The following is a 144,179-nucleotide window of genomic DNA, read 5'->3' on the forward strand; positions in this document are numbered from 1 at the left end:
TTCACTGTGGGACTATACAAAGCAGAGCATTAAAGGGACTGAAGTGAGGAAACATCCCACTGGCAGTCTAGTACCACCTCTGTTTAAACTATAACCAGGCTCTTTGAAAAGCAGCGACAGGCTTATAGCGGGTGGTAGCTTGGCTGTTCCCTGTTGGGTCGATATTACTCACAAAATCTAATGGCACACACTGGTATGTTTTTAAAGCAGACATATTGTGACAGCTCTTTCAAGCTTACCTTGCCCCGCATGCATTTTTCAGTGAGCTCAAAAGGAGCATGGACAACAAAGCTGGCATCACAGCTCACATGTACCCTCCTCTGTTTCAGAAGTGCCCACCATTTCTGGGTGCCTTTTATCCTTAGTCTGATAGAGGTCTTCCATCCTTCTTGATCTCAGACTAATTTCTGAATCATATAAAATTGTCCAGGTAAGCTTTTTCCTATTTCATTTGTTTGTGTAATGGTTTGGCTGTTCTGCTTTTAACCACACCACAGAGCCAGGGCTAACTGGGGCCAATGCAGAACAAATAGATTTATAGTGGATCATAGCCTCACATTTACTTCTAAATGTGAGGCTAAGTCTGTGACCCAGTTAATGCTTTATCCTTGGCGGTAAACACTCAAAAACAGCTATTTGGAAAGATTAAGTTGTCATCAGGTAGTTTTGAAACCCAGGCGTTTAGCTTGTATGTGTCACCAATCAATCAGAGCTGTCTAAATAGACATTTCCTACCACCTTCCGCCGCGTGGTGGCAATAGCGTACAGAACACTTGTCCTGGCGTTGTTTGGCTCGGGTTGTGCGCACTGCTATGGACTATGTGATGGTCAATTCAAATAAAAACGGCCATAAGGACACAATGGCACAATAGAGGTCGTTTTAAAAAATCAAGAAACCCTTTTTAACCTCTGTAGGAAGGTGGACTGAGTCGATTTACACTTTTAAACAGCACCCACACCTGGGAGCTATAGTGCAGCCTTCTGCTGGTCACTAATGAAGTGCCTTGCTCAAGGACAGCTGCAATGGGAAGGTATTTAGAGAACAAATATACACATAGCTGATATTTGTATTTGATTTTAGAGGACTACACACTTCAAATGTCAGTTTGAGCAAAAGCTGTAATCTAGACATCACATGAACTTACAGACTGTGTGTAGCCACCATCTCGTTTTATATTCCTTATTTTTATTTCACTAATCTCTCTGTGATACATTCAGTGGTTATTCGGAGCAGTAGGAAGATGATGTCAATATTCCGTCTCGCACACTTGACAGCCGAGCAAATTCAATTGGACTGACTCCGCCTTGCTCATGCGGGACTTGTCCACAGGCTTTTCATACTACCGCGTGCCTGTCTGCATGCCTGGTGCTTTCTGGCGGAGTGAGCTCTCTCCACAATCCCCCAGTCACTCACCCTCATCACCAGTAGGCACTCTGACGCACAGGACCAGCAGCAGCGGCAGCAGCCAGGACTCTTCTCGGGAGCGTGTGGCCGCCGAGCAACATGTCCCCAGCGTGGAGAAGGGGAAGGCGCACCGGTGGCTCGACGGTGGCGCCGTGGACCATGGTTACAGCTGGACGGACTGGACAGGTCGGACAGGTGTGGGTCTCCTGTTGGATTCTGCTGTCGGCGACTTGTATGCTCAGCGCTCGGGCTCAAGGTAAGATGCACAACTCAGATTGTTTTCTGTCCACCTAATGTTGTTGCTGGAGGCGACCAGAGAAGCGCACAAGAAAGTATGTGGAAAAGCTGTATAGTGGCAAATAGGTTAGGCAAAAATATTAGGCGACCAAAAGCTGTTCCAAAATTGACATGCTTTTACAGATGTGGTCCAAACTTAGACCAGTTAAAGCACAATGCCTGACAAACACTAAATGAGATTAAATTAGTAAATTGTTAAATTCATTTCCTCCAACAACAACGTGAAGAAACTGTCGGTTTCGCCTCCACCACATATTCCCCATTGTAACTACAAGGCCACTTGCATGTTCTGCTCCAAAAGCTCTAGGAGCACAGCCAACCTCTGCAAAACTGTGCACTATTTAGAAGCAAATGTTAGTTATTTTAAAATACCCTATACGATTTTTCATTGTGAGCAATTTTAAATGCATCAGTTACCATATAATCATTATGATACAGTACATTGCTCTAAAATGCTCTGTGTCTGTAACTTTAAATCTTATAGATATACTATTTTCATAACATTTAAAAAAAATGCTCCAGTGTAATATGTAAAAAAAAAAAAGACCAGTGGCCCTGGATGAGAAAACTCAAAACAAATAGTTTCACTGTTTGTAGCCCTTCCTGCCTATATGCCACCTTAATAGCAGAACCATTCATTAACTTGTATGAATATGACTATGGAACAATGAAGCATAGCTGTTATTTGAAGGTTGTGTTACATTTACCTAATGTCCATTTTTGCACTCTCACTTGAAGTCAGTGTGAAAGTAATGGAGCAGAATGAATATATCACAACATGTAGGGTTCATTCACATCCAGCACATTCAGAAATATGTGGATAAAGGTGTGAACATGATCTACACTAATCATACAATTACTGTGAAATTGGTACGACTTGTCACTTGCCATCTGTCAGTGGGTGACATGTGCTTCTTGACCAGTGAGAAGGTAATACACTTGAGAGAAAAAGCCAGCAAGAGCAAATCTTTCCTGCCTCCATATTTCAGAATTGGAAAGGCATAACTGCCAGTTGTCAGATAAACTGAAGGTAAGTTGATTAAGGACAAAGTATATTGTGTGGGCTTACTGAGCTATCAATTTTATCAGCAGTCTTGATGTATATATTCACATTACTGGCATTCAACTTCTGCTTCAGATTCCAACCACAGGGTCATGGTTTTTATTACAGAGGGTCATGTATAACCACAACAGAAAGACGTATGTTTGACGTACAAATCCTTGAGGCATTTACTTCAATAAGTCCCAAAGGAGGGGAAAAAGTCTTGTATTGGAAGTTGACTCATATGAGAAGTGGCTTCTCTATGCACTCCATATCCTATAATCACAATGCTCAGTGCACCAAAGTGCTAAAAGCAGCATAATCCCTTTGCTTGTTTGTCTTTGAACAGGTTGCATTGCTAAAGTGCTCCCAACCTTATCTGAAAAGAGTCTCAGGCGTTTTTATTATGCAGGGCACAGTTCCTTTAGCTGTTATTACCACCCTTTTCTCGAGCTAACATGCGTGGAGTCTGTGAGGATCTGTTGAGTGCTTCAAAGCTACTTCACTGGCTTTTACCTTTCCTCCCCAAACAGACCTCTTTCTCATCTTGCAGTTGGTATTCAGGCCCCTTGAATGTTTCCGTCTGTGCATTAGCATTGGTGAGAGATTCACTCCTCTGTCTGCCTGCTCTTTCAATTGCGAAGGACCTCCTCTATAGCGCACAGTCCCTGCTTTAGGTCCTTTAGTGAAGACGCAGTTGCAGTCTTTACAGGGGGTCCTCTGACAAGCCAGAGGTCTTGTTCTTCTGAAGTAGGAAGCCAATATCATCCTCATGGGGCATCCGTGTTTGCAAATGACTGGCTGTGTGGCTGTGCCTTTGCCTGTACATAAAGTTAGAGATGTCATTCCCTGAGGATGTCATAAATTAGGTGACATACAGACACACAAGGTCCCCGGGAAACCGGAGGTGGCATGTACTTGTTTTTCAACAGGTTCCTGCTGAGGCTCCTGCTGTGTTTAATACTGCTGGCTGAGTGCACAAGAGGATACCTGATAGAGTCCACAAGGGAACCTTTCTCCTGGCTGCTCTCAGCATGCCATTTTTAGACTTATTAAGACCCCATCATCGAAATAGCAAGTAAATATGTGAGGTTTTGTCTATCTTCACCTCTTAGCGGTCTCTGTATCTTCTCACCCCTCCTCAAAGACTCCATTGCTGAAATCTACCCGTGTGTGTGTGTGTGTTTGTTTGTGTGTGTGTGCGCTTGATGACGCTTATTGTATATTCTTGTCTATTGAGCTTTAATCTAGCAGCATGGACATTCTGCCAACCGGCAGCTGCTATAATTTTCTGGACGTACGTTATTATGCAGCTTGACAGCTGTCAAGCATTTTCAAATCTTTAAATCTTATGATAATCCACCATGCTTACAAAAAGCATTTGTTTAAAACACTCTGAATCCTTGTGTGATTAAAACTCCCTGCTCTAATGCGGGCACCAGATCATAATTCATCTACATCAGTGACACACCAATACACACCCGCACGCAAACACATCTACTGAAAGATAGAAAAATCAATGTGTACAAGATTACACAACTCCATCAAGAGAAATATAAGACAGTTTTAATAGAATCAAAGGCATCTCTTAGTTCCAAAAAGACTGATGACAAACCAGATCATCTCCGCCCACACGTACAGCACTCCATCACAAATAATAGAAAGCTTAATCTGTTTTGCATGTAGCTCCACAAAAGTAGACCTACATACTCACATTGATGCCACATTGGCCTCAAGCATCTGATTTTAGACATAATAACAAATCCTGAGCCATATGTGATGAAATCATTGCGTTTTCCTAATCTTAAAGTCTGGGCTCTTGTACCCTAGCAGTGTGGTTTCATGGACATATCCGGAAAAGTCTGGCGGTACGCGGACATCCAATCGAACTAACACAACTGCAACGAGAGTCTATGGATGCACAGCGACCCATGGCAGTGGCTCGTTCTTCGGCTCAGCATCTTCAGGGGACACGCCCCCAGCGTCTCAGAGCAGATTTTGCACAATTTTGAAACCTCATTTTATATACTTGGCCATTTTTTTAATCATTCAAATTTGGCGGGTGGTTAATAACACATTTTCCTATGGTTTGACAGACACTATTATTTTTGCCTTACCAGGACTTTAAAGCACTTTCATCACGTCACAAGTTCCTTATGGTGCACAGTGATGTGGGAGTGCTGTAACATCTCAGCCACCGTACCATAATTACATGCAGTGCATATTTATGACATATGTATCTACCCTGTTTGGTGAAATGTAGTTAATTAAACATGTTCACTTCTCCAGAAAGCTAACAGATGTCTGCTGAAATTTGGACTAAATGCTTGTTTTCTTCGCAACATGGCTCATGCTCAGAAAGACCAGCTAGTGGCTTGCACAGCCTCAGGTGAAACGTGGTGGCAGCCTGGTTTCCAATTCAGGCTCCTTGTCAGTCTTCAGTGCCTGCCTCCCATGTCTGGCTGGTTGGCTGCTTTTTCTCTGGCTGCCAAATGCTGTCTACACATGTTTATTCATGTTGCCACAGGATGCTTTATTCACCAAGATGGAACATATCACAGCTGAAATAAAAAAAGAAAAAACAATCTGTGCTCATTGGCAGAAACATTTGAGATAAATTAATGATAACGCCTGATACCTTTTTTTTTTTTTTAAATAATAACAATGCTAATGTTTCAGAAAAGAAAGAAAAGTGCCTCGAACCTGTGTAAGGGTGACAGATGATTACGATCTGCTTTATTGTTGAAGAACAATCGGGCCGCTGTGCTGTCATTGTTTTTTAGCTTAAGGAGGCCTTTAATTGGCTCAGTCGAGCAGCAAAACTGTGTTTATAGTTCATAATGGAAATGTAATCAAATTAACTTTTACCGCAGGGTTTTGGCATTCACCCCTTGCCCAGTAATTGCCATTTGCCCGAAGGGCTATGGTAATGACTATTTGCATGGAGCAAAGAGTCCTATCTCCCACCATGAGTCTGTCATGCTGCCATATTAGAGGAGCTGGCTGAAATGATTACTTACTATGCAGGAGTTTAGTTTTGCTGTGCTAGGGTTAAGTACTTATCACTATGATATGAGTTTATGTTGAGAATTATATTGGCTAAAGAAGGCCCACAGTAACTACATGTTTTGTTATGATAGGCTAGAGAATTCAAGGTATGATGCAACCTGTGGGGTAAGACAAGATCCTAACCCTAAATGTTATGCAGACTGATTTTCTTTACCCACAGACAGCCTTTCTTTGTCATATTGTGTGAAAAATACAGATAAGGAAAGGTAAAGGCTTCTCAAATTATATTTTCCAATACTAGCTGCATTGACTGAGGAGGCAAGTCCTTCTTTTGGGGCCAATGTTAATCATAGCTGAGAGTGGTTTTGTTTCCATGTCTCCTTGTTTACTGATGAGGCTAAGGGGGGAAGAGACATATTCTTCACATATTAATTATCCTGGTTAAAAGTCTAATCAATCTGACACAGGACCAGGAGGCACCTCTTCAACTATCAAGAACAAAAAGAAATGTCAGGCCCTGAGCTGGGACTGGGAATGAAAAAGAAATGACCTTGTATAGGGGGGAGGATTCAAAGTGGCACTATTCCTTTAATTTGTCTAATATAATTATGTTATATTATATATATTTTGGTAAAATTCTGTTGTACATGCTGCTTCATCAAAGCATCATTCTAAGGATCGATTTGAAAAGCACTCAAAATGGTGTCATTACTTTCATCCAGAGAAAAGAGGGATTGTGCTAAGGCAGTTTTCTTGGACCATACATCTGTCTTGAAGCCCCAAGCTGTTCCTTGTAAACATTTAAACAACACAAAGGCAACTCAAGGAACACTGTGGTGAGAAACAATGCCTTTTTACAGCATAATGTGCACACTGAATCTCTGCTCTCGTTCGGCTTTCCCCTCCTGGGGACTGGTGAGTGTGTTCTTGTGTTGTGAATAAAATGGCAAAAGAGGCAAAGAGATAGAGAAATGGTGGGGGTGTGGGTTCCATGTTTTGTCTCCCTCTCATAGTAAAAACAACTGTTGGTGCCAATCCATTTTTCTTTGTACTGTACATTCACATGAATTAATTCACATGTTGACATTGGGTTCCATTCTTCTGCTGACCTCAAATTAAGCCAGTCACAAAATTGGTTATGTTACCTAACCGCCAGCAGCAAGTTTCCCCACAGGAAATGATGACATGGATAAACAATGTTGCTGTTTCACCTAATACAGAAACATGTAAAAGGAAATATAAACAAAGCCCCACGACATATGGAACTGGATAATACTGGAAGAGAATATTTTTTTTTGCTTACAGTTCTTCTTCACTGCCTGCTTGTTTGACTATTAAAGTTGCATCTTCCTTACCTTGCACGGCATCTGGATTCTTATGATATCACGAGATCACGCAATAATCGCAATGGCTACGCGAAAGACAGATGGTTCATCTAATCACGTGCCAGGTATTTTTTTTAATAAAGTGCCTGCCCTTTTTCAAATAGTTTCCAATGACGGCTTCTCATTTTGTAACAAACCATCTGGTACGTCAGGTTAGCATCTTCCAGCTGATACTGCCAACTTTAACTTTGCTGTTTGAAGAGAGCATTTTTTGTTTATGTGCCATGTCCCATGCATGGAGGTGAGGTCAGGGGTCAGCAGGTTGGGCATGGGTGAGCGGATAAACTATTTCAGTTCATGGCAGGTCTAGAAAGAAGAATCGTCCGTGCTCTCCATCTGCAGGGCTGAGTTTGCTGCTCTGGCTGTGCTTGGCAGTAGGCCTACCAGTCCCACTAGGGGCCCTGGCGAAATGTCTCAAGCTGCATCTCAATGCCGTGTGCTCAGTATTGATTAGGACCAGAGCTGACTCTCACTCACCATTGTCCTGTTCTTGGCCACATGGGATTCCATATCATGTTTGATATCAATTTTGTTCCGCAACACCTGGTTTCTTCCTCACAGTGCTCCACCTTTACTGTAAACAAATGGCTTGCAACACACATACCAGGCAATGTCAGTGTGGATGTTAAAACGCGGAACATGCAAAGGCATCAAGTGAGATAAATCTTAAAAATTCCAACCGACAATCTCATCCAGCAGTTTTTTTGTCTTTGCTGATAAGGAATTCTCGTCTGGTATACATTGCATAGAGTATAGCTTGATGTCATTGTAGTATGGCAACACTTTAATATATAATATAGAGAAGTACATGTAACACACACCAAGGGTTTATTAAGATGCTGATCACTATAAGTACACTTGAAAGAAGGAAATAGTGTTGCACACTCTGGCTCCATATACCTTTCTCTTTTATTTAGATGATGTTTTGGCCCTCAAGAGCAACAATCATGAAGCACTTTTATGTACACATATCATTGATCACTGTCCTTGCCTCTAACATCAGCAGAGTGTCAGTTCAGAAGTGTGATGGTGATGGGAGCTGACAGTGGCTCATGTCACATCTGGATTCCCTTTCCTTGACCTCTCAGCACAAGCCATGAAAGTGCTTCAGGTGCGAGACTAAACCATATGGTGGGATTCAACCATGTGTCAAATCCCAGACAAAACCTTTGTCCAACACTGTATGGAAGCCTGCTTTCTTCTCCTAAGGCACATTGCACGTAGAGAGATATTTACAGACGTCAACCTGATGATTTCTGTTATAAATCTTTTTTTTTTAAACTAATCACAGGTATGAAGGCATTATTACAACTACATTATCTGAGAGCTCAATGATGGATGACATATTTGACTACAATCTTCTCTACCGATAATGATCATTACATATTATTTCATGTGCTAAAGAAAGAATTGACTGGTGAGATTTAAAGTACTTAGAAGACAGAAAATGAACAAAGGTTCCAGAAACAGGGATGGTCCGAGAGCTTGACTGCTTGACTGATACAAATTATGTAGGTGTGCAGTACATACAGAAATCAATAGAGCACAGCAGCTCCTATTTAAATCAACGAATTGAGAAACTTGTGTTCACTCTTCCTCTACATGGTTACAGGATTAATTGATGCAGGGCCACAGAGAGCCAGTATTTGACAATGGAGCATGATTCTGCCAATACGCAAATCGAGTCCATCATGTGTTTCTGCCTGAAATGATTTAGGGTCATTTTGGGAGAGCTCCTCAGAGGTTAAGTGGGAAGTCTGTGGGACTTTGCACCTCTGAAAACAAACAAAACATCACAAGGATGAAAGAAATCCTGTGCAGAGACATATATTTATTTCAATTTCAAAGACAGCTTGAAAGAGGAATCCAATAAAAGTGCCTTTGTTGCATAAACGCATGTTAGCAGATACACAAACGCACACAGCAAAAGAGTGCATGTACACCAATAAGCAAACACATTTACCTACTCTGACACATGCACCTGCAAACACATGCGTGAATTGTTTCATTATCGCTAAATGGAGCTTTATCAAAAGACCAAAACAGTGTGTGAATGCTGTTTTCGGCACGACTAATGCACAGCCATGGTGTCTCGTGTGAATAGACAAAATCAGAATCAGCTTTCTCAGTGTGAAACGTCATGCTCTTATGGTCCTCTGTGCAAAATACTTTCCAATTTAACTTGTCCCCATGCCATGTTGCAGTCGCTGCCAACTGCAGTGAGGTGATGGAGAAACGGGAACAGAAAGAGAAATGAATATTGCTATGGACATTGTGAGGAGGCAATAGGTGGGGGGATGGTAGGGTGGGGGCTGGGGGGGTATTGATGGAGGAAAGAAAGGATAGCGCTGCATCAGTGGGGTAGAGATTGCTGTGGTATACAGTAGCACAAATCCTAAATTCTGTGCAGATCCGATGGTAGCTAGGAAACAGCTGACAGTAAAATGGGGGGATCAAAGGGATTAGTGTGCCCAGTTTGAGCCCAAACAGTAACCCTTCCACTTCTCCCTCTGCCAGCCTTTTTATACATTCACCCCTGCATTTCAGTAGTGTGTTCTGCCCGTTAGACACAACCCATCTCTGGTTATCCTACCCTGAGTCTAATTGTTTAATTTGGAATGAGTCTTTTTACACACTCTTTAGCTCTTTACAAACTCTTACAGAAAGGCAGTGTGTAGAAAAAGGTCACTCTTTCAATTTTAGAAGTGAATTAGACACAGTGGCAAAAAACGTCCCCGCTCGAACACACCAGAGCTCCAGAATAACTTTTTTCACTAGGAGCACAGTGACCTCCAACTGAAAATTTTATGGGCGCAACCAGAAAATGTAGGGGCACACACCGTAAATCAACATGCTAACCAAATATTCACATTTCTACTAATTTCTACTGTATTACTAATACATGCTTTGATAAAAGATGCAGACATTACAATGTGCTGTTTCAAATTCAGTGTCACATTTTATTGTGCACTTTTGAAGATGCAACATAGAAGGTAAACCGACAGCACCATCGCTGTCATGACAGTACAAATATAAAAAAATATAATAACATTCCACTAGAACAAGTAGCCGGCTTTTGAATTTGGTGAAGGATAGTTCCTCCTTAGCAGCGAAGTAGGCCGTGTTAAATTTCATGAAAAAACCTTTCTCTGCCTCATCTGTACTCTGATTTACAGCCTCTTGTCTTCTAAAAGCAACCGGCAGTGGCATTGCTTTTTCATTTATTAACATGTCACGGCATACTCTATGCTTGAGGCTAAGATTGTGTTTAACTAGTATCTTGTGCTTATACTGGCAAACTTTGTGTTACCCGCAGTTATGGGGTAGCGACTGCAACATTCGCAGTTCATGGAGTTTGGCTCAACCAGCTGAATTCTAGCAGCCAGACGTCCCGAAAATGGTTGGTTCGGGCCTTTTTCGCCACACAAACCTCTGACTCTGAATCATTATCCGACTGTGACAATGTAGACTCCGGCACTAGCACACTAGCCGCAGGTCGGAAGAACGAGTCAATAGTTTACTTGCTCGTTGTTCAGACGCACATAGCAGGTTGTGATATCTGTCTCCTTCCCACAGATGTTTACGCATGCTCGATTATCTCTAGGACCCTCCCCCTCCACACATTAGCCACTTGAAGTGGCCATTCCCTATCCTTCTCACACTCATTGGCCTTGCCACAGATGTGACCCTTCCACGTTTAACATGCAAAAAAAAAAAAAAAAAGGATGCAAATTTACTGGTCGCACATGTGCGACTGGATGTAAAATTCAGTCGCACACTCTCACATTTTGGTCGCAGTGTGGAGCCCTGCACACACACACATACACACACACACACACACACACAGAGTACAGAAAACAATACAAATGCCTACACACAAGTAATCCAGACAAAACAAAGACATTGCATCTGAGGGAAGAGGATGCACATGTCAGACGCAATCAGTGCTGCCTTTTGTGATCTGAGTAAGATTTCCTGTCACTTGGGCTTGAGACGCAGCCTGCTTAATTCTGCAGGGGATTGCCATGTCCCAAATGCTTCGGTCACTGTCTCCTCTTGTCTCAGAGTCAGAGAGACATACCTAAACAAACGAGCCTGAGCGTCCCCTGTTGGGGACATGTACTGTACCACACCAGGAAGACTTCTGTCAATGTTGGCTCCCTGTCTCCACGCTGGAGATGCAGCGGACATGTGAACACACTCTAGGCTGACACAGAGCTTTACCCAAGAGAGTAAAGCCAAATCAGATCTACATCATATGTGACATACATATGATGGCTCAAAACTGATTTGTGATGCCTGACTTAAGCAAGAGCATAACGGCAGCAACAAAGGGAGGATTGCCTCATGTTTGTGAGCAGATTCTCCATGTGGACATATGATGGCTGCAGATGCTCAGACTTGTGTTGCTGTTGCAGAGGCCTCGGGCTAAATTTCTGTGTCATTGTCCTCAAAGCTTTCAAATTGCTGGTCAAGCTATTTTCATTTGCAAGTAGGGGCTTTAAAGGGGTAATTTCCTTGTTCTGTGAAAGGAAATGTTCAAGCACATATCTTATTGTAGCAATGCTGGACATGTTCTCTGCCTGTGGGGACAACAGAAATGTTAGAGTCAGTGGGATTATATCAGTTTAATGAAGTTGCTCCGGCCGATGTTTAATTTCATGAAATTCAATTAAAAGCTTTATTTCCATTTCTGTGATCACTCAAGGGGTCGCGTTCATTAGATTATAGAGAAGGAATTGTGAGAAGAATTTACCATTAACAAATGTGTTCTTTGAGTGCATGTTATGCTGATCCGCTAGTGACTTTCAAGTGCTTTACAGTGAGTATTGTGACTGTATAAGAAGAGAAAAGCTGCAACAGAAAATGTAATTGTAGGGGAAGGAACAGAGTGGAATAAGTGGGTTGCTTGGGTTTGTATGGTATGCAAAGATAGAAAGAAGTACAGCTGTTAGAAATGGACAATAGCTGCAATCACAGTAGCATAGCAGCTACCCTTCCACTTTTATCTTCCTCTTTTGGCCCCCGTTCTGATTTAATTGTTGAAGCTCCTGTTATATGCTATATATATTCAAGTGGGCCCAGCACTTTTCTTGTCTCCACTGCATTAGTGAGGAGTAGTGAAGAAGAGAAAAAGAGACCAGGTAAACGATAGAGACAACATGTACCCCACCAGTTATGACAAACACAGACTGCAGAGCTGACACATGCAAACTCAAAGGGTGGTGGTGTTTAAAAGCTTTAATCACACCACTGCTCGGAGCCCATTGTGGCGTTGCACTCCGCATCATTGAAAGCTTGTTTTATTAATGTTGTCCAGAGTGAAGTACCGTGGGGTAGTGGGGGTTGGGGGGGATGCATTGTGTTCTTGATTTAAAGTGGGGTGGAGCAGAAACAATGGCCATGAAAAAAACATGGCAAGGCTGTGAGAAGCAGCCCACTTCCATTACTTTAGAAGGCACAGTGCCCAAAATGGTGCATAAGCAAGTAGATGTACAATATAGAGAGAAACAGTCACACATTGTGATTCTATAACAACTCTATTCATACGTCAAAATGTGCAGTCATGTCAGTCTTACTACGTAGAAGAGTCTTTTTCCCCCCCAGATATCAGTCATAGAGAAAGTCTTGGTTTTTGCGCTCTGGTTGACTGTTTGAAATTAGTTCATCATGTGTCTTATGTGACACATACAAGCCAATCAAGGCAAAGTGTGCTGTCCTTGAGTGAGAGGGTGAAGTGAAATCTTGTGCGAGTCTGATGCCTAATTGCTCTCATTAGCAGCCGAAGTTCACACCAGTTATTCTGCACAATTAACCAGCTGCCACCAAGATGTTATGAGGCAGAATGTTGCAGTGGGTCAATGAAAAAAAAAGGGGTTGTAATTAATTCTCACTTAAATTAATGATTTCATATTTCAAAGGTTGGTACAATGGCATTTTTGGTTGTTGAAATTCCCCAAGGGGAGACCACTGATGAGTGTTTTTGTGCGTCATGTGTAAATGAGGTGTGCGCAAATGATGGAAATCAGGAGCCATTGTTGTTTGACAGTAGGCACCTTTGCAGTGATTGCCTGTGTTATTAATTTATGGGATGAGAAGAGGCAGGCTTCTCCAGCCTCTGATGGTTACGTACCACATTAAAGAACTGCTGCTATGAATGACACTCAGGACTAATGAATATGAATATATTTATAAAAATAGACACGGCTCCCCTCTCAGTGCATATTGGGAGTGACAGTCACATTGGCTGGGTGATGAGAGAGGCAACCGCTGCCCCTGGAGATTGAGGGATCAGACAAACAACCCGCACACGCAAACACAATCACACACACACACACACACACAAACACACAAACATGATGACATTCCAAAAGGACCCCATGCATTTAAGAATGACAATCGTGTCATCTCATGATACCATTCACTCACTGGACACAAACAATCTGATCTATCAAAGCCTGCACCTACTTCACTGTTATGTCCCTGAAATAATACCGCAGTATCCATCATAACTAATTGCTCCATTTGTGCATGATGAACAGTGAATAGATCATTTGTTATTATGTGTGAAATATCAAGCAGGTGGGTGACTTGAAAGAGGATTTCTCTTACTTTTGAAAATCCACAGGTGTCATGTTGTTTACTGGTGATTTATGCTGCACAGAAAACACATTTACATCGCCTGTCAACCAATTTATAGACTGTTTCCTGTGGAAACAAAGTGCAGTAATTTATTGTCATTAATGCACAATTCATTACTTTCAGACTTACTTTGGGTAAATGAGGATATGTCAATTTATCTCTCTTGTGTTTGCAGTTTGGCATTTAAACACTGTCATTACATTACGTTGCTATTAATTACGAACCAATCTTAACTGAAAGGCTTTTACTCATATTGTTTCCAATATACAACAAGGGACGCTTTCAGTTTTACAGTTGCTGTTTGCAATCAGTAGCAGACCTATGCAATAGGAAACTTTTCTTCTTCGTGACTAGAAATAAAGATCAGTGAGTAATCTATCACATGCAGTCCATTGCACACAGGCTTGTTTCTCTAAAGATGTATTTAATTTTCCTATTTATCAACATCAAACCTAAAAAAAAATATATACGTCCCAGCCAACAGCCATCAGAGAAATTTAGTATCACTGAGTTCTTTCTTGAACACAGATGATAGTTATGGCAAATAAGAATATGCAAATATCTTCATCTGTTTCCCTTGGTCGGCGGCAATTTTAATTGATTAATTGAGAATGTTTATTTGATTGGTTGCGGCTTAATAATGCAAGATGTTATTTGTCAAGCTGTTCACTTTAGGTTCAACAGTGTGACTGTTTGCCTTCCATTTTCCCCCGAAAGTTAATATCCTTATCTTCCCCGAGTTAGAAGCACAGGCAGGACCAATCCCTCAAAGATTTGTGAAGGACTGATTGAGATAAGTGGCATTCTCATTGGCTCTGACAGACGTAACCTTGGTGAGTGTTCTCTGGCAGCAACTTGAGGAGGATGGCAGACTGTGAGTGTCGGACATTGGGCATGACTGACACCATGGTGCTAACCTTGAGCCAGGTTCCTGTAGAGAAGTGGCTCGGTATTTAAGGCCCAGAGAAAACTCAGTGAGCATCTGACTTAACTGGGTTAGACTGCACCCATGGATGCAAGCCATCAAACTGAACTAATTAACAGCTGAAACAACCTTGAAAGCTGCAGACAACAGTGCGTTAGCAGCATTTTGCCCCCCCCCACCACTCTCATTCCCCCACTATTGTGGTGTCTGTGCTATGTGCTATGGTACTCAATTCATTTATTCTGCACTTCAACAACTGTTACTTTATAATCGTTTTTCTCCAGCAGAAATTAGGTTAGAAGTACCTACCCATCAAACCGTTCTGTTGAAAATTGGAGAGGCATAAAAGACAGATAAAAGCACTGCATGTTGCCCCTGAAAAAACATGTCGGTTTGTGGGGTTGGAGACAGAGAAAGGGAGAGAGCAGATGCAAGAGCAAGCTCAGAAAAATGCTCATCACTTTCTAGGATGCTCATAAAGATTCTGCTTAATGGGATGACTCATTTATTTACTTGTATTTCTATGTTGGCATGTCTGTTCATGGTGTTGCGCTAGAAAGCGAATGTCTGTGCTTTCGACTTATGTTCACATGAATCAAAAACAGTAAAAAGGATTTTCTAAAAGGGGAGACTCATCACATTCTGTCAGATTTGAACTCTCATACCACTGAGCCCCAGGGATTCTGTTTGATTTCTTCCTGATTCAGCAAGGCTGCCATTTTCTTCTGTGGGTAGTTTGACTTGAGTTGTTGCAGGAGGTCAGGGGCCAATTCAAGATTATTGAATAATAAATAAATAGAAATGTATTCTGACTGTAGCTGATCCCTGTTGTTTCTTTTCCTCTCACTTTGCTGGGCAGACAGACAGCAGCTGGGGCCTTGTATTCGCTGTAATGGCCTGTATATATGCAGGGTTTCATATTTCAATCACCACCACGGCAGCAGAAATTGGTGGTTTAAGATGAAATTGGAATTGGAAAGTGGCTATCGTGTCTGCATGAGGAAACACATTTGAATCCCAGTGGAGAAGGTGCTTGGCAGCTGCATCTGGAACGCAGACTGACAAGTCCTTAGGAGTGGAGTTAAAGTTAGAGCCACAAGTGCTCCGGAGCCTTTCAAGCCTTAGCCAAATGATTTTCCAGCGGAGGTCGCATCAGGGACATGAGATTTGAGGAAGTATTTCATAATAGCCCTATAATCAATGATTCATTACTGGAAATAGTAATGAGCCATAAATGATGTATTGGACTCTAATGAGGTAGATCTACTCACATCGTTAAATGTCACAGGGCTGCTTATTCATGTTAATAAGGTATTTGTGATAATTAATGGTTTGTGTCATTTGGCTATGAAGTATATGTAAAATGATATGCCAGTACACGTACATTTGCTTTTTGTTGTGCTGTAAGGCCGTGGAAAACCAGTCTCTACTTTAATTTATTGCTGTCACTTATTTCTGTTCCTCACACAGTCTTTTCTCTCTGCTACATTAACTGAATATTCATTATGTGGCTAATAGTGGTGCCTTTGAAGAGGAATGATCATATTTAATTTTCTTGCCTGAGAAGGAATAAGTCAGTGAAGAGAGTGTGGAGGAGAGGAGTGTATGGGAAAGATTAAGGGGAGGGAGTGAGAGAATTAGATCAAGCGATGAATGGAGCGGCAGAGGGGCATGGAGTTTATGGACCGGCAGGGCTGGGAGGGTGGAGGGAGGGAGGGGGTGAGTGTCCAGATTACAATATGATTATATCAGTCTATCCGCCTGATAGCATTGATTGACCTGCACCTGTGTCTCCCCAACTCCTCCATCTCTCAATGCCAGTACAGTGTATGAGGATTCGAGGATTCTCCTGCTTGGAAGAAGAGAGTCATTCTTTTTACTTTTTTTCCGCTTTACTCTTGGCGAGAGAGGGGAGGGGATCAAATTATGAGAAGAAAAAAAAAAACTCAACCAGTGGCCACAGCGGCATTTCTTCGCTCCAGCAGCTGCAGTCCCTGGCTGCGTTTATCGCTTTATCGATTACCATCACAAGGCAGTAATTTGCCGGGACTTGCAGGGACATGATTAAAGATCCGCAAGCATTGCACGGTGGCTCAAGTTGGTGCCGGGGTGTCATGTTGCTGAACACACGCTGACACACACACACACACACACACACACACACACACACACACACACACACACACACACACGAACGCACACACACAGAAACCAATGCTCTGGTAAGCAAGAAGTGCTCAAGGGAGGGGGGCGAGGGGTGCATTCCTGTCATAGACATCAATGGCTTTAAATCTCCTGAGCTAACCTTTTAATGCTCTCAGTTCCTTATGGCTGGCTGGATAATTGATTGTGTTTGGTCTAATGGGATTAAGAGGCAGTAGTGGCCTTGGGCTGGACACAGTGGTGGTGATGGCAGCAGTGGTAGCGGATTGGAAGATGGAGAGCTAGATAGAAGCATAAAGTGAATGGAGTGTGGATTGAATCGAGACATAGGTGTGTGTCTGAGTGTGTGTTATAGTGTAAAAAAGAGTGAGAGAGAATTATAGTGTAAGAAAGAGTGAGAGAGAATGACAGAGAGTGACAGAGACAGAGAAAAGCAGCAGATTTCAAGAGTGAGATGAAGGAGGCTAAAAACAGGGAGGATAGATAGCTGTGGGTCTCCTTCTCAGTCCATCCCTAATTAGTTGTATGAGAAAACCAGGGAGTTGATGGTATCCCCAAGTGAAAAGCTTGTTAGCGTAAGAGATACTATCTGCCGGCTATTGGTTTTAGCTGTGTTTTTCTCACTGGGTGAGTCACTGGGTCTGCGGTGTGCAGCGAGATGAAAGCAGCGGGAAAATGAGAGCCAAGGTGGTGAAGCCCATCCCCCTCTTATTACCCCGGTATAAAGCCTGTCCTATCCTAACTTATCAACAGCCTCTGTGCTTTAGCTTCATCCCTTACACCAGAGCTTTTGAATGTGTCAGTCTGCTAGCCTCCCTTTCTTCTTGGAATTATTTTTAACTTCCCTCCACACTTGGGATGAGATAAAAGCAGAAGTTTGTGTGGGAGAGTAGTGAGGGATGAGGCTGCGGTTAGTACATTTTTGCTGGAGTTTTCACTGACTGTTTGTCGCCCTGTATATTGCAGCCGTGTGTCTGGAATCCCCCGTCTCTTTGTGCGGCGCGTGGCACTATCATGAGCACACATGCAGCGCAGAGCTGTCGTCACTGCCAGTTTTTTAGTTTTTACATCTACCCCCTTTCTAGTACTACACACCAGCACCTCCCTCTCCATCTGTGTTGTATACAGCAAGGCAAAGCCTACGGGTTAAGAGGGTCTGTCGTTGGTGGATTGCTGGCTCTATTCATAAGTCCAGCCAGCCAGATCATGCCACAGATCCAGGTTTTGTCTCTAGTGAATAGAAAGGCTGCTGCAGCCTACTGGCCCTTTATACTGGGCCACATTTTCACTTGGGCTCAGAATATGCCAGGTCAGGATAACTGTTGCCATTTTAGTGGGCACGGAAGGCATTTTGCCAGCTTTCTATGGCCAGAGTAGTGAAGCTAAAATGTGTTATTGTGCGTATGTGTCTGTGTGTGCATCTGTGACAGTGCGAGTGTTGGAAAATGAGAGACAAACAGAAAGGAGAGAGCACAGAAGAGAATAGAGGGAGGGTAAGAGAAAAGGCGGATGATAAATCCTGTATGGAGTAGGGTATGTGTGTCTGCTAACACTCTGGTGGGAATATTAGAGAGTATGGGGGAATGTGCAGCACATGAAAAACATCCTGTGTTTGTGAGTTAGAGAAAATGTGTCACTCTGACCTGGCTGTCTGCCTATTCTTGTCGAGGAGACGACAGGTGAGGGGTTGCTATGGTTACCCAGAGTAGGGGTAGGGTTGGAATGAGTACAGTATTTTTGTGTGGTGGCCTTGCCACCACACAAAAATACAAAAACTTTTTTACGCCTCACTTGTTCCAGTTTTGTGTAGGTGATGGGTGATATTGTATTGTCATATGGCTGCAGCAGGTGTTACTAGTAGCTGAGTGCCAATCTGTGCACATAGTGGGTGTTAGAAAGAGCTATCAGTCAGCCCCTTTCTCGCTCCGTAGAGACTTCCCAGAGAGCTGTGTTGTCCCTACAAGGGCCACATGCTGCCTTGGTTTGCTCTGCTGCCCTCTTTCCTCTCTTCCCTCGTTCCCAGGCCCACATCAAACATGCGCAGCCCATTTCCCCCCACAGCTCTAAATCTTTTTAATTCCATCATCTGTTGCCCATTGAGGGCAGCAATTTAGTCTTTACGCAGCATTTTAGTGTGCTATTAAAAATTCTGTGAGGTTGGTGGCTAGGCCCTGTAGCGGAGAGGTGGCCAGTCTTCAATCTATGTCTCTGTGTCTAACCTCTGCATTGCTGTCTCCCGTGACACATCCAACCATAAAGATAGTGTTTGAACAGCTCGGCCTGGACACAGAGAATACATTACATATTCCCTACATGCCACACTCAGCCACTCCATCGTGATGATTGTCTCTACATCATTCATATATTGTGATAACCACTGAGGCCACACTATGGTGTAAGGGGTTGCTTGAGTAGTGATCAAGTAGTTATTTTTGTCTCTGCCGTGAACAGTCTTACACATCTTAAAGTAAGTCACTGTTCAATATCTGGCAACCGCGTGAGCTCTGACCTTAACCAACATCTGGAGAGGGAGGTTATAGGTGCTGCTGCGTGGATTTTATAGACACTAGTTTTATGTAATTTCCAGCAATTTCACCATTACTTTTACAGTGATTGGAACCTGGCTGTGCTCAGTTAATGACTTCCCTATCTCCCAGATGGGGAGCAACACCCACACTCAAAACAATGACAGAACAATGAATTGCAATTCTGTCTTGCAGAATTATACCAGTATGAATTGTTTACATCATTATGGAAACACCACTCTAGACTAACTTGAAGCTGCTCAAGCTTAATAAGCAGCCGGTTCTGCCCTATAATGAGTCAGGGGTCTCCTAAGGGTTGGATTTCACTGGTTTACTCCTGCTAATGGGGGGTTGCTTGAACCGGTGCTGGCCCTCTGACACTCTGGCCAGCGACTCTCCTCCTCTAAGGTGAGAGAGAAGCTACGGTAAACCTGACATTGACACTAAGAGTGATTGGCCTGTCTTAATCAGTGGAGTGCCTTGCCGCAGCAGGGAGTCACTATGCTTGGTGCAGACCTGACCTGCCCTTCTGCCCTGCTGTCCAGCTCTCCTTCTAACTACTATCAAGTTGGAGGAGGAAGATGTTTTTCTCACCGAAGTCTTTTCAATAAACATTTAACCACAAGAAATGCCTAAACAGACTAATCTACTAAAACGTAATAAATTTTTGTACAAGACTTGATACAGTTAGAATGTTTGGTAACAATTTACTTGAAGGTATCTACATAAGAGTGACATGAGAGTGTCATGAACACATGACACTGTCATGACATATGAACCTTAACCCTAACCCTAACTCTAACCCTAACTTGTCATGACTAAAACTGAATGACACTGTCTGACAGAAGCATGTCATAACGCTTATGACTTGTTTATAATGTTTATGACAGTGTAATGTCACTCTTATGTAGATACCTTCAAGTAAAGTGTAACCAAATGTTTTATTCCCCCCAAATAATTCTCCCTTATTTGCTGATATATCTTTAGAAACCAGGAAATCTGGAAAACCATATTCTTGTCATGTCAAAGCAGCAACACAACCAAATCACACTCACCGAGTGAGTCATAGCACACAGGCCGGCAATACCATCAAATATATAATGAATCATTATTTTATCTTTAGCACTATGTGAATCATATTCTCTTTGTCTATGTGTACATTTAAGCAACAATTTGTATGCATGTTTATCACACTGCGTTTACCAGGATAAATGCAGAATATGTTATATTACATAGTATTCCTACCGGTCTAACACATGCAGAGAAGATGTTTATTGTTGAGAAAAGACAAGTCTCCATTTGTTTGATGAGATTATTATCAGTAAATATTTCCTGTCTACCTATTTGCTCTGGTATCTCATTGGCAGCTGCCTGCTCCCATCTGGGAGTGTATTTCACCCGGTATCTCACAGACAAAGATAAACACTGGTGTTGTTTGCTGGTGAGCTGATGTCAACACCAGTGATGTCACGGATACCCATTGTAACAAACAAAACCGCAAAACAATGATACGGGATTAGCTGCCCGCTGATCATGGACAGCCCAAGGGTAGCAGAGAGATACCGGCCTGCACACAACAACATATGCCCCCTTCCCTCTTACCGTGTAAATGCTAGGTGCTGGATTATTCGTGGTGTGGCAGATCATCCGCAGCCCTCTCACCCACCCAGTCAGCCTAAGAGATGGATTAGAGGCATGGTAATCTGACTGTGTGCTGTAACACATGTCAACCATGGGGTGTCTAGAGAGAGGAGTCAGGGTGAATGAGAAATGGCTAGGTAATCCAGGATATATAGCCCCAGAGTCTTTCACTTCATTCCTACACCAAGCCCCAGTCACACAGAAACACACACACACACACACACACACACACACACACACACTTAAGTATGTGGAGGTACTTATTGCACACATATGCAGACATTCCTGTACAGGGTCCTGTGGACTTCCTTGACATTACCTTCCTGACATTACCTCCTCAGCACAAGCCCGGCCTAGGATTCCTGTCACATCCTTCCATGAGCAAGACTCACATTTTCATTAAGGTGGAGCCAGTGGCGCTGCGCAACCTTTTTCTCCACTCTTCTTCTCCTCTTCTCCTCTTCATCAGCGTGTCAATCATCACAATGCTGTCACTCTGGATCTGTCTCTGAACTAAGCTGTCTCTGAGCTAAGATCCAGACACACTTGAGAGACAGAGGCACACTACTCACTCAGACGCTTCTCTCTTGAAGTTGTACGAGTATTTCGCTCGTTTCTGCCTCTTGACACTTCCCCAAGTTTTTTTCTTTTCCCAGATTTTATTTTATTTTATTTTTTTCTGATCTAATTTGCAATATTTCCACATATTAGCTGAAGCCTGTACATGCGGAACAAAGTACACATGGCCAGGGAATTGAGAACTGCAAATAATTCCCTCATGTGGAAAGGCTGCAATTAACTGGGGATGTCAGCCTTTGTAAAATATAATTGAGTTCAGGACGAAATGAACGTCTCTAATCCGGCCGACAGAGCACTGTCAATCAGCGTTCCTCGCATCCCCAAAACCAACCGTCATGCTTGTTTATGTCTGTCTCTCAGCTGAATTTTTGGACACTAATGCTCTGGCAGCTGCCTCTCTTTAATGCGTGGGTGACTTTGTGCAAGCCCAGTGGGAGCGGGATGCTGCACTAAAGGAAGAGACTGGACATCTGCTTTTTTTCTGGTTGCGCTGGATATAACATTGTGCGCTCAGCCATGGTGTCAAACACCTGTGTGACTGAAGAAATATTTTCTCCATTACTGAGCATAAATCGCCTCTTATGACGTGCGGAATGATATCAACAGGGAATGTCGCTATTAGCATAGCACGTCTTCACCTCAATTCTAAGGGTCAAATAACAGTGGGGTATTCAGCTGTCTCTCCAGTGAATAGGCATTTTCCTCTCCCGTAGATACTGTATATGAATTACCTTTCCCATCATTGCTGAGCTGTGCAAGGCATCTTCAAGACATCCTCTTGGAAATATCAACCATTACCAGAGCTCAAATATTGCCTGTCATGGCAAAAAGACGAGTGTTGACCTTAAAGAGCCTGGATAAATGAGTCCACTTAGAGAACAATCAATTTTTTTGTCCTCTTTATTTCCTTTCCACCTGTCTCTCCCACAGTGGCGGCTGCTTCAGGCTCTGATCTATGGCCTTTCTCTAATCAACCCTCTTACCGAGAGGTAAAGGGCTAGGAACACATCAGATACATCGGTGTCACTCAAAACAGGCCCCTGTGTCTTTGTCTTGTGTGTGTCACACAGTTCAGTTTTTGTGTGTCTAATGATTACCTTTCAAGGGCCTCCTCAGTCATCCCCACAGACTCCCAACAGGCTCCCATGGAAATGGATTAATTACAGGGCGCCTGACAAATGGCTACCCACAGTTGCAGAGGCTTTGTAAACTCTCTTGATTAATCAGCTGAAGACAGCGCCTGGTCACTCAGCACGACCTCATCACCAGCCTGACACTGTAGCTGTGGCTGAAGGGCCTCTAGTCCGAGATTAATTGTATTGAACTCTCAATACTGTTCACCGCTAACTGACGCTGTCATCTCAGTCCTGCCAAGGAACGCAGTGGTTCTTCACCCCAGACACCCGACGTGATTGAGAAAATTCTCTCCGGTGCTCTTCAAACCTTTTATCTCTGAGAGTTTTGATCTCTTAGTGAAATGGATTTTGGATTGATTGTCTGCTCCCTGTGCTTGGTTGACTTTGAATTTCTATGTTTGTTATGCGCGCTGTGTTTTTGTGCTCTCTTTTTTCTCTGGGATTGTTGAACAGGTGAATGCATTGTTTGTTTTGCTTCCTCTGAGTGATCAGGATACCATTTAATTCAACGTGCAGCCCTCTGAAGCTGTGTTGCAAATGCATAATATGTCAAATAAATACTGAAATGTGTGTTATTACAAACAAATGATGTGCAAATATCCAACATGAGTCATGTGTCCATTTTTGGACTGAAGTACTTCTCAGTCTGTAACCTCTTTTCTTAGCCGCTTACCTACAGTACCATATGTTGGTTTTGAAGCTAGTTTCTTGTCCAATGCTTCAAAATTAGAAACTTAAATCAGAATATTCATTTAATATATTCAGCTGGCATTTTCTGAAATGCTGAGAAATGCCTGCAGCATTGTTTATGAATTTGAATTACCCCTTAAATCATAGAATACAGCAAGAATACAGAGTAATGCCCTAGTGTACCTCTAAGAACACCTTTGTGAGTGACTAAACACATGTGTGTGTGTATGTGTGTGTGTGTGTGTGTGTGTAGAGGGAAGAGGATGAGAGAGGTTTGGTGGGATGTTGGGCATGCGTGATCCCCCTGACTGGGATCCAGATCCACAGGCAGCACTGAGCCCTCAGTCAGCACATCACATAAAAGCACCAGGCTTTGCAATATTGCAAACGGAGAGTTTATTTTTTCCTCATTTGTTTTCCTTCCTCTCGGTGAGGACGGTTTTCTACTATTGTGAGGTGTACACAAAAGAGTCTACCATTATCACAGCCGTAATCAACCATTACAGTTTCTCTCTCATCAGAGTGCTTGTTAAGTGCAGGACAAAAAGCCTCCAAAACAGACAGTGTCCTGGTGCAAACAACAGGATGGTTCACCGTGCCAGCTTACACCAACAGCTTGTAAATTGAATCCTGTGGCATACCGTCAAGTTTACAGTGTTCAGTGGAACTTTGCCACTATCAACCAGCCAGCAGAGCCCCAAACTGACCCTGTGGCTCAACAACACCTGGCTCTTCCCTTGTTAATCACTGGCAAGGATCCAACCTAAACAAAAGTGTCTGTGTAGCTATTGCATTACATGTCAGATGTGAACCATGCTTATACATCACAGTGTTTTTAGACTTCAAAAACAATGCTTTTGTTCCATGTCTAAAGGTTTATAGTCTATGTCAGCTGTGCTGCATTGCACCTATTTCAGGGTTAGTATAATTCACTGTTCCTCTCACTGTGTCTGCATCCATTTGCAAGTTTTTGTTCCCTTTGTCAAAGCGTATTATTAGTGCTAATGGCCTTAGATGCCATTCATGATTGGAACTGTCAGCATCTGGATAAAAATAAAGGCTAGTTTTAGATGGAGGACGTGTTTTAAGTGTGTGTGCCTATATGCACTTTTGGGCAAACTGTTACCTGTGCGTTTGTGTGCATGCAACTTTACCTACGCTTCGGGTGGTTTATTCTGGAGGCGAACTCGCGACAAATATCAAGTCGCATCAGAGAAATTATGTGCGAAAGCAATCACTTTACATTCACAGAACTGAGCAGATGGAGCGTGTACAGTGAAATAAACACACTGGTGAACATAACACTGGTAGAATGAAGCCAGCTCTGGGGCTTGGGGAAGGGGTGGAGAAACAAAATCATGGAGAAAACAACATTTGGCAGGGCTTTGTTCAGGGTCGCCCAGTGCGTTGATGGACTTAAGGTAGAGGATTAATCTGTTGATAGAAGTAACATTTGTCCTTAACACCATGTCATCCGTTTATTTCAAACACATCTTTCTATCCCTCGATCTGTCCTCTACTCTTTAGATTTCTTCGACTTAAAGTGTGTTGTGGTCAAATGGGATTATGAGGGACCGGACCACATATGGCCTGTGCTGGTCCCCCATCCCTGTTGTGGGATGTAATCCTACCCCCCCGCCCCCACCACCACCTTCTGCCCTGCCTCATTATCAGATGTTCAGTATGTGTAGCCGTATTATGCCACATACCAGCACTATCTCTCACAGATAACAAAGCACTTCCTAAAGTTAGTTTTTATCTTTCTTTGTCTCCCCCAAATTATGGCTGACCGAGATGTTTGATATGCTATATTTGGTGGGCTGGTGAGGACAGAATGGACTTGCAAGGAGATTACAGTGAGGGAAGTAGAACAACAACAATGTAAGGATTACAGGCAGGATTTGTGTGAGGAACACATGATATCCTCTCTCATCCCTTTATCAGATTGGCTGTGATGGAGAGGCAGTAGTGGCTGGGACCAGAGAGGAGTAGGGTTTGGATTCATTAGGACAGAGCCACATCAGAGTGATGATAGCAGCTCATAATTCAATAGAAAATCATCTCACAGTCAGAAGACGTGCCTGCCTGCAAAGTCCATTTTCACTAATGTTTTTTTCCTAAAACGAGAGAATACATTTTTCCAGTTGGATTGGATAATTGCAGCAATCTACAATTCAACTCGTAGAATTCATAGATTTCTATAATTAAGTCACATCACTGTATTTCAGACCAAATGCAGTTCTTTCACGAACACTTGTTCCTGAACCAAGAGAAAACACCCTCCTAAAACATGCTCTAAAATAACAGGATTTTTAAAGACTATTGCAGTGGGGTTTTTGCACGACCATATTTCAAGACTGTCTTCTTGTGGCCATGGTAATTGGGACTTGCCCGTCCGTAGCAGAGGAGGGAGTCATGTAAAATGTTGAAAGAAAATCAAAGACGTGGGACTTTGCCATAGGAGACTGTTGTTCATTTTCTGTTTCCTAGTGTAGTAGTTATTATTGTGACAATGACGGTCCCCCAAATGTTTTTCTAACCTTGACTATATACAGTGGTGTGAAAAAGTGTTTGCCCCCTTCCTCATTTCCTGTTCCTTTGCATGTGTGTCACACTTAAGTGTTTCGGAACATCAAACCAATTTAAACAAAAGTCAAGGACAACACAAGTAAACACAAAATGCAATTTGTAAATGAAGGTGTTTATTATTAAAGGAGAAAAAAAATCCAAACCATCATGGCCCTGTGTGAAAAAGTGATTGCCCCCCTTGTTAAAACATACTATAACTGTGGTTGTCCACACCTGAGTTCAATTTCTCTAGCCACACCCAGGCCTGATTATTGCCACACCTGTTCACAATCAAGGCATCACTTAAATAGGAGCTGCTTGACACAGTAAGGTCCACCAGAAGATCCTTAAAAGCTACACATCATGCCGAGACCCAAAGAAATTCAGGAACAATTGAGAAAGAAAGTAATTGAGATCTATCAGTCTGGAAAGGGTTATAAAGCCATTTCCAAAGCTTTGGGAATCCAGCGAACCACAGTGAGAGCCATTATCCACAAATGGCGAAGACATGGAACAGTGGTGAACCTTCCCAGGAGTGGCCGGCCGCCCAAAATTACCCCAAGAGCGCAGCGACGACTCATCCAAGAGGTCACAAAAGACCCCACAACAACGTCCAAAGAACTGCAGGCCTCACTTGCCTCAGTTAAGGTCAGCGTTCATGCCTCCACCATCAGGAAAAAGACTGGGCAAAAATGGCCTGCATGGCAGAGTTCAAGGAGAAAACCACTGCTGAGCAAAAAGAACATCAAAGCTCGTCAATTTCTCCAGAACACATCTTGATGATCCCCAAGACTTTTGGGACAACATTCTGTGGACCGATGAGACAAAAGTGGAACTCTTTGGAAGGTGTGTGTCCAAGTATATCAAAAGGAACACTGCATTTCATAAAAAGAACATTATACCAACTGTAAAATATGGTGGTGGCAATGGTCTGGGGCTGTTTTGCTGCTTCAGGACCTGGAAGACTTGCCGTGATAAAAGGAACTATGAATTCTGCTGTCTACCAAGAGATCCTGAAGGAGAATGTCCGACCATCTGTTCGTGTACTCAAGCTGAAACGAACTTGGGTTCTGCAGCAGGACAATGATCCTAAACACACCAGCAAGTCCACCACCGAATGGCTGAAGAAAAACAAAATGAAGACTTTGGAGTGGCCTAGCCAAAGTCCTGACCTGAATCCTATTGAGATGTTGTGGTATGACCTTAAAAAGGCCGTTCATGCTCGAAAACCCTCTAATGTAACTGAATTAGGACAATTCTGCAAAGATGAGTGGGCCAAAATTCCTCCAGGACGCTGTAAAAGCCTCATTGCACGTTATCGCAAAACGCTTGGTTGCAGTTGTTGCTGCTAAGGGTGGCCCAACCAGTTATTAGGTTTAAATCACTTTTTCACACAGGGCCATGATGGTTTGGATTTTTTTTCTCCTTTAATGATAAACACCTTCATTTACAAATTGCATTTTGTGTTTACTTGTGTTGTCCTTGACTATTGTTTAAATTGGTTTGATGTTCCGAAACACTTAAGTGTGACAAACATGCAAAGGAACAGGAAATGAGGAAGGGGGCAAACACTTTTTCACACCACTGTACCTGTTTAACCAAAATCATGATCTCTCCCTAACCAAGTCGTTTTTGTGCTTAAACATCACCAAACCTTAACCATAACAGTGTTAGGTAGTAAAGCAGAGCTTTTTCAAACAGCACTTTGAAACATCTTTTGAAGGTACTGACAAGAAGTGTTGGATCACAAAACGCTAGTTAGTGCTGGAAATTAAAAATCACTTTGCTCATTCGATATACGTTGTTCAGTTCAGTTCAAATATTTGTAGTCACTGACAATGTCGTTTTTTGTCCTGAGCATGAGCGTCCGCATCCCCTTTGAAATGCACTTCAGTAGTTCATTCTGAAAGCTACTGATTCGGTCAGTGATTTAGGAAAGTCTGTCTTTGCAGTGAGGATTCGTTGATGAAGATTCATTCGTACATGTACTGAATGTATGTGTTGTTCTAGAGGGTAGTTACACACAAACTTATTTTGTCGAGAACGTGTTGCATTTTTCACATTACTGTTGATTTCTTACCTTCCAGGCTGACATTGGTTTCATTTCAGTTTTTGTCGGATACCTCACCTGATTGCCGCACGGTGATGCACTGTGTTGCAAATGACCTGTATTGAAAACTCTTGGTTGCTGAAAGCCATTTAAAAACACTAGTAATATAAAGCACAGTTAACTAAATGTGCACAAAACAACGAGTATGGTCTTTTAAGAGAAAATGAGATGGGCATTTTTTCTGCAGTGATGTTGGCCACATAGTTAATGGGAGTCTCTCAAATCTCAGCAGTGAAGCAATTGTAATTTAACCTATACAGACAGAAAATCTATTCTTTTCCTCCCATGAAGATGCATGCAAACACAGAGCAATCAACAGCATGCTCTTTACCTATAGTTATCTGTACTGACCGAGGGGGAAATGAATACACGGTTTCCTACTGTATTTATGGTCTTTGTTCTTGAGAACCCAACTCAGACAGCATCAAACAGACAAGGCTGGATCCATCACTAGTCAAGCTGACACACCTTCTCACAGTGCTGTCCTCCCACACCTTTCTCTCCACTCCCTCCACTTGTCTCCTCTAAATAGCCACAGTACAGGCTTGCTATGCATGCAATCATTGAAAAAAACTTGCTAAGGTTCACTTTCTGCTAGTGTAGTTTCACCATAATGCCAGTCGCGCAAGTGATAGAAACATGAAAGAGAAAAGAAATGAAATAGCTAGAGAGAGAGAGTAAGAAAGGCTGAAGGAATAATAGACTGAGAGGAATGGGGAAGGAAACTGATCGAACAAGAGGATGCCATGACAATTATAGGCAACAGAGCCCCTAACGTCAAAGTGGAACCTTATTTCTGGGAGCTGTCTATTCTTACGCATGTGAGACAGTAAATACCTTGTTTCTATCTTCCCCAGACGTCATTGTGACCACCAGCGCCACAATGGCAACCCTGATGAGGAGCACATGCAATTGCTCTCTCTTAATAAAATCTCACAGTTCCCATTACATCCCGGCACAATGGGCCTCTCGCCTGGCCGCTGATTGAGTTCCTACTCTCCGGGAGCTATAATAGCAGCCAAGCCACTCCCTCCCACCACCCTCCCCCATTTTACCCCGCTTCCCTCCTCTGCCTTCACCAGCCCTTGTCCAACTCCTTCCATTGCTTGGGCTTGGATTTTGTCACAAATGAGATCTTTTCACCCAATATTCCTCTCCTCTCCTCTCTACATCTACCTTTCTTTTATTATTTCCCCCCTTGCTTTGTTTCCCCTTGTTTCCTCTCCCACAGGGGAAAAGTTTGACACGCCCGATAATGATCTGATCGATGAGTGGATACTTTTAGAGTGTTACCCCATCTTACTTATATGAGGCACACCTTTATCAGTACGGCCTTAGTAGCCCTGCAGAAACAGCCTGCCAAGAAGCAGTGCTGATTATGAGGGATTTTGAGGAGGTTTGCTGAAAGAGTCACGAGGTGGGTTGGATTCCTTTGCTGAGGAAAAGGGCAAGATAGTTCTCAGAAGTGGGTTAGCTTGCAGGAAAGGGGAATTATTTGGAGTAATTGCACTTTTTTCTCTAGCTGTACTTTGGCCTCAATCATAAATAAACCTTGACAGAAAATTCACCCCAAAGTAGAAACACAACTAAGAAATGTAACAGTGAATGCAGAAACAACAAATATGTAAAACTCTACAAAGTATTTAAACTCAATTCAAATTCTTAGAGCCAATTTAATGCCAATAGTTATGCCCATACATATTAAGTTGGCATCCCATAATGAAAGAATAGCATGAATAGCATTTGCCCTAAGATGTATTTTTTTTTATCTGACAGAGGAATTTAGTCAGTTGTGGCCTGACCATGACTTCATCTGACCTTTGCGACTTTTTAAGGTGTGGTTTTGGTATTGAAATGCAGCAGCGGTTGAAACGGCCGTGTGGTTACTACAAATTAAAGGATGAGCATGAAACTAGGATATGATTTATTGAATTTAAGTGACTCACACTGACTTTGAGGGCCTTCGCAGCACAGCCCACATCAACTTCGTAGTAGGGGGTCAAAGAAGTAATTTTTTTTTTTCTTGTTGACTTGTAAAGAAATAATCAAAACATTATATGATGTGCATACACCACACACACAAACACACATCCACACATACAGTACTGACCCAGTAAATAAATACACACATTAGTAAACGGACAAACACACACAGCTTCTCACAGGTGGTAAGACATTAGAGACCTTTTGATTAGCTGTTTTCAAGATGTGAGTCAGTTAAACTGAGGCATTCCCCACTGATGCTAGTAAAGGTCAGCAGCTGGTGGCTTTGCTCCCGTCTACACCACACTCAAACCTAAGTAGAGCTCAGACACCCTGGGAGTGAAGGGAAAAACATGAAAAAGCTTGTATTCACTAGCTGGCTTCATGTGGAGGCCACATGTATTCTCCATAGAAGAAATACACAATTGTGAGCAGACATAAATCACAAAACGGATGTGCAATTTTGTGCCTTACACACACTTTTTTTAGACATGAGCATGGCTTCCAGATATCACTTTTTCTCTGGCAGGGATGATTTCAGATTTCTAAACTTGGCAGAGTGTGTGACAGCGAGCAGCAGAGATAGAGAAAAAGGAGAGATGTTCATTCTGGCACTGTCCAGACTACTGTTTAACTTCAGTGAAGCTGTTTGATGAAGGTTTAGAGCTTTTGATGCAGGCTTTCTCTAACTCTGATACTCCCTGGGCCATGAATCTGCTGCTTATGTCATAATAATTTCATATGGACTAGTAGATGGGCAGCATCTGATGTACTTCATATTGATTTTTTGTGTGTGGCTTATATTTGATCCAGTTGGCTGACTTGTCTATGTGTGAAGGAACTGATACCATGAAGATAAGGGTGTCAGATCAGTCGGGTGCCATGCTTTATTTCCCCCTTGACAAATCCGCCGAAGTTTTCTCATCTCATCCCCGCACCACGGTGACAGCCCGACAGGAGGGGTCCAGCCTGACACACTGCAACGATAGACAGCTCACGCTGACAATAATGCCACCATTGCTTATGCTGACAATAGCTGAGAAAGAGAGAGAGAGAGGTGGAAGAAGGGAGAGTGGAGAGGTGGTAAAGAGAGGGAGGTTGACTGGCATCCAGTAAAGGTAAAACGACTGATTTTTGAGCGTTAGACAGTCTGCCACCGTGATGGTAATCCTTCAGAAACACCCTTCTTCTGCTGTGTAGGTAGACTTTTAAAGTGATAAGAACATGCACACACAAGAACATGGATTATACAAACCTGGCCTGTACTGTACATACGTAAGCAACTTGTATGCGTGGTAAGTCAGTAATATTTTGACGTACAGTAGAAATCACTCTCTCTTTCAGCAATAGAAATACAAATTAACCGCTGCAGTTGTCTAAAAACCAATTTTAGTTGAGTCCAAAATCAATCTCACCTCTCATGAGAACAAGATGAAAATGTCTATCGAGTCATGTTAACAGTGATCAACTTATGACTAAAAGTTGACAATAGTTACAGCAATATTAATATGTATTCAATCCCTTCTGCTAACCTTTCCTCACCAGTCTCTGTTATACTACTATCTATAACTATCAGAAGCAATTTACATCAGCAAATATGGGTACAAGATTTATGTTTTGCATTGAACACTGACCTTCTGTTTGAAATGAGCCTGTACTTATTTGCCCTATAAATGTGTGTGATGCACATTAATGATGCCAGTCAGCAACTTAGCCACATAGCCATCTTCAAAAGTCTTAAAATCTGTCTGTGTAGTGCATCTCGGCGCAGTCTCACCCACGTTATTTAATCATAAGACATATGCTAAAATATGTCAAACTCCCTCCGGTGAAAACAAATTCATGAGTGATTTCATTCTACACTGAAAAGCAACCAGTCATTAGTTGTTTTAAAATGTGGGTGTCTGGCTCTTTGAGACTCATGTGATTAGGCGCTGCACAAATAAATGTAACTTGACTTTTCTTATTAGGAGTTGGACCTGTTAATCCAATTTTAAATGTAAGATTACATTTTTGTTTATAACCAATAACTATGATTACTTTCAGCCTAAAGAAAAGCCTTTTTATTTTTTTATTTTTTTTAATGCCAAAAATAGTTTTGAAAATATTCTCTTTACTTTTGCTTGAGTTGGACGTCAGAACTGTGAATATAAAAAAACAGATTTTTATCCTTTGATCGACCAACAACCCATACAGCCTGCCTTGCGCTGCTGGGATGTACTTAACCTGTTGAGAGTAGAGCACTTATGTGAGAATTTACTTTGCGAATGTACAAAAAAAAGCAAGGAAAGAATTGGTAAAAAAAAAAAAAATAAGGAATGAAATTCACAACGCATAAAAGAGTAGCTAGTATTACTTTTGTGAGGAATCCCAACAGTGTTAAACACATGTAGGACAGCACAGCAGAACCTGAGTACTCAATACATAAACATGGCATTCTCTGGCTGATATGCATTAGATTAGATCAGAGTGGATTAGAGGAATGTGGAGACAGGTTGGTGAGAACAGATCACCTAGATTGAAGAGGGATTTCTAACACTTCTAAATTAGATATGGGCACACATTCAGAGACAAGAAGCTGCATATGAAAATGGGTCAATTGTTCTGCAAGTTTAGTTTGAGATTAAGAAGATTATGTTCCACCAGTGGAAAACAATGGTAAAGTCAGACAGCAGCCCAGTTGTACTGGCACTCCGTCAGCCTGGCTGATCCCTATTCTGTCCCTTCACCAGCATTCAGACTTTCATGTTTTGAGCGATGGGACTTAAGGACTGAGGCAGTGCTTGTCAGGCAGCAGCATTTTCTGCTGGTATTGAAAATAACAAAGCATAGTATAATTAGACTCGTTCGCAGACCAAAGAATATTTTGATGAAAGTTTTTGCGGCCGGTTGTGTGTTTCTGGTCCCACCACATCATCCTCCAGAGTGATTACAGCAGGAGCACTTAGGCCAGATCTAGTGGTCTGCTATTGATTGATCAAACCTGGCCGTTGAGTCTTGGAGAACAGGGAGGGTTTCCATTCTGTCTTCTATCTCTCCTTAATGAAAGGGAGGCAAAGCTTGCAGCCCCCTTTGATCCAGAAGGGATTAAAACAATGTTGCTCATGGAAGTAGAAAGATCAGGGCTGCCTGTTTCTTTGTCTGTCTGATGTACTGCTGGGAAAGATATACCTTCCTGTGAAAGCAGTCTGAGCTTGGGTCAGTTTATGATGGGGCCAGGAGGTCTGATCCCCCATATGGTGGACTAGCAAGACCACCTGCCGCTACGATTTTTTGATCACAAGCATCATTGCTCACTCATCTTTATTTATTTTCAACCTCTCTTCTGCGGATTTCTGTTTGTTTCTCATTTCCTTCCAGAGTGATATCTGTGTTTGCTGCTATTACATGTTTCCTCTGTGTCTGCAAACAGTTGTCTTTGTAATGAATCACAAGCCCTCCACTGCAGGCAACAGATCTTAGGTTTTTGACGGTATGTCTTTTTTCAAATTGGAAAGCATGTTAGAATCAATAAGATCATTTTTGAAATGCACAACAGCTCCTTGGACTGCTTTGAAGGAAATCCTGAAAAACACTAATAAACTTGAAGCCACGCTCTCAATAATTAAAGCTGATTTTCTCTGAGAGAAAATATTTTTGAGGGAGCTGGTGAGGTGGAAGGCTTTGATACAGCCCAGAAACCTTTTATAAAAGTTTTAGATGTAGAGAGAGTAATTGACATTTTTCACAAGTTGGCAGTCAGAACCACATATGCTTTGCCAAGTAGGCCCTCAAATTTGTGCTGTCAGTCTCTCTCTTTCTCTCTCTCCGTCCATTCTTTTCTCTATCTCCTATGAACACACAGGCATGCACATACACTTACACACTTTCTGTCTGGTGCATTGTCAGTTTGATCTGTTTATTGGATTTCTCTCACAGCTCAGTTGAAAAATTCAATTAATTGAACTGTGAAATATATATATATATATATATATATATATATATATATATATATATATATATATATATATATATATATATATATATATATATATATATATATCAGATGAGGATACAGTTGTTTTTGGAGTGTGGACCATGCAGTATTCTGCATGATGCATACAGTGCAAAACGTAAACCATGGTGGAACTGTTGATTAATGAACATATCTGCCTGATTTATCTGTACTGTTGCACACGCACACATTGAGACAGGCACTTGGTGATGAAGCAGTCGACCAGGTACTTGGGTTTTCGAGCCCTGGGGCATTGGAACGCAATGTGATATGTACAGTGACATGTGGTTCCGCTATTAACCGTACACTTGTTGTATGCCCTTGTGTAGCTGTTTAGAATGGTCTGTTTATGCTAAAGCTGGCCACCAGAGGGTTTGTGTGTGGCTATTTAACACACACACACAGTTTTTTTTTCCCACATGTATGTTCCCACAGAGGGAAGGTGGAGTTGTTAAAGAGACACTGATAGCCGCTGGCAGAAGCTGTAGCTCCGTCTGATCGTTCTCTCTAGGAGCTCTGTGCATGAGAGCGCAAATACACAGCAAGTGGCATCAGAGAGAGTTAGAGAGAGACACTCTTTCTGCTCCGTTCATCCTCTCCCTCCAACTACCTGCTCATTAGGCTGGAGAAAAGGGAGCTGCGTGAGGCCTGGAAACTGTGTGCCCACCAGAGAAAAGCTTGACATTATCGCCTATTTATCAGAAGTTGCTGAACTTGTCACTGCACTACAAGGCATCAGTGCATCAATAAATCAGTGATCACTCTGGGCGGTCTTGACTTCTATAGCTTCTTGCTGCCCTGACACACTTTTATATACTCCGTTTATTCACTTTTTATGTGCTAGGTTGATGTATTTTATTGAGCTAGTTACTACAGAACATAAACTAGGGATTACAACCTTGTGCATAAAAAAAATCTGCCCCCAGAGAGAAATGGAAGCAATCTGTTTTTAATATACCCTACTTCTTATTCTCTGCACTGCTTCAATGCTTCGTTTTCCGTCACTCAGCCTGCCGTCCTTGTTTCCTGTGTATATATGCAGGAACTGAGCAACATTGTTTTTATATCCTATTATCTGGAGAATTTGACTGGCCCTCTCACCCCTCCATCCCCCCCCCCCCCCCCACTCTACTTTACCTTTCTACCTGTTAAGACTTCCAGAAGCATATGCTGTTATCTCCCAGGCTTTCAACAGCCTGTCACATCCACTAGCTTCTGCCTTCTTTAAAAAGTCTCCCACTACCTTGCTGGATGCACTCCCTGCGGTTGCCAATACCTGCTGGGAGGTGTGGCCGGCAATGTCAAACTTGGACGACTGCAGGGGAAAAAAAGGAGGAACCTAAACAAGGGTCAGAATGATGGAAGGAAGGAGAGCGTGTGAGTGAAAGACTAAGGGGTGCTGCTGCAATACGATTATTTTTTTCCTTCTCTTTCCAAAGCTGACTTTATTGATTTTTCTAACCTAAAACACTGCCACAGTAGAAATCTTCCATCGTCCTATAGATTGGAATTGATTGCCTTGAGGCTCTCTTGTCCTGTAAATATTTGCAAGGCTTTATTGATTCCATTAGTGGCTGGCTGCTATTTGTGACAATAGTATGGATGGCTGTTGGTAAGAGTAAACCAATGCTGGGAGGACAGACTTTTTTCACAGCACATTAAGGTCTTGTTTCACACGTATATTGTTGTATACGACCTGTCCTTGCAGCCATTATGAGGCAAGTGGTCACCTACTTGATTTGTGTGGCACCTTTATAAAGCAAGCTATTCAGGTGGATGATATACTAGCTCACAGCCATTCTCATTAGTCCATTTACTCATCTTCAGAGGAGGCATGGGTACTCTATATGCTGCCAGATGTTACCATTCTGTACAAGAGGATGAAGTGTTGTCAGATATAAAGAGCCTGAGCACGGATGTGTATTAGCCCAAGCTGATTTCGGCATGATGGAAAAGAAAGGAGGAGGCCACTACTTTAAAAGAGCTGTAGCCCCATGCTGGTAAAGCCTGGACAATACAATGATGTACAGTGTATATAGACTGTGGGTGTTTCATGTAATCTGAGAAAGTGAGGGGCCAGGAGAGTGCTGCTTAAGAGCACAGGGGAGAGCGAGGTGGCCCACGCACTGCTGCTCTGTTAACCTGCATCTCTTCAAACTCCTCCCCCTCCTGCATGTTCTACTGTTGTCTCAGGAACACAAAGACTATTTTCAGGCAGCCAATCCACAGAGGAGTGGAAAACTGCAGCCCTGCATGCCCCTAAAAGCCTTCATGACTTTTTAATCGGTGGCTCAGGGCTCTGCGTCCGGCGGTTTGAGAGTGGAGCCCACTGCCAGAGTTTCACTTCATGGAGGGATCAAATCCCCCCTGCTTGAATCTCGGGCCTGTCAAAGCAGTCAGGCATAGAGGCAGCGGATGGGTGGCATCTGCAGGTGAGAGAGGGAGGGAGAGAGACAAAGTTGGAAGTGGAAAAGAGCAGTTTGCAGATGAGAAGGGTGGATGGTAGAAGGCAGCCAGGAGGGAATGTTTGTAAAGGGAGAAAGAATGTATGTGAAACTGCTAAGAGAAGGAATAGCCCTGCACCAAAATAGTGATTTCTGAGGTGAGAATGAGTTTGTTCAGTGGAGTTGTAAGAGAAAAGTGATGTGTGTCTGTGTGTTTGTGTGTGCATGGTACGTTCGGTAGGGGCAACAAAGCATTTGTAAGTGATGTATTGTTACAGCATACCAAACAGAGTAGGAAAGGTGGGTGGTGGATTTTATTGGAGAGCTGGAAAGGTTTTGTGATGAATAATAGTCATGAGTGAATTGGTCATTGTCAGAACCCTCCAGAGCCTATTGAATCAGCAAGGCTAGGGTTTTACAATGAGCTTCAGCCATGAAGATCAGCCTGTTGGGTCGTAATAGATGGAAAGTGAGTTGATGGAGGCAGGAGGTACAATAGATGAGGCTAGCTCTCACCGCTGGAGCAGCATTTGTCTGTGGGGAAATGGGCCACAGGAGAGACCTGTGTTCCTCCCACACACTGTGCAGAGATCAGAGAGCAATATGGATGCATTGGATGATCGCGTACAGACATGTGCACCCACCACACACGCACGGGTGCACGCACACGTACAATGAGACTCTGAGAAAAGTAAACATGCTGCAGGGGTAGCATAATGATGCCCCGTTGACCCATCATTAATGATCCCCCTCAACTCAGCCAGGAACATGATGGGCTTTGATCTGTCTCTTTAATCTGATGAAGAATTCAAATGTACACGGATCAACTGGAGAGAGAGACACACGCACACGCACACGCAAATGCACACACACACACACACACACACACACACACACACACTCACTCACTTACAAGGATGTATCCTCATTAATATACATGCACACTCACATGTGAAGACACAAGTAAACACCTACTCTACACTCACAAACATCTACATTTACTGTATACTATATAAAGGTGCCGACATTTGCATTTTAGACACACCACACACACGCATGCACATGTGCGCACACACACACACACACACACACACATATATCCCCACATATGCAAGAAAGCACACAAACAGCCCTTGAATCCATGACAGAGATTAAACATGTAATTTACTCGCCATGGTAAAGGAGAAGTAATAAATAAAACAGTTGATTTATTAATATCCCGAGTTGTAATCCACTGCATTATATGTGTATTAAAGCACATTACTTACCATGGCATGGTGAGCGTTAAAGTGCTTTTAATACAATTTTTAAGTGCCTACAGGCATTTCGAAACAGCGGCAGATCTCTGAGCAGTGTCTCACTAATGGGACTGATGTAAATATGTTCATTTGTGAATCTTCCCTCCAATTTAGTGCTGCTCACATTGTAGATGAAGATTATGCAGGGATTAAGGCTTGAAAAAAACGCGATTTGATGTGTATTTATGCATGGCTTATAGATGTAGTAATATGGAATTAGGTCCCATCATGGGTGAAAAATACAAACGTGAAAAAAGTGTCACTCCTACCTCCCCCATCTGGCTCCTTGTTAGGTTGTCATTTAGTGATATTCGTTTCCAAAAGTGGAAATTTAGCAGACGTGTATGATGCAATTCACAGGCTATAACTCTATGTTGTGTGGAGGGCCGCATCAAGCCTTCAAATCACTCATCCCGTTGGTTGTAACATTATGCCATATCCGCTTGATTGTTTGCATATTTCAATGTGTGATTGCAGCCAACAACAGTGATGCCTCCACTTTGTAGGTCCTTAGAGGCGGAGAAAGTTCAAAGAATTACCAACAAAAAAATGTTTCACACTGGTTTGTTAAGAGCAGTAATGGGAACATTTCAAGAACACAGCAGGGAGGGAAAAAAAGATCTCTGAATACATTAACCTAATGGAAGATGGTGTTCCGATTTAAATCTATGTAATTTTTTAACGAAAACCTCCAGGATATATGTGACATTGTGTGAAGACTAAAATTGCTGTGGTTGTAATTCCTTTTTTTTATATGTAAAGAGCTCTTACATATGCATAAGACTGTGACAAAAAATAGAGCTAACCTTGGTTTTTACTTTACAAATTCAGAACTTCTTCAGACCTTTCCATACTTCTCTTGTATATCAAATGGACGTGTTGGGGTACAGAGAGTTGAAGGTTTAAATCCAGGATGAGGCAGGGTAAATGTTCCCTTTAGCAAGGTACAACCCAAATAGAATAAAGCCAACATCACTGCAGCAACACTGGAAGCAATGTTAGCTTGCGTGCAAGCTTACAAATATAATTAGAAAAACAAAATGAACCTCATATATTAGATAGCATTGTTGGCCCAGGGCTCCAAGCTGTAGTTTGTGCCAGTGTTATGATAACTATCAAGGGGTATGCTTTGGTTTTCTTGTAAGGCAGCTTGCAATTTTGAGATCAACATGACTCAATCTTTACAAGTGGAAATTTGGGCTTGTTACATTCATCATTAGGTGAACAGATGACAGGCATTTTAGAAGGAGAAGGGTGATTAATTACGCTTAGAGTTTGATTGTATGTTTAAAACAACTATATAGTCTAATTTAGTGGACATATCTTCTGCTTTGTTATCCTAAGTTGTGTACTTAGATAATCAAGAGAAATATACACAGATTTAATATTCTGGTGTGGTCTGTCAGAATTACTGTCTAATCATTATTCATTAATTTCATTCTCATGCATGCATAATTTAAAATTATTCACATAGGATGTTAATAAGCGCACGCGATTCTCACAAGTTGTGTTTCTCGCACTAAACCGTCCTAAAAGATCATGCGGGAGATAAGACAATTAGGATCCCTGACTGAGAATTTTTTCCTGCTTTGTTCAAGTTGCAGGCTTCTCACTCTGTGCCCATTACTGTATCTGTTAATTGCGATGAGCAATGTAGTGTGAAGTCATGTAAGAACCAGCCAAAAGATTTCTATTAGCATAATGTCAGGGCGTTCAGATTTTCTGTCTGCCTGCTGGCGTTGTGTTTGCTGCCTGTCTTCACACAATGCCACAGAGCTGTGTTCATTCTCCTGCTTGGGGGGGCATGTGCACTTCAGAGACACAAAAAAACTCAGATGCATCAGAGGTCAGAGATGTGGCCTGGTGGGATGTTGAATAGGAGGCTTGCAGCTTTGAGCTTCCATCTTTAAGGAGTGATTTTAGGGGGTGATGGGGTAGTCTTACACCATCACAGAGCATGACTTGGTCCCACTAGCATGGATAACGGGAGAAAATAGTGGTCAGAGAGCCTCTGTAATGTGGTGGAGACAGGCACTGATGTGACAAACTCCATTCTGTCAGCTCTCACACTCCAGAGGTCTCAATTAGGATCAGGGACTTCTCACAGGCTGCCCTGCTCACAAAGGTGATGATCCTGCTACACATCATGCCAGACCTGCAACAGGTATAGAAAAGATTTAAAAAAAAAACAACAACAACAACAAAGAAAGCATCCATACACTATTTAACTCATCTCATTACTCATCTTCAACTCATCGGGTCCAACTCAAGACCTGACGTGTAATCTGTGTGACGTATTGTAAATTTGAGAAATTCCTAAACTCCCAATCCTCGAGTGGCTGATGCGTTGACACAAAAATAAGGTGTATGTCATCTGCAAAACATGTAAATAAAGCATTGCCAACAATGATTGCTGTTCACGTCTGGGCTCAGAGGAAGGAAGTGAGACAGACAGGCAGGCCGTGTAAATGTAATGAAGGGAGATAATAATTCTTTTCTCTGTCAGCTGCTCTCTGCCATTAGCATTTACTGCCAGCCCCTGCCACTCACTGCTTGGCGCCCATGCACTCTGCCACACTGATAAGAATCACAATCACCAGCCATTCCACACGCATATATTACAATGGCAGGCGCCCTGATACCTCGCACCTAGCAAAACACTATTAGCATGCCAGTGGTATCTCTCCAATTCAGAGATTCAAAGGGATCGGCTGGAGAGAAAAGAACGAATGGGACATGGCAGTTTTAGTCTATGCATTTTGCCTGATAATATTCTGGTCATAGTCACAAACACACAAATATTCACATATTTTTTCATCCACAGGCACACACCTGCACACCTGCACACACACACACACACACACACACACACACACACACACACACACACACACACACACACACACATGCATTATGAGGGATAAAGGAGAACAAGGAGCAGACACGTTTTCCTAATGTCAAGAACAATGTTGACTCTCTCCTCCAAAAAAAACCCATCAAAATGTATATGTTAATGGTGGGAGGGAAAGGTCCAGATTATGTCTGGTGCATCAAGCAATTAAATCAAGACCTGTCTGATATCTTCATGGAGTTACCAACAGAGGGATTCCAGGATGGACAGGCAGCACAGCATTGCAGGTGCATCTGATCATCTCCACCTCAATGCGTGTGAAATAACGTTTCCCCCACCATACCATCTACTAATTAGGATCTAATTATCCAGGCTAGTGTAAACAATCGCGGCAGATGGCATAGCGTGCAGTATTAACTCTAATGACCTGGGGCCCTGTGGAATTCACATTTCAGCGCGTTTGTTTATTTTCCTCCATTAGTCTTTGCCCTACTTTCTAAATTCACTTAGGCCTATTTCCAACCTTCTCATGCCTTGAGAAAAGCTGCCCGCCTCCTATTCCCGATGCAGCTTGTGTTTTTTTTTTTATTTGCTATTTCTTCCACTTACTGTCGTTTATCTGTTTTTTTGTTGCTTACTCTTGTTTTTTCTTCTTGTCTGTTTCTCCTTTTTCAAACAATGTCAATTAGCTCTCAAAAAGATCAAGTGAAATTTCAATTTGTACCTATTTTCTTCCCCACCTGCTACCATCTCCCTTCTCCCTAGTGAAAAGAGAAAAGAGAAAAGTCGGAGAAAGATCTGTATGTGATCTGGCGCACAAAACCTTACTAAATCATAGAAGCCGCCTGTCTCACCTGGGAAATATTACTGTAATGTCAGTCACGCACGCACTACAACGGGTGGCAAGCCTGGATCATTTCCCAATGTGTTCTACCCATAAGAGCTATCCAAATCTCACTTCCTTAAGAAAGAAAGAATTTCATATATCTTGTCTTTAGAAAGTAAGAAATTGCCATAGTGTCCGGCTTACATTACTAAGTTGAAATGTTGATCTGTTGGCTCCAAGAATATGTTGACAACTCACCACTGCAAGACATAAATCTTATTTGAGTGCTACAAAGTCAGACACAAATCCCTACTTTGTCTTTAACAAAGCTATAGGACTATCCCTTGGTGATTAAAGACATAACTTAATTCAACGACATACTGTAACCTACATCTAGCTACAGTTGTTCATTTGTGGTTTCTCCACTGTTCATCGGACAAGGCTGAGCTAACTAGAGACTTGATGCTACAGAGGGTGTGTATTGGTGGCTGTGGGTGTGTGAGGTCTCATTAATTGACGCCGGGCCTTGTGCCTGTGCTCCTCTGCGTGCCTTGTTCTCTGCCAGGAGCTGGACTTGCTAATTAGGCTCCTGGATATCACAGACACGTCCCTTGGTACGCCATACATTATACTGCTAGTGTTGAAGAGAATCAGAGAGCAGGGCGATAGGATGGAGGAAAATGGAGTAAGGAGCGATGCAGGGAGATGGGAAAGATGGAAAGACATCTTGACAGAGCTCAGAAGGAAGGGACGCAGAGAGAAAGTGAGCGTGATGACAACTGATGAGAGGGCAAGGAGAGAGAGTATGAGAACTACTGTATTGGGAGAGATCAAGGCCACCAAGAAAGAGAAACTGCCACAGCACACAGGGAGGAAACTGATGCTGTGGAAAGTAAAAGAGAAGAGAAAGTTAAGATGGAAAGAGAATAGAAGAAGAGGGAATCAAAAAGAAAAAGATGGCTTGAGACAAGCTTAGCAGAAAGGTAGAGGGAGGTAGAGGAGCAGCAAGACATGCTGTGTGTGTGTGTGTTGTGTGTGTGTGTGTGTGTGTGTGTGTGTGTGTGTGTGTGTGTGACTGAGAGTATGTGTGTGACTGTGAGTATGACTGTGAATTTGTCTGTGCTGCCCGCTGGAGTGTGTGTCCAGGTAATTCAATCTGCTGCACATTGACTGGCCTCCCGCTCCGTCTTCGCTCCTAATTAAATCTCCATTTGTTGGCTGAATGCTAGTGCTTCTAATTGTGTTGCTGTAGCATCTGATACACACACCTAGACACACACACACACACACACACATGCACACAGGCCCCGCAGCAAGTGGGATCCCAGACACGTCACCGTAGTACATTACACCTCAATTAATCACATCAATTAACATCAATTAACCCGTGGCGATCCACTAAACACAGCTGGTATGCGGGCGGTATTTCATCTGTGGCGACCTGAGGACTTTTTCTGCAACATCAAAGCAGGAAAATCAATATTCCTACTTCATCTTTTTCCTCTGAGCAGTGAGCATGATTGTATGAGCTTTTAAAAGCATGTCACTTGGGCCATGAAACCTATATTGCCACAACATCAATACCAAGGGGATCTCATACAGGGCGTTATCCTACTGAATTGTTATGGTTTTGGGGTTTTCTTAGTTTGGTAGTCTGTTTTCTGTGTTGTATTTTGCTCAGTTTCCTGTTTTATTTTGAAGTCTCTGGTTTTCTGTCTTGTCTTGTCCGATTTACTTCCTGTCTTGTGTTTCCCTCCTTTTTTGATTGCTCTGCCCAGCCTAATGTGTTTCACCTGTTTCCCAGCACTTGTGTCACCTGTCTTGTATTTTCTCATTAGTCTGTGTATTTAGTCTTTGTGTTTCCCTTTGTCAGATCATTTTGTGTCCCCCAGTGTCAGTCCTCGTCTATGCTCCTGGTTATTCCTGTTTTCTTGGATTCCCTTGGTTTTTGTTTATACCTTTTGTCTTCATTTTTGGAATCAGTTTTTGCCTGCTGCAGCTAACAGGACTCCCTTGGTTTGTTTGTGTTTCCTTAATAAATCCTCCACTTCAAACGTTCTCCTGCCTGCCTGCCTGCTCTCTGCATTTTGGGTCCGCCATTCCCTACTCCTCCCTGCTACAACCCAACATGAATGGTGCACATGTTCTAGGGGCTATAAATACAAAAGGGGTAGGGAAACATCGAGCTATGATGGACTGGCACTCACATGCAGCATGCAGATGCTGATCCATGGGCCATTTCTCTAAATGAATGTAGGGTTATGGAGGCTCTCCTTCTCCCCTCCCTGTCTTTCAAGCCTGGCCTGCTTGTTTGGCTCTGGCTGTAATGGGTCGCTTCACCTTGCTGCCTAGCGTTGGAGGACATCCCCCCCCTCCTTTGATATCTTGTTTTCCTTCTCTCAGTCCCCCACCTCATCCTACCTCTGTACATCACTTCTCAATCTCTCTTTTATCATTAAACTTGGCATTTTTCTCACCATCTGTTTCACCATCACTCTCTCTTCCTCCTCTCTGTCTTTTCTTGTTTGCTCTTTTTCTTAAACCCTCCCTTCATGTCCGCCTATTTTCTGACTCACCTAAGTGATGGAGTGTAAATCGGTGGGGTGCCTGTTGTCCCGGTGACAGCAGCTGGTGACAGAGTGACAGATCAGCCTGACCTTCAGGACGGATCATTTTCGTGGGGGAAGGTGTGAGTGTTTGTGTGTGTATTTATGTGTTAAAAGAGCTTCATGTCCTGGCCCAAACATTCTCATCTCAACTTGTAAAGCAACAACTCACCAAAGGCAACCCAGTAGGCGTGTGTGTGTGTGTGTGTGTGTGTGTGTGTGTGTGTGTGTGTGTGTGTGTGTGTGTATCTATAAGGGTGGTGTTTTGTTGTCATGTTTTATCTAAGATGGTTTTCATCCCCTTTTAAGATGCCCCCTCCACCAACCCCACAACCCACACCAGTTCACCAACCCATTACTAGGCCAAGGTCACTGCCATGACTGTTGCATAACCCCCATCAGAGAGGCTAACCATGACCCATCTCGCATGTTAAAGTCCAATTGGAGAGGCTAAATGACAGCTCTAAATTTTCCTGGATGACATGATGTGCCATGAGGTGGACTGGAAGTGGTCCATGGAGCAGGGAAGTTATGTGCATAATATGTATATGTGTGTGTCTAGGAAGAGAAAGACAGGTGGAGCGAAAGAGATAGCGATGTGGAGTGATTGAGAAATGGCGCCTCCAAATGTTTCAACAGGCAGAGGCTCTACTTTATCGCTACATCTCAGTGATACAGTTGTGCCAAGTGCTAGCTAGGATGTGGTTACATAGGCTCAAACACAGTTGCCTGAGGAATAAAAAGAGTGCAGAATGAGCTCCCTGCTGCTTGTGTGGAACAGGGTTAAGGAGGTGAGACACAAAATAAGCAAGATAAAGAGTACAAGACAAAAACCGAATGTGAACACTGTCTGTGTGATTGCATGCCAGCATGGCGCAATGGGGAACACAATGGGCCTTGCTTTAAAAAGCTGCCCTGGTGCCTGTGGTCTTTGTCTCACAGACATTAAAATTCTGTGTATGCAGCAGTGGACCCCGCTGGAGCAATGCCACCATTCAACCTCAGCTGTCAGGTTAGAATAAGGTGTTTTCATATCGTTTGTGAATAGTGTGGTGGTGCAGCTTGACTGTTGGGGGCAGCTGCTCTGCACAGCAGCCACATTAAAGCCTTCCGGGTCCTCCCATGCCAGTTTTTGGTCTTCCCTAGATCTGCCGACCCGTCTCGGTTGGCTTTTATCCGTTTTCTCATATTGCTGCAGGAGTTCAGTGTCCAAAAGGACTGCCCTCGAGCTTTCCATCTGGATTCGAAGCCTGCAGCAGGCAATGCCTTGCACCTGCCAAACCCACCACTGTCCCTTCGTTCATCACTGGAATAAGGAGACACCAGTTCTTCATAGCCAATGCTCTTCCTTTTCTTCTTCCCTCCACCCCAGACTTTTTCCAAAAAAGATGTCAGCTCTACCTTTGACATAGTGCACCCATGTCTGCTTCAATCAGATGGGCTAATGTTCTCTAATCATTAAGTTGATTCTATAGTCCCTTATGTACTTTTGATGTGTGTTTGTGTCTACAGGCACGTGTGTCTGTAAACATGAGACATGTGCTATGTATTTGTCATGTACAGCATGCTCCTGTTCCATGAAGTCACAGTGCTCTAAAATGAGATGACAGCTGAGGCAAATTATGGATCAGCTCAGCGATGATGATACCACAGTGTATGTGTACAGTGTAACACATCCAACTGACATATTAGTGACAGCAGCATACTCATCTACTGTGATCTGCATGCAGTGTCTACCACAGGCACAAACATGTATCAGCGTTTTTTGACCTCAGCAAAGAACAAAAGCACAGTGATGAAGAGGAAGAGGAGAATGAGGGTCAGACAATAGGTTCTCTGTCGGAAACTCATTAGATCCCAGAACCCAGTGTGCAGAGGACTGCGTCCAATCTTCCTTCAGCATTAAGAACTATTACAGCCAGCAGTCATTTAAGATTTCACAGAGACTCAAAGAGAGGATCACTTCAGCTGTCTTTTACATGGTGAGAAATCTTTTCTTGGATGTCGATTCTGCACTGTATGTAACAGTGAATAGGAACACAATGGCACTAAAACATGTAACCACAGTGGTGATTACTGTCCTCGCAATTCCCCGTTACGCAATTTCACATCAGTAACTTGGTATTATGCATATTCCTTGCCTCAGACGATCAATGTGTGAGTACGGCATGTGCAGGTCTCTAATGGTGGCTTGTTGATGTAGCTGCATTACTAAGTGCATGTAGCCACCGTGCCCCTGAACCAGCTGTGTGTTTTTTTCAGGCATAAGTAAATGTTTTGTGATTGTGTGTGTGTGTGTGTGTGTGTGTGTGTGTGTGTGTGTGTGTCAAGTACAAATGCATTTACTAGTGGATGGAATTACAGCAAAGCTACCACTCCAGCGGCTACTGCCTGTGGACAAAAGGGATGGCTCCCACATTTGGGCTCAGGCAAAGATCAGTTTGTTTTGGATAGGTTCATGCAAAAGTGGTAGAAAGAACAGATCAGCCAGGTTTTTAGCCAGGAGTATTGTTGTTACCAAACGGGTCAAAATGTAAGGACTGGTTTTGGAAACAGAAAGCATTGAGGTGGCTGTTGTTTGTTTGCCTCCTTTTATGAGTGGTGTCTTTGAGGGTAATAGAAAGGGGAGTAAGCTGCAGCTTTCAGAGGGGTATTGTGTGCTAGTGTGTATGTGTGTGTCCTATTATCTGTATTTCTGCGTCTGCATACAGTGTGCGCATGGTCGCCGGTGTGAAACACAGAGGTGCGGAGTCATTCTTCTATTTACAGTTTCAATCAGGTCCAATTTTCTGTATCCCCTCCCCTGCTCGGCAAGGCTGCCCTCACATTCACCCAGTTCCACCACACCATCCTCTGCTTTCACCACCATAAATCTTGGGCATGAAAATGCGTGTGGATGTGGAGAGAGAAAGAGGCTCCAGCAATCTGCCATGAGAGTGAGTCAGCCTAGTGTGGTGGACCTACAACCAGGCGTGCTTCAGGCCTTGGCGGCTTACTGCAACTATTAATACAGACTTTAATTAGCCCGCCACAAACACTGGCACAATCGGCTCAGTGTCGCCCGTGGCTGGCGAGGCAGACAGATCAATAGGTCTGATCATGCCTTTTTCATCAGCTCAAATGAAAGCACTTTGTCTCCAAGCTCAGCCCTGGACCTTGCGTATCACCTTAAAGGCTTTCTGTGGCTGCACTGGCTGTGTGCAGTGTTGCGGATGGGGCCTGTATAATCTGGCTGCATTAGGGAACTATAAAGATAAATGAAGGGAGGCACAGAGCATAACTCATCCTGTCAGAGAAGAGGGTTTAAGGCTCGGAAACTTTGTGTTTTCTAAAGCAGCCCCTACCACCCCCACCCCCCATGGCTTCCTAGTTTTATACTCTCTCTTCCTCCTACTTGCTTGTTTTTTTTTTTTTTTTTTTGTACAATCTCTGCTGTATTTTTCTCCATCTGCTTTCTGTCTATTCCCCCTTCCCTCCTCGCTCCATCTCCCTCTGCCTCTCCCCCGCCATCTCTCTTCCCATCCTCTTTTACTGATCTAGAGGTATGGACGAGTTCATTTACACTTCCTCTGCTGCACAAATTGCTCTTCTACCTCTTTGCCAGCACATTTCAGTTTGAAATAAAAGAGTAAGCTGCTTTTGCAGCAACAACTTATTTCATGTTCTGTTTGGCAGGCTTTCCTCTTGACCTTCAAGTTCCCAATCAGTGCAGTAGAAAAAAATGGAAATAGCTTGTTACTGAATCACCAAATCACTGCCTTTTTTAACCAACTACCGCTCTGACTGCTTCACATTCTTCTTTTTCCTGTCTTTCCCAATATGTCTCTTACGTTTTTTCCCTTCCTTCTTTTCTTTGTTTTTCCAACAGATGATGTCCCACCTTATTTTAAGATGGAGCCCCCTCAGACCCAGGTTCACTTGGAGGGGAACCGCCTGGTCCTAACCTGCATGGCAGAGGGCAGCTGGCCCCTGGAATTCAAATGGATCTACAATGGTACCAAGCTCACACATTTCTCCTTGGAATACAGGTAAGGAACGCAACCTTGCCTGCTGATTCTATTATCATTTTTTTTTTATTCATCAACTATAATTAGCTTACTACATGAGACATTTTAGCAGCATTTAATTGTAACTAATAGCTCATAGCTCATTTTTATTCATATTCAAGGCTCATTTCTATGGATTTATTCAGGACTGATTTGGCTGCTGTCTCCCCTGAGACATAACACACTGTGTTCAGGGGATTGTCAGATTCATTCCAATTTGTATCTCACACTGTTTGCAACATGCAGAGATGGTGTGAGCAGATAACTTCTTTTCTCCTGCGGTTTGTTGAAACTATCATTGCTGCAACAAAATCTAACTGTAGCCCACTAACTCAATTCTAATTGGTTACAGGATTATTATGTGCCCCTTCAAATCTGATACATCCGTTGCATGGGAGATGAATTGATCAGGGGTACTAAAATGTAAAAGTAGGATGTGTCTACAGTAGCCAACAAATTCAGGCATATGACTCTGACCAGGATGCAGAGAGGCCTAGTTAGCTTATTATTAGAGATGTTCCACTGCCTAAAACGCTGGTATCAGTATCGGGAAGTACTGGAGTTTATGCACCGATCCGATATCACGTAATAAAGCCCTAAAGAAAATCTACATTAAAGTAGTTTATTTATGTTCTTTTTCCGTTATAACTGACTGTCAAACTGGAGAATAAAAGAAAGTTTTGGGGCATTCATTGTTTGTGTTTGTTCATGTTTCACAAAGAGTTTAACCTGAGCCAGACCGACAACAAAGATAGAAATCATATCACATCCATACAGGGATAGTAGTATACAGCTGTTAAAACATAATGAAATATAAGACACCCTGGTATCGGATCGGTACTCGGTATCGGCCGATACGCAAGTTCAGGTATCGGAATCGGTATCGGGAAGCAAAAAAGTGGTATTGGGCCATCTGTACTTATTATATAGCTATACTGTTATCGTGAGCCTAAAACTCCCATGCATTCATTCTTAGCCACTATATCTCTTATTTAACACATGAATGACATTACTAGCACGCTCGTTGGAGCTCATTTGAAAGGTGAATATTGTCTGTACTCACTGTTTCTCGGTAACTCAGAAAGCTGTTAGTAGCAGTCTTTTCACACCCTCTGTCCAGCGGGAAGCTGTAAGATGAAGAAACCTGTCCTGAGTGTTTGTGTGCAAATCTCAGGCTCTTCTGCCATGCAGCGGAAAGTCCTGAGCATGTCTACTGCAGCATCACGTGTGGCAGCATCCGATGTACTGAACTTACAACCAGCTCTTAGCGTTTCTCTGATTGTTTCCCGTTTCTCTCGCTTTATTGGCATGAATGTCAGAAATAAAAATATTGCCAAAGCATCAAGGATAATAATGTGAGAAGAAATACATACCATTCATTGAGTAAACTAAAATATATACTCAATCTGTCTCTTGTTCCATTAAAGCAACACTAGAGCACTTTTCGCGCTTCGGTCCCCCTACAGGTTGGAAGCGTAATGTCTCATTATGTCTCATTCAAACTACAGATCCGCTACCCAATCTCGCAAACTTGCATAATGTAATGTAATGGACAATTCAGCTTCCAACCTGTAGGGGGACCGAAGTGGGAAAAGTGCTCTAGTGTTGCTTTAAGTCCCGCCCCCTCAAAAAACCCAGTAGGTTGCAAGACTCCTCTCTGATTGGCACTGATAGGCTAACAAAATTGACAACTGGTCACACCCAATACAGAAGAAAAGCACCTGAGATGTTCAAGGGCTACTTACAGCAGTAGACATTTCACAAACTATGTGTTTCTCTATATTTATGCAAACGTTATTATGTATGCAGGGATAATTGAACCAGCCCATATATTTTTGTTAACAGAAATACATATAGAACAATACATAAACAAATTTAGCATGGTGCTATAACAATGCATATTTTTCATCAGATTGTGCTGTGTGGGTGGGCTATAAGGTGCTGTTTCACTGACCGTGGAGTTCATCTGGGCACCTTTTTTTGTAACACTTCAGCCTCCGAACGCAATGTGGAAGAATTCAACTAATGGCGAGTTGTGGCAAGAGAAAGCTTCAGCCTGTGCTAACAAAGCCTCTCTGTGTGTTTGTGTGTATGCATCAGTGTGCCCATTTGCCCATTTACTGTATGCTTGTGTGTCTGCATGTGTGTTCACAAGTCACAGTTGCAGTCCACAGTGAAAGTCATTTTCTATCTAATTCTAGCTCGTTTTCTTCACTCTCTACTCACAGTCTGGCTAGTCCCCTAGACATGGACAGACTCTCTCAGGTGGCATTATCTGATTGCTATCACTGGCTAGTGGCTACACCCCTCCTCTGCTCCCCACACACCCTTTCCCATGTCTCGCTCCCTCTATCACATCCTCTCTCTCCTCTTCTCCCCCTCGTCTTCTTCGTCTTCTCCTGTCTTTCCTCAGTTTTTGGCTGTGCTCTCACGTGGCTTAGTCTCTGGGTCTGCTTCTTTGCAGCCCTCTGCTTGTTATTCTTCACCAGCCCTGATCAAAGAGGAGAACTGGAATCCATTTAATCAGACACCCCACACACACACACACACACACACACACACACACACACACACACACACACACACACACACACACACTCATTGCAGTGCAGGGGGAACATGGAAGGGCCGACTCCGCACTCCTAACTGGCTGTAGCAAACCAATTAAAGGGGACTCAGCTCTGGGATTATCTACCTAGAATTTCACACAAACCATTTAACATGAATGCACATCAGGAATGCCCAGGAGTAACAGGTAAGAGGTGATCATATGATTTGATTCCACTGACTGAAGATACAGGATAACAATGGGGTTTTGTGAGTCCAGCCAGTCTGTCAGAAACTCTCTTTGCTGTTCACTACAGCTGGCTTTAATATTACATCCTTCTTTCCTTAGTTTATCATCTACTGTCCATCTGTACATCAGCACTGAATCACACTTCAAGGCTGCTTTGTTATATGCCTAATTTAGAACATCTATGTCTAATGGCTAAGTGGAATGCCATTTAAACTGTTTCATTGAAACATCTCAATTAATTTAGCGTCTTGAGTGTGGGGAATAAAAGCACCAAGATGACAAATGTTGCTTTCTGTCATGCTGATGATGACTAATGGCACTTTGTGTTGTGTGTGCCCATTAGGTACCTGATCCCCTCGCTGGACCGATTGCACGCTGGACACTACCGCTGCATTGTGAGAAATCGAGTGGGTGCTTTAATGCAGTGCAGTACTGAAGTGCAGGTTGCCTGTAAGTGCAAGTTTCTTTCTATACATCTGGGAGAGTAAGGGGAGGACACTGTTTTTGTTAAAGGGTTGTCAGGCACAGTATGTGGAGGAAAGGAGCTTAGCGTTTGAAAAAGGTAAATAATGTGGAAATAATGACAATTCTTCTTTTTCATTTTGCTGGCATCCATTTCCCACATTTTCTCTCCTAGTATTAACTTTCCTCTTTTGCTCACTTTCGTTGTCTCACTTTCTTACACTCCTCTCTTTATGCCTGCTAGATATGGGTGGTTTTGTGGAGGGCGAACGGTCTCAAACTGTATCCCAGGGTGAGGGGGCTCTCATCCACGCACCGCAGATACACAGCTTCCCCAGGCCACAGATCACCTGGTTCAGAGATGGACGTAAGATTCCCTCCAGCAGCCGTATGTAAGTCTACCTTTGTACGAGTAGAGAGTGAGTGCATGTGACTCTTATGTGTTTCTGCGCGTGTCTCATATACACTCATATATGAAATGTTGGTTCAACGCTGAGCTGCTGAACCAGAATATCTTTCACTTCAGAGAACTCCAAGAAGTTCAATACTGCTCACATATTTTCTCCAATCCCCCCACACACACAAAATGAGCGAAGTTGAGCAGAGTAGTTGATGAACAAATGTTGGCGCCGGCCCTGTGTTCATCATTGAATTACCTCTCAATGATAAAGCGGATTATTATATCGCCCCTATTGACTTTGCAGGCGGAATGATTGAAGGGTAGAGATAGAGCAGGCAGCAGGGGAACCAATTAGACAAAATTGGACAAAAGGCTTCAATTGATGATATGTTTGACTGACAGCCCTCACCCCTGGGTGGATGTGTGTGTGGGAGGGTGTGTGTGCATACGTGGTTGTGGTTAGAATCTATTTGAGTCCAAATGTGCACAGTGGGAGTTACAGTATATGTATAATTGTATGTAAATCTGTATTATATGGGCTATTCTCCGAGCATGAATGTGTGTGTGTGTGTGTGTGTGTGTGTGTGTGTGTGTGTGTGTGTGTGTGTGTGTGTGTGTGTGTGTGTGTGTCACCTAAGATCAATTTTGCCATCCAGACAAATATAGGTAGGCAGTCCACAACTCCTCAGAACCCAATTCATCATGTATTATTCAGCAACTACCATGTTGTAGCTGACATGAAAACTTTCACCCCGAGTTGCATGCTCTCGATTAAAGAACGGATTGGTAAGGGAAATTGTAAGAAAAATCTCAACCCCTTCCATTAATGTTTTAACCAATTCCAGAGCTGGTTACTGTGTGGCTGACTCTTATCAGAAGTGAAGCGGTGAAGCTTTGCTCCGTGACAATGAAAGCTACTGACGGGACACTCTGCATTTACCGCTTGTTTGCTCGCTTTGTGTCAGGCCACATTGATATTCACAGGCGTATGTGTATGTTGGTGTTTGTGTGTTTGTGTAAGTGTCTGTTGACTCTGTGAGACTCACTGCTTTTAATTGTCCAGGAGTCTGTCTGTTTATCCTGCACCAATCAGGCAGATGCTGGCAGATATGAAGATCCTAATCTGGCCGCGTGCTTAGTGTCAGCCTTCATTTAATGGTCCCCTCTGAAACGTTTGAGCCCATTTGCCTAACCAACATTCAGCCATTCTCGAGGCACAAAAAGGATTTTTAGCATGGTGTTTTTCAAGCAAATTGGATAGTATGATAGATGAAATAGTTTTTACAAGTATCCATCCACTGTCTTGTATTCTGTGTATCTTATTATAATTATAAGTGCAATAAATGTGCCCAAAAATCACTCCACAAAACAGCCAAGCTAACATGATGCTAATGCAATACCTTATATTGAGTTTATAGAAATATAGTTGTGTGCATGGCTAAATTCTGGACTTTATGTGCTGTCTTTTGCAATTATTCATCTATATACACTGGGGAAGGTTGCAAAGATTGGCTTTGACAGTGGCTTACATCTTAAAATATAGTTTCAATATAAATCAGTAATCAACAGGTTCATCAGTTGCTCAAAGCTATTGTAGGACCAATTCATTTCTGTATATATTAAGTATATCACAAAACCAGCCTCACTTATCTTAAACCCCTGAGTTACTTTGTGTTAATACCCAATTACTGCAGAAACAGAGAGTATAACATAATAAGGGACATTCTGAACTATTCATTTAAGACACTGCAGTACCTTGTAGATGGAAGTGCTCATAAAAATTGGTTTTCTATGCTTCTTTTCAGACATAATTTATGAGTCAGTGTGTATGTGTGTGTGCGTGCATGCATGCATGCGTGATTGTGTGTCAGTTTACCCTTAGGATTTATTGACTGTGAGAAGCAACTACTCCCTGGTTTAATGATATGAGGGTGTCTGTGCGCTTGTTAATGTGTGTATGTGTGAGCGGTTTAGCGTGTTTGGGGACACATTTTGTAATGCACACCAGTTGACTGGGGATGTCTGATTAATTGGGAGCCAAATTGGTGACACCAATTTGATTTGACTAAATTTTTCGCTAGCTAAAGCCATTTGTGTCTTCATGAGGGTAAGATTGAGATTAAGTGAGTGCCATGAGAATGCATGTAAGGCAATGCAATGTCCTTAAAACTTAAAGTTAAACTATTTTGTGTGTGGGCACGAATATTTACTTATAGTGCCATCACCCTGGACAACACGCTTGTCATCCTGTCCACTGTGGCCCCTGATGCGGGACGCTACTACGCCCAGGCGGTCAATGACAAGAATGGGGAGAACAAAACCAGTCAGCCCATCACACTCACAGTGGAGAGTAAGTACACATGCAGGTGCACGTGCATCCACACAACAGGCTTCCTCACCCACTTAGCGAAACATACCTCACTAGCAGATTGTGTGTGTCATCAGCAGACTGCATTAACAGGTTGTTGCAAAAAAAGTTTCACTCGTCATATTATTTTTCAGCTCAACACACATTCATTCAGCACAGCAGCTACACAACAGGTGGCTCAGCCAAAGACCAGAGTAAACAGAGATAGCGCCCTCTACTGGTGCACCCTTTCATCATATCACTCCTTTCTGCCGTTCCTTCTTCTCTCTCTCCAACAGAGTATTCAAACCCATTACCTACGATAGTTGTCCTCTTGTTCTGCAGTCCTCCTCTGACCTCTGGCTTCGAGCAGTGAATTACGGTCATGAGGTGTGTGTTAGGTAGAGCTCCAGCAGCTCTCTGACTGGCTGGATGTACGGGCCCATAAAGTGGACCTTCAGTTTAATCGCTCCTCACAAAACGCAGATTTATGAAAGTGGCACTGGGCAAATGGGGGATGATTAAACATGCACACACACGCACAAACACACACATCAGATTAGAAGGTCGGCCTCACATATACATGCTCACAACTTCAAATAAAGTTTGGAATTGCTCATGCAAACCCGGTTACCTGTCAAGTTATTAGCGTTTAGCTGAACCTGAAGCTTCTCTATCCTCCTACCTACGTTCGCCCTCTTTCATCTGAACAAAGTCACTCAAATTCTCCCACATACTGTTACTTACTTTCTTCTAGACAAAATCAGTCTCTCCTACGACCAGCCAATTTAAGGAGCATCTAAATGCATTTTCAAATTGTCTCTGAAGATAACATATTTGATCATATTTTATATCATATTTGGATTTGGATTTGGATTTGGATATGTATACTATCGAATAAGGATTTTAACCTGCTCTCATGTGGAGCTGAACATTTTTAATATCAGCCACTTGCTCCTCATATTGTGAACACAGTGTTTGTAATTCAATGCTCAATACGCATGACACAGCAATCTGTGGGGACCAGATATCACTGAATATCACTGAATCTGACCTTGCGGATCACACAACCATATTTCGCATCTGAAAGTCAATAAGGTTTTTACAGCTGCATTTGTTCATTTTAGCAATTCTATGGAGAAAAGATGGAAAAATATGCAGTAGAGGGAGCGTGTTGTTCCAAAGGGAGCAGCATACAAATGAGACAGAGCTGAGTCTAATCGTAAAAGGCAAACTGACATTGGCTAAGTGGGCAGACATTTTGCTTTTTGTTCTCTTCTTTAGAGTGTGAAATTCACTACAGTTGACTTGGGTTTACAATTGTCTTTGGACACAGACAGATGTCAACAATATGGTGACATTAGTTTCAATAATTTGCTATGCAGGTCACCACGTTGTTTACTTTTCCCGTTTAATTAGAAGATTACACACTCGAGGTATTCTCAACACTGAGAGTTTATGAACTGCAATACATTAATTAGTCTCTGCCAAGGAACCAGTCATGTCTTCTGGAAAATAAAATGAGTTATTTGGCTAGTTTAATGGATTCCCAGTTTTCATTGTGTCATTGGCAAACATGGACACAATTCTCAGACAAACTTGTTTAATTTGTATATTTACACAAAACTGTAACACATTTGATAAACCTTAAATATATATTAAAGTGTAATACAATCACTCAATTTAAAAGGGGCAATTTCACAAAAGAGCTTCAACACGACAACATCAACAGTTACAATCAATGAATGATGCATAGATTATTTATAATAGTATTATGTGTGTGCTGTTTATACCACTACTCGTCTCTCTTGGTGGAAAGATGAATATTCTTCTTCTTCCCTCTCCATCAATCGATTCTTCTCCTTGCTCCTCCTCTTTCTATGTCTAATTTCTTCTCCACTAAATGTATCAGGAGCTCAGAGACCATAAGACCCACAACAATCACACTTTCCACATAATCTCATCCATTAATTAGGAAACAAAAATTACATAGATCTGCCAAATGCCTGTAATCTTAAGCCAGTAAATTCTGACCCAAGTGATTAAAATATTTTCCTCATAAATCCTTTGGACTGGTAAATCCTTGCAGCCTGTTTCTGTTTCTTTTCAATTTTTTGAGTCTTCTGATTACTTGACAACAAGGTGTTCTACATGGATTGATTGGTCTTCAGTATGCAAATAAATGATAATGCCAATAATGCCCTCAAGATGATGCTTGTACCACCATAATGAAATAAATTCTAAAACCTTTAAGTCAGCTGCAAAATCACAAAATTGATCTATTTACCTTTCAATCAATGGGTAATCCTTTGCCTCCAAATATTTTCTTTTGAATAAAACACATTGCATCTCAAAAGGACGAATGTTGCTGTTATTCGCCTGTCCAGACTGCTTGCTACAAAACCCAGTTTGAGTTTTTTATCTACCAAACATTATGACAATGCATTTCCTGGTCATTGTATGCTGCCATGGAATTATCTTTGCAATCTGAGTTTAATGATTTTGGTGGTTTGCTTTGGTCTTAATTCAAATGTCTTCATTTTGAAATGTTAAATGCATTCTTTAAATATGCCAGCCAAATGTCAGCAGCAGCTTCATTTGACTTGTTCTTCTTTTCCTTCTTTGCTGCTTGTGCTTGAAGCTGTACAATCATAGCTAATAGTATATGGCTCAGCTAAAAGCACTACTTTTTAATACAGTTGGCATCTTATAGTCTACTGTGAACATTTGTACTCAATGCCATGTTTTATATTTGTCTGTTTTTGTAAAACCTAACCCTCAGCTTTACAGTGTGTGGCTTGTTACTTAAACAAGAATTTCTGCTATGGGAGCCCAATAAACAATCACATTTCAAATGGTAAATTGTATTTTTTTTAGCAACCTATTGATAAAAATGCATTCAACTGGGTTTGTAAAATTGTAATGCAACCAAAATTATGATTTTTCAGACTGTACAGCTGAAGAGCTGGAGACTTGAGCGAAGCAATCAAATGGGGAGCAGAACCAAACGGCAATAACCCATCAGGAGGGCTGTGCCTGCATTTAGGCAGTGTTTGTACAGGAAGCTCTGTAATTACACTGCTGATATTCCACAGAAATGGGCCTTGAAATGGTGTGTTATTTTGTGCCACAATAAGGTGGCACAAAAAAACAATAATGATAATAAAAACGTGATTACGGACCCTATTAACCTGGTGTAGCCCTGAAAAAAACCTGTGCGTGGAAACACATGGGCAACACACATGCATGCAGTACAGGCCGTCAATTAACGCGTAAACGCGCAATCGCTCAAACACATACAAGTGCACAGGCCCATACCCGTACTCTGGGGAGGTGGGGGAAAATGAGATCAGATTCAGAGAGAGATCACTGATTGAGGGCAGTGAATCGATGGTTGGCTGGAGGCTCCGTGAAACCCGTGAGTGATGGTGCTGCATTTAATCGCCTTTTGTGTTTGTCTCAATTATGCTACATAATGGCTTCTAACACCTGGGCTAACATCGTGCTGCAGGAAATGCTGTGTGCACTAGAAAAATAATCTAAAGTAAAGACAGGGCTGTTAATAGTTGGGTGATAGCAGGCTGGCTACCTGCTGGTGATAGTGACTGTCAATCTCTGTGTATGGATCTAGTCATGCTCAGTTGGCCACATCAGGCAGCTGCACAGGCTTAATATGAGGTCATCATATAGTTTATAGATTTCTTCTCACTTTTTTCACTTCTATTATCTACGTCCATTTGTTTCTGTGTGTGTGATAGATGTGGGAGGACCTGCAGACCCCATCGCCCCCTCAATCATTATCCCCCCCAAGAATACCAGTGTAACCATGGGAAGAAACGAGGCTATCATGGAATGTGTTGCTAATGCAAGGTACTAACACAGACACACGCATGGATACTGAGGAAAAGACAAATACAACCCAGACAGACACGCACACATTACCAAAACACCTCCACCTTCTCTCGCCTCCACATCTGATATTTTGTGATTCAAATGAGTCTGGAAACCCTTTGTTTGAACATGATAGAAAAGTATTTTGTACATCTCTCATTTTACCTCTCCTCCATTCTTCCCTTTGATTCAAGGCTTCACTCTGTTCTCCCTATCTCGCACAATCTCAGGGCTGAATCCTGACTATTATCTCCAATTCAAAGACTTAATCAGAATGACAGATGTATCCCATTGCTCCCTCAGTGCTCTGTAACCTTGAAACGGAATAAAAATCTGTATTAAAAGCACTAAACTACGCTCCCTATCTCTTGCTTTTCTTTTCATCTTTTTCTCCTCCAGACCTCTCATCAAAATGACTGTTACTTGGAGGAAAGACGGGGTAGTGGTCAATACGGGGATCCGAGATTTTGGCCGTAGATTGGTCATCTCTTTGCCTGCAGTCAGCGATAGCGGCTATTACGAGTGTGAGGCGTCACTCCGCAGTAGTAGCGTCCCATCGGTCACTGCTGGGGCCTTCCTGCATGTGCTAGGTAAATAACCCACAATTTCCATTTTAACCTTCCACCCCCGTGTTGAGAGAACATTGTGTTGCCATTTGATACTTCAGTAATTGAGTTGATGACGATATCTAGAGTGTTGCAAATGATCATTCAATAGAGAGGGGTAGAGATAAAAAAGCACAGATGATCCGTGAGTCGTTCTTAAAGGCTTAAATGGGGCAATGTTTTATGCTTTTTCTTCTTTGAAACAGAATATCCTCTGTTTGTAAAAGAGCCGCCAACTCACATCAGTGCAGAGATGGAGAAGGTGGTCGATATCCCCTGCCAGGCACGGGGTCAGTGGTGTTTGTTTTTCTTTGTGCTATTGCATGTGTGAAAGAGCAAGAAAGTATGAAACAAAAAAACAGAATAAAAATGTCACAATGACGAAGAAATAAATGAATCCTCTGCTTCCTCTGCAGGCACGCCGCAGCCAGACATAGTGTGGTACAAAGATGCGGTGCCCATCAGCCCGGTAAAGATCCCCAGGTATAGGGTGTTGGTAGGAGGCAGCCTACAGATCAACGGTCTCCTGCCAGATGACACAGGGATGTTTCAGTGCTTTGCCCGCAATCTCGCAGGAGAGATCCAGACAAACACCTACCTAGCTGTTACTAGTATGTCCCCTTGAAAATATTTCAAAGCTATCTACATGTCTGCTTCTTAATTCTGCTCATCTTTTCCTCTCTGTTCCCTCCCTTTCTTTTCCTAAATCCGCTCCTCTGTTCTCTCTAATCCTCTTTTCTCACTCTCTCTGTCTTGCCTCCTACACCCATCTATCTATATATCGTTTCACATTGACAGATTTGTCACCTTGGATGCTTGGGCAATTATTGGCTATTTTTGAATCAGACAAGGTGCAGGAGAAGCAGAGAGATGTCAGATTCTCAGAACTGTCCCTGAGAATAAGACCTGACAGCCGCCCCTTTTGTCAAGTCTATTAAGCTCTCAGCTGGCATCTGCTTTATTAGGCTGAAAGCTGTTTATGTCTCTCATTATCACCTCTGTCTCACCTGATTTTGTTTGCCTGTGTGTGTGTGTGTTTCTGTGTGTGTGTGTGTGTGTGTGTGTGTGTGTGTGACCCCTCCCCTCTCAGGTATCGCTCCCAACATCACCGCTGGCCCCTCTGACAGCGCCGTGATTGACAGCATGTCAGTCATTCTGCATTGTGAGACCTCAGGAGCCCCACGGCCAGCCATCACCTGGCAGAAAGGTGCGTGGGTTAACAGCATGAGGTTCTGAGGTGGGGGGTTCATTATGGAGCATTTGGACTTGTCAAAGCAAACGAGATCTCTGGAAAGGACTCAAAATATGCATTTTCTCTAAAAAGTTAAAGCTTTACTTTCCTGCATTGCTATTCCCTCCTGTTTGTTTTTTCCTGACATTTCTCCAATACCCTAATCTCTTTTTGTCCCTGTTCTCCCTTTTTTTTCTCTGTCCTCTATTCCATACGATCAATCATTTCCACCCTTCCTTGCAGGTGAACGTGTCTTGGCCAGTGGCTCGGTCCAGCTGCCCAGGTTCACCCTACTGGAGTCAGGCAGCCTGCTAATCAGTCCCTCTCACCTGTCTGATGCTGGTACCTACACCTGCATGGCCAGTAACTCCAGGGGCATTGATGAAGCTTCAGCCGACCTAGTGGTCTGGGGTAAGCATAACAGAAACTGGATACTCCCCTGCTTGCAGCGTGTGCAAACCCCTGTATCCTCATTTTCTACGTTGTCCAGCACAGGGGGAAAATACTGCAAACTACGAGTCCAAGCTAAACCTGTGGAAAAAATAAAGAAATAAAAAGAAACATTCTTCATTTTTTTAATCCATGACTTACTTATAGATGCAGAAAGTACCTAGTTGCTGGAGGTCATTCTCTAGATATTCTGAATACATTGTCTAATGACTCATGTGTGCACTCATTTTCTGTGCATAAATTCACATCATCAGTCCTTGAAAGCCTTGCAAAATACTCCATCCATTAGAAATGCGGTGTAATTCACCCAGTTTCAGAAAGACATTGAGTGAAAGATGAGACCAATTCCACTAAGCTCTGTTCAATCCGCTGCTCAACCACAGTCTCTGAATAACAACCTCTGTGTGTGTTTGCAGCACGTACTCACATCACTAAACCACCACAAGACCAGAGTGTCATCAAAGGGACCAAGGCTGTTATGACCTGTGGTGTGACCCATGACCCCAGTGTCACTGTGAGGTAATGATAACATCCACTGGCAATATCTGTTGGATTTCATTTTTTCTTTCATTGCATACTATTTTTGTCAGACATCACATACTTTCTGCTTGCTATTTGTCTATGCAACCCAAGTCTAGAAAACAAGCTTGGGTATCAATGTTTACTTAATTAGTTTATAAAATCTGCGAGAGATCTTTTAGTGTTTATCCACCCTTATGCAACCTCCTATGGGAAGATTTGGAAACTCTTAGAATCTGATTGAGGAATTAATCCATCGCTTCTCCTCACTCTTCAGACAGTCTTGATCATGATAGAGTGTGTGCACATGCATCTGTCTCAGAGGGAGTGAAATGATGTCTGTGGAGCCCAGTGATTAGAGTGCCTGTCACCTGTGGGCCCACAGCATTGATCAGATTGCAGGGTAAACAGATGAATATGTAAACAGAGTAATAACTTCAGACAGCGCCTTTAATTAAACGCAACACAGAGGAGATAAGCTGGAAAGCCCGAACAGTCGCAATTAATCACAGGAGCTCCTGGTGTGTGCATGTGCATGTGAGTATAAGTGTGGTGGGGGGGGCAGCCATATGTGCGGTTGGGTATATGACAAGGAGAGAAATGCATGGAGGAGAGGCTCTGTACTGTATGTATGACAGAGAGAAATGGTTTTAAGATACAAATCACTTTCCCATCAGCCTCACAAGGCTTTACACCGGTGTCAGCACCTTCTGTGTTTTGCTGTATGAACTGACGCAAAGCAAACAGAGTAACTGTCACAATACTCAGAGATACAGAGAGTGTAAGTGTGTGAGTGTGCCCTGTTGTATGTGTGGACTACTCTTACATGATACGTGTGTACATAACTCCAGGTACGTGTGGGAGAAGAGCGGCTCTGTGATTGACGTGAGCTCGTCCCCCCGCCTGCGGCAGGATCCCGACGGGACCCTGCACATCTCCCAAACGTGGTCGGGTGACATCGGAACATACACCTGCAGGGTGACCTCAGTGGGTGGCAATGACTCCCGCAATGCCCACCTTCGAGTCAGGTCTGCATATTTGCCTTATGTCTCCCCTGTCTTATCTTACCATCTGTATTTTTTTCCCCGTCTTTATTTATGTCCCACCGAGACATGATGGATGGATGTTTTTCCCACTGTTGTAGTTTATCACCGCTCTCCTCTCTAATCAATCAAATCCTCTAATATTTAAAATGCTCTTGGTTTGGCTGTTTAATTCTGTTATTTGCTGCCTCTCTTGTCTGATTCTTATATGTACAAACAGGCAACTGCCCCATGCTCCAGAAAACCCAATAGCAGTTCTGAGTACCACAGAGAAAAGGGCCATCAACCTCACATGGGCCCAGGCCTTTGATGGCAACAGCCCCCTGATTCGCTACATCCTGGAGGTGTCAGAAAACAGTGAGTGGTTCAGTGTGATTCCCCATCACGAATGCACCAGTGTCCCCATTGACAAAGCATGTTGCTAAAAAACTGATGCATTTATTGTTTCTAGTCATTTCAAAGGCCATATTGTTACTTTATCTTCCCTGGAAACACTCATTTGCTGCCCCTCTTATTATATTACATTTTCATTGTCTCCCTAAAATTGAAAGTTGCATCCTCTCTTACCGTCTGCAATCAGTATAACTCAATTGCCTCACCTGTACGCTTCCTTGCGAATGATCAGGGGAACCCAGTTGTGTTGATGCCCAATGCACTTGTCTTCCTCTCATTTGATCAAATCAAAGAAGTGAGAATGCTTTCACCTATAGAGAGTAAATCGTTCAGCCATTTCTCATTGAAGCTCAGGCTACTGAGAAGATGACAACTCATTAAGAGGAAAATGAATCCGAGCATGCAGATGGGATCTGTTTTTTGGATAATTGAATTTCAATCTTATATTTAGAGGGAGTGTACACAAAATAAATGACTTACTTTTTTATCAGCAGCTGCAATAGTATTACTGAAAATGAAAGTATGGTGTGCAATAATAGTCAGAAATAACATAGAATTTAAATTTTCCAAGTGCTGAATAGATTTAGCTTTAGAATGTTCTCACAAGGTCATTTACCGTTCACTTTCTATTGCTCACAGCTCTGTCTATTATGTGTGTCTTCTCCGCCCCAGATGCTCCTTGGACGGTGCTGCTGGCCAACATTGAACCCGAGTCTACCGGGGTCACTGTTGGTGGCCTCATCCCAGCGCGCTCGTACCAGTTCCGCCTGTGTGCCGTCAACGACGTGGGCAGAGGCCAGTTCAGCAAAGAGACTGACCGGTGGGTACTGCGCTTATTATGCATCTGCTGAATATTAAAGATGTTGCTGGTAGTCTGTGTAACTGTGTATGCTGATGAGAACAGCGTTGCACTTCAGGGACTTTCACAGTTCTGGAACAATCCGTTCTTCTCCCCCGCCTTGGCAGTTCAATGGAAGTGATTACTTCATGTGAGTTAACTTTTTGGTCTACACTCCTGTGGGAGTGAGCGAGAGACGAGCCAGCTTCGGGACGGACCTTTTCAAGATAAAACTGTGAATGAGCTGAAATTGCACTTTGTGAAGACTTGATGGGTGCGCTGACCCAGCTTCATCTCTCTCCCTCCTATTAACTGTCTTTGCCGTACTGCATAGTAAAATACAGAGAGGCTTGAAAGAGCCAGAGCTTCACACCGACTCAAATCTCGAGTGAATTCTCTCGACTAGCAAGACGAAACGGTCATCATCATACAGCCCCCGCCTCCGCCCCACACACACACACACACACACACACACACACACACACACACATATATGCTTAGCTCATCATGAATGACCTATACACACACCACTGTCCGACCTTGTCCGCATCAACACAACCCATTTGCTGTTTTTATACCTGCAGCAAGGAACTCCCTCACAAGCCATCACTACCCTTCACATACCTTTTGCACCACACACTCTTTCAGAGAGTTCCTGTGTGAATGTGCCCAGACAAGAGCACACCACAGGAGGGTGACTGAGCGTCAGTGAGAGTGCAGGGCTTTTTCTGAGGCATCTCTCGGGCACACCTCTTTGATCCTAAACACTCTGCTTCATCTCCTTCAGAGCAGTGCTCCAGTCCACTGGGAAGAAATCAAGATGTCATCTTAAATTGGCTTTAGGGAAAAGTCTGCCTGGATCTCTCTTTCTTGTTCTTTTATATCCTTCTCTCACTTACACTGTCTCTCAATTGTGCTGCTCTATTTTCACCATGGCCTCTTTGATCCTTGTCTTGCCATAGCAAGATGTCCCTCCGCAGACAGTATTATAGAGAATATGCTTTGGACAAAGCCACACGTATCCCAACTTTCCTTTATGGTGTTCAGAAGAAAATACAAAAAGCTGGCTTTATTATGATTTGATGCCTATGATGAAATAGGATAGAAATATGCAGAAACTACCAATAATTAATGCATGATTTCACTCTATGTCTCTTCTTTAACCTCTCTTTTCCTTTTTCTTTCCTTGCTGCTGCAGACTAACTCTCCCCGAGGAGCCCCCCAGTGCCCCCCCTCAGACAGTCATCGCAAGTGGCCGCACCAATCAGTCCATCATGATCCAATGGCAGCCACCCCCGGAGAGCCATCAGAATGGGCCACTCCAGGGCTACATCATCAGGTAAGAAGACCATGACAGGCTGCATTATTTTTTCCCAGGGACAGGTGTCTGTCTGGGCCAATGCCATTCAGATGTGATAATAACTGTTATGTCAGCTCCGTTTCCTCCTCTCCATTTCGCATCAGTCTCGCTCACTGCTGCAATAGAATAATTGGTGCCAATTAAATACCTTCCCCTCCATTCATCTGTTGTCACCTCCCTTTTGTTAACCATTTTGTGCATGGCTTTCCCTCCTTTACCACCCTGTCTTTTTTAGGAGAATCTGCGCTCTAATATATTTGTCTGTCTGTGTGGTCTCTGTCTGTATCCCTCCTTGCTCTGTCTATCGATTACTCCCTCTGCTGCAAGGTACTGTCTGTCGGGGCTTCCAGTGGATTGTCAGATGAAAAACATCACCAACCCAGACCAGACCAGTCTGCTTCTGGAGGACCTCATCATCTGGACCAACTATGAAATCGAAGTTGCGGCTTATAATGGAGCGGGCCGAGGCATCTACAGCCACAAAGTCACTGAATGGACTCTGCAAGGGGGTGAGTGCAACACACAGGCTTTACATATTCTGTATATATACAAAGCCTACAAACAATCCAAGCTACCAAGTCTGCAAGCATTACGTTATGAATTTAAATTTTTTTTCCTGCAGTTTAGTTGCTATAAGAGGCTTTATTTAGTTCTACAATTTCCATTCATTACCTGGAGTCTCTTCATGTTAGTCCCTTGGCTAATGCTAAGCCTGCGGCATAAAACTTGTGACTGATGGTTAATCCAATCATCTGTTTTTAACGAACAAATTAAGAGCAATTACAGCCCTGTTTTTCCCACAGCATTAAAAAAAAAATCCTTTGCTAACCTTGAAAAGCTGATTCATGCACGTTGTGAAGAAGACCACAGCAGTCATCACTTAGTACAGACTGCAGCAGCAAGGCTTTTAAAGGAATGTCAAAGACATGATCATGAAAGAGCAATTTGCCTCTAAGAACTGCTTATTTGTTTTGTATGTTTTTATGTAGCCTCGTTAATTTCTCAATAGGTTCTGCAGTACTGTAGAACAAATTGTGTGCAAACAAGAGCCAATATCTTCCTTTTACTTTTCACTTTGCTTTTACTTTTACTACGTTTTTTTTAATGTTTAGATTATTTTTATCTCATAGATTCTCATCATATCCCCTATTTTGGTACGGTTTCACAAATGAACATTTTTTCATATTGACCACGTGGTGACGTCGGCGAGCGTCTCTGAGCGCACATTTAATTGATTCTGCACATTAATTACCTGGTGATGATGTGCGTCAGACTTGTAACATACCTTTAGATTTTGCCAAAGGAAGCTGCCTCGGTTGACTCGGTTTTCTCATTCTACATGCTGAGTAGCATAATTAGAACACGCAGTGTGAACTTTCCCCGGTGTCATACAGCTACATATTTTTGTCACGCCCAGTGATTTCAGCACATTATGATCCTTGCCTCCCCTGTCTATTCAAAATCTTCAGAGGAGGAAAGTCAACTTGTACTAAGCCAAATCTAAGATCATTTTTGCCACCGAATCTAAGACTTTTTATATAAATAGAGCCAAAGTAGGCTATAGCTAATGCATCAGCTTGTTGAAAGGTTAACCCATGTTTTCATTCCAGGAAGATTGAATAATGCTCACTTTACTGGCTTTCCTAAAAAATCCTAGATCATAGATTACGCAGAGTTCAAATTGCTGCTGCTAGCCTTTAACAAACACAAGAAAGAGGATATCGCTCCTGTTTTAGATATGCTGCTGCGCTGGCTTCCAGTTATATTTTAAATTCCTTTAACTTGTATATAAAGCTTTGAAAGGCTTAACACACTCACATATCTCTGAATCCCTGTCATGTTACCCACTCCATGGACAGAGATCTTCTACACCAGACTCACTAAATATTCTCCAGCGCACTCATAAGAAGATTGGGAGTGTTTCCATTTCCTCTCCCTGCTTAGATGCATTTATTAGAGAGGGTGAATCAGCAGCTATTTTGACTTTATTAGGTTTTACAGGTGTTTGTGATGCTGTATATCAGTCTGCCAAACTTGTTTCAAGTTTAAGTTAATTTATTTGTATACCTTTTTGTCATGAGCAAGTTACAGTTTTTTTCGATTGCTTAACGACAGTGGGCACAACTGGAGTCACATGTGCAAAACTCTAACTACAGTCTGCACAGCAGCAGTTCATGTGGACCAAACTCTAGTTCGTTTTTCAATGCTTGAACACAGTTTTCACTTATCCCATGACTTTAACCACAACGCTGTAGATTTACAGCACTTTGTTCAAATGCTAACACACTGCTGTCAAAACTGTTAACCACGCATTCAAAACAGAATAGATTTCAGTCTGGTGCCTATCAAACACTGCTGATTGGAATTTTAGCTGAAAGCCTAAGTAGGTGTCTTATTTTAGACTAGTTAGTGAACATATATGGTATTTATACAGAGAAAGCTCAGAAAGCCTTTTTTTGTATACAAACACCAAATAAGAATGAAACAATTATACACTGTACCGTTTGAAAGAAACAGGTAAAATATCAAAGATACCAATATGTCCAGGTAAGATGTCTGAGGTTATGTACACAGCTATAAAAAAAAGTGAAAAACACTATATCTTTACAATAGTAAAACTGTGTTCTTACGGTTTTTCAGAAAGTAATGGCGGTGAAAGCAATAGAAACACCACATTCATTTTTATTTAGAGATGATGCAGACATCCAATGTGATGAAGAAAACTTGCCACATGCTGGAGAGAGGCAGGATTAGTCACACTATTCTTTGTTACTGTTACGTATGTACCTTTAGTTTTTTTTCCCAGTAATTCCATAAATTACTAGAGACAAAATACTTAATTGAAGAAAACTGCTGATTTTCATTCCTTCTTTTTTACCTTATGTAAAAATTGGTATGCTATACAATCTATATTTTTTCCTTAAATAAACTGTTGAGTAGTGTCAAGTCACTCAAATTGTTCAAACTGTAAAGATGAGAAAGTTTGTAATTTGTGTATTGGTGTTTGATGCTAGTGTTTTTACCCTCAGTGTGTTCTGAGTGACAGTGTGTGTTATCTCAGTGAGGATTGTGCATAGTGTTTGGCTGCACTGAGCCTGTTTTGCAGGTGATGTGAACTGTTTAGCTCAGGTGACTGTTGGTGGTGCAGACTGTAGTTAGAGTTTTGCACATGTGACTCCAGTTGTGCCCACTGTTGTTTAGCAATCGGAAAAAACTGTAAAAAAAAAACAGGAAAAAATAGACAGGAAAGCAGTAGCATAAAGTATTTCTCATACTTACCTGACAGCAGCGGGTCTGAACCCCACACTCATTAAAACACACACAAAATTATTCTTTCTGTCCGAGTTGTTATTAGAATTGTGCTTCACATTTGTCAATTTTACCAATCGTTGCTTTTGATTTGCTTTCTTTTATGTTTCTGGATGATTAAAAGAAATACTTTAAAAGCTTCAGAGATGATGGAATCTACCTGTCACACACGATATCGTTAAAACCTTGGAAACTTCTTCACCCTTGAGTAATGCCTGATCAATCAATCCATTAATAAACCGGTTCAAATCAGAGTCTGATGCATCTGCAAATAAAGAAATGTACACATACAATATATATATATATATATATATATATATATACCATTTTTTTTGTGTTCAATCAGCAAAACTAAAAAGATTCTTATTTTATTTCCATGTCTCTTCCCCTGCCAAAAAAATAGATAATCATTTCATCATCCAAGTCAGTGTCAGTGAAATACGACAGTGAACAAGGCGCTCATGTTGTTTAGCTCAGCTCTCATTAATTGGATGTTTCTGTCACTCAATCCATTAAAGGCTCAAGAGCCGATCATGATGAGCATTTAAATATGCTCAAAACAAAATTGCGGATAGCATGGGGATATGAGAACCAATACTGGCCAATCAGCTTCATTAATGTTGGACTCCCTGACTGTTTTCTGGTGTTACATCAGAATCGCATGCTCACTTCAAACAAACTGCTGCAGGGTTCACCTGGAAGCTGCCTGAGGCAACCGCTCTCACACCCGGTTTGATTGGCATGTTCTTACTTCCCCAAATGAGCCAAAATAAAATAAAATGCTTTAGCCTGATTCTCACGCTCTAAACGAGCCTGGTCTGAAAGTGCCTCTTGTACATTTTCATTTTTTTCCTTCCTTATTGCATTACCATTCTCTCTTTTCCCCCTCCCTCTTCCTCTATCTCTCCCCCTCTCTGTCTCCTTGGTTTTTCTCCCTCCTCTGGAACAGTGCCCACTGTGCCACCAGGAAATGTACAAGCCGAGGCTGTCAACTCCACCACTGTGCGTTTTACCTGGAGTGCCCCGAGCCCTCAGTTTATCAATGGAATCAACCAGGGATATAAGGTGAGCCCCTTTATGTCAAGTGGTGCACTCTAGTGGTCAGAGCTAAAGGAGCACTGTCCACACAACCTCATTACGTTGTCTGAAAGCTTAATTTTCCCAATAGATCATAAACTTAAAAGATGTGAACGGTATTTATTTGACTTTTTACTTTATTAAATGTAAAAAAAAAAACAATGTTGATGCTGCCAGTGGTGTGCCTAAAATGTGTGCATTAACACCCATCATTTATAGCTGTTGGCCTGGGAAGTCAATCGTGCAAACGAGGTCAGTGTGGTGACAGTGCGGCCCAACTTCCAGGACAGTGTTCATGTTGGTTACATCTCCGGCCTGAAAAAGTTCACAGAATACTACTCATCAGTGTTGTGCTTCACTACCCCTGGAGACGGCCCGCGCAGCCCGCCTCAGCGGTTACGCACACATGAGGACAGTAAGTTTTCCACTTCAGGATATAGTATTTCCAGATAATTACATGTTGTTCTGTCCGTTTACTGCCTCTTTTTCATTTTTCTTTTTACAGCCCCTGGTGCTGTGGGACACCTTAGCTTTACTGACATCTTGGACACCTCACTAAAAGTCAGCTGGAAGGAGCCACAAGAGAAAAACGGTCTTCTCACAGGTAACCATTAAAGATAACTAACTATGCAAAGTTAACATGTCTTCTCCGCTTCTCTCAATGTATGATTCACCAAGCTGTGTTTACTGTGAACACTGCATAACACTTTTTGGATTTTGCTTCCAGGCTATCGTATCTCCTGGGAGGAGTTCAACAGGACCAATACTCGTGTGACCCATTACTTGCCCAACCTAACTCAGGAGTACAAGGTGACAGGGCTCACTGCTCTCACCACTTACACCATCCAGGTAGCAGCCATGACCGCCAAGGGCCAGGGCCTGCTCTCCGCCTCCACTATTTCTTCAGGTGTACCACCAGGTGATTGTTCAGATGAATAGATTAACTGTTTGACTTTAAGTTGAGAATGTAAAAGTAATCAATTATCCACTGACTCAACGGACTTCTACTCAGCTTTTTCTTAAAGCAGTGACATTCCGAAATTGATTTTAATTTGTCCTTCCTCCGTTCTCCTCCACAGAGTTGCCCGGCCCTCCAACAAATTTAGCCATCTCCAACATCGGGCCTCGCTCTGTCACCCTGCAGTTCAAACCTGGTTACGATGGCAAGACATCCATTTCCCGTTGGCACGTTGAAGCCCAGGTAAGATGCTTCATATCTATTTTTTTTTTTCTTCGTATCAGTGTACAGGTATTACGATAACAAGTGGGTTGTTTAATTTGTTCTGCTGCTGATATCACCCCATTCTCTGTGTGCATTTCAGATTGGCATAATAGGAGAGAATGAGGAGTGGCTGATGGTTCATCAGCTGGCTAATGAACCTGATGTTAGATCACTGGAGGTCCTAGACCTGAACCCCTATACTTTCTACAGGTGAGCACACACAGGGTGGCTGCGGCTCAGGAGGTAGAGCAGTTGTCCACTGATCGGTGGTTCCATCCCTGGCCCCTGCAGTCTACATTCAAAGTGTCCTTGGGAGTGTCCCAAGATACTGAACCCTAAATTAGTCCTGATGTGCCATCAGTGTGGAAAAGTGCATTAATTTCATCTGTTGAGCAGGTAGCATTTTGTATGGTATGAATTTGTGTGTGAATGGGGTGAATGGTGCCTGTAGTGTGAAGTGCTTTGAGTGGTCGCTATATAAAAATGTTTTTATACAGGGCCTGTATATGAAATAAAGATCTTGGGCACAAATGTCCCATGAAAAGTACATTATGAAAATCATTGAACCTAATACATTGTTGTCACTAATCTGTAATCCTGATGAATCAATTTACTGTTATGTAAAGCTTGATTTATCCATCAACTGGTTTCCTTTGCCCCAGGTTCCGAATGCGTCAGGTAAACATTGTGGGCACCAGTCCTCCCAGTCAGCCCTCCAGAAAGATCGAGACCCTGCAGGCCCCTCCAGACATCTCCCCCACCAATGTCACCCTGCGCACAGCCAGTGAGACCAGCCTGTGGCTTCGCTGGGTGGTAAGTTGTCACAACCCATTGCACATTGGGCCTTGTGTATATGAATTAAGTGGAGTTTTAGTAGATTATTATTAGATTTAGATATGATTGTCTAGGTTTTTCCTATTCAGACTACGCTGAATGCCTTCACATGCACATAAGCTATTTGAAATTGCTGTCTATTTTTCTTTTGTGTGCTCTCGTTGGTGGAAAATCATGTTGGGACTGAATTGGCGATATGCCCTTGGGATATTAATTGGATACAACATTGATAAGATAAGCTTTTTCAAATCAGATTTAGGCAATTTCCGTTTGCCCATCCAAATCACAAAAAAATCCAATTTTTCATGTATTTAAAAGTTTGACATTAAATTATGACTTTCTCCTTGACAGTTGGCTTCATCTCAACTGACTTACAAGCCTCCCTCTTATAACCCCCCCCAAATTTAGAATTCTGCACACTCCATTGGGTCTTCATTGTGTACATTTTCGTTTTTTTCATGAAATGTTGTCTTTTTCTTTACATTTGTTCTTGTACACTTGGGGTTATGATATGATGAATACAGGGCATGGCACTGATGATGTTTTTATGCGCTCTGATTATTGCTGCTTTCTGTGTCAGCATTTGGCCAGTATATTCTTTGCCACATCTGTCCATTATCATCACTATGCCAGTTCTTGAGCAGTGCCAGGCAGTGAGAGAAAGAGGAGAGATACCGCAGCTCCTGCAGGATTATAAAGAAGGCATGTCACCTGGATTTAACAGCAGATGGGTGTCAGCTGTGCGATATGACTCTTTAAAGGTGCACTATGAGTTCCTGCATAGTTTCAGCACAATTTCATTTTTGTCTCAAATCGTAGGCATCTCTTCTTGATCCGCTAGCTGCCTGCCCCCTGAATACACTGTGAAAAAGCCTGGTCTCAGGAGACAACACAGGGGTCGTAAACGTTAAACAAACACTAGGGGCACAGGCTGTGCACCAAGATACAACAAACAAACGTACCAAACGATCTTTTTTTTACCCATTTTCCCTGGATTCGTTTAAAGAATAGTTGCGTCCAAACGAATCCACTTGTAAATGACTCAATTATGCTACTTCATAGTCCAGGCCTATAGGCGGCGCTGTTTCTGCTACAGACATTCACAAAAAACGGAGAAGAAGAGCATAGTCAGTTGTCTACTTCCACTTTATAAACAGATAGCCATAGCAGCTAACGTTAACGTTACTTCGCTGCTGGAGTGGTCAGCTACTTTAGCGATGTTTAACGTTGGCTACATAACGTTAGCAATATATCTTGTAGAATCCAGAGGGAAGGGTCAGGGAGCAGAGACACAGTATTTAGATGAAGTGAGCTGGTTTGACCATGGAGATGGGACATGCTCGCTTAGCTTCACCGATCACCGCAGTTGTGGGCGTCAGCGGCCGTGAGAGAGGGTGTAAAAGAGGGGTGTGGCGATGACATCATCGATACGGATCCGTATTTACCATCCATACGAAGCCAAACGAGAGCCGTTTTCGGATTTTTTCACCCTGAGACCTGGTTTCAAAAAAATGCGTTTTCAGGCAGTGCGTTTGCAGGATTCGTCTGGACGGTCGGCCCAAACGATGCAAAACATGTGCGTTTGCACAAAAAAAACGTTTCCATGTGGATGGCCCCTAAGATACAACTCACGCTACTCAATCAACTCTGCTCACTGCCCCCCTCCCCCATTATGTGCACTAACCCCCACTCCCCCCCTCAACCATCTTGTCGGTGATTGGCTGGAACGTGGTTTGTTGTATTTTGGTGCATAGCCTGTGCCCCTAGTGTTGGTTTTACGTTTTTGACGTTTTTGACGTTTTTGACGTTTTTGACGTTTTTGACGTTTTTGACGTGTTTGACGTGTTTGACGTGTTTGACGTGACAACCCCTGTGTTGTTTCCCGAGACCAGGCTTTTTCACGGTTTATTCAGGGAGCAGGCAGCTAGTGGATCAAGGAGGATGCCTGCGATTTGAGACAAAAATTAAAGGTGCTCTAAGTGATGTGATGCGTTTTTTAGGCTACAAAATTCGTATGTCACATACAGCAAACATCTCCTCACTATCCGCTAGCTGCCTGTCCCCTGAACACACTGTAAAAAAAACACGGTCTCTGTAGACAGCTCAGGCTCCACAAACGGCAACAAAAACAAACCGCGCCAACCTGCCCCACGAACCATAACAAACAGTATTCCAGCCAATAACCGACAAGAAGGCGTTGGTTTAGTCATAAATACGCATTGTGGAAATAGCCTACATGCTAACGCTGCTGTAGTGATGACTCAACCAGCTGGTAGTAGTATGTTGTAGCCTAATAAATGCATCACATCACTTAGAGCACCTTTAAATTGCGCTGAAACCATGCAGGAACTCATAATGCACCTTTAAATGAATGACAAAGCTCAATGATTGTGACCCTTTTCAAAAGATTTGTGTTAAACTGTCATAAATGATTGAGGTCATGGCCATGGAAGTCTTAATCAACGCCACATTAATTTCAAGCACTTTGATAGAAATAAGCCCAGTACATATTTAAGTATACTAAAGTAAGATATACTGCATAGAACAAAGGATGGTCTAGTTTTAGATTCCTACTGGCTGAAGGACTTTTGGTGATTGCAAACACCCTGAAAGCACAAAAGTTAATTTCAATATTAATGAGTCGCTCAAACCTGTACCTATTCCTTTTAAGGGCTATTGTACATTGCCTTATATTTTTATTGATTTAACAGATTTAGTGAATGTGCTATTATTTTAAGACAATGGAGTAGTTTTACATTTAAAAAAAACAATAATTGCAGAATTAAGTGCTGAGAGGGTTTAGCTTTTCTTCCCATATTGCTTCTCATCATTCCTGACAACACCTCTTAGCTGTTGTAAAATCACGTTGATGTATGGGCTCTCATGGCTTATTACTTTATTATGCACTCCGTTATGATGTCATTTATATTGATCTTGCTTGAACTGGGGGAATAAAAACAAAATGAAAATCCTCTTAGCCTCTTCCAGAGTGGGAGTACAATGGGAATCCAGAACTTGTTGGCTACCGGGTCCAATACTCTAAAGCCGGCTCTAAAGGGGGAGTTCTCTCCCATGTCATCATGGACCGGCAGGAGAGGGAGTTCACTATCGAGGACTTGGAGGAGTGGACAGAGTATGAGGTCAGAGTTCAAGCCATCAATGGTATCGGCTCTGGGCCCTGGAGCCAGCCAGTCCACGGCAGGACCAGGGAGTCTGGTGAGGAAGGAAATATATGCAAACACATGCCAAACACATGCACAAAGGTGTGCTTGAAGTGTGCTAAGCTCTGTGCTTGACCTCTTACTGTAGTACCCTCCAGCGGACCCACCAACGTGTCAGCTTTTGCCACCACCTCCAGCAGCATCCTGGTGCGGTGGGGGGAAGTCCCAGAGGCTGACCGCAATGGACTGATCCTGGGGTACAAGGTCAGCCCCTTACACCATTCACCTGGAAATTATCTCTGTTTAAGATTAGGATCATCAGGATTTAGCATCGCTAATTTCTTTCTGAAAAATAAAAAAATATTTTTTATTTCCTCATTGCCTTAAAGTCATCTAAGTGTATAACATTCAGTGTATGTGTATTTCAGGTTGTGTATAAGGAGAAGGACTCAGACACCACTCTTAGCTTCTGGGCAGTGGAGGGCAACACCACCCATAGTGTCCAACTGACTGGTCTGGGCAAGTACGTCCTGTATGAGATCCAGGTCCTCGCCTTCACACGTATAGGAGACGGAAGGAGCAGCTCGCCGTCCATTTTAGAGAGGACCCTGGACGATGGTAAACGAATCCAACTGACCCTTTGAAATTGTATAATTATCTAAACAAACTTATTGTTAATCAATTCATCAATCATTTTCTTGTATGAAGTATTTTTTTCAGCAAATTATTGAAATTTTCTGCCTTAGGAATCATGTTATACGTATACGTTTTTTTTTAACTCTTGTTTTAAGATGGATATATTTCCTTGGTTCATTTTCTATCAGTGGATTTATGTCACATGTTTTACTCTTGTTTGATTTGTCTTTTTGTTGATTTTTCGTGTGATAGTACCTGGCCCTCCAGTCGGCATCCTCTTCCCAGAAGTCAGAACCACCTCAGTCAGGCTCATCTGGCAACCTCCTGCACAGCCCAATGGCATTATCCTGGGTGAGTTTGCAATTTACAGATTTTCATCTATGACATCAGATATTATCATGAGATAAAAAGAAATGTCCCTCAAAAATACTATTTTTTGATTTTGTAGTGCAGCTGACTTTTTTTCTTTTTTCTGCATTACTTTATATTGATATGAGTTTGTCCTCTTAGCCTATCAAATCACATACAGAAGAAACTCTTCAAATAGCAACGCCGCCACCGTAGACGTGCTGAGCCCCAGCGCGCGACAGTACACAGCGTCTGGACTGAAACCAGAAATGGTTTATGTATTCCGCCTCACTGCTCAGACACGAAAGGGTTGGGGTGAGGCCGCTGAGGCTTTAGTGGTCACAACAGAAAAGAGGGGTACGTGTAAAATACTGCAGCTGTTTAATTTATTTAAAATGTAATTTCCCCTTGTGGGATCAATAAAATATTCACCTCTAAATATAAAGTACAAGTGTGTGTGTGTGTGTGTGTGTGTGTGTGTGTGTGTGTGTGTGTGTGTGTCTTTCAGCCCGACCCCAACCCACGAGCCGTCCCGTAGTGCCTCAAGAGGACGTTCAGGCTCGCACAGTGCTGTTGTCATGGGAACCAGGCAGCGATGGCCTGTCCCCCGTTCGTTACTACACAGTCCAATACAGAGAGCTGCCGGACAGCAACTGGACTGTCCACTCTGCATCAGTCAGCCACGAGACCCACTCCTACATAGTGGATAGGTAAATGTCCCCCTCAGCGTCAGCAGTTTTTTATTATTCAGTCAAAAAATAGAATGAGTAGGGCAAAACATGACGTACACATTGCTCTCTTTTATTTCTCTTCAAAGGCTAAAGCCTTTCACTTCATATCAGTTCCGTATAAAAGCCACCAATGACATTGGAGACAGTGAATACAGCCAGGAAAGTGAGGCCATCACTACCCTACAGGATGGTAAGATTGTGCGACTGGAGCATTAGACATGAAGCAAAAATGTCACCATTACTCAGTCATTATCCGTTGATGTTCTGTTCAGTTGTACAAGAACACTTTTGTAATTGTATGAACATGCCTTTACATTGATCTTTTGTCTTTGGAGTTTCACAGAGAATGCTTTACGTCAACAGTGTGTGTGTTTACTCTCAAGCTGTTCCCTGGCAGACTGTTTGAATTATATATCACTCTGCTCAGCTGTGTTGGTTTGCTAACACCAACATTCTCTTTTTTCCCCTATCTTCTCTAGCTCCAGACAAAGCTCCAACAATTCTGTCTGTTACACCTCACACCACCACGTCTGTACTGGTCCGTTGGCAGGTACGCTGTTGAGTTACTTGGCACTGTGTGTTTTGTCATTGGAAGCATGAATGTGTATTTGTTAAATATTGGGCATTAAGCAGACCTCTTCTCTTTGTAGCCTCCCTCTGAGGATCACTTAAATGGAGTCCTTTTGGGGTTCAGGGTCAGGTACCGGGAGTTACACTACGACCGGTTACGCAGCTTCACTGTGCGCACAGTTAACAGTCCCTCTGCCAACTGGGCTGATCTCACTGGTGAGTTTACTTGTTCACTGCTTATCCATCAACTACTTCTGGTTATATGCAGAAAGTGCTGCTACCTGGAATCTTAAATGTACTTATTTTTACATCCAAGTATTGCTTTGATGCTATCAGTAAGGCCTGTGGTGTGTTTTGCTAAGTAGACAGATAAGTCAGCTAATATTGCCACTCTTCCTTAATCCTGTGATCTACCCTTGTTTTCCCAACCCTGCCCATCCTCTATTTAAACTCCAGCTCCTTACAGCATCAGGAACTTGAGCGAATCCACGCTCACCCAATATGAACTGGATAGTAAGTCTTATATTTCCCTTTATGCCTCTCTTCCGTCACTCTCCATCTGTTTGCATGTCATCTCTTACATAAAACTATGCCATTTGTATAATAATTTACAGCAACTGCGCTTTGCACCATCCTCCCACTCAGCCGCATCCGCTGAGGGGCTGCCGCTGATTCTTAAAAAGTGTATTTGACTTTAATCTCTCCAAGCTGCCCTGACATTATTTCAGTGTGTTTTCTTTCTTTTTAATCGCTGACAAATCTTCCCCATGTCCCCACACTAACCCAATATTTTCATCACTTTGCCTTACAGTTCCACCCCTCCGTCTTTTTGTTCTATTCGTGATGTTGTCTTGCCACGGGCATCACTATGACTGTGTGTCTCTCTGGAGAAACTTCTTATTTTGCTCTTTTATCTTAACTGTTCCATTATAATGCTGCTATCGGTTCTCTCCTTGCAGATTTGAGTAAACACAAACGCTATGAGATCCGTCTCAGTGTGTACAACGCTGTGGGGGAGGGTCCCAGCAGTGCACCACAGGAAGTGTTTGTTGGAGAGGCTGGTATGTTTTGCCCCTCACTGTGCAGCATGTGCTACTTACCTTTAATCTCTATTTCTTAAATGTTAAGCAAGTCATACGAGACATAACAAAAGGGATAGTGCTGTTATTCACACTCTGTTCCATTCTAGTCCCAACGTCCCCTCCCCAAAATGTGGTGGTCCAGTCCTCAACAGCCACACAGCTGGATGTAACATGGGACCCTCCTCCTCTGGATGCTCAGAATGGAGACATACAGGGTTACAAGGTATCAATAATGTGTCTTCTTTTCTGTGTTACTGCAAATCAGCCAAGCCTACATCATGGCTTTATATATATATACATATATATATATATATATATATATATATATATATATATATATATATATATATATATATATTCATTAAAACATATATTCATTAAAACATTCTAAACTCTTTTATTCTGTTTACTTTTATTCTAGATCTATTTCTGGGAGTTTCAGCTCCAGAATGAGACAGAGCGCCTGCGTACTCTGTTCCTGCCAGAGCTCGGGGTGAAGCTTAAAAACCTGACAGGCTACACCACCTACATGATCAGTGTGGCAGCCTTCAATGCTGCAGGGGATGGGCCCCGCTCCCTGCCCACCAGAGGGCGCACTCAGCAAGCAGGTGAGTTGCGATAAATCCAGATGCGGTTGAAGGGATTACATTGATTGCTCAAAAGACCAGTGGCATTAATCTTGCAGCTAAAATCTTCTGCCAACACCATGTGGCATTTTACAGTTCTGTATTTCTTTATACCCCTCTGTCTTTTCTCTGTCTGTCTCCCTCTGTCGTCTGCACAATGACATTCCTTCTTCTTATTTAATTGTATTACTTATTGTGCTCAAGTGTTCTTTTCAATCACAAAAGGTGCTTACAAAAGAATAGATGATGAGTACTTTCATTTTGAGTCAGTGTGTTACAAAAACTGGAACTGAAGTACTGCAACTTTCAGACAAATAATGTCAGACCCACTCATTTTATTCACCAAGAAATAAAAGAAAAAAAAGAGTTTAGTTTGGTCCTGTGAGATATAGCAGAAGAGATCAGAGTCTTCTTGGCCCCTTTATCCAAGCCACGAGGGTGGAAGCCTATTGAAAGCGCAGGAGCAATGAATACAGAGTGCGGGGGACACATGTAGATTAGTTTTTTGGCCGCAGCTGCACAAAGACGTCTGTGTACCAGCAAGTGAGAGTCCCTCCTCTGCGGTTTCAGCACAAAAATGGTTTACAGTATAAATATCTCTTGTCTTTTCTGCCCCTTTGAAGGCTGTGACATTGGCGAGGGGTACAAAGTGCTGAGAACTTAAAAAACACAGGCAGGAATTTTGGCTCTCTGCACCACAGGGTACTGGGAAGTGAGCCAACACAAGCTTTTGTGAAATGTATGCAGAATTGTGGCAAAATCCTGACACTTAGCTAGATCTGGGTTGGGTTAGCACGCAGATTTCTCACAGCTCTCTTTCAAGGTTACAGAATGATTTTGCAAACTCTTATGTTGACTTCCAGTTTGCTTTTTTAGTGACTCATTTGCTTAAACAGTCATAGGATTTATTTTCTTTTTTTGCATTGATCTGAGTTACACCACCTGTTTTTACACGCACATATTTTGTTATTCATGCCCTCATAACAATGAACAATGAAACCGCTTTCATTGTTTATCTCCTAGTATTTCTGATTAATGTCATCTAGCGTAACAGCTTTTCTTTTTTTTCCTGAATATATCAGATTGCATTCTGTAGAATATCAGTACTGCCTTTGGATTCCCCCCTGTCGTACTGGCCCAAATCTACGTTTACCCAAATGTCTTGGGAGTTTGGAGCAAATAGGGGAAGTAACCGAGATGTTGAAAATGTACTATGTTAACCCTCTGAGGACAAAAGACGCACCAGCGCGTCCAAACAATGTTTGACAAAACTCCTACTCAAAAATCTTTGGTGAACTAATTTCAAGCACCGAAACAATTATAACAAGAAACAAGATAAGGTTTGTTTTTTAAAAAAGAGATTTGAGGAATTTCAAAAAAGCCAACGTCAACGTTTCAGCTTTAGCGCCAAATTATCTCTTTACACATTGCTCTTGGACAGATTTGGGGTTCACTATACAGAAATCTGAGTTTGTTCTGAACATTTTGATATGAAACACATGGAGATCAGTTAAATGCAAATACCTTAAAAAGACCCCAGAGGGTTAATATTGTGACTTATGAAACTCAGAGAATGAATGACAAGACTCCTGAACTTTAAATTGCTTTTTTTGTTATTAATCTCAGTTTGTACATTAATTACATCTCCAAAGTGACATATCCACATCATGTAGTAGGTCATTGTAGTATGTTTTGTCTCCATACTGTGAAGAGATCCAACTTTCATCACCTCTTTTCTCTCTTTCTTCACCAAAAGCTCCGAGTGCTCCCAGCTTCATCCACTTCAGTGAGTTGACCACCACTTCAGTCAACGTGTCCTGGGGAGAGCCCAAGCAGTCCAACGGCATCATTGAGGGCTACCGCCTGGTTTACGAGCCCTGCACTCCAGTCGATGGTCAGAAACTCTGCCTTGAGCCTAATAACTCTGTCATGTTTTGACATTCCTCAGATGGCTTTCTCAGACTGTGATTTAAAACCTCTTGCCTAGTTACCCTATACATTTTAACTCACACTGCATAAGCTCATGCTCTAATCTGTTACAGGCGAGTGTTGGCCCTATGGCATAGCTGATAAAATATAGTTGGAATGCTCTGGTGAGACTTTGCACAGCTTCCTCTCTCACTGAAAGAAATATGGCTAATAGCTGGCTAAGTGTGGCTGCCTGGACCAGATTGTCAAGTAATTGGGAGCAGAGGTGGAATGCTGAGCTGAGGCTGCTGTGGTCCCTTGGCTATCCACTAATGGACCCAAAGCAAAGCCGAACAGAGCAGTTAAGACAGGGAATATCAATTGGTCTATTATAAAAAAGGTCCTTGTGTTTCTTCCTATCTGGATATCTAGAAGGCTGCTGGGTAATAGACCTTTTCTGTTGTATATGCAAATATATGCATGTCTCTGATAGTCCAGGCGAGTCTGTCTGTGTAGTCTTCTAACTCTTTGCATTTGTCTGTGTGACTATGTGTCTGTTCATATGCAAAAAGCTTTGCTATTTGTCGCTTGTATGTAGAAAGCAGCATCTAGAGTCTTTAGTGTTTCCTGTACAGACTCCTCTCCTCGCACTCCAGGTGTCAGTAAGATAGTGACAGTAGATGTGAAGGGCAGCGCTCCCCTGTGGATGAAGATCAAAGACCTGGCTGATGGCGTCACCTATAACTATCGCATCCGGGCCAAAACGCTCACTTACGGCCCCGAGGTGGAGGCCAACATCACTACTGGGCCTGGAGAAGGTAGGACTCTAAATCTGTGATGCATTACTGCCTTATATGATATTCATGCCAATAATATCATCTTTTAAGGTGCCTCCTTGACTCATAGCAGGCCATATTTTCTAACTATTCACCATTTATGTCTTCCCCAAGGAGCCCCAGGCCCTCCCGGAGAACCCTTTATTTCTCGGTATGGCACTGCCCTCACACTGCATTGGACCAGCGGTGATCAAGGCCGTGCACCCATCACACGATACGTCATCGAGGCCAGACCCTCTGGTGAGCCGCATACATGAACAGTTTTTGGGTTCCATTATCTCAGCTAGTGTTTCCCGTTAGGGAAAACTCAAGAGCAGCTAAACTCTGGATACCTGAAGAAGGTTCGGGAGACTATGATGATTTGCACAGAAACATTTAATGAATCTCGATCGAGGAGAGTTAGGATTAGCAATACAATTTAACCATGGTGTAGTGCCATCCTAACCCTGAAGGTCCTGTCCTCCTGAAGGAGTATTTAAACCCATGCTGGACATACAAGATGAGAGGTTACCAAATAAGGTCCTTCTTCTGTCTATGCACGTGTGAAGATGCTATCTGATCATTTATAACAACTATTCTTACCTACGTAACAAGTCACGTTGTAGGTACCCCAGATCACATGCAGCACATTCATCTGTGGCCGTCTGGGTCAAATAACATCTTATCCAGGGTTTCTATGTGTGTGTTTACTGCAGTTTCTGTGTGTATGAGTGTTAGGTGTGTGTATGAAAGTGACTGAGTGAGTGTATGTTTAAGTATGTGTATGTAACTTCCTTCCCTGACCTTGGTGGGATGGGAGCACTTGAGGCAGCACTGTTTTTTATCAAACAGCTGTTACGTCTCCTGAGACATAGCATTGAACTCTGCCTGAGACAGGATATGACTTTTGCTGTTATGTTGAAAACTTACCTGAATGAGACCTGGGGTATCACTTTCTTAATTTATACAGCATGAGTTTATAAACTTGAAATTCTACCACATATCCTATTCATATATTTTCTCATTTTGCCATTAGATGAAGGATTGTGGGATATTCTTATCAAAGACATTCCTAAAGAAGTGACATCCTACGCACTTAACCTGGACATGCTGCGAGAAGGCGTCACCTATGACTTTCGAGTAATTGCAGTTAACGACTATGGCTATGGATCACCCAGCGCCCCCTCCCCCTCTATCTCAGGTACGTTAATCTAAAAAATAATGCCGTAACATGTCAACAAAGTAATATTTTTGTTCGTTAATGTCTATTATTTGTTATGTGTTTAGCCCAGAAAGTGTCTCCGTTCTATGAGGAGTGGTGGTTCCTGGTGGTGATCGCGCTGGTGGGCCTCATCTTTATCCTCCTTCTTGTTTTCATCCTCATCATCCGAGGCCAGAGTAAAAAATACACCAAAAAAACAGATGCAGGTAGGAAGCACGACTGCCTGCTAAACTTACTGCTTCTGTCTCAGTTGCTCTGTCTGCTTCTGCGACTTAAGCTTATCGACTGGAATTTGTCTTCCTCTTGGACAGCTCTGCTGAGAATGGCATTTTAACGATTGCGCTTCCAAAGTCTATTTTAGAAAATGGGATTGTGAAGGCTCACACAATTAGACAAATTACCCAGGTTTTCTTAACATTGTTTGGCTGACAGGGAATGATGAGAATAGAGGTTACCAGTGAAAACAGCTGACAAAGACAGGTGAATAAACATTATTGTTCATGTTTAACTGCAGCGAGGATCAATACTGGGATAAATGGCCTGGCAGTGGTTTAATGATCAGGTCATTACTCAGACTGAGAGTAATTATGTAACTATAGCACTAGCCGCACTCACACCACTGTATCAAAAAGCCAATTTTCATGATTGTAAATTATCCCAGGTAACATTGCTGCTACTCGAAACCCTAAAAAACATAAGGTAGGGGACGTTAATCAATGTTAGTAAACTTAATGTTAATACTTCACATAATGGTTGCCAGATAATCACAGTGAGGGCCTCAGGGGCTAATCTTTTAGACGTGGTCTAATCACCCAGCAGCATGGAGTATTTAGTAGTAGAGATGGTAAGGCCGGTTACACACTGCCTGCGTGGCGTGGTGTTTCTGTTGCGTGTCAGCTGCGTGGCGGCTGTGTGGATTTTTCTATGTCTTTACACACCAAAAACGTGTCTTTACACGGTGCTGCTGCTGTTAGCCTTGTCTGGACACATGTATGTTTCCCATTGATAAAATAAAATACCATGTTAAACATAAATATATACTGATTTGATTAGAGCAAAGACAACGTCGGCAGTATTGACGGCAAAATAGGCTACAGAATATTTAGTTCTGTATTGACATGTTCAGACAAGTCTAGCAGCAGCAGCACCGCGTCAGACACGTTTCTGGTGTGTAAAGACAGAAAAATCCAAGCAGCTGACACGCAACAAAAACGCCAGGCAGGCAGTGTGTAACCGGCCTAAGGAGGGACATTTGGGGGGGAAAGTAAAGGGTCAGGCCAAACCTTACTAAAGCCTCGTATCAGTGACGTTTTAACCTAGTCAGCATTTAGCATGGTGCGAGGGTTACCAAGGTCAGTAAACAGGGCTTAGCGAGACCAGTTCAGACAAGGACTGTGTTTGTGCAGGGACGCAAAGAGGGCTTCTTAGCCCTCTCAACCCCTCCCCAATTTTCTCAGCCATGAAGCTCATCTGTCTGTTTGTTTTACTAGAGGCCATGACCGGACAGTGGGCCTGACTAACTGTCAAAAAGCTGCATTTTTACTTTTACAGCGTTTTGTACATGCAATGATGTGATCAATAAAATGCCTGTATATAACTTTCCGTTTAAAAAAATCTATTTAACTGTTTAAAAAAAGTATAAAAAGTTCAAGCCATATGCTTGAGTTTTATTGTCTTGTGTTCAACTAATCCTCAAGACTGAAATTGATTTTCCTGAAGATCACAAATCACTTATTTCATTCCACAACCCACACAGTGTCGTCCTCATACCCCTGTCCAGGCAACCACTCCAATTGCACAGCTCTGCCTCTGACCCACGGAGAGATGGTGCGCCTGGACGAGGGACGTTTCCCAGCCCTGGAGCTTAACAACAGACGCCTCTCCGTGAAGAACTCCTTTTGCCGCAAGAACGGCATCTACACACGGTCAGTCCCAAACAATCAACCACGGTGTTCAGCTGATGAGCATGGTGCATCCATTTCCTTCATGCACAGATTGCACTTCTTAAGCATATTGTTAACTCAGTTTTCTCTTCCAATTCAGTGTTACATAAGTGTTACTTATGATAGAGACAGGAATTAATAATGTAGTTGTGTGTGTCCCCCATCATCCCTCACAATAGTCTGTCAGTCTTGAGAGAACAAACCGAGCCAAGAAGAGCCGAGCTGCTGATTTGAAACTCCTTTCGCTCCCCTCATTGATATTCAGTGTTTGTATGAAGCAACTATTTATATAAGGGGACAGCACAACACCAGCTAATTAGCATTCATGAGCTTCTGCATTGCTCTTTGTCTGTCCATCACCGCTTTAGACAAAGGGTGCTTATGGGTCGGAGCCGGACATTTTCTTTTGGCCTTCAGCCCAGAGTTTCTCTCCAGTGCAGTGCTGTGAGAGCTGTCTCGATGTAAAGTACAACACCATCAGTATGCCCTTCTACCCGTCAGCAGGACTTTGGGCTCTTCGGTAATGTTTAGGTAAATATTAGATAAGAGGAATTTCACAAACTCTGTGGCTCAAGAAGCAAAGGGAATTTGTAGAGGCATGGGTCACACATAATTGGTGACTGGATGGATGGCCACATGGTTATTTTGGGGGATGGGAGTCCAGAGTCTGCTTCTTGTTACAGCAAAACAAAAAAACAACGTTGCTTTTTGCACATAATGATAGAATGTGCTAAATGAGGTGCATTAAGGGCAGGGTGATCTGTGCATTTTTTTTCCTTGACCAAGGAGGCCAAGAAGGGGATAAAAGGGTCTTGAGTTGCTACGAATCTTTTGAAGAGCTCCATGCTGGTACCGTACTCTCTGCTAATGATCTGTGGATGGAGGAGGAAGAGTGGGAGGGTTCCCTAGAGGATAATTGAAAGGGTGAATGATAGAGGGATGAATTAGACAGATAAGGCAATTGCAAAAATACAGTGCTCCTAAATAATTCAAAGCTCACTGGCAGCATTTAGGAGTGTGATTGGTAGCAGGATCCATCGCCCCTCCCCATGCGCTCACGTGACCCCATTCTTTTACTGTCTGACTCAACCTTATCTGAATTCTAAGTAGATGTTTATTTTTTCACAGTCAGCCCCCTCACGTCATCCCCTTTAACCCAGAAGAGATGTCTCTTTGTTGTGTCAACCCTTTCATGGCCCTTGTCATGTTGTGTCTTATAAGCTTCCTGTTCTTGGCATTCCCAGTGATTTAGCTTGCATATATCTCAGAACATATTCATTTGTATTTGAGAGGCCGTCAAGGTTGTCTGCTTAATGCCTTAATATTACACTAGACATCACAGCGTTTTATACCTGCCTATTCTGCCCCACAACATTTTCCATTTCAGATCATTTAAACTTTGATTTTACTTTAAATTTACTTTCATGCCATTTCTAGTTTATTTAATTCTTGAGTCTTTTTCTGAAAACAACTGAGCAAACTCTTCTCATAATGCTGTGTTAGCCAGAGTTACATACTGAGCCCACCGATGTAGCTCAGTGATGTGAATGTAGTGCTCCAGTTTTTGCCATCTCTGACCATCCAATTCAATCCCAGCAGACCTTGCACACAGCAGCAGTCATTACTGCAGAAGAAGAAAAATAATTGTCTGCATGGATGTTTTTTTTCTGCTTCGCTTTATGGACTTAATGGCTGGAGATAAAAGAAACCAAGAGTCTTTTACTTGACCTGTGCTCATATAAGAATGCTTAGTTAAACAGCTTTTTTGGTTAGGTCAAAATCTCTGACTGACTCAATCTGTACAGCCATTCTGCTCTAATCACCACAAAGAATCCTTTCATGAAGATGCTCATATGTTTTCATACAGGATCTTGTTTGTGCATTGAGGTGAGCTGAACTCAGCCTGCTGCCAAAGCTCCAAACGGACACATTGACAGAAGAAAATGGCAAAAGAATAAGACCAATTATAATCTCTTCCCTGTATTTTGCAACAGGGGCTTCCAGGAATTCACAAATAACCCATTCTGCGCTCGTCTGAACTACGCTTACATTTTCTTAATCAATGACTCTGCGCTGAATCTCTGCATCCCACTGAAGCCCCTGTGGGATGTGAAGCTTCTTCATTTTTAGAACTATTTTGCAGCCTTCCATTAGTCCTACAAGTGGTGTCAGTCATAGGAATGACAGGGCATTGTAGGTGTTCTCTTGCTCTCTCTCTCTCTCTCTCTCTCTCTCTCTCTCTCTCTCTCTCTCTCTCTCTCTCTCTCTCTCTCTCTCTCTCTCTCTCTCTCTCTTCCTCACAGTTTTGCTTTCTATCTCTCACAGACACTTTTTCTTTGTCTCATTCTCTCCCATCTGTCCAGGTCTCCACCAAGACCCAGTCCTGGAAGCCTGCACTACTCAGATGAGGATGTCAGCACTAAGTACAATGACCTGATCCCCGCAGAGAGCAGCAGTCTGACCGAGAAACCCTCTGAGATATCTGACTCTCAGGTAAGCAGTGACCCTGGCTTGCAGCCCATGTCCACTCCACGTCTGGAATAGGCAATGAAGTTAAATTAGAAAGTAAAATTCAACTGACAAAGTCCTCCAGGGCAGAGGCATAACCTTTCCTAACTCAAAAAATACTTATCTTATTCCACTTTCTTTTACTTTTGTCACATTTACATTCTACTGTCATTCTTTTTTGTCATAACCACTGCTTTTCAAGTTGGAACAACTAGATGGCTGTTTACTTATGAAGCAGAATGTCTGAAAATGACAGTCAGCAAGACATTTGCCTCAAGTGGATAACCTTGAAATTAATAGTCATGGCTGACATCTCTGGATCTGACTTTTAAAACTGATTTCTCCCGTGGGAAGGAAGTACAGGGCCAATTCTCATGTCTCATGTGTCTTGAAATGTCAAACTTTAATTTTCTCATGTCTCATGTGTCTTGAAATGTCTTCAATTCAATTCAATTTTATTTATAGTATCAAATCATAATTAATTTTTACAGTAATTCCTCAAACAGGAAAGTGGCAAAAAAACTCCCTTTTAGGAAGAAACGGTCTTGGTATTAATCTGGGCTGCTGGGTCTCAACTCGTCATGTAATGATCTGAACAGCTCAGTATGTGTGTGTGTGTGTGTGTGTGTGTGTGTGTGTGTGTGTGTGTGTGTGTGTGTGTGTGTGTGTGTGTGTGTGTGTGTGTGTGTGTGTGTGTGTGTGTGTGTGTGTGTGTGTGTGTGTGTGTGTGTTGTAATAGCGAGGTCCAGTGAAAGGACAGGGAGGTTAGAAGTGATGAGGGATGATCGATGCAAAAGGAAGAGAAGCTGATGGTAGCAGATTGTGAACATCTGTCTTCCCACATTTGCACTGGGTCTCCCTGGCCAATTTATCTGGTACCTGCACAGTCAAAACATTGTTCAACCTGGTTTGAACAAACACTGCTCCCGTGGGAGACACAAACTGGTGTTTTTCTTTTCCTCTGCATAGCCTCCCACTGTTTACCTACCACTTGTGCAAATAAATGGTGCTTCAACATCTGTTAAGCTGCAGTGTCTCAATAGAGCAGTAGATGGGCAGGCACTCATCAGGCACACAAATGTGCCAAGTGTGATGTTTTTTGTGAGAGTAATTTGCTCTCTGTTTGTTTTCCTCAGCCATTTCAGTGTGCTGGAACTGCGACAGGATTCACCCACACAAACATTTGTAACTTACAAGTAGGGCTGCCACCTCTCAGTCGATTAGTCGACTAATCGGTCGTTTTGGTCTTAGTCGACTAAGATTTCTTTAGTCGATTAGTCATTTTTTATGCTTATTTATGCTTAATTACTCATTTCCAAGAAACTTCTGAGCACATTTATGGTAAACAAAAGATTTAAAGTGGTGCTTTTACAGGATTAATTGTGGAGAAACTCAGTTTTACAGATGGTTAATTAACTACATTTATATTGTGCTTTTCTAGTCTTAACCACCTCTCAAAGCGCACAGCTCTGTCAATTAAATCCATTAATCGATTAGTCGACAAAATCCTATAAGTGTTAGTCGACTAAGAATTTCTTTAGTCGATGACAGCCCTACTTACAAGACTGATGGTTTAATATTACAACGAAAGCTAAATGTATCCTGTAAACATTGTCTCTGTCCAATTCTAGGACACTCTTGTGTACGCTTATCACTTCTGTGCTCCTCAGAGGTATGGATGAGCTCTTGTGAAAGACGCTCAATAGAAGTGATTATCTGCCCCGTAGAGTTGCACATGGATTAATAGATTTTCCAGTTATCTCTTAGTAGATTATATCCTGCTGTGTCATGACCCAGTATTGTGAAGTTTGACAGTGACGGTGCTGTATTAGAATCAGTCTTAATTTGAGAGCATGTAGCTGTCTCTGTAGTAAACATCCTAAACATATGTGTGTTTAGTAATCTCACGGTCTTCTAAGTCTTTTCCCTGATTGTCCCGCAGGGCAGCGACAGCGAATATGAGATGGATCAGAGCCGACAGAAGACCCACTCCTTTGTCAACCACTACATCAGCGACCCCACCTATTACAACTCCTGGCGGCGGCAGCAGAAGGGCGTCTCTCGTCCGCCGGCATACGGCTACTCCCAGCCCGAGCCCCTTGTGGAGCAGGAGTCACGGCAGCACCCGCCACCCGTGCCCCCTCTGCCACCTCTGCCACCTCTCCTCCCCCAGAGCGCCCCATCCCCACAGCCCCAATGCCAGGGCCAGGGCACTCTGTTCAGGTCTAAGGGAAGCCGGACTCCCACCCCCTCCCTGCTGTCCTCCGAACCCCCCAGCCAGCACAGCACCCTCTACCGGCCCCCCAGCAGCATGGGCTGTGCCGCTCAGGCACCTACCGCAGGCTTCTCCTCTTTTGTTTGACACACAGCTCTCCTTCCCATAACGACAGGACCCTGAGGACGAGTCTTTGATTTTGTTGCTGTTGGTTTATTTGTATTTTGCTCTTTTTCAATTTTTTTTCTTCTTTTTCAGTCTATTTGACAGAGTTGTTGCTCAATATTAAGCATTGCAGGCATCTTGAATAGCGTTTTCTCCTCTGTGAAGAGTGTGCGTGTATGATTGTGTGTAGCGCGTATGATTGGTTAATCCATGTGATATGTATATTATGAAAAGACAATCATTTGAAAGTTTTTTTATGCGTTGCTTAAGTACATTTATTTGAAGGTACAACCATGTAAACAAGGTAATACAGAACCCAAGGTTCTGAAAAAAAGAAAACCTTGTTTTAAAACACTGTATTATTGTTTAATATGAGAGCTTTATGGAAAAACAACCACCTTAGAACCATATAGAGTATGGACCACTTGGCTTGCTGAGACTGGACTATGGAAAAACCAACTCTGATGGAATAATGTGATGTTGGACGGAGGACGAACTGATAGTGACAAATGAACTCTGACTTTGGAGGGAGGCACTATGGTCACTGCGGCCCTCGGTGGCCTTTGACTTCCTCACTCTTCCTAATCATTGTTGGAACTGCATTGTGTGTTTACTATATGTACTTGTCTAATATTGTTTACCAGATATTTATATCAGTCAGCTTCAAGCTAAACATTTTCAGAACATCACTAGTGGCAATGTTATGAATCACATTAAAGCATTGTGGCACCTTTATAGTAGTCTGGGGGATGTGTTGATTGTGTGCTAGTACTCATGTCAGTAGATATACATGCTAAGATCAATTTCTGAATGTGCATCCGTTTGCTTTTATGTTGTCAGAGAATATGACTGAGGACCAATAGCACAAATCTTTTTGGTTCAAAAGATTGTATCCAATCACACCCACTTCAGTATGCTATTAATAGCTGTCAAAGAAGAACAAGAAGAACAGTGACCAAACTCTAAATTAAGATGTGAAACTTACAGACAGTAAAAATTCAAAATAAAGAAAGCTGTTATGTATCTGTTCATGAGGTTGGATAAGAGTTCAGCTTATTGGTGTATCTATGTTTATTTAAACTTCATTTAATGATTGACAGCAAAAGGACACAAGTATTGTACATGAAATGCATCACAGAGGATCGTCATGTGAGTTCAACATGTTACAGTGTAACATGGCATTGATATGACTGAAAATGTGTTTTATGCTCACCGTATAAACATATACATATGTTATGATGAGATGTTTTCTACCACTCTTTTGAATATGCTGGTTCTTTACTAAAGTTGAATGGGGTATTGCTGTGCTGGAGGTTGGACTCATAGTGTATAAACTTAGACAGTCGCTCCAAATTATCATCTGTCAAATTTCCATTGTGTGTATACATCATGAAGGAAACATTATGGACCTATTCATGGTAGCTCTCTAAAATAAATTATTCTATTTTGTAATGGCTTTTTCTTCATGCCTCATCTGAATATTTTAGAATATAATGTAATGGTATACATAATAATATATATTGGCAATTAAGGAAGGTGACTAATAATTCTGATATGAGAGTGTGGGAAAGCTATGAAACAGTGGTATAAACTCAGGATTTTAAAGGAAACATAAACCATATCAGACCCTGCTGACTATTTTACACATCCTAAGTAGACCTATTTGCATGGTCTGAAAGACAACGTGATTATAGGTGACAATTGACCCTACAGTGCAGAAATGACTTGATTCGCTCAGCCACAACAGAGACATAATTGGGATGCATAAGAGCATGAGTTCCAGGAAAGAATTTGAAGAAGACCCTGATCCGGTGCAAGCATGCTGAAAAGCTGGGGGAGGGTGGGAGAGTGTGTCTGGGTAATCTCCTTATTTCAGGCCGGAAAACATTGATCTTAAGCAAGGCAAAGGAGGGAGGAACAGAGGGATCAGGCTGGAAGGTTTTAAGAGAAATGAGAAAGTCAAGTCAAGGGTACAGTTTGTTGGTGTTGGAACATTTGTTTTTACCCTGATTGAAAAAAAGAACCAAAAGAAAGAAATCACATTGACCGATCGTTACATTTGCAAAAGTGAATGGATCATATATGGATAATTGATCATTATGCAAATGGTATTATTTCTGAGTGGCATTACAATGATGTAAAATGTCTAAATTAAAGTTTTTTTTAAGTTTTCCCCAGCATGAAGTCTACAATTGCAGAGGAGAAATCATGTCACATCCCGTGTAAACTATATAGCCCAACTTGTCTCTTCAACAAAACTAAAGCTCAGTTTTTATAACTAAATATAACATATTGCTTTGTAACATTTTGAATTATTCTATGTTGTAAATCAAAATTATGGTAGTTCTTCATACTCAACACTACTGTGACTATTGTTCACCTTCACTCAAGTCACTGTTCACACACACACACAGACAAACTCACAGACATGGCTTCACATCAACAAATCTGTTACATTTTTACATTTCAGTTCAGTGTCTCCTCATGGGACCGACTTATACAGAATGTGTCCTAATTCTGACTGTGCTTGTTGGAGTGCATCAGAGCAAATTTGCAACACAGCTAATTCAGCCTGACTGGTGACTCCAAAATGAGGACAAAATCAGGATGATACGGAAGGAAATTAGATGTTACAGCTTCTAAAAAATTTGAGAGGTCCTCTGGTTTTATGTTATTTCACTCACTGATGTATCCATCAGTATGCAGTCAATGCAGGCTTCTTCATTGCAGTCAGGACAGTCAATAAAATGGCGATTATGCATCATAATCCATTCTGTGAGCATTGGTCGATTATAGGTTTCCCCACTGCCCTCTGCAAGGCAGGGTGCTGGAATTTGCATCTACTCTAACCAGTCAGGTCTGTCTAGACCTTTGCCATGGTTTTTTGTCCTTATGCACAGTAAATAGCAACCACCACCCAAATTGTCATGGGTGGAGCGACATGGCTAAAAGGTTAAAGGGCACAGTATTCTCTCTCTCTTATGTGGTTTATAGGCTTAGCAGTGAAGCATAGCCTTATTTTGCACCCTCTGTTGTAAAATAACTAAAATCACAAGATTGACAAAGGATCCCTCTGCACTGAGGATAGAAATTGTTACATCACACGCCTCCTCATTCAGACTAACACAGTCTGAAACCATTGCCAAAACTCCAAACTGAAAGTCCTGTAAGGTTCAAGGGTTCCCATGTAGAATCTGGGAGAGACCTCAATGTCAAAAAGCCAGACAGCTAAAGATTTTTAAAGATTTAGAATGGACTTTTTGAAAGATTCAAAAACATCAAACCCGTAGCTAGCAATGGGTGAGGCAAATGCTAAGACACCAGTGCACCCTGTTGTACCCTGATGTACCACTGAACAAAGCTGTCAAAGCTGCCAATGCAATACACAAAGCTGCAACAAAAGGAGACTGTTGCAGTATAGGCCTATTTCTCCAGCAGCAGCAGCAGCACCTAGAACTTTACTTTTGATAGGTCGCTGAGAAGTACAGCTAATAGCAAATTTGTTTTTAAACTGTACTGCATTAAATAACTAAATGAGTGAAATGGGTGTGTTCATTCAGCACAGCCAGATAATTACAGATTACAGACCAGCTGTATGTAAATGAAGGTTTTGCAGTAACCAAGTTTCTGCTTTGTTTGGAAGTGCATTCTCTGAAATTCTGTCTTAACCAGATTTCAATAACCAGGTTTGGCGTGTGTGTGTGTGTGTGTGAGAGAGAGAGAGAGAGAGAGAGAGAGAGAGAGAGAGAGAGAGAGAGAGTCATCTTTTAGGGAAACATCCTGTTAGCACACGTTTAATATTCATTTTAAGTGTATGTCAGTCATTACAGAAGAGAGTTGTAAAATTAAAATTTTGGGGGCGTGGGTATGTCAAAAGGGCAACTTATAATATTTGAGTTCAGTCTGTTCCTGAACAAAAGGCCACTACAGTCAAATTCTCATCATAAAGTGTCCTGTTCTCCCATCAGCTGGTGGGACAGATCATACTGGGAACATAGCCAAAGGCAGGAAATAACTTCTCAAATGTGTGTCATGGACATTGTCCATGCAACTCATTACATTACAGAGATTTTCAAGAACAGCATGGATGAAAATGGCTGTAAAAGACAAAAGTGAATAGTCATTCTATCCAGGTAGTGTAGGAGCCTGACTTTTGCCCTTTGATAATTATCAACCATTCTCACATTCCTTTCCCTTGAGCTCAGGGTGAATATGCAGCCATGGGGTGCACCTTAGCTGTTTCCCATTCTCATTTCCATTGCAAAAGATACTAATGAGCGGTCACTGACCGTGGCCAACTGATCAGCCTGGAATACACAAGGTCAAACAAATGGGTCAGTCACTCAAAAATGTCTTCAGTGGTCAAAGAATGTGAGAAATTCATAAAAACTTTTGGACATCTTTCCTCAAACTATTTAACGAAAATGTGTTTTAAACCTCATACTTGTACTTGAATCCCTGTATATAACATCCTGATTTGTTTTATCCTAATTGTCTGAAGAGAAGTGAATAATTGTCTACACAGATACATTGTTAGTGGGTCCTACCTATTAGCCTTGGTATTAGCTTGTGTATTCTGTTCTCCATGTAAAGTTAGTGAAGAGTATCACCGAGGTACACTGCATGCACCTCCTTAAAAATGTAATGTAGGGCACTGTAAGGAGGATATTACATTATCCTACTTCCTTTGATACGTCTGGTGTCTCACAAAAGATGACTGTGCATGTTTTCCCTCTCTGACAGCTTTGCATCATCAGCCAAGCCATTTCTAATATCACAAAGAGAAAGTGAAGGAGGAAAGACACAGTACTTTGTTAGAAAGGATTACACTGTTATTTGCAATATAAACACAGCCATTAATGCTGAACAATTCCTTGACTGATGGAGAAGATGGGTTTAGAGCAAAACATTCTATGGTTTCCTTTTTTCTTTTATCTTTTATTAGGCTATTAGCCCACTGAAACACCATGAAGTGGTTCAAGTGATAAATTAAAGATTTTACTCTGATTTATTTTCATGGTTTCTTTTTAGATTTCATGACACAGACCCGCCTTTTAGGCTGAAGGAAATTAGTCTGTCTGAGTGGCCCCACGCTGGCAGCCTGTGTCTTTAAGGAGCCATGTAAAGAGGGCGTGTTCAAACACACTACCGAGGCAGCAGCAGGCATTCTACTGAGTGATTGCGCTTCAGAGCAGCAGCGCCGGTTCTGAGGATGTGGTGACAACATTAGTAACAATTCTATAAAAAAAGAGAGCTCTGTCTGTCTAACAGAGTTATTGAAATTCCCCGAGAGTTTGATCTGAGCGCGTCCTTTACGTCACTGTCGTTTGATGAATGCGCCCCCATTGTCAACCTGCTGGGGGCCTAACCGTGAAGCAGCACCGGCTTTATGAATGGGGATGCTCGGTAAGTGCGTGCTCTTCAATGTTTGTACTTGCACTTAAACGTAGCAACATGAAATGTTCTTTTGTAGCCTATTTGTTTAATACAGAATAAATATGTATTTAACAGAGCTGCTTTATTGAGCGATTCAGTAGAGCGCACGGCAGCTGACGCTTTTGTGGTCAGCTACTTATTGTTCTCCTGCCATTGACCCACCCAGAATCACAGCTTTATTGTAATGCGAGTGAATGACTAGACTGATGAATACAAGAGTGCTTTTAAATGGACACTTAGGAAGACGTATTTTTAGTCCCTAAAGCATTTATATGTAGTGTCGCAAGAATCGAGCTTATTTGTCTGCAGCCCCTAAGCAATATGCTAATATAAATGTCCTCATCATATTAGCTTATTTGGGAATGCTTTGTAGTTAGACTTGATGCAATTATATATTATTGTTTACTTATTACCTTTTACCAAAGGCAAACTCTCACAGGCCTCATATGAGAACAGATGTTGAGCAAAATTAGGCCCAAAATGTGTTTGGTGACATTCTGCTTTGCTGTGCATATTGAGTGAATGTGATGTACGTGTACACACAGGCAGGATGTTGGCTTTTACAAGACCTGATGACTAAAACAAAAATAACCCACTTTCTGCCCTATCATGCAGAGCACGTCTGTCCTGTTTGTCCAGTTCATTACCCACCTATCCCAGAGCATGTTTTCTTGGCAGTGCTGTTCAGTTTGCCTGGCAAGGGTCTCATGATGGCATCTGATGAGCTCATTGACTGAGATAATAAGGTGATAGGCCTTAGGTTTGTAGGCCATCACCACATGACCTCCTTATTACTGATAAGAACTGCACAGCATTTGTTTGAGGAGATAATGTTTTTGAGGCTTCTGCTTATGAGGCAAATTGGGTGGATTTCTTTGTTTTTGCAGGGTTGAATGTGACATTTGACCTGTCTCATCCAAAATCTGAGGGCTTTGCAAAATGTTGTTCTGCCCGGACGCTATGATGGATCTAGGTTGATGACCTAGCAAACAAGCAAGCCCCATTGCCAAGATGTATGTGTCGCAGGCTTAGCCTGTTTACTTTTTCCCCCAGAAGTGCCCCTGAAAATGCCTTCAGAACAGGCGACACATTTCTCCACCAGCCTGCACAGGTTCTGTTCCCATTACTTTCCTCTGTTTCTTAAATTACAAAGCATCTAATTGCCTGCAGGAGACATGTTTAGTGCCTGAAGGTGAAAGTTATCCTTCCGCCCTGTGGTGTTGGACACTGTGCCAACCACTCTGTTATTGGACACAGCACAATGTAGACCGCATTTTCTGGCTCACAGCCCAGGAAACACAACCTGCTCAGAATTTAGTTTCAAAAGTTAGCAAGTTTATGCGCCTCACTTTCATTTCGGAGATAATCAGTATTTTGAAATCCTTCTGCGATGGTGCTGAAGTGCAACTTTAGTGTGTTATTTGTGGCCAGTGAGTGTATGGTCCTGCACCCATGTTTGAACATGTCTGCAGTTTGTGTGCTCATTTGTGGCAATGTGTGTGTCCTGTCCAGCCCCTTCACATTCCAGGAAATACCAATATAAACTGTTATTTTTTTTCTGGAAAGCCTCTGTGGATGGTGATAGTAAACTGCTGAATGATTGTGGAGGACGTGACTGGTCTTATGAAGGATTTGTAGCATAAGTAACATGTTAGGTAGTTCTCATTGCTCTGAGTTACTACCACAGGCCTGCAAATGTTACATAAATCCCCATGCAGCTCAGTCGAAAATGTACTAGTTGTTAAAAACGTTAATTTTCTTAGTACACAATTCATGGTTTGCTAGTTTGACTTGTGACATAAAGCAACCGTTCATTAGTACGCTGCCACCTAATGTTTTTATGACCTTGTTGTCCAAACATCAAATTCTTAGGGCATCTCATATTTCAGTGTGTGAATGCTGTTTGTTCCTGTGTCTTTTGTTTGGTGGCATTGTTTTCTGGTCTGATCCAGCATGCTTTGCATTGTGATCCGGTAGGCTGGGGTTGGTACTATAAGCTGGGGGAAATGTTTATTTTCTGTTTTCTGTTTGTTCTGTTTCCTGCCATCCTGTTTCCTTGTTGTATTGAATGTAGATGATATCAGCGTAGCAGGTGACAATGACACTGCACAAATGTTATAATGGCTGACCAGAAGACAGCAACATTTTTGACTCAGTGTGAACCCTTTTTGGCTATTTGATTTGTATTAATCCAATAATTTGATATTACATTCTGAGAGAGAATCTATGCACAGTGCACTTATTATACAATCAAGAGTGAGACTTTGGCAATGCGCAAGTCAAGTGGTTTCTTGTGTTTTCTGAAAAAATAACACCTTTGTCAAAAAGAGCCCTCGACTGTTTGATAGCTGCTTATTTGGCTTTCCTCCAGCATATGCATTTTGTTGCTTTTTAGCTGTTCTGACCCCTATAATTATAACACTCTCGCACTTTAAAGCAAGATTCTCTGGATCCCATAATTTCCCTGCATTCTTTCCATTGAGGAGCACAGGTTTCCACTTGTGTTTCAAAATGTAACCTCACTCCTCTTCTGCAGCTCTTAAGACACCTGGCCGTTCTGTCCTGGGTGACAATACGGACACCTGGCCCCGAGGCCAGGGCTGCCATCAAGTGGGACGCATCCATACTACTATGTTTTCATTTTTAAACAGCATTTTAAAATAACTGGACATGCATGTGCATTCACATTGACTGTGGCAGTCCCTGCTTGACCTGAAAACTCAGGTCTTTCCATTAATTTTGAATGTGGGGAGTGCGTTTAGGCTGTGGCGATGGGGGCTGCGTTGGGGAAGCCAAAAAAACAGCATCGGCCTGAGGCAAAAAGTTGAGACAGATTACAACTTTCAACGCAATCCCACGTCACTGCGATGGCCAATTATGTAACCGGAGATTAGACTTGACAGCCGGTTTTGAAGTGGTGTGTATGTCCCGTACAAGACACATCACTGTCTGTATTGCTGCCACAAGAAAGTTTTAAACCAATAGGAGGGTTAGGGCTGCTCGATTATGGAAAAAAATATAATCACGGTTATTTCGGTCAATATTGAAATCACGATAATTTAACACGATTACTCGTTTTATCCAACTTAAAAAACAGTGGACAGTAAAAAAATGCATAAAAAAAAAAAAAACACATAACTGTGAAATTTGCCTTAATACTTTTCCTATTTCAACTTTATTTTTTCATTCAGAACACAATAGAAAATAAGTTTACTTGCAAAACGTAATTAGCTAATTCATTTTTTTTTTCTCTTATTCTGTTTTTGTGGTCATTGGGAGCCAAAATCATAATCACTATGACATTTTGATTACTTGCACATCCCTAATGAGGGTAAAAAATGAAACACCAGCACAGTCGCTCAGTCTCTTTTCTTTCTCAATTTCTCCGTGAAACAAAGCTGCCTTCAAGTGCGCTCAGAAATGCTCGGTCTACAAACGATCGGACGGAAAACAACAATAATTGTGAAACATAAAGTCTACTTGTGCTACATTGGGGGTTAAAGAACATAACAGGACGTCGCACACATTTAAGTGACCCTCCATTTTAGGGGCTCAGAAACAATGGAGTAGGCTAGTGAAGATGTGAGGCATAAATTTACTGAAGTAAAAGATAAAATGTAAAAGCAAAAAATGTATTAGTGTGGGCGTAGCCTCAGCTATCTGCTGTGAAGAAGATTCGGTTGTGTTCAGTTTCTAAAATTAATAAATGTATCTTAACCTGTGGCGCCCCAAGCAACTGATACATGTTCCATTTAGTTGTTGAACACACAGTTCCAGTACTGGCCTACGTCTCTGTAGATTAGATTATTATAAATCTGTTGATGGAGATATGAACTGTGTTTGGAGGACGTGGAGGCCATGTTTACATTACCAGTTGTCAGGAAGGGCAGACTTGAGTAGATTTCCGGAGAGATGGGAGGGTTTACTGCCTTATTTTCTCCCTGCCCTTCCTGTGGACGTACCCCTTAACACGCTAACAAGTTTCTCCGTAAACCACTTCCATCATGTGTGGCTGTGCCTTTTTTGTAATCTTTTAAGAAGCAGTGGGCTGATTGCTGTGTTGAGGTTACTGGCGTCTGTCACTTATCTCAGTGGTAATTTGTCAGAATCTTACAATTCTGTTTGCATACAGAATGCTGAGCGCTGAGATGTCATTTGTGGAGACAGGGGCAGTTAATAATGACCTAGATCTGTTTGTTGACCTGGCAGTTTCAGCTGGAGGAGAATGAAAAAGCTGGGAAGGTTTTTAGCCATGTCTCATTACCGAAAACATTCAAAAACTAATGCTAAGTGGTTATTTCTGGCGTGCTCTTGTGTTGATATCGCCAATGTCAACCTCCTCTCTGCCCATTCTCTCTGATTATGCTGAGACACTCAAAATGCTGGAGTGGTGCCAATGTCTGCCCCACTCAATTTGTATTTAGATGCCATGCCGAGTACACAGATGACGTTGATGTCGAGCCATGCTGGCTGCCATTTCTGTCCCATTTTTGTAACTTTTATTCCGATCAAAGACGATAGCACAGAGTGGAAATAGACAATAGTGTTGGTATATAAAAAGGCATTGTAGATCCGTGAAAATGATGATTGTATCCCACACAACACTTTTCATTCTTGAAGTGGAGTTGGCATTCTTGTCTGCCATTCGCTGCTTTGTCTGTAATAAAAGCTGTCAGTTTCACCAAAGTGGAGGACCGAGAGAGAGAGAGAAGAAGGAAATGGAGTGTCTTGTCTGGAGGCTGTGTCGACTGTAAATGTAAAAGCGACGAGTCATCTCTCGAGTATCGGAGGTCAGCTGCTACACGTCGAGATGACTTGCTGAGGCCTGTTCTCTGCCAGGAACCTTTTCATTGGCTGTCGGAGCTCTTTTGAAAGTATCTCTGCTCTGTCCTGGTCATCATCTGTCCATCACTTTATCTCCTTCTCTCTAGCTCTTCTGACCCTCTCGTCACAACTAATACAGACTTTTATAGTTGGTCTACTGATAATGCAGCTACACCTCCACACTGATTATTTGTAACAGCCTGTTTAGTTGTAAAATCATGTAACAGTACTGTATACTAAATGTTATTTTTAAACACTGCTGACTTCTTGTAAGTTTGTTCTTCCAGTCCGAGCTGCTTACCTAAAAATTTCCACTCATCTAAGGATCGCTACAGATTTAGTACTCATTGATATTGAATGCCAATTCAAAAACCTACAGACACTTTTATCAGCAGGGAAGCTCTAAACATTGATTGCATGCAATAGCTTAACCGCTGCCTCACACCAGGTTGCCAGGTATGAGTGGGGATAGCAGAAACACTGGTATGTGAGTTTTTTTTTGCTGTCTGTGTTTGAGAAATACACACGCTCGCAGGCTTTATCTTCTCCTTCCTGTCCTCAGAGAAATCATTCACCATTTGTGGAGGGACTATATTGAGGTGTTTAATTTATCTCCTTATGATTAAGGACATATACCACTGGACTTAATGATTTGATTATATTTCTATTTAGGGCTGCAACTCATAATTATTTTCATTATTAAATTGTCTGTTATTTTCTCACTAATTGATGACTTGTTTTGTCTATAAAAGGCCAGAAAATAATGACAAATGCCCATCACAGTTGCCCAGATCCCAAAGTGACTCCTTCAACTGTCTTGTTTTCTTCATCATTTCTTCAATCAACACTTCAAAATATTCTCTTTTAAAAAGTGTGAATCCTCACGTTGGACGAACTGTAACAACCATGTTTGCTTGAAAAACGAGGATTAATCAATTATAAAAACCATGGCCTAATAAATTTCCTGATTGACACCATTGAAACCTATTAATCAACTAATTGTATCAGCTCTATATCTATTAAAGTGCTATAAAATGGTCATAAAAACTAAAGCAAACATGAAGAGGCCAAGTTTGGTGTGAAATGCCTGGGATTTCCCCATAATTTTCAGCATTTCACAGTAATATATTTTGGATTTGCCTTGTACTTTGGACCACAGAGGATTTACACTTTGATCAAAATGAGCCCATGGATTTCTTGCTCCATATGAAGCGCATGGTGAAGAGAGGCATGGAAAATGGGTGATGAGGCAGGAGTAGTTTCTCTGTAGGTCAACAACTTGATCAGAAAGAAAACGCCACAAGCAAACGGTGTGCCACTTAGAAAACCCTAAAATAGACCATTTAAGCAACTGCTAAATCTGGCTTTTATGCAAGTTGGAGGGTGTAATTTTTCCATTATAGCTGTGTATTTTCTCTCATTGCTGTGTTTATCTCAGAGGGCAGCATCAGTTTGACGTCTGTTGTTTCTTGTCTGTATGATTGAGAGATAATGTGATTTCCACTGTTTGTCCTTGGGCTGCTCCTTCCTAAATGAGATATTCAGCCCTGCTAGCTGAGTTGTAGGCGGATCCCTATCTTCTATAGGCCATTTGTCTACTTAATTACTGGAACTCGTGTGTACGAGTGTGTGCCTATTACTGAACAATTGCTTGTGTTACACTTAAACATATGGTAATGAATGAGAGTTTTCTCTCACAAATGGGATGTTTGCAAATTGTATGATCATCAGAGTGATTTTACAGGCAGAGCAGTTTGAGTTTGAGAAACCAGCACTTCCCTGTTTTTCCACATAGATCTAGGTACATGTGGCCTCCCACCCCCCTAATGTCATTCCACCCTCAGGTCATGCGTTTGACCATCCAGGTCAGTGACTTCAAATGAGGCAGACAGCCCCCACCACTGCAGCAGTCACCCTCTACCAGACAGTCGAATACACACTGGACGAGTTAAGCACAACGACGATGCAGCAATACTCAATTAGGTGTGTGTGTGTGTGTGTGTGTGTGTGTGTGTGTGTGTGTGTGTGTGTGTGTGTGTGTGTGTGTGTGTGTGTGTGTGTGTGTGTGTGTGTGTGTGTGTGTGTGTGTGTGTGTGTGTGTGTGTGTGTGTGTGTGTGTGTGTGTGTGTGTGTGTGTGTGTGTGTGTGTGTGTGTGTGTGTGTGTGTGTGTGATACAGTACATTCGGTTAGCTGAGCTGTACAACCTTAATGGATGCTATGAGAGATTTTTTTAGTCAGTTATGTTTTTTTTTCTTCTATGATGCAGCATCTCTCTACAGTATTTATGAATTAATGCAGCCTTTCCTGTGAGATCCAAAATTCTCCCTAGTGAATATACTCAGGTTACCGTCTGATTTAGTGCTCCCTTTTTTTTCTTCCATTTCATTAAAAGAACCCATTTCTATTTACCTCCCTTATTACGTTATTTCTGTCCTTTTTCCTCGGAAGTAGTGGGTGTGTATTTTCCTTAGACCCAGTCGGCTAGGTATTTATATTGATAATTGTGTTATGTGATCTGTAATCTGAGCTAGCATTACATTTCCCATGACATAAATACATTTGGGGGAATTGGGTTGGAATATCCTTTACCCAAACAGATGTGAAAAGATGAGGGAGAAGTGAAGCAGCACTGTCGACGGTTTGGAAACGTTCCCAGTGTGTTCAAGTTTATCACCGTGTGTATGTATGCATGCATGCACAGACTGCTGCTTTTTACTCAGCAGTTGAGAAATACCACATCAAGACTAGTCAGTCATCCTCAGAATCCTATGTCATTCAAAGGGCTCAAGGCCTGTAGGTCAGTGTGGAGTATGTGTAAATGGTTTTCAAATTTGCTGTCAAAATGAAAAGATGCAGATGTGCCTCATTTGCTCATCCTGTCCTACATTCTGTGTCTCCAGTCAGTTTATTGCTGCAGCCAGCCAGACCCTGAGTGTTGTGAAAGTCTGTTTATAAAGTCCATCCCCCTGCTGTGACCCCGTAGTTCCCATGCTAACTGCTGCTTTCTCAGGCCCTTTTCCACTTTTTTCATTCACGTATACACCCACACGTGCATGTACGCGCACTTATGCAAAGCTATATTTATAGCAGGGCTGTGAATCAGGTTTGAAGTAACTGCTAAAGGCCTGTTCTGGATCCTGGTTAGATTCAGATGATGAACAATCTGCCTGGTGGTCTGTAACAAATTTCTGCACCCATGTCCCTGCAATGGGCACTGTTGAGCTTTTCAGCTTGATCCTAGCCTGGGGGGGGGGGAGGGGGCGGTGGAATGGAGGAGTGGGAGGCGCCTTCCTTGTTTCATCCGCTGGTTGTTTTTCCTTGCCTGTTTATGCCACCCAGAAGCTAACTAGTCAGAAAAAAACTTAGTTTTTTGGCTGGGTGTGAATAATTATTTCCCTCTCATTATTCCCCCAAAAAAAAAAATCATGCATGCAGCTTCAATAATAAACATGTTTCTGCTGTCCTTGTTTGTGTGTTTTGGCACCAAACCACATGTAGTTCATGGAAAGTTTTCACATTGCGTCTAAGTCTCAGTAAAAAATGCTGCAATCCTACATGTATATGTTTCTCTGTAGATACCTCCATTTCCTTGTCTACAGCACCGGAACATGCGTATTTTAATAAATTCCCTTTTTAACAATAAAAATACACACAACATGGATGGATTAAATGAGTGAACAATAGCAGACATCACATTAAAAGGGTGTATTGAATGAGCTCTTGGTTGACACAGAAGGCAGCCATGTGTTGTATGCTTGTATGAAGCCTGAAGCCTTCCGCAGCCCCTGACAGGAAACACTGTTGCTTGCATGCAGGAGGGTGTTTCCATGGAAACCAAAACAGGTGAGGGCATTAACAGGAAGAAGAGTAGAAGCTCAGCTGGCAAAGGCGGGGGGTTGAGGCGGAAGAACGAGGTCAATGCACTAAAAAGCCTGCCACGCAAACAGCCAAAATCTCCCAACGGCACTTCTACCAAAAACAACTCCTGACTTAAATATCTTTTTGAAGGCTTGCCTGTAAGAAATCCAAAGTCAAGGTTAGGTCACGGTTTTAATCTCCCTGTGTTAGCGTGGGCAAACAAAGAAAGAGGCACAAGGTGCACGCTGCAGACAGCAAGGTAAGTGTTTTCTTCAGGTCTGCTTATGTGTAACCATAGAGACTTTCCATCACAAATTGGAGGGGTGTGTGTTTCTGGTGTCTGTCTGTAGAAAGTGCTTGCGCTTCATCTTTGCAGACCACCATGACAGTGCTCTATTTTATGTGTATTTTATATGCTGGGATGTAACGCTAATGAGCTGCCCCTGTCCTCCAGTGCAGCACCTTGCGGAAACAGCAGTGACTAGCTGTCAGCCTGTGATGAGTCTTCCTCTGTCTGGGCTGCATGTTTCAATAATGCAGAGACACATTTTCTATTAACTGTCAGTCACAAACCTCTAGGGACACAAACATTGTCGAAAAAGAAGAAGAAGAAGAAGAGAAGGAGGCCAGGGACTTGTCAATGCTTCGGTGACTGTTGAACAGCATACTCTGTTGAGTGGGGAATTATTGTTCTGTATAATTGACTTTGTCTGTGACTACAAGATTAGCTTTTGGTCATATACTGATATCCGTACAGTCAAAGTTGAGCTTTGCCGCAGAAAATCCCTGGCAGCCCTCAACTATCCTCCGATTCATATTGGTCTGTGGTTGATGTTTTGCTCTCTATTATAATTTTGCCGTTTTTTAAAGCAGAATCTTGTGGTGTTCCCCATGTTGTTGTTTTTTCAGTGCATTTCAGAGGTCCTCTCACAGAGATGTTGGAGTGCTGCTTATCATTATGGAGTTGCATAATTGGTAGCTTCAGCTCTTGTAATTAGTGCATTTGAGATTCTTTTGAAATGTTTTTATGTACTTAATGAAATTAAAGAGTAAATGTGAATGTTGTGCAGTACATTTATGTAGGTTACCCTTATATTAATTTATCAAAAATAATGAAATGCATTATGTGTAATTTATTCTATTTTAATTTTTCAGGTTCCCAGGCTGACTGCTGTTGAGAAGCATCAATAGTCATTCCAAGATCTCTAACAAGGATTATATTTGAAGATTTTGAAGCTCTTTGTGCATAACAAAACAGCCACTATGCCAATACTAAAACAGCTAGTGTCTGGCTCCTCCCAGACCAAGCGGCGCTCACGCATGGACCTGACCAGGGAGATGATCAGCGCTCCACTGGGCGACTTCCGCCACACCATGCATGTAGGCCGCAGTGGTGACGCGTTCGGAGACACCTCCTTTCTCAGCACCCGCTCAGGAGAACCTCCCCCGGAGACCAATTTCTTTCCCCGCTCTCCCCGGCCCGGCCTCCTGTCTCGCACCTTCAGGAGCAGCAAACGCTCCCAGTCGGTGACCAGAGTTGACCAGCAGAGCGACCACACCCTGGTGAGTCCTGGTGGGTCTCCCACCTATGTAAAGAATGCCATGTCTCTGCCCTTTCTCAACGATGACAGAGGGGACAGTATGGTGGCTAAGAGTTTGTCCTCAAGTCCTTTAAAGCAGCACAGTGAGGTGGATGGGAGAGGTGCAGCTTCAGCTTCTCACTTCCTGGAGCTGGAAGAGCGCAGCTTTGGGGAGCTGACTGAGCTTCCGGAGAGCTCCCACCACTACGGAGGTGGCATGAAGCATGCCGAGTCAGTAATGTCTTTTCATGTCGACCTGGGACCCTCCATGCTGGGTGACATCCTGGGGGTGATGGAGAAGGAGGATGATGATCTTGGCTACGAGGAGGGCAAGAGCAGCGAGGGCCGTGCCTCACCACCTCTCAGCATCCACGGTGAGGAGGAAGATAGTATGGAGAGAGAAAAAGATGAGGAGGCAGAGGAGGAGATGGAAGAAGAGGAAGAAGCCGCAGATCTTCAGCAGCAGGCCTCAATGCATCCAGCTAGCTCTGTAGATCTGGGGCCTGAGAATGGAGGGCCCTACACCCCGGAGTACACTCCTGAGACTCGGCCCAAACACTTGCAGCATCTAGACAGCTGCTCCATGTCCAGCTCTGGCTCTGCTGCCCTGGATGAGAAACCAAACAGCCAGATGTATGCAGGAGATACAGATAGCGCCACCTTCAGTGCCCCGCCAGAAGAGGAGAGCAACTTCTCCTCTTTCATGGAGGATGAAGACGATGAGATCCACGTATGAGACTCTGAAGTCTTCTAAAAAAAAATAAATAAAAAAAAAATAGGACAGAGCTCTGGAAGGGGTTTATGTGAAACTAGCAAGTCTTTGACAATGTGGATTTGCACTTGAACAGGAATAAAGGCACTGTTGTCAGTTACTGTGGGAATGGGAGTGTGAAGAAGATGGAGGCCTCTTACTTTGTAGGTCTACAAGAAGACAGTGACTGCTCCTTTTTGGAAAAGCCCAAACTCAGACTCAGTCAGAGCCTTACCCTCCACTGTCTGTCAATCTGTCTCTCCCTTTTGAACACTGAGGGAACTGACATGGAAGAGCAACCACTCTTTTGAATATAGAACATTCCAGAAGTAAAAGGGGAGGACGGTTCCGAAAGAAACCTTTTTTTTAGGAAAAGAAAAAACATTTTCCATAACTGAAGCTCAGTTCACGCTTTCTCTCCCTTCCCTCTCTTGATGCTTCACATGTGCTCATTTTGGTTCGCCTATCCTCGTCTTGTTGTGCTTTCTCTCACTGGCGTTGGGATATCATGATGGCTGGGCTGTCACCACAGGATCACTGGTGGGTATCTTGTCACAATAAAGGGGCTGTGTTTGTCACTAGAGTGTGAATCCCTTCCTTGAGCCCCTTTTCATCTGAAACTATATTAAAGTGCCATAGATCTGTCAGTTTTCTCCCTTATGTAACTCAGGGTCCTTGCAATGCTGCTCAAAGGCTGCCATTTCCTGCTGTAAAGAAGGACCACAACACCCAAAACCAAAACTCTTCTGTTTTTAATTCACTGTGGGCGCCACACAGGCTTAGCCTCAGTGTAAATTAGAGAAAAGCAGCGTTGTAAAGCTAATGGAGATGCATTGGCCTGCATTAACTATGAAGCATGGTGTTACTGCAGAGAGCCAGAGGTGTAAGTAGTAGCTGGAGAGGGATTGTAGAGTGTTTGTTGTCTCTTTTTTCAATGAACAGATTATTTCTTTTTTTTGTTCCACCCTAAAGCCATAATGATGATGCTTTTTACAGATTTTCGATAACTGACGTGAATTGGCTATCTTCCTCTTACTAATCCGTTATTTCAAGTTGAAACTGAAAAGAGTTTAATAACCACTTCCTTCCTTGTTTTTGTACATCCGAGCAGCTGCAGTGGTGCAACTGAACTGTGTAAAAGATGTTGATCCTCATTAGTCCATGGGCTGCCTTATGTATAAAACAGTTTCCACTACTAGTCATGAAGATGGCTTTAGGGTATGTATTGTTGAAAATCAGTGCACCAGCAGGCACATGTAAACCAGACACTACTAGTATTTGGTGTTCAATACCTATTTTATTTTTTTTATCTTTGGAAAAAAAAACGTTGCTATGTTTGTTATGTCTGTTTATAGAGTGGATGAAGAAGAGAGACTCAGCCAGCAATAGCATTAAAGCATTAAAAAAGATTGCTATTTCTGTGCAAGTTGATAGTCATTGCAGCGTGACTGTATCTCTTGCATCATTAAAAGCCGTGGCCAGAAGTATTGGGGCTCAGTTGTGCTGATTGATTTCACTGCCTTAACTGAAACTGACAGATGTGCCAAATCATAATTGCTTAGCCAAATATAATTTTACTTGTGTAACTCACTTTTGGGAGAGCCTGTCAAATCTGTGTGTCGCTTCCTTCTCTGTATGGGTAATCACTGTTGAATTTAAGACTTAAGTTAGGTAAGGTAAAAAATATATACAAGTGTTCTAAGATGTCAATCAAGCAGGAAAAGATTGAATTTGCATAACTGGTTATTTATGTTTCCAATCACTCAAACACTACAAAATATATTCAGGTTGTTTCTAGGGTTAACAATTTTGTGCGAATGGGAAGTTGTCTGTGTTGCCCTTTCTGTATATTGATGTATATTATGCCTTACTTCTTTACTGTTACCTTCTTTCTGCATTATCTAAAATAACCTATATTTTTCAATAAAAGAAATCCTGAACATCTTCCCTGCAGCATATTTTATTGCCATGTTGTCGCCGTGCATCAAAAGATAATGAAGTGGAAGTGCTACTCAATCAGCAGCATTAACAAAGGAGTTCCTTGAGTGCCTTTTGTTTCCTGTCTCTATTCTTTGGCTCTCCCAGAAGAGGAAGGAAGGAAGGAAGCAATCCAGGCCTAGTTGGATGGGTCTCTTAACTATTTGCTATACAAGCGGAGAATGCTGTGATGACTCAGTAAGAGAGTGCGTGCGTGTGAGAGAGAGAAGAGTCAAAATGTTTAAAAGCTCTTCTTCCTAATACCCTTGTGACACAGCTGTATTCTCACTAGAGATCTAGGAGGGGTAAGAGATGGATGGAGGAAGGAAAAGTTTATCGTTATGGAGAGCTGTAGTCATAAACGGTGATGACAGGTAATTCTTCTCGCCCTGCTAATTGGAGGATGGATGAGTTGGGCAGTCGCGTAAGACCAGGATCCCACTCATCACAGGCTCACAACTGTTCTGTCACTGTTGATTTTACAGACCACGCTTTGGCTTTTCACACACTAGTGAACCTCTCGGTTTGGTCAAAGTTCAGCGCACTCGGTTTTCTTTTACTCTCGCTGTACACAGTTCAAGGTCTCACCCATATCCTTCCACATTAAAACTGCATGCTCCATTCTTCTTTGGTGTCCTTTATTTCTCCATTCAATCTTTCATCTCCACTTCGGGGGATCTTTAATCTCCTTCCACTTTCAGTTTTTCTCAGTCACATTACTGTATACCAGCATCCAATCTGCCAGAGGGCTAGAAAAAGTCATTATGCTTACACTTGTGGTAAAAACAGGCCATTTATATTGATTGTTGTGGTCAATACAAACCAGTGGAGCTATTGATCCTACTTTCTCTTTCTGTACAAAGTCATTATTCTTTTTAGACATTAGATTTTTTATTTTATTTTTTACTTGGTTCCTTGAGAAGGAAAGACTACATCTTCGCTAGTCACCACTTTTGCATTGGTTTTGAATAGTCTTTATTTTTTTCTTCAATAACCCCTTTTAACTTAATTATTTATCATGTGCTGATAGAACAACAGCCAAGCAACAACTGACGTTGTCTAAATGTTGTTATATACTGCCATCTAGTGGTTGTGTGGGGCTCACATCTGATGATGGGTGTGTCAGTGAAATTGCTGCTTCGGGGTTGTAAATGAATCTTTTTTAATATCTTTGTATCAGCCTGCACCCCAAAACATTATATTGATCGATGAGTTTTATTTAATTGTATTCATTTTTCCGTGCTACGCCCACATTTTACAGTGTCTACAGAAAAACAGTTGAAAAAAAAACAACTCATCACCAAGACTGTCAAGTGAGATCATTTGCATGATTTGTAGCAAGAGGCAGGATGTGAACACAATTGTCGAAATTGTCCCTCACATTTGAACTTGTTACCGGAGACGGCAGATTTTTTCAGGAGGCTCAGCTCACCTCCCTCCCCCATAGAAAGTCATTGCAGTTTGAGTCTGCCTTGCAGCTGTTTCTCTCTCTCAAACACCAGTATCTTATCTGCTTCAGAGGCTGTCAAATGTTACTTCCCTTTGGTTTCTAACTCATTTTGAAAATCATATTTTCTTCCTCGAGCCACCAATGGGAGGCGCTCATTGCCTTAAGGTTTATTATGTCAGAATCCCTTGCCTGGACCCACAACCTTTTTCCGCCAAATTCCATCAGCAGACTTGCAACTCTTCCAGGAGGCCGACGGCATGCTGAAATCTGGAAAGCATTAAACAACCTGCTGGTGGAGGGGACTGGGGAGGGGAAGGTGGGGGAGGCAGATGAAGGAGGGAGAGAGGTGAAGTAAAAAGTGGGGGATGGGGGAGAAAAGAAACAGAATACTAAATTGTTCATATACCGCCCTTTGCCTGGCTCTGCTCCCTTTTCCCTCCCACACACACACACACACAAACATTAGTGTGTGAGCTCCCCCCCAAAAAAATCCAGACCACTCCCCAAGCAGCTAAAGCATTTTTCTTTTATGTTTGTAGCAGTATTTTGCTCCTTTTTTTTTTAATGGGTCATATACAAACACTCATTTTTGCTGTGTACTTCTGCACTGAAGAGGATAGGAGTGTGTGTGTGTGTGTGTGTGTGTGTGTGTGTAAATGAGTCTGTGGAGTTTGCTGGCACAGAACTAGAAAGTGATTGCCACGGTCGAAAGCCCCAACTGTGCAATTGTGGTCAACCGTGAGAATGAAAGTAACTGGCATCCTTTCCCATGCTTTGTTACACATATCTCTGACCATATGTATGTAGAGTATCTGGGAGGACGTACTGTACCCCAGTGACAAGGCCCGCCCTTAAGAACATGTATAGAATCTGAACTGTGCCAAGATACGTTTTTAAGCAGTCAAGCAAGATCTTACAAGGAGTATGATCTGTATTTACTGTTACATGTCGGTGCATACATTGATGTTTTTATTAAAAATTAATCTTGCCCTTCATTCTTCGAAGATAAAGTTTGACTGTATTTCAAATGCTATTATCACCGATGACCATCATGTATATTTGTTAGCCATTCATTAAAGACATTTTGGCTGTCTTTTTATTGATTAAATCTCAACAAGTATTGCCAGAGTAATGTATCTTTGCCTTTTCAAATGCTCTACATCTGCCCTCACTTCGGTCTGCCAAATAACCAAACAAATTGTAAGACAGTCAAACTAACAAATGTTATCATAGGAAAAACAATGTTTTCCCTTTGTGGCCTTAAAGATGGGCTGAGGTATTCCTGTTGGAGTGCAATACGCAGCACTACGGATATTGGTGTTAACAGGAGCAGCGAACATAAACATTCCAGTACCCAGTTTTGACCTATTGACCTGTAAACCCTGGAAGTGCAGGGCGGGCAGCAGGAGACCACACACACGTGGTGGGAGGAGGAGCGGGGAGGACGCAAAACGTCTCCGGTGTCCTTGCTTCAGATGCCTGTGTGCAAGACTGTGAAAAATTAGCCCATCCTCTAAACATCAGTGCAGTCTTCCCTGTTCAGGGATTGTTGCAGACATGTCAGAATGTGGGTATATGGCTTTCTTAGATGGAAAAATTAATCCAAGGGAAACACGGTTCCTTTCTCTCTCTCTCGTTCTCCCCCCAGTCGTTGAGCAACGAGCAGTTTCTTTCATAAATCTGGAGATTGTGTCAAAATCGGCAGTGTTAAAATGTGTTTTTCCATCTCACAATTGCAAAATCCTCAATTCCAGCTCAGCAGAGTGAAACCATGTATTCAACAAAGTTGTATTGCTCGTTTTGCTATGAATGAACAAACAGCCCCAATTCTTTTTTTTATACGTTATTCTTTCAAGGTACAGATTTCAAAATGTACTCATAAAACTTCCACCATGATTTTGAATCGAGCATGAAACACTCAAATCTGAACATGGAGGACTCATTTTTGCCGTAAGCACAGAAACAATGATTCATCCCTTCATTTTCCATTCTTTCCTTCTGTCTGTGCGGTGCTCTGGTAACCCTGTCTCACTCCGCTGAAGAGAAGAGCGGTTCCTGCAGCCATGTGCGTCCCCAGGAGGCCTGCACTCAGCCATGACCACAAAGAATGGGATTGGGGGTTCTGCTGCTCTCTATCCCCTCAAGTCTGCCAGAGGCCGCTTCCCTTTCCAAGACCCGTCCACGGCTGGCTGACACTGAAGGAAGGAGAAGTCTCTATATACCCCCTCACATGCTACACTCCACACACCCACACCTTTAGGCTGCCGTGAAATGTAAACTTCCACTCAAAACGTTTTAAGCAAATATTAATCACATGAAGTACATTTTTAAACATCAAAATGCCTAAATTAAGAGTTAGGTTTCCAATTTGTTCTCCTTTCATCTCTGAATGTAGCTCATTGGTGGGTACAGTCAGTTTATCAGTGAACCCAGGATTGATAAAAAAGAGGCTCAACATGTTGAGGCTACATGCTTGCCCACATAGACTTGGACACATTCCATCAGAGGATGTATGTCCATACAATGCCCTCCTTGTTTAGTAGAAGCTGCATGCCCACTGTGGAGCAAAATATTCTAAAGCTGACCAGGAAGTGAGGGATCACAGAGGGTCACTTCCCATAGGCCAGCTTTAAACTTTGACCTTCCAGTCCTTTTTCAACTTAATCTTCCCTCTCACCAGTGCCACTCATTCACTGCTGGGGCAGAAGGATCTGAAGGACAGTCTCACAGATTGATGCTTGATGATAATCTGGTAATAAGTGGCTCCTTTTGTCCAGCACATTTCGTTCAATCAGCGCCTCTTTTCTTCAGCAATCTAAAGTTATTTTTGGTTAGCCTTGCGTGTCAAAATTTAATTTCTGAACAGCACTGTGTTTCCCCAAACTCATTTCATATTCAAATGTATTTTCACATTCTTAAAAGTACTTTAAATTAAAGTCTATGTGAGCAGATATTAGTTTTAAAGTTTTTTTTACACTTATATTCAAGTGAAAAAAGGACACCAAGATATGCAACTCAATAGCTATTACTTCACCGCTATATTCAGGAGGAATTAAAATGTTCCTCATTCACTTCTGACTTTATACTTGGTTGGGTGGGATGAGGCAATGAGCTCAGGCCTCGTGCATTTCTCTGTCAGCGTAATAAAACACAGTGTCCACTTTTCACACAGACTAAACCTCAGTGATTTCATAGTGCACCCGTTAATATCAGCTCTGGCAGAGCCAATCAGACAGACTTTCCATTACAGTCTATCACCTTCCTGTTTTCATCCAACTTCATACGCAACCTCCTCTAGTGGAAACACGGCAGCAGTTTAAAGGCTCATTCGCTTCTCTCAAATCTCTATTGCATCCTAAGTCAGGGCGTGTCTGGAGATAGAAAACAACAGTAGGGTGAAGAATCCCAGAGCTCCATGTGGAGAGTTGACTTTAAATACTGTACTGGGTGTTGGTCCTCCATTTAACAACTCCGTCATTCAGTTTATGCTCCCCTCCCTCTGACCATGGTTCCCTCAGGGCTGAGCTGGAGAGAAGAGAGGGAAAAGTCCGGCCGATGCTGGCTCTCTTAGTCGCCTGCCGGCCAGGCTCTGACTCTCCTCCTCCCGCTCCGAGTTTACACAGCCAATCAGATCAAGAAGACCATAAACAGACGTATTGTGTCATTGTTTATTTGTCTGTTAGGTTGGGTTGTCTTTATTTTATTTTATGATTATATAAGGATTGAATTAGGCTGGATTTACACTTTGATTCAATAAACCGATTAAGCACTTCATTTTATGAGTTCAAAACAGCAGAGAACACTGACTGAAGAAGAGGATGATGTGCAGAGTGACATAAGTGAGAGTGATTTGTAAAAACTGATTTCTAAAAGAAAATTCAGTATGGACAGTATATGCAAGCTGCAATAATGTACAAAATATTTACATCTTGCACATATTAAATTTACCGTGTTTCTGCTCTCTTTTGAATAAAAGAAGTCAGAAAAGAAGACTGTACAGCAGTGGTAACCACTTATACAGTCACCATCATGCAGGCATGCGTGCTATAGGTGTAAAGGCCGTGACACACCAACCCGTCAGTGACTCAAGTCTGTTTGGTGTGTTCCGTGCCGTCGTCCGTCGGAGTGGCCGTCAGCCTTCAATGACCAATCTGATTGGTGGAGTGCTAACCCGGAAATGGCAAACAGGATGAGTGACAAACGCCTCTCAAAATCTGGCGAAAATCTTTTAAACTGACCTTTGTCGATCTGAAATGAAGACAGATTCAGCAACTGTATGGCCTATTTCTCGTTTAAAATGTTTTCAGAAACACATTTCAGTGAACTATTTTCGTAAAATACGAGATCGTATTTCAAACAAGACGCCACAGATGGAGAAGCCAGACCCACGTGACGCGTTTGTCATTTCCGGTTTTAATTTTTGGTGATACGTCTCGCGCATGTGCAAAACATAAGGGTCAAGTCGCTGTCGCTTCTGTGTGTTCCAAGGCACTTTTTGGACCTCGGGGAGCCGACTGCATTTTCTGCCGACGTTCAGCCATCGGGTTGGTGTGTCAGGACCTTAAATGTTCACTCAAATACTGGATTAAAACCAGTGTCAAAAACAGCACAGCACAAATATTTGATCTATTATCCTTGATGTTCTCACATTTGCAATGAGACATGTTTTGGTTTCTGGGTAGATTTAGGCCTGAAATTGAAATCTATCTGCAGTGTTCAAATTTAACCTAAACACTCAATGTGACGCTTTGCATGTGATGTTGAGGCGTGTCTGGCAGTGAGTTTGAAAGACACAGCTGAGCATGAGGCTATCTTCTGGCTTTCCTGTATCAGACAATTGCCTTTTGGCGGTGTACCTAGCATGGTAAATCCTGGTTAAAGCCCTCTCCACCCTTTCCATCTGTAGCTGTTTACTTTGATTGACAGCTCACTGGGATGCTCAAAGAGAGGCAAAGAAAGTTGTCCCAGATTCATGTCAAGCAAAGCACTGCCTCATTCACACCACAATCTCCAGAAAAACTTCATGTTGACAGTGAAAACCGCAAGCTGTATGGGAGCCAGTATATGTGTGTGTGTGTGTGTGTGTGTGTGTGTGTGTGTGTGTGTGTGTGTGTGTGTGTGTGTGTGTGCGTGTGTGCGTGTGTGTGCGTGTGTGTGTGTGTGTGTGTACGTGTTCAGGAATGCAAAAGTGCTTACGTGGGTGTTTGACCGACTTGGTGAGCAACAGCAAGGTTGGACAAAATGTGAATCATAGCAGGATGGAACAAATAGAGAGGGAATGGTTAAGTAATCATCCAAACCATTTTTTCTCTCTCTTTATTCTCTTGCTTCATGCTCCAGCTGTGCTGCTGTTTTGGGCCAGTCAGGAAGTGTTGGAAGGGGAGAGTGTGGGGTGGAGGCAGGGTGAGGTCACCGTGCTGTTGGCCCCTGGGATGGGAGGAGAGACAAGAGACACTCAGCCATCTGTCACAGTTCTATCTATTCATTCTTAATCGTATTGTTAGCTGAGCCCTTCATCAGACACACATGGTATACTCCAGCACTACATCTGGAACACCACACAGTGCTGCCATTTGAAACACTATCAAACACCGATTCCCCTCTTTCACATATGCCTATGTACACACAGGCGTGCATAATGAGAGTGAGTCACCCACAGAGCTGTAGGCATGTTTGGAGACCACTGTGTGAGTGCCTGGCCCTGCGTGCTTGGGATGCCTTGGGTGTGACCAGGGTGGCCTGCAGTGCGTGTGTGTGTTTGTGTGTGTGTTATGGTCGCTCCAGCTGCCTGTCGTCTGCAGCCTGTCCGATCCGTTCTCACTGAAGGAAGAGAGCCAGCCAGACAGCAACTCAAGTAGACAGTACACACACACACACACACACACACACACACACACACACGCACATGCACACACACGCACACTCACATGCACGCACACACGCACACACACACACACACACACACACACACACACACACACACACACACACACACACACACACAAAACACACACAGAAGAAATGCTACTCAACGGAAAGAACTGCTGATATACAGTAATTAGGAATTTCCTGATCACCAGCAAGTTTCATTGGGAATTAAGCACTGGTCATTTTCAGGCCTTTACTGTGGCACTGATAATCTCACACAGCTCATTACAATTCTAAATGGGTGAACCACAGTCAAATTCAATAATGAAACCGAAAGAGTTGGCATTTAGCCACCTGTTATAAGTCAGTTTTACCGTCAACACAGTCTCCAGTTTTCCATGAAGTTTCCAGTCATCCATTGTGCAACAACTGCACTGCAGTTAAAGTCTAGTGATTCTCAGGACTTGGCCAGCGCCCTACTCCCTCCTCCCACAACCATGTGTGTAGTTTTTACAGACTGGAGATCTACAAACCCAACCCTGACCTCAGAGAATTAAATATTCTCCTCGGAAAACCCCCACATCCCCAAAGTGGCATTTTAGGTTGTCAGCTACATTGTGATTGTATGTAGTTTCTGTGTGTGTGTGTGTGTGTGTGTGTGTGTGTGTGTGTGTGTGTGTGTGTGTGTGTGTGTGTGTGTGTGTGTGTGTGTGTGTGTGTGTGTGTGTGTGTGTAAGAGAGAGAGAGCAACACAGAGATATTTAGTTTGTGGCGTCACTGTTTTCAATGAGCATTCATCCCTAACTTGTGCTTGCTTTTGTGTGTGTAGTCAACACGTGTTTGAACTTATAGTATTTATACAATATATTGGTTATTACGCCCAAAAGAGTGGCATTAGGTCTTGCAGTAGGCCAGCTTTTAACAAGGATGAGGCTGAATTGTAAGCCCACTGTAATAAGGGCCCAGGTAATTGTTTTTCAAGGGTAATTTTATAATGGAAAAATATAAAAACAACCCCTGTTTTCAATTAAGTCTTTCCATCCCATCCCCCCCCACAACTCTGAAAAAGTGGAGAGTTCAATCCAAGCTGTCATGCTATATTTTCTTCCCCTGAGTTCACCACTTGCCCACACCATATAGCCAAGAATGGGATTTAATGTAATTTTTCCGCTTGCACATTCAAAACCTCAGTTTAGTCTTCGATGATGGCTGATGCCTCATTTATAGTCATTCTTCGTTTAGTTTCAAAAGAAAGAAAAAGTCATTCTTCTCCAAACAGTTTTGTTTGAAATAAAAAATGCTACATGACAGAAAATGCTACACAAAAACAAGTTCAAGTTAAAAAGGAATAGATAGCATTTTTTTTCTCTTTGTAACACTGCTTGTTGTTTTTGACCACACCCCACTTTTCTGTTGTCATGAGAGGGTAAAATGAATTACATAGGAACATAGCAGAACACATGTTTTGAAACACTCACATGGGTGGGGGAACAGGCTAAGGTCTCATCTGGAATGCATAAAGCATAACAATACATCCCAACGTCTCTCATTGATCTGGATCAAGAGCGAGGTTAGGCTGGGATAGGAGTGGGTGGGATCTGCTATGTCTTAAATCCTGCTGGAGTAGTATGGAGTAATAGGAGTACTAATGCTGTAGTCTGTATAGATCAAGCTGTTCTTCCTGGGAACTTGTTCATATGTGTGAAAAATGCACGTTTGGAGAGGACACTTCTTGTCATGCAGTAAGGTTAAAGTGTCTGTAAGATCCATGTTTTATGGGGATTTTGGACACATCTTTTATGTTAAGTGGGGACTACAATTTGGTTTACAAGATCTCACAACCAATTAACTTGGCCAGTACTGAGATATATTATTCCTTAGATTTTCCTTTGATGAAGTCTATGTGGCAACAGACTTTTCTGTTTGTGCTCTATTCTGGTTGTCACTGTTCGCAGTAACTGTGTTTCTATTTATTCCAATCTAGTTATGTTTTTTACATCATTTTCTACTGTGTAGAGAAGCTTTTGTTCTTGCAGAAACCTACATAGTAAGCGTTTATAAGCCTTTATGAACTAATCACTATAACATTATACAAACCGTGAAAGTGAGTAACAACTACAAGTCTACAGCCATGCTAGCTGCTCTGTAAAGCTGTACTAAGGCACAGTGGGGCTTTGAGCTAAATGTTAATGTCAGCATGCTAACATGCTCATAATGGAACCACCATCTTATTGTAGAATGTAAGCATGCTAACATTTGCTAACTAGCGCCAAACAATTTACCAAAGTACAGCTGAGGCCAATGGGAATTACATTAATTTTGCACTTATTTGCTCTTTAAACAAGAATTGGTCCAATTCAAATTTTGACCTGAGGATGGCACTAGATGAAGGGTTAAGGGATCAGCAAAGTTATGACAATTCGTCTGAGGGGGACATGAATGTGTGTTCCAAATCTTATAATAGACAAACATCTAACAAACAAAAAAAAGTCAACCTGCTGGTGGTGCTATGGAAAGGTCAAGTCATCAAAGTCATTGGGATTCATCTTCTGGGGACAATGAATGTATGTTCAAAACCCCATGGCAATTTCCCAAGTAGATATTTCAGTCTGGACCAAAGTAAAGGAGAGATTGAAATTTGCCCTAGAGCCATCCTGCCAAAAAATATATATAGGAAAAGCATTTTTATGTTTTTCTGACTGTTTGGGTTGATTTTAGGATTAGGGAAGGGGTGTCAGAACCATAATTTGTGGATGTTATCAAGTGTGTGCATTATGCATGTGTGGGTTTGTAGGATGTGCTGGTGCATCTCTGTGTCTGCCAGAATTTATAAATCCATCTACACCTCCTCCTTCACTCTTCCTCCACTGAGAGGAGCTGTCTATGGGTTATGTGCAGATTGTGTGTGAGAGGCAGCACCCAAAGCCAGGCTTTACAGCATTGCCACAGTTTCCTTTGGCCAGGCCACTAGACAGTCACCAGGCTAGCCATTGCTGTTTATGTGTTTTACCACATTCCTCAAAAGCATCCAAGTTTGACCAGCCATCTTCTTCTACAAATACCGACAGGAAACCAAAACACTATGAGTATTATGGATTCCATTATCAAGTCTGGTTTCATGTGTCAACAGCCACATGACTCATAACTTAAAAGGTGAGATGTAGACAGAGATATAACGAAAGCTCGTGTAGCAGCATGCTTAAGGATGGTCTTATTCATTTTTTTATGTAACGCTTTAGATTACAGACCGCAATGTAGAGCATAATTACTCTGTAGTTACAGTTTGTCTCCATTCTTTCACACAAGACAACAGCTAGCCATTTGCTAGCTGTCCAAAAGCTAATGCTCTGTTGACTCACCTCTCAGCTGTTTTACGCAGACTTAATAATAGTCAGTGCTTTACATTTGGTGTAAAAACCTCCTGATGACCACAGGGTACCAGAGCTGCACTCACCAGTGCTAATCATGTCAACACATCTTACCTCAAAGAGTAAATAAGCTCAATGCTAGGTGTTTACATTGGCCTATCATGACCTTTGACCCCAGAGGCAGCTTTATATATCACTTCTACAAAGCTACAACAAATACATGCCTTGGATAATTCACTTAATAGGCAGTTACAGTCAGCTCCTTATTCTCCCAGGTAGACCAGATTTACAAAAGCTACAAAGTGCTGACAACACTTCAGGAAAGAAAACATTTGCTGGCACACAACATTCTTTGCATAAAGTCATTCTTGGCAGCCTGTAAAGGAAGTGTTGAACTGTTAGCTGTCAAAGGAGCACAGCTACACTGCCTGGAAAAGATAGCACAGCAGCAGGAATGAGATAACCACTCATAACAAGAGGACAAGAATGATTTTCTTCTCTGGAAGTTTAAGTGGATTTTAGGTGCAGATCAGCAAATGAATCATGTGGCCATGAGTCGTTATTCAGCCATTTGATTGGATGCAAAGATAACTAGCATGGAGTGTGTCTGATCCGGCTTAGATATTTATCCATAGATAACAGAGCAGTGAGAACTGTGTAGGAAATGAGAGCAAGGCGATTCAAATTGAATTCTTTTATAGCTTTTATTGCTTCATTCCAAACCCCTGAGGCCAGTATCACTCTGATTCGAAGCAACAGTTTGTATGCTGGTCTCGCCTTTTGGGATGTGTGTGCTGATCACATCGACTCCAACAGGAAGCCAGGGGCTAATGATTAGCACATGTTTAGGATCACTAGGGTGCCACAATCTGGAGTTCGTCATGCCGTATGTCTCTGATTTATTTGGTTGTTGTTCCTTCACAGGGACAGGCCCATTTCTAAAGGGAAAGAAAAAAGCTTTTTCACCACTATAACATCTTGGCCCGCTTTATCTGATTTAGCTTCCAACCAATGGAGATCTTCTGCTCAGTCATGGTCTATTGTGGAGCTTTAGAGTTTAAAATGGAAGAGGTGAGATGGGGAATGCACGACATAGACGCTCTAATGTGATCCTGCTTTACACTTGCACACAGACCTGCATATAATGCTTTACACAAAGCAGAGACGTGAGGACATTTTGTGCATTTTTATGGTGCGTGTAAACATGCAGTGTAGTATCAGTGTCACCGCGTTTGAATAGTTTTACACGGCCTTGTTAAGTGTGCAATCCTTTAACGTAGGTATGGGTCTGGAGGGCTGTGCTCTGTGGGATGTTATCTGATAGTCACTAAGTGACGCAACACAAACACAAAGAACCATCAGGGAGGCTGGTTCAGCCATGAGGATGGGGCAGCACAAGGAAAGAGATGTAGACGTCCTGGAAAGCAGAGAATGCATCTGCAAGAGGAATGTCACTGTCTGTGGTTTCAAATAACTAAGTGATGAATTTTTTGCATTTGACACTGTATTTTGATCAAACCAGGCCACAACACAAACTTGCCAAACTAACAAAAGCTTGAGGTTCTGTGAGCACCTGTGTGCAATGTAGATCCCAACTTTTTCCAGCTGTGATGATTCAGAGATGTCCAGTGAGATATCCTTAGATTTTTTTTATGGACAGGCGTTGTCAGCTGCTCCTGATGACTTTTGACCAGACTGACTTCAGAGCTTTAGTGTTTCCTCTTGTTTTGGCAGTGGCTTCCATAGGTGAAGGAGCACTGAGGCGTTCCACCATTCCTTCATATTCCCACAAGTAAAATTGACTGTCCAGCTGTTCCACTAAGACATCCTCTAAACAGCCAAACCAGGGTCATGTCCAAAACTTAATCCCTAATTGTCTATTGGAGCTGAAGCATTCCAAAAGAGTAATTTGGTCACTCCTGCAGCCCGGCGCTATATACCAGGGCTGGGCTTAAACTGAGGCTGACTCATTCTGTCACAAAACAGCGGACCATTCCAGTGACTGTAACACAAGTCTTGACTTGACTTTTGATATGAACACTAGAGGGAGGCTGGCCGATTGTGGCTTTGAAAAATCTTTTTGGCATTGACGCCAAAAAGAAAACTGAAAGTTCGCACTCACCTTGACTCCTGGCCAATAACAAAATCAGCAGTGTGATTGTAAGAATAGAGAATTCATGTTCAAACAAGAGTTATCTACACCTATAAAAACTGAGTTTTCCAATAAAGTCACAGCCCAATGTTTCATAGCATTACAATTTGTATTTTCATTAAACAACAGAGAAATCACTATGACGCCTCTGTGGTTTTGTTTTAGGTCAGTTGTTTTGCTCGAGGTACTGCTTAAACAGCAAGGTACTGTAACTCTTTTGCTCAAACCTGTGAGGTTTATTTAGGGAAAACAAAAAAACACTCCAGTTTATATCTGCAAAAGTGTCACTTTCTAAATAACCAACTATCCAAAATAGCTCACCTGATGAATCCCTCAATGAAGCGGGGTGTGTTGGTTTTAAATTTCAACTGCAGCTTTGCCACAATGGCTGTGACTATAGTAACTGGTGGTGAGCTGCTCCTGCCTGTTTCCTTTGTAATCCCACACTTTCAAAAGAAGAAGAGAAGAGGAGCTGTTTGTTTTCATTTAATGGGTCAATGGTTTTGGATGGTTTCCAGTGCTATCAGCCATAGGAGAGATCCTGACTCTTCAGAGTTATGGTTGAGCCTTGAGCTATCACTGACAGCACAAAGTAATCTGTCAGAGAGTTTGGCATGTAGGGTGTCCTCACAATAACTGGGGATTCTTTTGGCAATGGGTTTCATTCTGAAATAAGTATCACAACACATCAAACAATATCTGTATGACAGATTCATTAAAAAAGGCAATATGTGCATGTTTTTAGTTTTTCGCAACCGAAATTGGGATGAGGATCATTAAATATCCAACTGCTGCCTATCCAGGTAGGGAATGAGTCCTTATGAAGGCAGTTCAAGTACCTTATTTTGTTCAAATAAAGGGACAATGGAGCGTGAAGAAAGGGTGGGGCACTTTTGTTTCAATCTTCGCACTACAGTGAAAGCTTCACCGGTCAGTTTTCGTTCCTACCCTCACCTACCGAAAGAACGAGATCCAGGGTACAAGGAATGGGTTTCACAGGATGGCTGAATATAGACATCCGTAGAAATTGAGATCTGGTAAGGATGCCCCTTTTTTCTATTCAGCTGACCCAGGACTTTTATATGTCCCCAGTCGGATGTTAATGTTGCTCGGGAAAGGGAAGTTTGGGGTCCCTGTGGAGCTGCTCCCCACGCGACCCGACACCGGATAAGCGGACGAAGATGGATGGATGGATGGATATGTGCATGTTTTTAGAAATATTAAATATCCAACTGCTGTATAATTACATGAGTGCAGTCTCACAACTTATTAAATCAAATAAAGCTGCAGTGAAGAAAGGGTGGGGCACTTTGTTGCTTACTACAGTGAAGCTTCATTTACTGAGGAATGTATCACAGATGCTGAATATAGACATTAGAAATAGACCTGCCCTTTTTTACTATTCTGCTTTATATGTCTATGTTGTGAGTAATAGTGAAGGATTGTGTGTGAATCCTCTGATTAAAGAGGAGTGTAAGATGGCTGTGACATTTATAGTCTCCACTCGCACACCTGCTCCAGCTGGGCAGCCAGGTTTGACTTCTCACCCTGCTGCTGGTGCTGGCGCTGCATTTCACCTGACCACTGCACCAATTACATCTTCATAAACAGCATCATGTCCAGCTGAGTGGTCGGACGATTGTCAAAGAGTGCTCTCGCTCTCTCTCTCTCTGCCCCCTCCAGCTCTGCCAGGGCTCACAGCACTGTCTCACATCCAACAGTGAGCCTGGGCAACAGTTCCTCCCCTCGCATGTTTACAAACAGAGACCACAGGAATCCAACTGATGAGCCAAGAACTGCAAGGGAGAGGGGAAAGAGGGAGGCACGAGCTGTGCTCTCTGACCAAACAGCTGATCACAATCACGTTTGAACTAGGGTGGTTTCAAAACAGCAAATGTGTGCTTGTGTCACTGTTGTCTGCATTCTGGTTTGGTTTGTCACTTTGTTGTGAGGAAATGGCCTTAAAACAGTGTAATGAGGGATGCAAAAACCACGGCGGGTTGTGGTGGGCAGTCTTTGTCATTCATCCTTGAAGCATGTGTGAGTGGAGATCCAAGCCATTCCATCAATTCAGCATGGCCGAAACATTGTAACGTGTTAACACCCTTTGGCACTGGACAAACTCTCCCTTATCTCTGCAGACGCAGGAGTAAACAGGAGGCCTGCTTCAAACACTTAGGCATTCTGGGCATACCGCGGGGCTTCCAGGGGGCTGTTCTGTTCACATGCACACACACACACACACACACACACACACACACACACACACACACACACACACACACACACACACTCACAACACACACCATCTGGACAGAACACTGTTGGACATGTGTGGTTTAGCTCAGTGTGCACATTTAAGTTCCGCCAGTCAGTGGGGGTCAGTCGTTGTGGCCTGTCAAGACAAAACATAAACAGAGATGCATGGTGCAGTATGTGAATAGTGAACACCTTGGGATGCAGGATAAAGCGCTTTTATAGGGAAACATCACAGCTGTAAAATGCACTGACAACACATTAATCATAAAATTATTGAGTATCATAGACACATCATGCCCCCACTGGAATATGTCTGGTTATCTCATAAGGATTTTTTTATTAGGAGTGAAATAATGGATGATTCTTAGAGTAGCCTATAAATGCAGAGAGGCTTTGCGGTTTGCGCCATAATAGCATAGGATTCTTCAAACAATCCTGTGGACTTTAGGACAATCCAGACCATAGGCTACCACGGAAAGAAGAGAAGAAGGGGGAAAAAAAGGAAAAGTTTTAGGACGGGCCTCTGGTGACGTGCAGGGGACGCAGGGCGGTGTTTCTCAGGCGGAGTCTGACTGGGGTGTGTGAGCCACATCTGGAATAGTAGCTCCGGAGAAAGAAGTCGAGAGAAGCAGAACCTCGCTGATACTTTCCCCAACTCTTCACTTCAGCACTCCCTTTTTCTCGGAAACAAACCTCTTGCTTTGCCTATTTGTAAGTTGGACTAATGTGTTGGAGTTCCTTTTGTTTTTGTCAGTCAACAGGTTTTTTTTTATTGACTTTTCCCCCCAACTCATACAACAGGACGTCACCCCTGGACTTTAAATCGACTTTGGATTTACTTATATGAAGCGAAAAAGCAACTGCGTCTTATAGGCTATGTGGCGGCTTGACTAACTTGCTCGTCTATCACCATTGTATATTTAGATAGCCTACTCATACTAGTGCGCATGGCGGCACTACGCTGGAATGTTTTTCATGCAGATGGGTTGAGTTTGTTTTCCAGCAGCATGCTTTGATTAGTCTTGAGTCAGCCGTTTTTACTCACATCGACCTCCTTTTCGCCGAGATTTTCTCTTGAGCTCTTTCACTTATTTTGATGAGTTGTAGCCTAATTAAATCATTTGGAGAAAATAGATCAACGGTTCGTGAAATCAACTTGAGAATCGATTTAGTAGCACTACAGCTCGACTTTAAACTCAACATTGCCCGTGTTAGCCCCATCAGGAAGAAATTATAGTTTTTTCCCTTCTTCCTTTCTTTCTACGTTTGAGTGTAAGGGGATAGTTTCACATTCAGGTAAACATTGCGGTTGGTGCAGAAGTGCGGAAATAGCGCCATCTGGCGTCGAGATGAGCTAATATTGAGCTGCACGCCAACAACGAGGGTTGGTAAACTCATGTGGATTGACATTTTTTGTCTCTTATATCCCTCCAGATCTATTTGACAAAATGCTGCTCATTCTGCTTGGAGTGCTTATTTTGCACCTAATCATTCTCACTCTTCTCATCGTGTCGACAGCAGCCAGTGTAAGTTGTTCTGTTAAACTTTATTCACTTTTAAATTGTGAAAACAAAAGCAGAATGGAACAGGGGCATGCTGTGAATAAGCTAGACTCTAGTTGCGTTATTGTAATGATCATTAACTGTTATTGGTGCTGAAGATTATAGCCCTCGGTTGTGCTGTGGATGCCTCAACGTATTTAAATGTTTCTGTGTTGTTGTGGTTACCAGGCCTGGTCTGTAGGTGGGGAAAGCAGCACAGATCTATGGTACAGCTGCACGACAACTAATGGAGGCTACCACTGCAAGACAGCCAGCACTGAAGGTTAGTCAGCATTCCAGAAAAAAAAAAAAATATATATATATATTCTGTATTTTTTTTGTTATTGCCTTTGGTATGGAAAAAGTTCTGAATGTGTTTAAATGCATGCTCTCCATCTGTCTTCTAGACTGGATCCAGGCAGTACAAGCCCTCATGATCCTGTCCCTGCTCTTCTGCTTCTTCTCCCTCATTGCGTTCGTGTTTCAGCTGTTCAAACTGGTCAAGGGCGGACGCTTCTTCTTCACTGCCATCTTCCAGATCTTGGCAAGTGAGTATGACTTCATCACACGCTGACGGGTCACACCCAGAGCGGAGTTGGGTGGAGTCGTGAGATCATTCTGCCGTCAGATCCTCCTCACCACTCTTCTCGTCTCTCCTAGGTGTGTTTGTGATGTGCGGGGCGATCATCTACACCGTGATGAGTCCGGATAATGATACCACACAATTCGGCTATGCCTATGTGCTGGCCTGGGTGGCTTTCCCTCTCTGTCTCATCAGCGGCCTCATTTATATCGTCCTGAGGAAGAAAGAATGAGAGAAGGAGCCGAGGAGAAAAGAGGAGGGGTAGTTACTGTAAGATACCCCTTACAACAACATCACACTGTGCCTACTGCCCACAGACCAGACTGACATCCCACAACAATACAACAAAAGTGCATGTGTCACTAAAAATTGTAAACACAAAAGGGAGACATTTATCACAACATGAGATCTTTTTTGCTGTATTTCAGTATCCATTATGTTCCCATCAAATGCTGAAAAATATTACACCTGTTCACATTGTGAATTTTAACAAAGTGTCATTACATGTTTCCCGTGGTGACAGATTGTCTTCAAACTGTGTTTATATATGTGTTGGCGACATATTGACTTTTGTTGTATGCTGGCACTCACAAATCGTGTGATTATAACAAAGATGAGTAATCCTGCCTCGCTTCAGTACAAAGATGTACATAGTGTCTGTGGCTTTTAGACATATTTATAACATTTTTTCATACATTTTGTACATAGTGTTGTCAAGTTAACATTATCATGCTCTTTTATGTGATAGAATTTTTTGTCTCTCACAAATCATGCAGCTGTGCCAAAGAGATGTCGCTTAAACTGCAAGAGTATCAAGCTTTTTTTGGAGTGTCGAATGCTTTGAACCACGTGCCTTACTTAGGATATCTGTGTTCGTCTTGAAGGAAATGATAACACTCCTCAGAAAAAAGATAACAATAAGAAGTCTTAATAAACTCCTGAAGTTTTTCTGAATTATAATTGTACTTGATATGCCAAATAAAAAAATATTTTGCATTTTGTAATCTAGTTTTGAAAAAAAATGGTGCTTTTTTTATACTATTCTTGAAATGTATAGCCTACTTTGTGATGAAAGTGTGTCATGTCCTGTGATTAATTTGCTTTGTACAAACCCCAGTTTGCATTTGTGTCATTATTCTTCTAAATAAACCCTTTGGAATGAATGATTCTTTTTTGGAAGGACCAAATATACATTCAATTTACATAGATTGGTTGAATGACCAATGCAAGTATAAATTTAGTGTTCACATCACACAGTGACCTTTTTTTTAACCTGATATTTCTTGTTCAGTGGTCTTACTCTGAACTCATATTAGCTCATGTATTAACAGTATAGTATGCAGGGACTTGCTCCATGTAGTAGCTTAGTTAATTAAGTACCACTTGGTGGAGCTGTGACACAAAACGCTCCCAGGACGTCCAGCTTAGGGTGAAATATATCAACGCCACAGTCATATTCAGATAAGATAAATGCATTGAGTTTAAATACAGAATGAGGACTTGGTGAAAGAAATCAATGCTTTAAAAAAATTAAAAATCACTTGTTTGTACGCAGTGACTTCTAATAAAAAGGATTTCTCAGTAAAACTGATGATCAAATAGCTTGTCATGCACATTTATCCTGACTATAAAAGGACACACTTTAAACAAATAGCACCACCTGGCTACAGGTTGAGGACATGTTTATTAACTGCTGGAAACTTGACATGTTATCTTATAAAATAATACAGTTAAATGTGGTTCAGAAAAATAATGCCTCAACAGCATCTTTGTGATGAAAAATCTGACATATTTAGACGTCACAGTAATGTAAAGCTTTTGACACTCATTGGAGAAATTGACTCTACTGTCTGAATTTATGAGGGGCAGGTATCACCACTAGATGTCAGTAGAGGATTTATTCACGTGTTCTAGCATTTGTTTTAGTCAGTGGTGGCAGAAGTATTACAGACTTTTACTTAAGTATAAGCGTCACAATCAAGTACCAAGAGTCAAAATATTCATTATGCAGAGGGGTCCATATCAGAATCATATATATTATATGACTGGATTATAATTAGTCATGCACTAATGTGTAAGCATCTCTAATGTTGCAGCTGGTAAAGGTGGAACATATTTTATTCTACATGTCTAGGAGACAACCAATTGGCAGGAGTCCATTACATTGTGTTTTAACCTGCATTAAGCATCTAAGCAGTCTGTGGGGAATGCTCATGGCAAGAAGAACATTTTGAAGAATCACATTGCTTACATAAAGTTCCACTAGGTGGGGACTTCAATCAACATTTACTTGTAACAAATTTTGTCCAAAGATCTTTTTCTAAAGCTTTTTAAATTTTGAAAAAAAATAATCAAAACTCAACAATATGTTGCTGTTTCTCCCACACTGAAGAAGATACATTTTCCTGCTCTGTTTGTGGTTTAAACCGTACAATACTGGGGTAACATGACACTAATCTTCTCTCATGCTCCCTCTTAGAAGTTGGCACCACAGTGGATTATTGAAATATGATTCTGCTCTTTGATCAAATGCAGTTTATAGATGTCTTATACTTAACATCAGAAACAAAGTTTATGCTTGCCAGCTCTAAAATGTACAAAACTACAGTGGCGTAGTAAAAAATGATTCCTAAAATTCCTGTTAGAACAAATTCAATTGTATACTAATAAAAAGGTCCTAGTGTCTGCCATTATTAATACCCGCACATTGATTATATGGTATTGGAAGACGCATATCTTATATGTTAAACCTTTGGAGCATCTAACACTTATTTACACATTTAAAGTTTCCCCTCTGATTAGCATCTGTCCAACGGTAGTAAAAACACATATAGGGAAGGAACGTCTGCGTTTTCACAGTTGAATTATGTGAATTGCTGTCCGTGTGATATATATATACATATATACAGTACAGGCCAAAAGTTTGGACACACCTTCTCATTCAGTGTGTTTCTTTAATTTCATGACTATTTACATTGTAGATTCTCACTGAAGGCATCAAAACTATGAATGAACACATATGGAATTATGTACTTAACAAAAAAGTGTGAAATAACTGAAAACATGTCTTATATTTTAGATTCTTCAAAGTAGCCACCCTTTGCTTTTTTTTTTTTTAACTCTGCAAACCCTTGGTGTTCTCTCAATGAGCTTCATGAGGTAGTCACCTGAAATGGTTTTCACTTCACAGGTGTGCTTTGTCAGGGTTAATTAGTGGAATTGTTTTCCCTTATTAATAAAAAAGCAAAGGGTGGCTACTTTGAGGAATCTAAAATAAAAGACATGTTTTCAGTTATTTCACACTTTTTTGTTAAGTACATAATTCTATATGTGTTCATTCATAGTTTTGATGCCTTCAGTGAGAATCTACAATGTAAATAGTCATGAAAATAAAAAGGAAACGCATTGAATGAGAAGGTGTGTCCAAACTTTTGGCCTGTACTGTATATATATATATCCAAAAGTTTCTTGCCAGTTTTATGTTAGTTCTGTACGACATGAATGAGAGCATCTTCAGACTCCAGACATCATCACAGATAACAACAGCAGCCATGAAAGATAAACACCAACCTTTTTTTAGCTGCCTACCAGACGCCAAGGTGCAATTACACAAACACACACACACACACACACACACACACACACACACACACACACACACACACGTAACGCGTTACTTGTAACGCGTTACTCTAATCTGACCACTTTTTTTCAGTAACAAGTAATCTAACGCGTTACTATTTCCAAACCAGTAAACAGATTAAAGTTACTTATCCAAGTCACTGTGCGTTACTATTTTTGTCATTTTCCTTGGTAAAAATATATATTTTTGTTTTCTTCTCGCGTCTCGGGGAGTGAAGTCACGTATGCGACAAGTCACGTTTTCAGCATATGGACAGTTCACGTGTACCACGCAGCGACACTAACGTAAACAACGGAGGGAGGAGAGAGATGCGCGCTTCTAGCTGGAAATACAGTCACTATTTAGCGTTTGTGTCAGCTAAAGACGGCAATATTAACGTTCGTTGTACACTCTGTGCTGGTGGCGAAAAAGTGCTATCTAGCTACAAAAACACTACGTCAAATTTGAAGTCGCAGCACTGCAGTCAAACTTACAGAGCAAGTCCCAGCAGGTGGAGCGAAGCAGAAGGGAGGAGGTCCCCCACCACCCAAACAACAAAAGCTGGACTTCGGTGCAAAACCAGTAAGTGGGGGAGAGTTGAAGAAGTTGGCGGGCAGTAGGCCTATGTTGTAGCGGAAATGCTGTCCTTTAACACGGTTGACTCGCTCTCTTTCGTGCCATAATAAACCAGATCCCTACTACTGGCAATGCCGAGCTACCTCACGGTACACCAGTTGTTATTTTTATGTTGAGGCTATGGGGGTGTTGTCGGCAGTTGCTGAATGTAACTAATAAAGTAACTTGTAATCTAACTTCGTTACTTTTAAAATCAAGTAATCTGTAAAGTAACTAAGTTACTTTTTCAAAGTAACTGTGGCAACACTGACACACACACACACACACACACATATTTTACGCAACCTGTGTCAATTTTATACTGTACAGATATTATGACTGCTAAACATGCAGACAGTGGATTCAAATCACATTCTCAGGTTTGTTGGTTAAAAGGGCTCTTCCTAACATCATCAGTCCTGACACAGGAGAGAGGCCAGTTAATGTTGCTCTGGTTTAAGTCCCTGGGCAAACAGATAACATATTGAAGATGTCAAGAAAACTCCGGAGGCCTATAATGGCCTCACAGCTCCATTTCAAACGTGGTTAACCTTAAGGGTTATTTATCACTGGGAGGGTCACCGAGGGGCACTTAGTATTTACTGCAGGACATGTAGGATGGGGGAGAGGGGATTGAGAGGAAGCCACCCTTATCACCATCCCCTGGATGCTTACCTTGGTGGCTAACATACATCAACACTGTTTAACTACTTTATAAAGACCAGGATATTTCACTGACATGTCTGACTCTCCTGTGTTCAAATGTTGCAAAACAACAGCCAAGGACATTTACATGCAGACAGCCAAGTGTTTTCTTGGTATCCCAGGAACGCATCAGGATCATTTCCATAAGTTTTCGGTTGGGAATTTCTCTGGTGAGGCAGTAATGGTCGTGAAGCAGCACATACAATGGACTGCAGCCAGCTGATAGGTTCCTGAATGGGAGATGTGAGGACTTCAGAGGAAGCTGCAGCCATCCTCTCCTCTTTCTCTAGATTTGTTGCCTTTTTATCCAGGGGCTCTGTCTCCCGGAACAAACCACGGAGCCTTCAGATGTATCTAAACGATAGAAAAAATGGGCAAGCCCAGTTTATTCAAAGCTGATTTAATCACGCCCATAAATCTCGGAGAAATCAAAGCCCATCTTATGCCCGCCCCTCTCCTCTCCCTTTGTCTTGCTAATACACATTAGAGTTCGGCTGGCTGCCCACTTTGACAGCAGCCCGGACAGGATCTGGGCAAAGTTGCAAATTTGGAACCTGGAGGCACCTTTGACCCATGACCCCTGCCGTTAAATCTTGCCACTAGACCCCCACCATGCAGAGGTATCTCCCAGCTCAATTTCCTGCCTAAAACTCACAGGGAGACATAAACACATGTAGAATAAAGATGACAGGCATGAGAAAAAAGAATAGTATTTTTTCCTTGTCCGTACACATACGCAAAAGACCACAAATGTACATGACTTCACATAGGCATACGCACACAAACTAATTTACAAACACACTCATAAAATAAATTGATTCTAATGATCTAAATTTCTGTGTGTGGATAACATCCCACAAACACTAAATCACCCACCCTTCATGCTCTTTATAGCATGGTTTTAGAGTAAAGAGCAGGTCTAAGATGTGAAAAAAACATTTTCCTTCAGCAGTCAGCTGCCAGGAGCGACAGAGCAGAGAAGTATTCAATGCAAAACTTTCACACTTAAAAGAAAGAGAATATATTTTCTTTTAAGTTTTAGATACAAGTTTAACAAACAGTGTGTATTTATGGGATTATGTTTGTGACTTTAATTAATTTTTTTTTTGCATTTTTTCCATTCCGAATTTGTATTCACTTATCCCAAGTGATTTGGAATAATATTTGATTCATAACATTGCTTCTGTAACTTGAGACTTAAAATTAAACAGTTAATAATTTAGCGAGACCCTGCCAGTCATTTTTATTTTACGGATATTAAATCTCGTTACATAAGTTTATGGTAAGGATTTGGGAAGAAGTGCTAACGTGTGGTGCTTCAATATGATGTTTACATCCATATTTCTGTCTGTTCATTTGTCACATACACATACACCTCATACACAAGACACGCTCAAAAGCTGTGTGGCCACTAGCCAGCAACAAAGACCTTGTCATCAAACACTGGTGGCTAAAAAGGTTTTTTACACAGGTGTGACGAGGCTACTGAGGCAAACATTTCTCCTTTAATTATACAACAGTGAGCCGGAGAGTGTCTTGCCGCTCTCTGGTGTTTCAGGCCTGAGCAGAGCTCCTCCAAATTAGAGAGCAGTGTGACAGTGCCGAGATGCTTCACTGTGGGGAAACATGGAGCGGCGGTTGCACTGCTGCTGATCCATTTATGGACTTCAAATACGTTTCCCACATTTGAGTTGGAGATGAAAATATGCAGATAATTTGAGAGAGCTTGTGAGAGCTTGCGCATCCAGGCACGTGAGGATGATTACACACAAAGTTGCCAAAAAAATTCTTTGAAAACATGATACAGTTGAAAGCAAAAGAGATTATCTTCTCTTTACGCATAAATGAAGAGGCGATCACCCCAAAATGAAAATATTAAATGTATGTGATCAAAATGATCACATACATTAAGTGTCAGGAGGCTGCTTGCCGATTCAGAGGGTGACAGTACAGAAAGAAACCCCTCTGTACATTACTCCCAGAATTAGTGTCTTCCAAATTTGACTGAAACTGCTGCACATTAATATTTCCTTGTGAAATTACGTAAACCATTTTGTGAATATTAGCTTTTAGTTTCTTGCAGCTATTTTTATAATCTATTGTGGAGTTTTTATGCATCATTATTGGATTTCTCAGTAGTACAGAGTAACCCTGAAAAAGATAAATGTATAGACACATACATGCATGCATACATAAATGAATACATACATAAGTAAATCCACATACAGGCATTCATCTGTCAGTGGGCTAAATAAGCCTGAGAGGCGGATGTGATATCTGTTGGCAGATCAAATGAAGGATGGCGGTTGTGACCTAATTGAGGGGTCAAACTGAAGTAGCTGTGCTATTTCAACCTCACTGACCCTGGCCGGTGGCCCCAGTCTGCCCGGTGGATTTCAGAGTGGATAGGGAGTTGAGACCAGACGAGCAGTAGGTGTTTGTAGTGAGTGTCTTTGTTTGTCTTCCCAGCCTCAAAAAGCTTCTCTGGTGACTGATGATCAGAGTCCTGGTGATTGCTGAAGTCTGGAATAAGGGAAGATAGAGTTACACCTTCAGCAAACAGTCCACTGCCCAAAGTTCAGAAAACAAGGTTGATGAGATTGTGGCTTATACCAGCTGAAAGCTTCACATACACAGAGCTACACACACCAGACACACACCAGACACACACACACACACACACACACACACACACACACACACACACACACACACACACACACAGGTAGGTCCAGAAGTTGCCAGTTCCCAGACTCAATCTGCTCAAACAGATAGTCTTTGTCAGGATACCTTTCTTATCTAACTGATTCATCAGCAGTAAAATCCTATGGATCGCCTGCATCCTCTGATTGGATGTAACGGCCTATTTCCTCCCTCTTCCTCTTCCTCTTCTAAACATTACAAGCCAGGTAAAGTTTACACCAAATCCTCCTCATCAATTGAAAAATGTCTGAGGCCAAAATATCTTGTGAAATGCAGGTCCTGTGTGTTTTTTATTTGCTCTTGAAGTGACTAAGATTCTAATACAATGACTGAGCGTAACAGATTAAAAGGCCATTTGATAATGTTCAGAAGGTATAAACACTATGTCATTCTTAATTACTGTAAACTAAAATCTGCCTTCATTTTAAGGAGATTTAAAGTAGCAAAGAAATGACTTCCTCTCTGCACATTTAAGTGTAAGAATGTATGAGTAAGAATTCCCAATTAGAACTGTGAAGAGTGTTGATGTAATGGAGACTGGACAATGTAAGCAGCACGAAGGCCAGAAAACCTTTTTAAAGCTGCTGGCATAAACCTGTAAACACTAAGGAACCCCAGCTGTAAGCAGCCAGTCAAAATCTTGTTATCCCACAGTTAACCCTGTCAGGGAGAACGGTCAGACACCTAAACATTAAGACAGAGGGAGAGAAAGAGAAAAGAGAGAAATATCTTCTCAGAGTACAGACTCCTAAGTTCAGATGGGGTTAATAGGTTCACCTAAACATCTGCATTCTGCAAATATTGACAGTGACTCCATCGTCTCATCTAATGACCTTATCCATGTCTGATCTCTCGACCGGTCATGTTGCCTACAGACTAAAGAGGCCAAACAGCTGCTCTGTGATCGCTTCACTTCTGTCCTGAGCAAATCCAGACCAGTCTGGATGTACCCACATCGCTAATGATTACCCATACTGCTTACAGCAAAGAGTAAAGCTACAGAGGGATGGATGCACATATTATTAGTTCATCATAAATCACTTGAGAACAATCTGACTTTAATGAGAAGTGTGTAACAATATCTTTTCCTATCACATTTTTTCAATAGATAATGATATTACTACATCTGGGGAAGGACATTATTTAATTATCTGAATAATGTAATCTCAATTCAAACACAATATTATTGGGTGACATGTCTAATTGTAAACATTTGAGCAAGTTGACATGAAATATAAGATCAAGACAACTTGTGTGAGGCCATAGTGTAACTCAGTCTGTTTCACATTCCACATAACAATTAGAATCTGCTATTGAAGTAATTAAAAGTTAAGAAAGTTTGTGATCCACCATTTGTTCAAAGCTCTTCAGAGAAATGATTTGTTGAAAACCACTCCTTTGCACTGGAGAAGCGTCTTTCATATTTTCTATTATACTTTCGTCAAAATAACAGTTAACTGAGACAAGCCAGGTTAATTCAAACGTTTCTAAGAGCCTCTTATTCAATTCTTCATCAACAGTGTCAGGCAGAGACATTTTCCCAGGCCCCCACGAGGCAGTGTAAACCATATAAATGTGTTTTGGAAAAGTGTGAATTGGTGAGTGAATTGTTGATGAGCAAGAAAACACTTAAACAGTTAAACCACAGCGCACCCTCTGCACAGCTGGCGTGTACATCATTACTGTCAAGTATAACTCTGGCTACTGGAATATGGCTTATAAATTAATCCTCTACATGTATAAACCAAAATCGTAGGAATGAATAGCATATAATCAGATATTCTATTCTGCAAACAAAACCATGCCAAACTTAATTGCTCATTCTTCAAAAAAAAATGTAGGACTTCAAAAGGATTTTTTGGAAAGCCTCAAGTGGCAATGGCAAACAGTGATGATAATTAGCCATATCAAAAAGGGCATTGACTAATGAGCCAGTTAACCTTTCAACCTGCAGACACAGGACTCCTGATTGGCCAGTGAAGTCAAGCATGATGCCTTTTGTCAACTCCATTAAAACAGGATAGCAAAGCTTTTGGACAATCACCTGCCTTCTGTTTTCTTTTTGTTCCAAAGCCTGCATTTAGGACATGCTTTCACAGAGTGTTATGTTGCATGATGCACACATATTTAATCCTAAATAAAAATATAAAATTGCAATAGTTACATCTCTTCAATGGAATGAAAGCAGGAGGTAGTGATATCGGGTGATGATTCAGAAATGATGTTGGGAGACCTCAAAGATGACGACCAGTCCGAGGATTACAAATCAAGTGCAGCTTTATTCAAACAGTGAACAAACTTTCATGACACTGGAACAACCATGAGCATACAGACACGTCTGCCCAAGGATGAACCACATGTACATCAGAATGAATACCTTTTAAACACTTTTTGTGCTTACACAGCATGAGACATCTATTTCAGTTGGAACAGTTTACTCTTAAACTACACCTTTTATGGCACGTGCTCCTAATAGATTCTCACATTCCTGGCTCCAATTCCTCTATGTGAAAGTTGTGCCCATTCTAAGCTAGGTTTTACTGTGAGACCATATCATCTTAAACTGTCTGGTCTCTAGAAAGTCCTTAGAATAGATAAGATACATTCAAACGTCTGCATGCACACATACCAAACCTATCAGGTAGTTAAACCATGCATTCATTTCTTTCATTCATTACTGCTCTCTGCTTCTTGCTGCTCGAAATGGCTTTTAAGTTATTTTCAGAAGTCTGTAAACATGACTGGAAAAAAACTACATAAACCTCCACACATTCATCTATTCACTGAATAGAAATAAGAGCAAAAATAAGAGATCTTTGACAGATGTAACGCATGCTTTTCTAGCTCCATTGGCACATCGAGTGTGCATATGCATTGTAATGAGACTTTTCCATCTGAGGCTGTCAAGGTGACAAGAAGCCTTTGACAGCTCCAAAGTTCACACCATGTTCGTCTTGTCAACACTAAATTCCTGGGGGCATGAAAAGCTGGATTCACAGGAGTAGACTCTGTGTTAGCCAGGGGTAAGATGAGGATTTGTTCGCTGTAAAGCCCACGGTGGAGCACAGCAGTCAAATATACTGACTTGCTATGGCCTCGAAGCTGTATATCATCCCAGTGAAGCACAACAACTGGTGATCAGTTAATAAGTCATAATGGGCTCATGTTACACACAGATTTGTCAACAGAAGAAATCATCATACAGGATGCACTTGAAAATATAATTTGACATGAGTGTATACTGAATTACACACTACAGTATATGTACACATAAAGAACATACTTATGTCATTTCTATTCCCACTGCCACCTCAATTAGAAAGGTTCATTGATTCTCGATGTGTGATAGGACAGGACTGTATGTCACACGTTCCTACCTCTGCTCCCTATTTCCCATGAGCACAACAAGCATCATAAATCTAATCTGGCCATAAAACTCCACCCTCAACTGAGACAAACACTTAGACGTAAACAGAACACATTCCTTTGCACACAGCTGGATAAGTTAAAACCTAAATCTTTATTGTGACTATTACAGTTTTTTCCGATTGCTAAACGACAGTGGGCACAACTGGAGTCACATGTGCAAAACTCTAACTACAGTCTGCACTACCAACAGTCACCTGAGCTAAACAGTTCACATCACCTGCAAAACAGGCTCAGTGCAGCCAAACACTATGCACAATCCTCACTGAGATAACACACACTGTCACTCAGAACACACTGAGAGTAAAAACACTAGCATCAAACACCAATACACAAATTACAAACTTTCTCATCTTTACAGTTTGAACAACTTGAGTGACTTGACACTACTCAATAGTTTATTTAAGGAAAAGATATAGATTGTATAATATACCAATTTTACGTAAGGTAAACAAGAATAATGAAAATCAGCAGTTTTCTTCAATATCGAATTTTATCTCTAGTAATTTATGGAATTACTGGGAAAAAAACTAAAGGTACATACGTAACAGTAACAAAGAATAGTGTGACTAATTCTGCCTCTCTCCAGCATCATGTGGCAAGTTTTCTTTATCACATTAGATGTCTGCATCATCTCTAAATACTAACAAATGTGGTGTTTCTATTGCTTTCACCTCCATTACTTTCTGAAAAACAGTAAGAATGCAGTTTTACTATTGTAAAGATATAGTGTTTTTCACTTTTTTTATAGCTGTGTGCATAACCTCAGACATCTTACCTGGACATATTGGTATCTTTGCTCTTTTACCTGTTTCTCTCAAACGGTACAGTGTATAATTGTTTCATTCTTATTTGGTGTTTGTATACAAAAAAGGCTTTCTGAGCTTTCTCTGTATAAATACCATATATGTTCACTAACTAGTCTAAAACAAGACACCTACTTAGGCTTTCAGCTAAAATTGCAATCAGCAGTGTTTTATAGGCACCAGACTGAAATCTATTCTGTTTTGAATGTGTGGTTAACAGTTTTGACAGCAGTGTGTTAGCATTTGAACAAAGTGCTGTAAATCTACAGTGTTGTGCACGTTGTGGTTAAAGTCATGGGATAAGTGTGTAGAGTTTTGAAAACTGTGTTCAAGCAATGAAAAACGAACTAGAGTTTGGTCCACATGAACTGCTGCTGTGTAGACTGTAGTTAGAGTTTTGCACAATCGAAAAAAACTGTATTATTATGATTATGTTTTAAATGTTTGCTGCATGTGTTAGCTATACCAACATGTAAAAAATACACCAAGGATAGTTGTGTGTGGATACTGCGCAGCCAGATGTCCGGACCACACCAGCCTCATGCTAAAGCCTCTGAGCGTTCACATGTCCTTCTCAACCGCTGCTAAAGATGAGTGGTGAGTGTAGCTGACCAACCCTGACGGCTGTGGCTCACCAAAGTCTATTTGATCTTGGTGCAGACTGCTTTAAACACAGTAAGGCAGGACGTTGCAGGATGTCTGTTGAGGGCAACATGAAGTAAATTTCGATACTGAGTGACGTGGTGACATAGTGCAGCTGAAATGTTCGCACGAAGTTTTCTCACCTGGAAGGTAAATTGTTGCCAATCCTTTCTGAGTTTATCCCGTTGATTTTATAAATGTGGTATCACTCGAAGCAATGTTTAAATTCCTACAGAGGGCTGTTTAATTTTCAATTATTTCAACAAAACTTTACTCAAAAATGTGTTTTGCTTATTGTTATTTCACTTTGGTGTTTGACCCTCACTGTGCATAATGATGTACAGTATGTGCAGAGTTTGATGCCAGAAGCTTGTTTTCACATTAACCAATTGAAAGGGAAAGTTTCTCTGTGCTCACCTTGAATCTGTCGTGTATGAATGAGCAGGACTTTGTGACATCACAACTAGTTTGTAAGCTAATCATGGTCCAATATGCAATTTACACAAGTGTGATGTGTAAACATGAAGACTGAGAATGGACTTCAGTGATGTACGAGACTTTTGGCGTCCAGTTGTTTCCTTTTGAAATTAACAATATTTGCATAATCATGATTTCTGGAATTTTTAACAAGGTTATTGAACTTTCTTTTGTAAACATAACATATCGGACACAAATTATTATTCCAAGGAGAGTTTTTTCATTTATATTTCATTCTATATGTTGTAAAAGATGTCTGGAGGGAATCTTTACCCACATTTAGTTTACAGTTAATATTGGCGTAGAAAAAAAAGAAATAAAGTAAAAAGGCCATTTATTCTCATGAAATAATTGTAAAATATTGTGTTAGTTGTACAAAACTTTCTTTGATAATATATTGCATAAATTCCCAATTCACACCCCATAAAATATCTGACATGATGTTGTACTATGTGAACCTTGGGGTGTTGTTGAACTTTGACATGGATTTGTGTTAGGTGCTGGAATAACCAATGAATAGCAAAGATGAGGAAAAGGGGCAGTGCAGCCATGTCAGCTATTATTCTGCCTTCAATTTAAATTAAGAAAAGGGTGGTGTGCACTTGCTTCCTATCTCAAGAAGCTTTTTGAAAGATTAATTGCTCCAGACCCCGCTCTTACAATGTAGGTCAGATATTGAGCTTCATTTTTGCCTGTTAACTATTTCCAGGAGGAGAGAGAGAGCTGAGGAAAAGAGAAGAGAGAGAGAAGGCCCTTTGAAAAGAACGTCTCAACCTTCTGAGCTGTACTCGGCGTGGATGTTGAGTTCTTGATGAGCTAAAAGCGATTTTTCAAAGTTCGTAGGGCAGGAAGCCATCTTTAAAGCTGACAAGTCTTTGATCCAGCGGTTTGCCATGATTTGTTTCTGATTAAGGTGGAATTTGGTCTTTTCATTCTTGTGGATATGTCCCCTCCTTTTAACACACACACACACACACACACACACACACACACACACACACACACACACACACACACACACACACACACACACACACACACATACATGCATTCATCTGCTTCAACACAGTCACACAGCACTGACAGACCAAATGGGAAGAGAATAAAAAACATAAGAATTTGCAAAATAACGGATTAGTAAGGATCATACTACTGGAACGTGGTTTCACTGACAGTTTAGTTCCCAGTGTAGGCATGTAACACATTGCAGTTGAAGTCAGGTGACAGTAAACAGAGGATGTTCTAGGTGAAAACAGAGAACATTACCTTTCATTTCAACACTTTGTAAACTCCTCATGTCTCTTTAACTTCAGCAGACTATTTGAATTTATTGCTCTTCTCTGTCTCGGTTACAGAAGTGGAAACTTTTTTTTAACACAGCATTCCTGATTATAACCCGAAAGTGCCATCCATCATTGTATCCATTTTCACTGCTTGTCCTGGTCAAAGAGTGACAGCTTGTATCATACATGGTCAGGCAGGCAGTATTGTACTTTAATTATATTTCCAACAGTAAATGTGCCTACATTCTTTCTTCACTTTCTGATACAAGTGACGGTGAGAAAGTACGTTTATGAGTAGAGAGATTACTGAGCCTTTCTTCAACTTGTATTTACTTGCAAAAGAATCTTGTAGAATTAGAATACACAAGCAGTCCAAACTGACCAATCAAAGGTCCTCCGATTTCCATGTGATATCTCCGTAGCCGCAGTCGCCTCAACGTGTAGTAGGTATGTTTTTGAGGAGGTATGCCTTCTTGTTTTCTTTCTTGGCCTGCAGAGAAACCTCATCTCAGCCACTTGATCCTATTCTGTCAGTCACAACCCAAATCTTTCTTGTGAATGTAGGCTAAGTGAGGGATGGAATGAAGATTGACTGTTAAAGTGAGAGCTTTGCATTAAAGCTAAGTCCTCATATTTGATATAAAGTAGCATTACTACAGCCGTTGGCTTACTCTGGTCCATCACTCATGGACAACATCCTAATGCTTCATTTCCACTGCCTGGTTCAGTTGGACTAAACTCATTCTCGGTACCATTCTGTGATCAATCAGTGGTCTGCAGTGTTTTAACTCCACCTTCTAGTATCAGCTCAGATCGCATGGAGCCACTTTTGGATTAACAGTACCAAAAATAGTGGGCCTACCAGGTACAAAGGTCTATCCACAACTTTTGCTAATGGAAAAAAAAAAGAGCAAGTTGAGTTGAGTAGAGCCGTGTTGTACAATACAGTGGATATGCGGCAAAAGATAGTAGTCCACCTGACTTCAGACCTTGTGGTCCTCATGACGACCACATCCCAGTATGCTGCAAACCACGCAAATGAACATCAGAGATCACAATCCAATTGAACCAAGAAGACATTATATCCAAACAGAATGTGTTTCAAAGTTAGCAGTAGAAGCTAAATGTTTGAATTGTAAAGGATATCTTCTCTGACAAAACCCTTTCATTGAGTAGAGAAAATTGATGTCAAATTTAGCTTACAATCATGAAACATCATAATCATATGATCATAATAATTATGAGTATAGTAATAAAAAAAAGCCGCATGCTGCCTATTCTCTGAACATAATATAGTTATTACAATAACAATAGTAACTGTATTACTGGAGGAATAATTGAATTATTCTGCCTTGTCTCTCCTAATATAGAGCAACTACCATTCATCTAAGACGTGGGTCACTGGTTAATGCTTTGGCAAGTGACCAGAGAAGACGCAAACTGTTTAACTGTGTGAAGTTAATAACTGGATGTAGCGGGGACACTGTCACATTACTGCAAATGTGGGATGACATCAAGTACTAAGTGTGTGTGTGTGTGTGTGTGTGTGTGTGTGTGTGTGTGTTTTAAGCTATGAGGACATGAGATGCAAAGCTGAAACATCCACCCACCTACCCACAATGTGTTATCCCTCCCACCATTTTTCCTCTGTGCACTAATGAAGGTTGCAGCAGCAGCTAAGTCAGGAGAGCCAGAGCTGGGCAGGGAGCAGGATCGAGTGGGTGGTCGTCTGAAAGCCCACTCTATAAAACATCTCTGTACATGAGGTTAGGAAATATCCTTGGGCTTGTGCTAAAGAAGTTAGTGTTAAATCTGATATTTACTTTTCTTCTCCATCTCGCCGCTACAATGCAACACAAATCATGGCCTTTTGTCAATTAGTAGCGCTAATGATAACCTTAGTTTTATTCAGGCTATCTATTTATTTGTATGTTTGATGGATTTTATGCCCTGTTCTGGCCACCTCAAGCTCTAAATTAAGTGGAGAAACAATTTAGAAAAGGGTAAAAATGGTGACGAAGTCACATTAAATCATGGAAAGCAACCCTTGTCAGTGTCCATCCAGATTCCCTTAAAGGAGAACTCCGGGCAAGTTTTCCGTTAATCTTGATTGCTATATGTATACGAGTACTGCCGATAGCAGTGCTCAATTACCTATTTTTGAGGGGGGAATAAACTTCAAAATTTTGCCGCGAAAGCATGAACTGTCCTCTGGAGGACCTCCACCAGACCAGCGGGCGCCTGTGGATTGTTGTCGGTGCGGCAGGCGAGGGAGGCGGGGTGGAAGTAGAAGCTGGATGCCGGTCAGGGCTGTTAGCCTGGCTAAGGAAACTACCACACAATTCGCCACTGCAGAGACTCATATTCACCAACGACAAAACACAAAATGGATATATATGCTACAAATACACATGGTACTGCTGAGTGATGATTATTACCGGAGCCTGGCTGAACACACTCACTCATCCCAGACAGCAGCTAGCAGCTAAGAGGGTAGGTGAATTTAAACAATAGCTAAGTTGCTAAATGCATCTTGTTGTCATGTATGGGCCCTGTTCATGTTGCACAGACATTTTAATTGCATTTTGTGTCTGTTAAGAGGCACAAAGGCACTCTTTATCTTATGCCCCCATAACTGCCGTTTTAGCTGAGTGGGAGCTCTCGGCATTAGCTGCAGCAGCTCCGTGTTGCTAGCACCGATTCGGCTCGTTTTTTTCATATACGTATAGCAATCAAGATTAACGGAAAACTTGCCGGAGTTCTCCTTTAATTAAGTTTCTATTGGACAAATCCTCACCTCCAAATGCCAATGTTTATTACCAATGAAGAAAAGTCAACTGCAACTACAATCTTTCCATAAATGTATCTAGTTTAGATGTATAACCCTAACCACACCTTAACCATAGATTATGTGCCATAACCACTATGTTTCCCCAACTTTAACCATAGTTTCCATGCACAGATATTGAAGAAAGTGAGAATGAGAAAAGTATTAGAAGTGGACATTAAAAAAGGTTGCCGTTAAAAGTAATCCAAGGTTTGTGCGGATGCTAATCTCTTGAACCAAAGTTCTTTATTTCTATGCGTAATGCATTAGTCAAAACATGTTTGAAGCAGGTACGTCATATTGTTGTGTTGACAATATGTTGGCTACTCAGAAATGCCATAATTTTGCTCATTAGTAAAATATTTTTTATGCAGTGTGGTTCCAGAGGGTTGAAGGGGCAAAAATCTTGCAAAACAGAGCCTATAATTAATCTTCTCTTACTATGTGTTGTTTGACTCAAAACAATGACAAACTCAGTGCCAATGCCAACAATAACCCTTAATCCCTCACTTTGATGGGTTACTTTCTTTTAAACGGTTTATGCTCTGACAGGTGAGAAGAGATTTTTAAGTTTGTATAACAGATTGGAGGTGTTTGATTGAAATAAACCTTGATGGATCTGGAGCCTCACCTTCTCAAACTAGAACAGCGGCACTCAGCACCCTCAGCACTGCTGCTGACATAAATGTAACACTTACTCACTGAACATTTAAATGGAAGGTGACACATGAAGGAAAACAACAGAACAAAGACAGTTTCTGCCCTCTAGATGGGATGGATGGCCTAGATAAAGATCTCTCTTGTGGTAAAGGCTGAAATTAATTCCATACTGTACCGCAACAACTCTCCTGTCGTAATCATCAGGCATTGGCTGAAACGTAGGCAGAGAGAATAGGAGCATCTTAATTGTGAACCTTGTTACTCCGAAGACTTTGAGCCGTCATAACCCAGTGAACAATAAAGCTGTAGGTACTGCCTATGTTACAGTAATGATACTGGGAACAGTGTTTTCTATACAGTATGTCAAGCACCAGTGGCTGTGTTGTGAAGCCATAGCAGAGTAGCTTCATTGTGCCACGAGGAAGGAAAAAGAGAAGATCAGAGGAGTTCCTCCACATAACTTCGACCAGCTGGTGTACACCCACAGAATGGAAAAACTGGGCTTTGGGGTTCAGCATGTTTTCTCTCAATGTGACTTAATGGAAGTCATCAAAAGGAAAAGCAGCGGAGAGTAAGGGTTTGAATGAATTACAGGATAATTGCTGAGGCTTTTAGATGTGGTATGATGCAGCACAGGCTTGGATACGGAGGGAAAGCGGAAGAAGACTGGGATGGGAATAATGTGTTTGTCTTTGTGGCTATAGTAGTGTCTCTGTGTGTGCTTATGTGTTGTTGATGCATTCTAATGTGTGTCTATGCACTTTTACCTTGTGTCTACTGTGTATGATACTTGAGTTGTGTTTTTCTCATGCCATCAACCTGCCAGTTGTCTGATTTAATTGATCTGGAATAGTTTAAGCCATCAACCTGTAGGGACTGCAGATGAAAATTAGCCTGTATGGCTAAATCTGGCACATTTACATGTTGGACTCTGTGTTGATTAATGTGCGTTGTCCCTTTTAAATAAATAAATCTAATCTAATCTTGTGTGAGAGAAAAGCTTGACTTGAGATACATTCTTTAGCAGACCCACTGTTTGGCTAAATTAATGATTACAGTTTGTTTGGTAGCATGCAGATAAACCATAATTTCTCATAACATCTGACACGTTTCAAGTTTGAGAAACACTCTCAAAAGAGCACACATAGTAGCGGAGAAAGAAATGAGAGCTTGTCATCTTACAATGAGTGACAGCACTCCCCAGATACCATGGCAACACAAGGAATTCTACTTGATAGAGCCCATGACGAATCAGGACCTTGATGTTCGCTGCTTTCCAACTGAGGACAGCAGGGGGAGGGAGATCAAGGACGGGACCCATTAAGAACAGGAATAGTTTGCAAGTGTTATATAAGATATCAAATTTGATAGTGCGAGTGAATGCCATCCTCATTTTCAATTTGAGGCTCGCAATTATGAATCATAATCATAATCAACTATAATTTAGTGGTTGGTTGTGTGAAGAGCTCAACGATGCAAAGAAAAGTTTGCAATAGTTACACAGGTGGTTCAGTCAATGCTGCAATTTTCCTTTCACCCTTTGTAGAATTTAAAGGGATTGTTTGGATTTTTTTAAGTGGGGTTGGATGAGGTACTTATCCATAGTCAGTGTATTACCTACAGTAGATGGCAGTCGGTACGTCCTTAGTTTGGAAAAGCAGGCAGCTGGACAGGCACGGAAGCTATAAGCAATGTACTGTACTGTGTGTTTAGTCACCTAAAGAAGCCCACGTAACAAAAAATCAATATGAGTTTAATTGTACGCTATATTTAAATGTTTTCACTGCTTTACCTTGCCGTCAGATAGCCCTGTTTACGTTTACATGGGGGTAGTCTCGCTTTGCCAGACCCTCCTCCAAAGCGCGTTGAAGGAGGGTCTTGCTACTCCACAT

At 42.0% G+C, this 144,179-nt stretch overlaps 3 protein-coding genes across 6 annotated transcripts; all 3 read left to right on the forward strand.

Moving 5' to 3' along the window:
• Positions 1–1,320: 1,320 nt before the first annotated feature.
• On the forward strand, positions 1,321–90,285 carry LOC114570403 (protein sidekick-2). 4 transcript variants are annotated; one of them, XM_028600721.1, is made up of 45 exons: positions 1,321–1,661; positions 47,988–48,147; positions 51,306–51,412; positions 51,669–51,816; positions 54,041–54,174; positions 57,930–58,041; positions 58,462–58,652; positions 58,874–58,957; positions 59,084–59,278; positions 59,758–59,874; positions 60,142–60,309; positions 60,765–60,867; positions 61,719–61,895; positions 62,131–62,267; positions 62,976–63,123; positions 64,340–64,480; positions 64,829–65,010; positions 68,760–68,875; positions 69,107–69,302; positions 69,393–69,491; positions 69,615–69,806; positions 69,967–70,088; positions 70,210–70,319; positions 70,772–70,922; positions 73,922–74,159; positions 74,253–74,368; positions 74,533–74,722; positions 74,993–75,091; positions 75,251–75,445; positions 75,597–75,798; positions 75,906–76,009; positions 76,299–76,369; positions 76,470–76,605; positions 76,846–76,902; positions 77,349–77,450; positions 77,579–77,694; positions 77,893–78,079; positions 79,854–79,991; positions 80,641–80,823; positions 80,956–81,081; positions 81,857–82,021; positions 82,108–82,248; positions 83,799–83,967; positions 86,349–86,478; positions 88,436–90,285. In XM_028600721.1, exons 1-45 carry the CDS (start codon positions 1,505–1,507, stop codon positions 88,853–88,855), a joined length of 6,732 nt encoding a protein of 2,243 aa, XP_028456522.1. In that variant the 5' UTR covers positions 1,321–1,504; the 3' UTR covers positions 88,856–90,285. The 4 variants fall into 4 exon arrangements, with proteins under 4 accessions (XP_028456522.1, XP_028456524.1, XP_028456523.1 ...); XM_028600723.1 differs by having other exon boundaries at positions 83,823–83,967; XM_028600722.1 differs by having other exon boundaries at positions 80,662–80,823.
• A 3,698-nt stretch (positions 90,286–93,983) lies between these two features.
• cdc42ep4a (CDC42 effector protein (Rho GTPase binding) 4a) lies at positions 93,984–107,270 on the forward strand. The gene is made up of 2 exons (XM_028600650.1): positions 93,984–94,279; positions 104,148–107,270. Exon 2 carries the CDS (start codon positions 104,256–104,258, stop codon positions 105,306–105,308), a length of 1,053 nt encoding a protein of 350 aa, XP_028456451.1. The 5' UTR covers positions 93,984–94,279; positions 104,148–104,255; the 3' UTR covers positions 105,309–107,270.
• A 15,687-nt stretch (positions 107,271–122,957) lies between these two features.
• On the forward strand, positions 122,958–125,684 carry pmp22a (peripheral myelin protein 22a). Its single transcript, XM_028599681.1, has 5 exons — positions 122,958–123,108; positions 123,832–123,923; positions 124,128–124,221; positions 124,346–124,486; positions 124,599–125,684. The coding sequence occupies exons 2-5, from the start codon at positions 123,846–123,848 to the stop codon at positions 124,751–124,753; spliced, it is 468 nt and encodes a 155-aa protein (XP_028455482.1). The 5' UTR covers positions 122,958–123,108; positions 123,832–123,845; the 3' UTR covers positions 124,754–125,684.
• Positions 125,685–144,179: the final 18,495 nt, after the last annotated feature.

Source organism: Perca flavescens, chromosome 15, assembly GCF_004354835.1.
Source record: "Perca flavescens isolate YP-PL-M2 chromosome 15, PFLA_1.0, whole genome shotgun sequence".
Taxonomy (NCBI): domain Eukaryota; kingdom Metazoa; phylum Chordata; class Actinopteri; order Perciformes; family Percidae; genus Perca; species Perca flavescens.

What these genes read in the sequence shown, in the direction of transcription:
- LOC114570403 (XM_028600721.1), top strand. Translation starts at nt 1,505, where the DNA reads ATGTCCCCAGCGTGGAGAAGGGGAAGGCGCACCGGTGGCTCGACGGTG. An exon ending in GGCCTTCCTGCATGTGCTAG is followed by an intron (nt 58,653 to 58,873) that starts GTAAATAACCCA and finishes TCTTTGAAACAG; the next exon opens with AATATCCTCTGTTTGTAAAA. An exon ending in AGTGTTTGTTGGAGAGGCTG is followed by an intron (nt 77,451 to 77,578) that starts GTATGTTTTGCC and finishes GTTCCATTCTAG; the next exon opens with TCCCAACGTCCCCTCCCCAA.
- cdc42ep4a (XM_028600650.1), top strand. Translation starts at nt 104,256, where the DNA reads ATGCCAATACTAAAACAGCTAGTGTCTGGCTCCTCCCAGACCAAGCGG.
- pmp22a (XM_028599681.1), top strand. Translation starts at nt 123,846, where the DNA reads ATGCTGCTCATTCTGCTTGGAGTGCTTATTTTGCACCTAATCATTCTC. An exon ending in TCGTGTCGACAGCAGCCAGT is followed by an intron (nt 123,924 to 124,127) that starts GTAAGTTGTTCT and finishes TGTGGTTACCAG; the next exon opens with GCCTGGTCTGTAGGTGGGGA. An exon ending in CAAGACAGCCAGCACTGAAG is followed by an intron (nt 124,222 to 124,345) that starts GTTAGTCAGCAT and finishes TCTGTCTTCTAG; the next exon opens with ACTGGATCCAGGCAGTACAA.